Source organism: Haliotis rufescens, unplaced genomic scaffold (genome assembly GCF_023055435.1).
Source record: "Haliotis rufescens isolate VD_foot unplaced genomic scaffold, xgHalRufe1.0.p SCAF_9, whole genome shotgun sequence".
In the NCBI taxonomy this organism is placed as follows: Eukaryota; Metazoa; Mollusca; class Gastropoda; order Lepetellida; family Haliotidae; genus Haliotis; species Haliotis rufescens.
This window is the reverse complement of record NW_025964383.1, coordinates 10,491,467-10,635,645: the sequence shown is the minus strand read 5'-3', so window position 1 is coordinate 10,635,645 and position 144,179 is coordinate 10,491,467. Positions and strand designations below refer to the sequence as shown.

General features: G+C 41.9%; 1 protein-coding gene across 9 annotated transcripts; it reads left to right on the top strand.

The window, feature by feature from the left end:
* The first annotated feature begins 62,191 nt into the window (after positions 1–62,191).
* On the top strand, positions 62,192–138,952 carry LOC124123177. 9 transcript variants are annotated; one of them, XM_046486456.2, is made up of 12 exons: positions 62,192–62,298; positions 97,264–101,304; positions 103,467–103,574; positions 104,357–104,402; positions 105,282–105,380; positions 106,880–107,361; positions 107,791–107,952; positions 117,482–117,648; positions 127,017–127,162; positions 128,593–128,673; positions 134,767–134,902; positions 136,281–138,952. In XM_046486456.2, exons 1-12 carry the CDS (start codon positions 62,227–62,229, stop codon positions 137,404–137,406), a joined length of 6,666 nt encoding a protein of 2,221 aa, XP_046342412.2. In that variant the 5' UTR covers positions 62,192–62,226; the 3' UTR covers positions 137,407–138,952. The 9 variants fall into 9 exon arrangements, with proteins under 9 accessions (XP_046342412.2, XP_046342421.2, XP_046342420.2 ...); XM_046486464.2 differs by lacking the exon at positions 62,192–62,298 and adding an exon at positions 84,674–84,817; XM_046486461.2 differs by lacking the exon at positions 62,192–62,298 and adding an exon at positions 84,910–85,182.
* The last annotated feature ends 5,227 nt before the right edge of the window (positions 138,953–144,179 follow it).

The following is a 144,179-nucleotide window of genomic DNA, read 5'->3' as shown; positions in this document are numbered from 1 at the left end:
CGCTCTTTAAGTCAAAACTGAATTTGTCAACTTAATTGAGGGCCTCCTTTCTAAAATAAAATGTAAAACTTTAAGCATTAGGGGCTATGTGCATTAAAAGACCGCTAATTAAGGGACACCAATATACTACCCGAAAAAAATAAAAAAAACGCCAATCCGTCCACTCTGAAATCGTCCGGATTAACGAACGATGCATAAATAACTATGGCACATTGTACATATCATTGCCGGATATTAGGGGTTTCTGTTATAACAGGGTCCGGGGAGATGTAGTTTGATGTGTGGATGTTTACACGGCAGTCATCAATACAACAGCCTACATGTTAATTGTGAAAAAATGGAATCTGTACCAAGCAAAGCAATAGTTGTCATCGCAACAGACGGTTGAAGCCGCTGAGAGTAGGTTGCTACACAATCAGCCAGGTCACACTGTAGGCTGTGCAGAAACATTCGGTCTGTTCTGTACCGGGGCGCAGTCATATATAAAATTAAGGGTTCAGCATGAGAGATATACACATGTACCCTCTTTGTTTGAGTGATCACTTGGTCTGTGGGCGTCGCTCACAGTCTGCTATCCAAGTATCCTGGCAATAAATATGTTGCCTCAATGTCAGAGATACCACCCAAGTGTCACGACACTGTCAAGCTAATATAAGGCATTGCGACACACATAGCGTCAGGAAATAAGACATGTGTCTCAGCGGCAAAAGAACAACTGTGCACGTGGTCAGACATACCCTCCTTACTTCAAGAATTGTCGACGACGATGACGACGACGACGACGATGATTATAATGATGATGATGACGACGATGATGACGACGACGATGGCGATGACGATGACGACAATGACGACGACGACGACGACGATGATGATGATGATGATGATGTAGAGTGTTATAAATTGCATTTTGCACCAATGACATGCTTGTTGTTATGGAGTTCTAGTTCTTGACACATTCGAATATCATCATGTCAAATATGTCGTCCGTTAAATATGGGCATGTTGAATGTAGGGCTTAGCTTACGATGTAAGTATTTCGAAATGTGAAGTAAACAATTAAAGTTGGGAAATGCAGGTTATATTTCCAAATTCTGAATCATGTGATGTTGTTAGAGTATGATATTAAAGATGATTTATGGTATGTCAGTTATTTATTGGCTGAATAACATACCTTGAATGAGTTTTCTCAGAATTGACGTTGAAGTTGATAAAAAATAAATACGGCTGGTTATGAAATGACGATTAATAATGATACGTTTGACAGTTTCATCTACTCACGTTCCATATTTCTGCACACGATGCAACGACCAAGAAACAGGGACACTATCATAAGTTATCACAATATGTATCGAGTCATCGTCCTAACTATTAAAGACCTTTCGTATATCTAACGTGTTTTAAAATTACACAATGCGGTCAGTGTACCTTTTTATCGTTCGTAAAGCGCTAACACGAGCTATGTTAAATCAACAACGGCTGTTATATTTGCATGTAATATATGACGTCATCCCTACGTCGCGACGGCTACTTAAATCACTTGTATGAAAACCTAGTGGTTAAAGCGTTCGTTTGTCACACCGGAAAATCCGGGGTCGAATCCCCACATTGATACAATGTGTGAAGCCCATTTCTGGGATCCCCATGCGTGATATCGCTAGAATATTCAATTTGCTATTCTCACTCAACCACTCACTCATTATTCTCTTAATGCAACCATGCTGTGTAAATATGTTCGATATTTTCAAAATCACACCTCACAGTATAAGAGACGGCCATGCTTTTGGTAAAAAGCGATTAAAGGGATCGGTTGGTCAGCCACGCTGGCGAGGCGGTCGCATGTCATTGTATCCCAATTAAGTAATTCGATGCTCATGGTGTCAATCATTGGTTGCCGGTCCAGACTCGAATGTTTACATACCGCCGTGATGTAGCTGAAGTAATCGCTGACTGCGACGTTAGACAGTACACAAGCAAACAAACAATCTATGCACAAAAGGTATTTTCATGAATGTTTCAGAGGCGCGTACAGGAAAACCCTCTGGCATGTAGTCAGGTTGGCATGTTGCTACACAAAAGTGTCTATTATCACATGAGTAAACCACAATGCCAGTTTCACCCGGATGTCACAACTAATTATTTACCAGATGTATGTTTCAGTCCAACACGGCCTGACAGCGTGACATTTCCAATGATGGATGGACACAATGCCGCTATAACATGTCAAGCAATGTACATGTACATGTCAACATAAATGACATCCCATGTAAACCTACCCTGCCCTGAGGTTTCATTATTTTAACAACTCTAACACAAGCAAATAACTTGGTTGTATTTCTATTTTCCCTCTTAAAAGGGTGATTTTTTTCTTCGTTGTTAAAACGTGTCGAATGGCTGCAACACAAATACACAGAACCTTTTTTTATAATTTATTGTGGCACTTGGTTTATTTAGAATAATTTGACCCGTTCGTTGATATTAAGTCCATTCGGCTGAAGAAACTGTTGTAAGTATAAGTGGTAGCAATGATAGAGTACTGACGGGGGAAGCGGGTATAATTTGGAGGTATCGCCCTTGTATACTCGAACATGGAAGACTTGATCGTTCGAGAAGTTTCGGGCTGGGTCAGTTTCTGAAAGGCTAGCTCTATCTGATTTGCCTATTCTCTACTTGCTAAGTCTGGATTTGATGACAGTTTAAAAACATCGAATTCCTGCAAGCTTCTAACGCTATTCCGGATTCAAGACATTGGACAGTGACAATTTTTTTTAAATGCATGAAAGTACTTACATTAATTCTTGGCATGTCATTTATTGCTGCTGCCACCTGAAGGTACATGTAAGCGTTGTATTGCCAGCGGTTATTGTGAACATAAAACTGTGCGTTTGAACACAATGTGTCGATTATTGATTGACACCACTGATTTCACAATTTAGTTCTAGACGTAACAATTCCTAGGTTAAAATTTGCGTTTCATTTTGGAAATCGTTTCGTAACATAACGAAAGATGTAGTTTCCATTACATGAGAATACTTTGGGAATTTTGAGTTATTAGTCTTCTTAACTACACTACTAGTATGAATAATAATGAAAATATTCGTGTGTGTGTGTTTGTGTGTGTGTGTGTGTGTGTGTGTGTGTGTGTGTGTGTGTGCGTGCGTGCGTGCGTGCGTGCGTGCGTGCGTGTGTGTGTGTGTGTGTGTGTGTGTGTGTGTGTGTGTGTGTGTGTGTGTGTGTGTGTGTGTGTGTGTGTGTGTGTGTGTGTGCGCGTGCGTGGGTGTGTGCGTGGGCGCAGTGCATATAACACTGAAGATAAGAGAATGTGAGATTTTACGTAATTCACGAACGAGAATGAGAGAAATATTAAAAGAAATATGAAGCAAAAAAGCCAAACACAAACACTACCTATGCCGTCTTCTGAAACATTATGCCGCCTTCTTCCTGTCAGTCCTTGATGAGGTAACCTCCTCTTTTAATTTCACAAAAAAATCGATAACGACGAGATAGAGAGCCTGCGGCCTGTTTATCCGATTATTTAACTATGTTTTAAAACATAAATGTCAGTTTCGTGTCAGTTTGCATCAGGTGTGACTCGTCGATGTCCCAGGGCATTCTTGTCACTAAATTCAGCCTCATTTGTCACAACATGCTGGCCGGTGTGTATCAGTGTGGATGCACTGGATGCAATATGTACACGTATCTGCAGGGCAAGTAGTACAATCACTCATCAGGAACATCAAAGAACTTATGTTGTATGTGTGACAACTAGCCTGCAAAACATGATGTTTTGCATAATAGGGACTTATATGATATATTGCACCCGTCCTTGTTTTCTTATTTTCTTGCAACCTTTTGTGATTTGCGTAATACTGATCTAGTGCACGTGCTCTTGATGGATGTAGCATTGGAGATGTGGCTAACTTATTTCCGGTGCGTCATCACATTTAAATTGTTGACTCTGTAGCGGATGTTCTTGCTGTGACATAGACGTCATGCTGCCTATGTGTATATGTATTTACCAGTTTTGCCATATATTCAAAGGCATTTATCAATCATATCTTCTTTCACATCTTGGTCTGGTATCGTATATAGCAGCTGGCTTTCGTGGCATACAATGATGGGATTTGTAATACCTTTCCTTCTTTATAGCTGATAATTGTTTACTCGATGTCCGTGCAGATGATGTTCTTGTAGGTGATGTTCTTGTACTTGATGTCTTTATAGCTGATTATGTGATTATCTGCGACGTGGGATTTCCGGGTTAGAACTGGTCCTCAGCAACCTTTGCTTGTCGTAAGAAGCGACATAATGGAACGGACGGTCACGTCGCCCTCGACAGCGAGGGAGAATGGTCAATCCACATATATAGGCTTCTTAATATATATATGTATATATGTACTTCTTAAAACGTGACATGTACCATTCCGGTACACTGATGTTTTCCACTGTATGAATTATCATATCGAATGTAGCTCGACATGCCTTGCGCGTATCGATAGTTTTATAAATACCAAATTAACTTTTCTTCCATCTTTTAGGCATTCTAAATTCTAAATGTATTTATCTACATAAATGTAAGATGACTACTGAGTATATATCATATACAACATTTTTCTGCTTCTCTTCGAACCTCGCCACGTATTCTGTATTGGATGTCCTTCATACTATTTAAATCACGGAGTACCTAGCGTCAAGGATTCCCCATGTGTAAAGGATTCCCCATGAGTCAAGGATTCCCCATGTGTCAAGGATTCCCAATGTGTCAAGGGACCCCATGAGTCAAGGATTCCACATGTGTCAAGGGACCCCATGAGTCAAGGGAGCAGCATCTTTCGCATCACCGCTTTGGATCCGCTTGGTTGATGTTCGAAAGCCCGTTTTATTTGAATTTAATCCTTGCTCTGTGAGAAATGTATCTTGTCTGCAGATTTCATCGAAGTGGTGAACGCATGACACAATCGTAATCGTCATCTCACGTAAAGTGGGGTAACTGAAATAATGTTCTCTTGTCGTGCTCCGTCACCACTTACCCAATTGTCGATGAGACAACACATATCAACACAAGAAAATATATATATATCATTCTCTAACAAGGGTAAAATGTTTACAATTACCGAGCAGATATCAAACTACACGTACAAACTGCATTGATTCATGGGCATTTCCCTTAGACATTATTTCAATGTATCATCGAACGTGCTCAATTTCAATTCATTCTACAGTCATGGTACACGTGAATAATGGTGATAACTCCCTTTCCACATCCATTAGAAATCTCTGCTTAAAGTAGAGTAACTTGTACGATTCCGACAATATCACTGTTTATGAATCGTAAAATGGTGAGCGTAATACTTTCTTGCACCAATGGCTGCGCCGTTAACAATAACATGCGAAGACAAGTCATTTGTTCAAGTGAATAAAAACAAACATAGTGACACCAAAAGGTTATGTGAAATAAGACACTCACGGTCATCAATTGCAAAACAAGAAAGACGTGCTGAAAGTTAAATCATTCAACACATAGAGAACATATCATTTATTAAGAAACATGTTTTGCTTCCATTGTTCGACAAAGGCAATCGTAATTGGCTTGTATTGTACCGCTAAGAAGGTGATTTCATAAATTACTTCTAACTGTAAAATTACACTCTGTGAGAGACCTCGTTAACCTTATATACCTTCCCACTTGCAGTGACCATTTGGATCTCAATCCGTCTTGGCGTGGATTTGCCATCTTCTTTTTTTCACTCATGTTTTGTTCGTGAAATTAGAAGATTGGTTGCAAAAATAATTGGCTTGATAGAACAGAAAGTCTTGTCAATGGAAAGGTCAGAAATCATTTTGGAAATAGATTAGGCGCTGACATTTATATAGCTTGATTTCATGCAGAAGGGCTTAAATGTTAAAGCCGTTGGTGTTTCATATCTGAGGTTTAAACAGTATATCAGCTTGACGATGGACGAAAGCCTGGCCTGATGCGGTCTTAGACGTCTATCTCGAGCAGGTACATGGCGCTGAACACGAAAGGTTAATAATCAGGGCTCAAAACGATGATCGGTTTCAACTTCGTCTTTTGGACAGCAAGGACGACCGGCACGTCACGGGACATTAAACTTTGTGAATTCAAAATATATGTCTTAATGCAAAATCACCCTTTCTCATTCGCTCATTCATCAAAATACATAAACATCGTTGATAGATCAATATATATTGTGCAAAAAGGGAGTGGATATTTTGTTTTTATATGAAACTACAGGAACATACACAATGTCTGTCAATGAAAGTAACTGATTTATGTGGCCTAGAATATATCCGGAGAAATCAAGCTCCCAAACACATCACTGTGAGAGTCATATTGTTTTCTTGGAACCAAACGCTGAAAGACACTTTATTAAACACATTTATGAATTAAGGAAGCAACAGCATTGATCATGCGACTTTAGCAACATGCCCAGTGCGCCACCATCTCATCACGCCAACCATTACAACCCATTAGATCTGATCGCCTACTCCCCAGCAGATCATATAATTTCTTTTTGCAAGTTCCATACAGATATGTCTTCATGATTACCACCATCCCCTACATTTTTGGCATAGCGTGTTTATAAATAATTTAAAGGCAATATTATTTTATGGTCCTTGAATGCTCAAACGAAAAGTGTTAAAGGAATTACTTATACATTAAAACGCAAGAGCCAGGACGATTGCTTGGTAAAGATCCATATTAGCTTTATAACTGCCTGAAATGTCCCTTTGAACCAATGTAATGTGTGGTTGGGGTTCTCATTTGGAAATTTACCACATTTCTCTCTTAACTGGCTGAACTTGCGACATATACATTTGCGGGACAAGTTGCTCAATGCCAGCGTAGCTCCCACACATTAAATGAGAGATAAGAGCAAAGCATTGGGGAAATGAAGAGCATTCATTCATGTTAGTGGGAAAGTGTTTAATTCCATAAAGGGTTCACCTGTCAAGTGAACAGTATCTTCAAACGATGCACATACAATCACATGAGCATCATATATAGTTGAAAGTCTTTTTAGAGCTAGACACACATATTTGGCCAAGCTATTGATAACATATTTACTGTTTGATAACATAAAGTATTTAAACACTGTGCTATTGGGAGCTATAATGATATCTAGGAAGAGGATCGTTACGTAGCTCGTTGTAAAACGGGCATTCTGTACTCTCCATTGATGTTAGTGATCGATTATAAAAGCATTATTAATTGAACAAATTATCTCACACTTTTCTTCATGCATCATGTACTGCTTTTATCTCACTACTATCATTTTCCTTTGTCATATAGTTAACTAGTGCACACTGCTGACAGAATACACCAGAGTAAAATATGCAAATATATGGGTTTGTTTTATGGCATGCTTGTTGCCATGCGGAGTCAGACATACTTTTTATGCAAATTATGTGAATGGCGGTTGCTACCGGTAAGGCAGGACACACTGTAAATCGTGAAATTAATGCGTCTACAAAAGGATGCGACCACTGGACCCTAGCCAAAAATGCGACTCAATATGAATGCGACACCCCCTCCTCCCAAGCATCAGTGGATCTAAATATGTCCTCAGTCAGGTTTAGAATCCTCACCTTAATCCAACCTTACATTAATCCAATCAGTAAAGTACTTCCGCAAAATCAATACATGCGCGTTTATATACTTTATATACAAGTGCTGCTCAATAAACAGTGGTTTGGAATACATCAGCGTATGTCTAAGTTGGTATTTGTGCTATCCAAAATGTCTTATTGTTGATATAAATGCGATGTTTAAAAATGCGAGCTAAGACCACTCGCTTTTTTTGCATTTAGTTCACGCTCGCGTTAATTTCAAGATTTACAGTACTTACCCTTTACACGAACACCTGGTGTCATCACTGACTTTAAGTGATCCAGTCATATTCTTGTCACAGTTATTTTGCCTTTTACGCACAATAGAATCGTTTCGTCATTTAATCGAGACTGGTTATTCTCTGGTGTTGCGGGGCGGTCGGGTAGCCTAGTGGTTAAAGAGTTCGCTCGTCACGCCGAAGACCCGGGTTCGATTCCCGATATGGGTACAATGTGTGAAGCCCATTTCTGGTGTCCCCCGCCGTGATATTGCTGGAAAGCGGCGTAAAACCATATTCACTCACTCACTCACTCACTCTGGTGTTGAGGTTTCATATTTACTCTTCAAGAATTCGTCAACCGCAACGTCTTATATGCATGGAACATTCTCCTTTTCCATGTGGGTAATAATTATTATATGTGATAATTATAACATCGAAATTAATTTAATGGATAATAAATAAAATAAAACAATTGCAGAAATAAATTAGGCTTGCATTTTATCTGTATTTTGAAATACCTTGGGAACTATTAATGTCCACATATACATAAATATAAGCAACATCAACAATATGATATGTTAACTACATCAGAATAACCATCAAAGATGTCAAGGAAAAAGTAATTTATGTCTCTGCGTCATGTCGGTGGGGTGAAATGGGGTGTAACGTCGCGTCCAAAATTATTACACTTATATAGCGACGTGCATGTACGTGTATGTGTGTGTGTGGCTGCTTGTACTAGTCTGGACTGATGCCGATTTATAGTGCTAGCTCACTGAGATACCATGCCGCAGTTTAACATGAATACCCCCCCCCCCCCCCCCCTCATGTCTGAATCTTCACTCTGAAACCATAGCATTTGAAATATCATGTTTTCTGTGTTGTTGATTTGTACACAATTGAGCGGTAGGGTAGTTTAGTGGTTGAACCGTTGTCTCGTCACGCCGAAGACCTGGGTTCTTTTTTCGCTTGTATACAACGTATTTAGCACTTTTCTGGTGCTCCCCGCCGTGGTATTGTTGGAATGTTGCTAAAAGCGGCGTAAAACCATACCCACTCTATTGTACACAAATAAAATCCTTGTCCATAATATTCTTTACATTGCAAGAACTACATATTCACAATTGGACAGTAAATGCAACCTCTCGTCCCCAGTACTCATAGTTCGTTAATACATGCTACTGCCTTTGAAGTCAGTTAAAAGGACGCGGATGTATATCTGACACTCTCCTGCATCACCTTAAGGCAAGAGCGTTTAGGTAACCTGCAACTATCAAAGACAGCTTCTGATTGCGATGCTTCAAAGGGACATTGCCCTTAGACATTTCTTTGAACGTTGCTTTTGTGTTCAATTTGAAATAATCATAGTGTTGTGTTCACAGCTCTTGAGTCACTGTGCACTATGGCATTTCAACTGACTTCAATCATGCTCTATTGTGTCCGATTATTCGTGGAGATGTTATTAGATCATGTATCAGCGATATCTACTTTAAAAAAAACAACATTACGTCAAAACAAAAAGGCCAATGTCATTAGACTCGAAAAAAGAAATTACCAACGTCAAACGCCACGAGGGGTTTTCAAGGACAGTCATGACAAAATATCTCTCTATCTCGACAAGGAGAGGCAGGGTGGAGTTGGGGTAAAGCTGATATAGCTGAGAGAGAACCGAAAGAACCAAGCAGAGGTACACTACATATCAGCAACTGTTCAAGAGGGAGACACGAGTGTCATATACAAGATTTGTCTATGTGCGAAATCGCATCTAGAAAGACAACTGGCAATATCTCGTTTCAACAATGTTGATATGCATGAACAGGTTCTTTACCAGGGATTATCTCCTAATCCAAAATAAAGAATAAACATAATAATGCCTCGAATGTAACCTATAGCTCCCAGGTAAATACGTCTACTCATACCAGAAAGCATAGAAACATGGACCAGAAACACTAGAGGGAACTGAAATTAGGGAATCGAACCCGGAGATGACGACCGAACGACTGACTGATTAATCTACCCCACCACTAAGTGGAAATGTCACGTGATCAGCCAATGACCATCATACTGATTGGTCTAGTATTTTTTTATGTTTTAATCTTGCCTTCTTCCAATACTAACAAATGTCTTTCAATGTGATCATGTACGGTTTAACCAATGAAGGTCAATGAAGCCCTGAATTTAAACAACCAGATAAGGAAAGATGAAATGTGTTGAAATTTGTTTGTGTTATTAAATAGATCTGATTTGACGACATGAGTGTGTGTCACGTATGACTGTCTACTTTGTTGACATTTCCTTAGAGGAGTGTGCCAGTCACGATTTTTGCCTCGTGAGCAGCCAGCATGTGATGCAATGACTGTGCGACCATGATCCATAAACCATCGCCTAAGGACGCCGAGATCTTATTACAATATTGCACGTGTACACAGCAAGGTCATATCCGCAGAATACAGCACACGCTGATCAACTATTTCTTGTCAACCTATATACTTGTAAGGCGTCCATAAACACGTGTTGTCATACACGTGTATGTTACGTAAATATTGGTGTTGGTTTGATTTGAAGTAGTTTTTGTCCTTATTTTCACTTTCTTTTAGTAGAAGCTTGTCATTAATTGACAACACTATTCAGTCGACATTACTATATTCTTTGACAATTTAAGTGGATCAACATGTAATGATATATATACATCAATCTTAGTACAGTACAATTTTCCGGGTTAGAATTGGTCTTTAGCAACGCATGCTTTTCGTAAGAGGCGACTAACGGGATCGGCTGGTCGGGATCGTTGACTTGGTTGATGCATGGTATCCAAATTATGTTGATCGATGCGCATGAGGTCAATCACTAGATTGTCTGGTCCAGATTCGATTATCTACAGACCGCCGTCATATAGCTGGATTAGTGCTGAATGCAGCGTAAAACAACTAACAAACAAAAAAATTCAGTACAATATTAGTTGAGTCCTTAACCCAAACCGAAAAACAAAGGCAGATTAAAATGAAAGACATATCAGGTTCTAATCATTCGTGTCGTCATGACGACTAAATGTGTAGCAGGTAGTAATGTCATGTGACTTGCCTTATTATGCATTCTCGAGTGAGTGAGTATGGTGTTACGCCTCCTGTAGCAATATTCCAGCGTGGGACAACACAATTCGGCGTCACACAGTGCATTCATATGGGAATTGAAACCGGACCTTCGACGTGACAAGCGGACGCTTGTACCACTAGGCTACCCATTCGGCCATGTACGTCCTCGAACCCGGACCTTCGACGTGACAAGCGGACGCTTGTACCACTAGGCCACCCCTTCGGCCATGTACGTCCTCGAACCCGGACCTTCGACGTGACAAGGGAACGCTTGTACCACTAGGCTACCCCTTCGGCCAGGAACGTCCTCGAACCCGGACCTTCGACGTGACAAGGAAACGCTTGTACCACTAGGCTACCCCTTCGGCCATGTACGTCCTCGAACCCGGACCTTCGACGTGACAAGGGAACGCTTGTACCACTAGGCTACCCCTTCGGCCAGGAACGTCCTCGAACCCGGACCTTCGACGTGACAAGCGGACGCTTGTACCACTAGGCCACCCCTTCGGCCATGTACGTCCTCGACCCCGGACTAGGTCGGGACATTTTGTCTTGCTATGTCTGTCTCAGACTGAATAATTATAAGGACTCCGTCGTACAATTGCATCCATATGGGTCCATTGAGAGAATGCTACTTGATGTGTTCATCACGTCATATTTCTGAAGTTTTTTTAACGTGATGCAATTCGATCTCCTTTCACTCTATGTATCTTAACATATCCTAAAACCATTCTTAAGATTAAGGTAGCTTTCTTACGATATTTCACAAATTATTCCTCTACAATCCATACAGTGTCTCTTGTCCATTCCTTCATCGCTCATGCAGTTTCAACAAGACTGAAGACGTAGAAAGAAGATGTCAGTGTTAGTTTGATCTTTCAGAGGCCCCACTGTTGCAATGCCTTTGGCGACGTGAATCTTACAAAATGAAGGAAAAACCTTTATGCCGACTACAGCTTGTGTTCTGTGTTGCTAATCACGCGATATCGTGATCAGATATTCTAAATCAATGACGATAATATAGAGGGGTATCGATTTCACAAGCTTGATGCTTAGAACAAAGAAACTGTAACATTGTATGACGTCGTGCGTCATTACTTATCACACTTTTCGAAATACGACGTCATTTCAGAAAAAAAACCTTGGCAACAGCATGTCTTTTATGACTATTGTGAAACATAGGGGTTTTTCGTGCATGAAAGACGTTTGATCAGGTACAAGTGATATCTAACGGCAAGACATATTCAAATGTAGTCGATAAGCTTATAATCTTAAAGTCTTCTAGTTTAATCACGTCGATTGTGAAGGTAGCTTGTATACATTTGTTGGGAAGGCAGACACGGGTAGCCCTATTGTTTAAGGCACCGCCAACCTCACATATCAAGGTGAGACATCGTGATATAACTGAAATAGTCCTCAAATAGGCATCGGTGTTTAAATAACTAAAGAGCAAAGATATCACAAAGACAACCGTTCACTCCATTCCATTACCACTGCCATTGGACGATTGTCTACTTGATATGTTTCTCTTCAGTGGAAAAAATCTGGATCCATAAAATCAGAAGAGCTCGTGGTATTTGAAACTAGATCAGAAAATATGACATCTTACTAACATATTCTGGCCCCAACACTACAGCCAATACGGCTTTAGCTTGGGGTGCGTCTATTCTTACACCGAGCCGTAGGCGATGCTATGGAAGGAGATGCATCGTAGAATAGTTGTCGTGGCACCTAGTTGGACAGGGTTGCTGTACACACTGCAGATAAACTCGCAGTGGTATTTCAAAAAGCCTTTACTTGAAACCGTGCCTGTGCTTACTTGATACGGCTCTTTGCTTTGTTGACACTCATTTATTATTATTATTATTATTATTATTATTATTATTATTATTATTATTATCATCATCATCACAGTCAAGCTGGTAAGGCTGATCATCAGCTCAGGGCCCTTGCCCCCTCTACACGCAGCCAAGACAGCGAATGGACCCGTGAAGATCCGGGGTAGAATAGGTCTTCAGCAACCCATGCTTGCCATAAAAGGCGACTATGCTTGTCGTAAAAGGCGACTTAAGGGATCGGGTGGTTAAGCTCGCTGACTTGGTTGATCCAATCGCGTGGATCGATGCTCATGATATCAATCACTGCATTGTCTGGTCCAGACTCGATTATTTTACAGACCGCCGTCATATAGCTGTAATATTGCTGATTGCGGCGTAAAACAACAAACCAACCAACCAACAACCAGACAGCGAATGGGACTTATCCCAGGAAGCGTTGCCTAGTCAAACCCACAGAGAACTTTCCGGAGAATGTGAAGACTCCCCAACACTGCAGCCTTCTGCAATTCTGAATCTTGTCAATCACATTAGTGTCAAAAGGGACGGAAAATTGAATGATATAAATGATTTCATTAGATTTATCAAAATGGACAAGATCAGGATTGTTGGCCTGGATACGTCTGAGGCTGTATACGGGCCTATTCCAAAGAATGTTGTATTGATCATTTTCCAGGACGCCGTCTACATATTCCGGGCCGTATCATGGATGGACCTGTGTGTCAAAACCACACGCATGGCGAAGACGGTAATAAAATGATCGAGCTACACCATCATGTCGCTTTAGATCATGTGTTTGTGCCAAAGCTGGACATCCACTGACAATGTGTTGGATAGTCTAATTAAATTATTTGCATAATACAATTAAACTCATTGCATAATCTACATTTCATATTTACATTTTGATGCAAAATCACACATTGACAATTTCGAGTGGGAAGTGACTGGTATCGTGGAGCAAAGAGCAGACGACTTCATCCATGCAAAGGACTCTACAGGGTTGCTGTCTTCTCAACACACTGCACGTGAACTCGATGCAATGGTCGTTCAGATAGCCTCTCTTTGAAAAACTGAGTCGACTTGATATGGCACTTCGCTCCGTTGACACTTATTTCTGTAACGTTCAGCAGTACAGAACCATCAACAAAATCAACACTGACCTTTATTGTCATTATTATTATTATTGTTGTTGTTGTTGTTGTTATTATTATTATTATGATTATGATTATTATTAGAATTATTGTTGCTGTTGTTGTTGTTGTGGTTGTTGCTCGATAGAAAATATAGGTTTAAAAAAAGAACATCCCAAAACCGGCCTTATTGGGACAGCATATTTACCATTAACTGACCCTCTCAATACTTGTCAGCTGTGACAGCTCCTCGTTATACACACTGTACTTCGTAGCCCCTCGGGAAAAGAGCAAACCGTAATGACACCGGTTTATCGAAGTGGTATATCTAGTATTGTCCTGTGTCTGTGGCACACGTCGGAAGTACCTGTCACAGTCCGTCCGCACATGGCCGGAAATTGTTGTCTGGACCCAGACTGGCTTATTGCATGCTCTTATCTTGCGTAAAGCCTTCGTGATCATCATCTCACCACATGCATAGGATGCAGAGCCGTTAAGCTGCATCGACACGATCTAGCAGAAACATTATTAAATAATATCCGTCACTTCCATTTACAGTCGTGATACATATAGAGAATCTCACCCGAGTGTCTTTTGATATCAAATATATCAACACGAGTTGATAAAAGTGGAAAAATTGCTAGGCTTGTCGAGGATTTTTTTTCCACTTTTATCAACGAGTGTTGATGTATTTGATATCAAAAGACACGAGGATGAGATTTTATTTATCATCCAACATCATTCTTTCAACTTTTTCAATTTGTAGACAGTAATTAGCAGTGTCTTCAGTGTAAAAAGTACTGCAAACAGCTTCCGTAGCAGAGCCATTAGTGATGTCATTTGATTGTGACGTCATGGTAACCAGTGACGTCGCAATGGTCTTCAAAGCATTGTGATGTAATTTCATTGATCTCATCCCAGCGATATCTCCTGTGGGAGCCAGTTTTGGATGATAAATTTCATTATTGAATATTTTTGTTATGTAATAATTAAATCTGAAAGACTGTGATGACTGAAGACGCCATCGCAACGTTACGAATACGTGTTTAAGATTCAGCAAATATACATCACTATGGCAAGACTCGTGTCTTCAGAGAACATAGAGGAAAAAGAAATTTATAGAAAAATAGTCCGAGAGTATAGAAATGTGATTTTCGCCCTTGCAACGAAGGTAAATTTGTATACAACAAAATCCAATGTTATGGGTGCACGGATGTTTGACGTAATGACGAGGATGGGTGATAAACTTGATGGTTGATTCCCTGTTATTGTTTCCATCTGCACATGTTTGAATTAAAGAGTGAGTGAGTGAGTGAGTGAACTGGGTTTAACGCCGCTTTTAACAGTAGTCCAGTTATTTCGCGGCGTGTCAGCTTAATGTGGGAGGAAAGCCCGAAGTGATGCAGGTCTCAGACGTTTACCACTTCGGTGAAACCCACGAGCACGGGTATGGTGCTGACAAACCTAGAAACATAATCGGGGCGAACCGGGATTCGAACCCACAATCATAGGTTTCTGGCGTGCCCAAGGAGCGCAACTCTGCACAGCGAATCGCGGCGCCTTAGACGACGCCGTTTTGAGAAGTATTACATTTAGGAAAACCACGCATGGTCAGCATTGTTAGGGCGACAATTCAAAAGTATCTAGATTCTAAACGTATCACCACGTTGGAGGTTAGAGGTTAGAGGAGCATAGCGATGCTGCGGACACACCAAGGCTCATAATCAGGGCAAGTCTGGAACAGTGTATCCTGAAATGCTAATGGGACGTAACTCTGGGTATCAACTTACGACTCCTTACACAACAGAGCCGTTCGTGCCATCTAACCAAAAATGGGATTTAATCCAAATATGAGTTAATCATAAGTACAATGGACTATCGGACTCGGTGATGCTTAAGGGAAGCAACTCTGCACAGCGAATAAAGGGATAATTGAATGAATCACTGGGTTGTCACTGGTTATCACGTGGGTTCCCAAGCCCCTAACTTAAAAGAAGAGAAACTAGTGTGTTATTTCAGAAGAATACACCTGGTCATGGCTACAGAGAGTCATGTGACAAGTTCTTCTTACCAATGAAACATCAGCATACATACTAGTACTGTCAGTTGCGAATATTATTCTCGATTCGAATCGATTCGAATCGATTCAAATGAGTCCCTGTCCACGAGACATATATGTACCGTGAATGTGTGTACTCAAGTCCCTCCGTATTTTAGTTTATAGGCTTGCATATACTGAACCGCAAAAGAAACGTCCCTTCATGAAAATACTTCATGAAAGTTTCCCATTGAATCTCGTGTTTTGACATTAAGCTGTATCCGCATTTAATGTTAAAGGCCACAAAGTGCCACAGGGATGGATAATAGATCGCCAAAACGCAGCTCCACAAACGGACATGGTACAAAGTCCCGAATGCTGTCCATGAAAATCAAAATGCACTTGCGTTTCCTTGTAACTTTCTGATAAACGTCACCCCAATACGTTGATCACACATGCTTGTACTGATAATAGCGCCATGCCAAGACTTACGAAGAATCAGAGAAACCAGGCTTAACAACGACTGTATGCTGTTGGTGGCCTGGTTTTGTTACTGTAATCTGTAGATGGTTCTAACGTGGACGTTAAAGCATTGGCAATCATTCGTGATGTCTAACCAGCAAGCAGTCGCCATACAGCCTGGTTTCTCTGTTTCTTCGTATAATGCACACAAACCTCCTTCATCTTGTATTTAGACAGCTAGATTAATTTGAACTAAAATAAAAGAAGCATGGTATCTTGAGACTCTAAATACGGACCAGCGGACCTATTCAACACAATAACTGTTTTATCACACGAATACATTCATATCGTGTACAAGCAAGTTGATACAATCACATATCGAGTAATCTATTCAACTACTAGTTTGAAACTGTGTGGCTGTGGGGTAATATTGCTCATCAAGAGTGGCGTCTGGTTGCCGGTGCTTTAACAACATGTCTCAAACAGTTATCTGTCATGGAAATCTACTTGCGTGACTTCTGATTCATTTTGAAGTGACAATAACATCCTTTGACTACAAAGGCAGGAAGGCTTGTAATGGAAAATCGATAGAAAAACACGTCGTTTATCACAGGCATCTCATGGAGATTCAAAAGGGTATACATATTGACTATGTAACCTTCACGTGACACGATTCAGTTGAACCGGTAGCATGGAAGATTAGTATTAAACGTGAGGCACAACCCATTACTTCCCCACAATATTCGCCGTCGGCGCCTTCAAACAAGTAATATAGTTAACAAAATGGCTGTATTATGATGGTATATAGTTTAAACATAAGCTATTTATTTCTTTTTCTTTTCGTTTTTAATCATATACACCACATCTACTAGCAAAGTACATTAGGCATATGCTTCAATTCTGTGCAGTCATTTATCACACTAAGGTTTCACACCAAGTAGGTGTCTACACAAACAGAAATGACAGATGACTGATATTTTTTCTTCTCTGTCATGCCACAGAACATGTAAATGCACTTTAGCGATCCCGAATATACACCACAACGAGCTCACAAGCGATATATAAGTGACGGGTTGGGATTTGAAAAAATAACACATTTGTTTAAACGCTTACCGCAGGAAATGTAACCATACATTTTCAGACTTGTTAATGAAAACGGAAGCCTAAAAATAGTTTATTTCTGCACGAAGAGCTTAGCCATGACAAGTTATGATATTTCTGTGAATCATGTTTTCAGACAACAATAAAAATACATAATGTTTTTCTCGTTATTTTCGGAAGGCATAACGCCTGTCAAAGCCAGGATTCACAAAGAAGATACTCCAGGGACCTCGTAAGCTATTAACAGAACATAAACGGTGTCTGTGGGATTCAAGTGTAATGTGACGTACTTGCTGAGATGTACACCGTCAGTGTGAGTTTCTGTATCTATTTTAATCACTAATAGATATTTATATTCGTTTGCTATTTTGTTATTCGCGTATGACAGTAACTGCTCCGGATATAGAGACCAATACATCACATAAAAGCCCGATCGTGATATTCTGAATATGCTGACCTGTGCTGTGCACATCAACATGCAATACAGATAGCTTGTATGTTGGATACAGAATCAAATGAAAACTCACACGTTCTCCTTTAAGAGTGAGTGAGTGAGTGAGTATGGTTTTACGCCGCTTTTAGCAATATGCCAGCAATATCACGGCGGGGGACACCAGAAATGGGCTTCACACATTGTACCCATGTCGGGAATCGAAACCGGGTCTTCGGCGTGACGAGCGAACGCTTTAACCACTAGGCCACCCGACCGCCCCTCTCCTTTAAGAGAAGTATAAGGTGTAGACATAAGAACACGATATGTTATTTGACATATGAGTGTCTTACAGTCTTGATTTGAAAGGGCAATCCGGATTTCATTCCATTGTCCTGCAATGTGTGTCTGCACCAGTGAAGACAGTGAAAGCAAGACGTGGACGTTCATAGCAGAAGCAGGAAGAAACCATCATCAAAGAGGTCACTAACGAATGCCTCAAAGCCATCGATGGCCAGGACTTTTGTCGGATTCAAAAGCACATCATAGCATGTTTTTCTTAGGCTTAAAGCCAATTTCAGTTTTAATCAATGTAATACACGTCTATTTGTGGGACTAGTTTCAAAGGAAAAGCTTCATTAGTGTTTTTGTGTAAGCACGCGAGGCTGACGTGTCAAAGACAGTTCTTTGACGCTTGAGACATAATTGATATGTAACAAAACATCTCTTCCTGGCTATTGCGTCTTACATCCGACTGCTGTCTTATAAATAGACGTATTTTCATCCTTCAGTCCTGCGCACAAAGGGAACGAGACATCAAAGAACGTTGAATAACACGCTGGTCTGTCACAGTCTTGGCATTTCTATAATATGAAGGCATTATGTCATCTACAAAGGTATCCTTTGGAAAGATGTAATAAATATTAAAAAATATGAATCCTAATCAGAATATATATGTGTGATCCTCACCTGATTGTACCGCTGAATCATTGAGAGAGGTATGAGGAATTCGGGAACGCACTGTCTTCTTTGGTGTAAGTGTCACAGCGTCTTTTTTCTCATCCACAACTGTAGAACGATCGAGTGTAATAACTTGTGCATTTTTTGCGACTGTCAAGGCTGATTGAGTTGTTGAAACTATACGACGTGGTATTTCTTCATTTAGAACAATACAATATGACGTCATGCATTGTGACGGCACAAGTAATGGGACATAGGAATAATGGGTTGACTTCAATGACGTATCCATGTGAGATTTACATTTCATACGGTTTGCTTAATTTCTGTCATAAATTGATAATGGGTGGTAACAATAAACCTACTCGACACTCGATAATGGGTAGTAACATATAGGGGGCACGGGTGGCCCAGTCGTCTAAGGCACCGCGATTCGCTGTGCAGAGTTGCGTCCCTTGGGCACGCCAGAAACCTATGATTGTGGGTTCGAATCCCGGTTCGCCCCGATTATGTTTCTAGGTTTGTCAGCACCATTCCCGTGCTCGTTGGTTTTACCGAAACGGTAAACGTCTGAGACCTGCATCACTTCGGGCTTTCCTCCCACATTAAGCTGACACGCAGCGATATGACTGGAATACTGTTAAAAGCGGCGTTAAACCCAACTCACTCACTCACTCACTCACTAGTAACATAAAAACCTACTCGACACTCGGACTTACGGATTATCTGGCCCTCTTGAATGGATACTTCCGGGACAGGTTTGATCCCAGTAACCTATGGTTTTCTGAAGGGTTAAGTAAAAAGTATCGGTGACTTTGATGAGTGCGTATAATCGCACCCCGATGGCAGGGATCGTTGCTTGTCCATCCCAAGGGTAAAAAAGTTCAGGGCCTTAGTAAATCTTTCAAAACGTTTTGTGGTCGGACATATCCAGATTTGATGCATCGGTGGCAGAGGTGATGTCTCATGCGATTTCTTGTATTGGCTTGTGTCCGGTGTTGCCGTATTTCTCCGAGTGTACGTCTAACGTGCCTTTGCATGTGTTTGTGAAGAGAGCCACATGCGGAGCAGGATAATCTCACCTATTTTCAAGTACTTGGTATCATACATTTCTCATAGTGATTCATAAACGTAAGCTTAAGATATAGTCGTAATCCTGCAGTGGACTGTTTTTAACGGACTGTTATGGAAATTGTTTTTGCCGCTTTTATTTCAGTCACAGGTTTGCCTGGTCTAGACTTGTTAGCATATAACTGGCACATTGTCGACGACGGCATCAGTCAACATTCCTTCATTCGCCTCCATCGTGAGAATTCCCTGTTTGACGTGACATGCATGATCAGAAGGTATAAAGATTGGTACGACCCTGCACGACATAGTGCTTGAGTGTACTACTAGAAAACAGAGATGGACAAAAGTCAGGTAAATAAAAAGTTAATTAAATAAATGGCCCTGGAGGATAAGGATAACATCTAGCCTCTGAAATGAACATATCCAACAGAAGAAAAAAACAGTTGTTAAATTATTTTAATAAAATATAATAAAAAGGTGTCGGGAGACTCTCTTCATTTTCACACTGTAGTAATCTAGACTTGCTCACTATAATAGACTTGTTTGGATATATTTGTTTCAGGGTCTGTAGACAGACAACTGGTGGTAACATAAACGCCAGCATAGTCACTTGGCATACGCAGGTTTTGAACAGTATGCGCGGGGGACTAGACATGTTCGTGACCTCACAGATATTGGTTTCAACACGTGAATGAAGCATATCATCTCTCATCTTTCAGAAATAACACCAAGTTACAGATTGATAAATTGCATCTATGTCCAAAATGTCAACAAGGGAATGTCACAGGAATGGAGAAACTTTGAAAATGTTGTAAACAATCGGCTTGATGTGATAAAATGCCCCCATAAAATTGGCAGGCCACCTAAGGTAATTCACGGAGATATAAAAGAGCGTCTTTCAGAAATGGGGTGCTAAATTTAGGCGCGTCAGAAGATACACAGAAGCACCCAAAGCACGTCTGAAATCCATCATGGAGGGTGCCCCCAGCTTGCTATGGTTGACCAACGTCTGAGAATTCACAAAATCACTGACATTATGAAATCAGTTATGCGTCAGTACAGTCCATTTTAACTATCACACTCCATAAGAGCAGGCCAAACGTGCTCCAAGAGTGCTATGACCAGATCAGAGTGAGTGAGTGAGTGAGTTGGATTTAACGCCGCTTTTAACAGTAGTCCAGTTATATCGCGGCGTGTCAGCTTAATGTGGGAGGAAAGCCCGAAGTGATGCAGGTCTCAGACGTTAACCACTTCGGTGAAACCCACGAGCACGGGTATGGTGCTGACAAAGCTAGAAACATAATCGGGGCGAACCGGGATTCGAACCCACAATCATAGGTTTCTGGCGTGCCTAAGGGACGCAACTCTGCACAGCGAATCGCGGTGCCTTAGACGGCTGGGCCACCCGTGCCCCCTGACGAGATCAGAAGGTGGCCAGTCTGGACACATCTAGCGACCTGTTCACCTATTCGCATAATTCTGTTTTATGCCAACTGCATCACATGACGACCTGGGGCCGTCCGTTTGATCCGGGGCCAACACATAAGCGAAGACGTTGAACACTTTTGGCGTCATCCCAACCGAAGTTGTATGAGCAGGTGGCGTCAGATGGCTATGACAAGGCTTCGGTTTTCTGGGCAGAAGAGGGATAATCATGATTGACTACGAGGCGAGACTGTCAGTGAGCAATGCTATTCCACAAATCTACGTCAGATCAGAGAAGTTATCCAGGACAAACGTCGAGTATAGCTCCGTTCAGGTGTGCTGCTGCTTCAAGAAAATGCACCTGTGCACACGTCACAAGTAGAAGTGGTTACAGCTGGAGACTGGAGCTTGGAATTACACCAATGACACCTGCGTGGTAGATCTTTTACAATTACCCTCGAGGTATTGCCGCTGTCGAGGCCTTTTGGGAAACCAAGATGAAGATTCCAATAGCGCAGGGATAACAACTCTGGTGCATCGCTGGACCAAATTTTCCGAAGTGAGTGAGTGAGTATGGTTTTACGCCGCTTTTAGCAATATTCCAGCAATATCACGGCGGGGGACACCAGAAATGGGCTTGACACATTGTACCCATGTCGGGAATCTTCGGCGTGGCGAGCGAACGCTTTAACCAATAGGCTACCCAACCGCCCCTTTCCGAAGTGAAAGGATTTGTTTGTTTTGTTTGGTGGTTGTTTAACGCCGCACTCAGCAATATTCCAGCTATTCCATCCATACGAATGTTGAGATACATTTATTCAAGATAGATTAAATCAGTATCATTTCCCTTTTACAGCGATACTTGAAGGATCGGGTAACAATTATGTATAGTGCATAGGAACGTGAAGCAGTTACAAATACATCCAATACATGCGAAGGAATATAAATTGTATATTAAGGTTCGTTACATTAGAACGTGTTGGATTACTGGCTTACGATTACCTATTTTAGATTTTTTTTAAATCTACAAATTGATATCGGCCACGAAGGAAACACTTCAAAAGAAGGTCCACAGATCAAAGTAAATAACTCATTGACTTGCTTTTCAATATTGTCGTTTCATCCAACAAACAATACCTTTGAGATTATGTTAAAATAAACTAGAATTTAGTTGTTGATTTATATTTAGAGCACCGACCTTGTAGTTCTGGGAAATAAACAAAGTAACACTAACACGTATTTCCCATGTGGATGACACAGTGCACCTGTCTGCGAGACGACAATGAAGAGGACATTGCAGTCTCAGTGATTTCTGCTGGAATTGAGGTCCTCAGTTTCATCCTGATGATGATCTCTGTTGTGCAAGCAGAAGTTGAGAAACGAACACATCGGGAAGAGGATGACATTAGATATAAATCAGGTATGTTATGAGACACAAAATATTCAGGAAATTCAAGAAATATATATATGATAAAACATTTCGACATACCTGGTGTACCATACTTATGGTTCGTGGCTCATTTCAATGTTGTTTTATTTTGCTTTTAAACATAGGTAATTAATTTTACTAAAAATGTAAATAGCTTTATCAATCGGGTTGAGCTATGTTATATTATCTACATGCCTTTATATATATTTAGTAATAAGCACTCGTGTATAAAGATAAAGTGATATTCAGTCGGATGCATTGTGTCGGAGTGAGTGGGTGAGTTGGGTTTAACGCCGCTTTTAACAGTATTCCAGTTATATCGCTGCGTGTCAGCTTTATGTGGGAGGAAAGCCCGAAGGGATGCAGGTCTCAGACGTTTACCACTTTGGTGAAACCCACGAGCACGGGTATGGCGCTGACAAAGCTAGAAACATAATCGGGGCGAACCGGGATTCGAACCCACAATCATAGGTTTCTGGCGTGCCTAAGGGACGCAACCCTGCACAGCGAATCGCGGCGCCTTAGACGACTGGGCCCCCGCATTGTGTTGGAGAGGTGATGGGAACCAATGAATATTTAATCTATAGATCGTTGATTTGTTCATAGACGTGAGATCAGTGAGTGAGTTTAACGCCGCATTAAACATCAACTGATTTCTTTCTCACAGTTAATATAAAACATCGTGGGATGGGTGAACATTTCTGAGCTACGAAGCATGTATTGTACACCCGTGACAGTCCGCATGCATTAAATAGAATTCTTCCCATACTTACATGCTGCGTTCGAACCACATACACAATAAGGACTAACAGCCAGCCATGTAGTCATGGTGTTAACATGGCGTTAACATGGGGATGCAGTCCTGCAGTCCTGTGTTAAGAGGTGGGCAGCGGGTTTCAAGAGAACATCAAATAGGATCCAAAATCCGGACGACCTTCATGATCAAGTGCCACCACAAAAGGAAAAGAAATAAATGATTATTGATGATCGACGACTCACTACATGTCCCCCATAGCTAATAGGGGAGGCATCTCTCCTGAAAGAGTTGATGGGGGTTCTTTCTAAGAAGGAACTGGGCATGACAACACGCTGGGTTCCAAGGCTTCTGACATCTGATCGGAAAGGCTCCAGGTTTATTATCTCTCGCTGCAATTTACATCTAAACAACAGTCAAAACAGTGGAAACGATTAACGTCTAATCCTCCGAAGAAGGAAAAGTCTGTTTCATCAGCAGACAAGGTGATTCCCAAGGAATCCCACTGGTCGATAGCCTCCCGAAAGGTGAAACCATTAATAGCCAATATTATGTTTATCTGCTTAGGCAACTGCGAAGGAGTATCAAAGGTAAAACTAATACACCACTAAATGTGTATTGTTCCGCTAGAACAATACACCTGTCCACAAGTCTGTTCCCGCCATTGCTCTGAATTCGCCCATCAGATCGGACACAAGTCAGATATTCACCACTTCCCGCACCTTTGGAGGGAACTGTCTGGCAAGGATTATGCAAATGGTGATGGAGTCATTTCTGTCATAGAGGACATTTTACATCACCAGGAGGAAGCTTGGTTTCTCACCCGTAAGCTTAGCGTGTTGCACAACTCAAGGTCCCCCGCTTATCTTATATCGTCATTTTAAACGTCAAAAAAAATTATATGTTCCCGTGGATAGGATCAAAGTCCATTGTTGATGTGAAACGTTTAATTGCAAAACAATTGATTCCTATATTGTTTTCAAGATCAAATCAACACATGTTTTATGCGGGTTATCGATTTCTGGGAGAAATTATTGGAGTTCCACACATGACGTAAATTAAAGCGACATGTAGAGAATTGCATTTTTTTAAATCAGTTTTTGGTTTCATGGAGAATGAGGTCTGGGTTCAATCAGTATTAGTGTTGTATAAAGGCAAGGGTTGTCAGGCCGTTTCTGGCGCTCATTCGCTGTGGGGAGTTGCGTCTCTTAGATATATCAGGATCAGGTTTTAGTGTGGATTCGGATCTCCGATACCTGCCGACTACGAGTCCAGAGTTGTAAACACCGTTACCGTGTTCTTGGTGTTCATCAAAGTGGAAAATGACCAGCATCCTATCTCAATTAAGTTAAAGCGCCTTGACATAACTGGAGTGAGTGAGTTCGGTTTAACGCCGCTGTTTTAACACTATTCCAGTTATATCACGGCGTGTCAGCTAAATGTGAGAGGAAACCCTCTCATGCAGGTCTTCGGTGAAACTAACGAGCACGGGTATGGTGCTGACAAACCAACCTAGAAACCTAATCGGGGCGAACCTGGATTCGAACCCACAATCATAGGTTTCGGGCGTGCCCAAGGGACACATCTCTGCACAGCGAATCACGGCGCCTTAGACGACTGGGCCACCCGTGTCCCCAACATAACTGGAATACTTATTAAAAGTCTTAGGGTAAACTCCACTCATTCACGGTGTATTGTTGTGCATAGAATGTCAAGGCTGTTTCTTGCCCTTTCATTGTTCATCGGGCAATGTAAACGAGGTAACCCGTATACTTGCTGTTGTCAGCCTACATTATCTGTCTGCCCCTGACGAGTGGTAGAGCATCTGCCAGGAGAGCGGAAGGTCGGGGGTTCGTCATACCAAAAGACGTTAAAATATGTTTTTTGTTGTTACCCTGCCTGGCGCTCGACAGTAAGGGTCTAAAACAAGGCATTAGTCCGGACTAGTACAAGCAACCACAAACATATACACACACACACACACACACACACACACACACACACACACACACACACACACAAACACACAAATACGTGCATGCACGTCGCTATATAAGTGTAATTATCTTGAACGCGAAGTTAAACCCCATTTCACCTCACCTCACCTCACCTACATTCTCTACGTCATCAGACATCACAATGAAAAGCACAGCAACAAGGTCCTACGTTCCATATGGAAATAAAACTTTAAAATTGAACCACATTTGCTTCAATATTCACTTAGCTGCTACACAAATATCAACTTAATGCGAGCAGACACCATTTGAATTCGTCTCATCTTACGGTCCCCCTGCTCGCCAGCTTACAACTCATATTGACTTGAACAGAATTCTCGAAGAACCTCCTTCTATGAATGCCAATTGAACCCAACCAAAAAAACCAGTTCCGTCGATTTAACAAACTGGTCGATATTCTTATAAAACAGTTGCAATCTGAAACGCAGCGATATCGTATTCCTCTTGAAAGGACTAAACCAATAACTTCTTCAAATACCGGTCTCTGTCGTTACGAGATAGCACCGACGAACCGACCCCGTGACCACGGCAGTCCCTTTATTTGCAATTCTTTTTTACGGCGTCAACGAGATTGGCAAGGCGCCGTTCTTCGCCCATTTTATATTACGTGAATCCGCGGAAATAACCAGATAGAATGATCTAGGTCAGCGCCGGCATTTTATAGAGACGTTTTATGGCACAAAGCAGCGCCGTTATTGATGAGAACAGAGAGCATGAAAATTGTTATGTCCGCGCTGTTCGTCATAGCTTGGAACTGCTGTGAAGAGAAGGTATTTGTGATGATTTCCAAGTTTCCAAGTGTGTTAAGGAGTGAGTGCTTCGGCCTTTTAGGTTAAATCTGTCTGCTTTATAGAATGTTGTGTGACGTGTATGTAACAGCTGGTCCCATTATGTTTTGTGAAAAAAATACTTCAGGCTGGATGCGTCTGTAACATTCTCCCTGGTAGACACACAAAGGTGATACTCCACATCCCCCGTGCCGCATTATGGCCTGATAATTGCCACGTCACATGGTCTGTAATGCCACAGAGCTAGAGTGAGTGAGTGAGTATAGTTTTACGCCGCTTTTAGCAATATTCCAGCAATATCACGGCGGGGGACCAGAAATGGGCTTCACACATTGTACCCATGTCGGGAATCGAACCCCGGTCTTCGGCGTGACAAGCGAACGCTTTAACCACTAGGCTACCCGACCGCCCCCACAGAGCTAGACAACACACGCCCTGCCCTTTCTTTTATATATATATATGTGTGTGACCAATATATTGGCCAATATGTTAACATTGTGCAAACATCAGACGCACTATGTGGCCAATATGTTAACATTGTGCAAACAACAGACGCACTATGTGGCCAATATGTTAACATTGTGCAAATATCAGACGCACTATGTGGCCAATATGTTAACATTGTGCAAACATCAGACGCACTATGTGGCCAATATGTTAACATTGTGGACACATCAGACGCACTAAGTGGCCAATATGGTAACAATGTGCAAACATCAGACGCACTATGTGGCCAATTTGTTAACATTGTGTACACATCAGACGCACTATGTGGCCAATATGTTAACACTGTGCAAACATCAGACGCACTATGTGGTCAATATGTTAACATTGTGCAAATATCCGACGCACAATGTGGCCAATATGTTTACACTGTGCAAACATCAGACGCACTATGTGGCCAATATGTTAACACTGTGCAAACATCAGACGCACTACGTGGCCAATATGTTAACACTATGGACACATCAGACGCACTATGTGGCCAATATGTTAACATTTTCGAAACATCAGACACACAATATGGCCAATATGTTAACACTGTGCAAACATCAGACACACATTATGGCCAATATGTTAACACTGTGCAAACATCAGACACACAATATGGCCAATATGTTAACACTGTGCAAACATCAGACGCACTATGTGAACCATATGTTAACACTGTGGACACATCAGACGCACTATGTGGCCAATATGTTAACATTTTCGAAACATCAGACACACAATATGGCCAATATGTTAACACTGTGCAAACATCAGACGCACTATGTGAACCATATGTTAACACTGTGGACACATCAGACGCACTATGTGAACCATATGTTAACACTGTGGACACATCAGACGCACTATGTGAACCATATGTTAACACTGTGCAAACATCAGACACACAATATGGCCAATATGTTACCATTGTGATCACATCAGACGCACTAAGTGAACCATATGTTACTATAACGGAAACAACGTATGTGTGGGCAATATGTTAAACGAGTTGAAATGTAACACATCGATTTTGGGCCACGTGTAAAACTAGTGAAAATATGAAACGCCCTCGTTGGGCAAAATGTTAAGCTATTAGAAATGTAGTACACACGCTGTGGGCCATTTAGTAAATTAATGGAAAGATCACACTCCCACTGTGAGTCATATATTAAACTCGTGGAAATGTCACACATCCAACGTGGGCCATATGGAAAAACAAGTGGAAATATCACACAGTTTTGGCCATTTATGAAACTCGTGGAAATACTTCACATCTACTCTGGCCATATGTTAAACCAGTGGAAATAGCATCCGCTCACTTTTGACCTGCTATTAAACTTGTGGACATTGTACATGTTAACTGTAGGCCAAATGTTAGATTAGATAAAAACTCACAAGCCGTCTCCGGGTGATATATTAAACAAGTGAAAACAGTACACGCCAATTGTGCACCAAATATTTAACTTGTGAAACTATCCCACATTACCTGTAGGCCGGCCACATGTTACACTAGTGGATATGTGACACGCCTACTATATGTTAAGATAGAGGAAGCGTCACAGGTCCACAGTTGGCCACATGTTAAACGAGTGAAAATATCACACGTCAACTGTGGTCCTTATATGAAACTAGTGGATATAGTCAAGGCCCTCAGAAGGCCATATGAATCCCAACAGAGTCTATGAAATCCTTTATTACAAATACATTTCTCTCCTCTAAATATAATCACATATATTTCCTGATGCTGATTTATGTGGAATAGAGTTGACAAGATTTGGCTAAACTTTTTTTTATGTAAAATCTAGAATATTTTTTTAAAAAATACATATATTCCATAGTCATCCTGCAGATTTAGACCATATGTTAAAAAAGTGGAAATATCACACATCCACTATACTCCACATGTTTAACTGGAGGAATAGTAAAAAAATCGATTGTGAGTCATATGGTGACCTAGTGGAAATATCACAGTCCAAATGTGTACCATATATGGTCCACTGTAGGTCATGTGCTTAACTAGTGGAAATAATACACATTAACTATGGGCCATATTTTAAACTAGTGGAAATAGTACATATCCACTGTAGGCCATATATTAAACTAGTGGAAATAGTACACATCCATTGTAGGCCATATATTAAACTAGTGTAAATAGTACACATCCACCGTAGGTCATATATTAAACTAGGGGAAATAGTACACATCCACCGTAGGTCATATATTAAACTAGTGGAAATAGTACACATCAACCGTAGGCCATATATTAAACTAGTGGAAATAGTACACATCCACTGTAGGCCATATATTAAACTAGTGGAAATAGTACACATCCACTGTAGGCCATATATTAAACTAGTGTAAATAGTACACATCCACTGTAGGTCATATATTAAACTAGTGGAAATAGTACACATCCACCGTAGGTCATATATTAAACTAGTGTAAATAGTACACATCCACCGTAGGCCATATATTAAACTAGGGGAAATAGTACACATCCACTGTAGGTCATATATTAAACTAGTGGAAATAGTACACATCCACCGTAGGCCATATATTAAACTAGTGGAAATAGTACACATCCACTGTAGGCCATATATTAAACTAGGGGAAATAGTACACATCCACTGTAGGCCATATATTAAACTGGTGGAAATAGTACACATCCACCGTAGGCCATATATTAAACTAGTGGAAATAGTACACATCCACTGTAGGCCATATATTAAACTAGTGGAAATAGTACACATCCACTGTAGGCCATATATTAAACTAGTGTAAATAGTACACATCCACTGTAGGTCATATATTAAACTAGTGGAAATAGTACACATCCACCGTAGGTCATATATTAAACTAGTGGAAATAGTACACATCCACCTTAGGCCATATATTTAACTAGTGGAAATAGTACACATCAACCGTAGGTCATAATTAAACTAGTGGAAATAGTACACATCCACCGTAGGTCATAATTAAACTAGGGGAAATAGTACACATCCACCGTAGGTCATAATTAAACTAGTGGAAATAGTACACATCCACCGTAGGTCATAATTAAACTAGGGGAAATAGTACACATCCACCGTAACATAGTGGGAACATCAGATGCCATATCTGGACTATGTTATTTTCTATTTAAATAGTGCTAATAGTATACGTAATAATTAACATGTTAAACACACATCATGTCCGTTGTAAGATATATCTTTGAAAGTCGAACGACCATTTGCAAAAAGTTCACCTTGTGCATATACAATAAGTTAAACAAACATAAATCCGATGTGGCACCAAAACAGGATTTAAACAACGCATTGAACTCAGTGTTGACTGCTCTAGTCTTTATTTATGATACGATGAGGCAGGATTTGTTTCAGAATGACATAGTGACCGTCAAGGTGTAATCTCCTCAAAGAATAATGGCACAGCTGGAAGCATTCACACTGAAACCATATGTTCTCAAGTTTGAAAACAGGAAGTTTGTTTTGAAATAAATTCAGCTGAAAATGTATTTCATGCATTAATGATGCGTGTTAATTGAGTTGTTTTATGAAGCATCATATATCGGTGAATTATGTACATCGCAAAATAATATATGAATGGCCAAATATGTAAAAAATAAATAAAAGGATGTTATTATCCCAGAAAGGATTTCCTTTAAAAGAGCTTTTTAAAAAATAATGTACTCTTTTAACCTGTTGTCACTGAACATAATTTCCACTCCTGTCATCCTGCTTGTATGATTTATTTAATGTATATGTGTATGCTTATGTACCTCTGTTGGTGGCTTTTCGAGTTACAAATTGCATATTAAATCATCATGACACTTGTAACTTATACGGATGACAGGTCTTTTCCAATTTGACTACATCCCTCCAACGCCGTAACTTCACCTAGAAGCACCTAGATAAGTGATAGGTAGTAAGTAACAGCCACTGAACCATGAATTAGGTGTAGAGAAACAGTGGTCGGTATGGGATGTAGTCATTATGGGAAGACATCGTTCCTTGTTTTCTGTGTCAACCAATTAAGGATTTTAAGAATGTATCAACACTTCGTTTATTGATACATTTCTTTGTGTATTACCTCGATGGAAAACACGACTTAATGAGCTGAACATCTAGTATCCAGCTTCACCGTAATTTAATTCCTTGTTGTCAAGGAATAATGGCCCTGTTGGTAATCCGTACGCCACTAAATCGATATCTCAGTCGGCTGATGTCGTAAGTGCAACCGCGAACCAGGAAGTTTATTTCATACCAACCACTCTCTGAAAAAAACATGTTATTGACGAAACAGGGATGAGATAACATAATGAGGTCTTTTCCGAAGGTCTAACATACCAGGTCAAAATTATGTGCATTATTTTCATTTAACATTAAATTTGAAGACTACTCAGCTTCGACGCTGTTAATAATAAAAAAAAAAATATATCTATCTAGAAAAAATACCGTTATTGATTTCACTAAAAGCCACTTGCGTTATCATGAAACATTGTATAAGGTTTATGTTGCTATCAATAGCGGCGTGTTTGTTTCAGAAATACATCATAAGAAGAAACATCTGCGTTGACAGCTTGAATGGATTTTATAATGGAGTTATTAAATTTGGTTTTAATTCCGCTTTGAACAGCATATCAGTTGTCTGTCTGTTCGATGTGGGGGGGAACTGTACAGGGATGCAGGTCGTTTGATGAGTAGGGGAAGGCGCTAACGGGTCTAGAAACGTGATAAGGGCGAACCATTAATCATATGTTTCTGACACGCCCGCGGGACTCAATATCATTATTCCAAAACATCATATTGTCTTCGGAACCAGGTATTTGGTGGACAACCAGAGGCGCAGGAGTATCCCCATGACACCAAAAACCCAATGTCACCATCATCATGGTGATAGGATGCAAGGACTTATAGATGTGACATGGCTGATTGTGGGTCAACGACCAGAGACTCCTGCTTTGGGGATTCCCAGTCGAGTCTTTACTGGCGGCTGATGTATAATTACCCTAATATATTGCCAAAATGACATCGACAATCAGCATTCATGGCGTTATGTTACGGGACATCACAGGAACCATACTTGGTCATGGTTTTGCGCCGTTATTTAGCATTATCCCAGCCATACCCCCTGCATGATCACCAATGCTACTCCTGTCTAAGTGGGGACTCAAAACCTATCTGAGGCATGGTGATGGATCACGCTAATTGTATTTGACCTCCTTGTTGAATACAGAAGCTTAACGATGTCAAATCATTTCAGCCTGCCTCAGCAACATTGTTTATCCTTACCACGTCACGACAGTTTTGTAAATTAAATTCAAATCAAATGGAAAATGGGCATGAGATAGTGGAGCATAGTCCTCATGGTCAGCGGGTCTGCATTTATAATATTTAACTCTTTCAAATTACCTATATTTAAAAAATTCTGCCCAAAATAAAAGCAGAAGGTGGTTGCTGAGAATTTTGTTTCGATAAACACACTCTTAAGCACTTTATGATACCGGCGGACTGTAAAATTGCCACAGACAAAAAAATGCTAAAAAAAAGTTATATTCAATAGAATTGAAATTATTAGTTTAGCATCGGATGCATAATAGGCATATAGTTATTGTGTTTGATCTCAAGGAAATGTTTAATGAAAGCGACACATTCCCTGTCCATATTCATAAGAAATATCTGCTAAAATTAGTCCATTGTACGAGAAGATGTTTATGAATCTCTGTCAAATGGTGATACCAATGAGCGAATCCTCACCCTGCGCTGACATATCGTCCTTAATATATACAGGTCAGCATTCTATTGATGACATCTAGGAACGAGCTTAAAATACACTGACGCCATACTTAAGAAAATTGTCAGCGCTATGCACATTAAATATTCACTTTTACGTAGGGAAATGAACCTGTCTTAAAATAAGAACGAAATCACCATTGGTTGATATAGAACACCGTATCTTAGACTGTTATATATTTCGCCTTTGCTTCCTGGCTGTGGTACTCCCTGTCCGCGCTAGACGTGTGTGCGATATGTCGTCTATGGGGTTCATCACAGTCACACAGTGCTATACAGAGAACACAAAATAATCAAGTAACCTGACAACCTTTGGAACAAAAATAGAACATCGGCGTTTTCAATACATGAAGTGCAAGAATATGATCCACACGGAAACAATCAGGGGATGGAGAGGCTGCATAATGAGTGATGGAGAGACGAGATGACGACGTAGTACCACGTAGACAACGCCATTCTGTTACTTTGCCATCAATCAAAACTACTCTTCCTGTTGTCTTTATCCGGTTGCCCTCTGTACCAAGTGACTTCATCGCCTTTGGTGCACGATTGATGCTTACTGTTGACAGAAGGCATTAATCGCAACTAAGATAGATTATCTTAAATCAAGCAAGACATTGTCTGATCACATTGATCAAGAGCTCGCAAGACTCAATGAGAGCTTCTCGGACCTGACACTGTACTCCGTCAACCAGAAACCTTTCCGCTGATTTCAGTCTTATGGTGTTTGCATTTCGGAGGTCTTGGGTGCATGAAAATAGAAGATATGGTCTCGGGTCGTTCCTCAGTTTATTGCTACGGCAGCAGTCTTTCCTATATAAACCTGTGAGGCCATTAGTGTTGAAAAAGTCCCCAGTAACTTATGATATTTGTAAGAGGCGATGAACATAAATAGGATTTGTTTCAGGTCTCGGGTCGTTTCTCAGTTAATTGCTATGGCAGCAGTCTTTCCTATATAAATCTGTGAGGACACTAGTGTTGAAAAAGTCCCCAGTAACTTATGATATTCGTAAGAGGCGATGAACATAAATAGGATTTGTTTCAGGTTCGGTGGCTTGGTTGAATGCGTGTCCGTGTAACCCTTCGAATGTTGTGTACCCCTTCGAATTTTGCTCATACTAGCAAGCTCTAGTTTGTCTGGTCTACAGTTGATTATTTACATGTCGCCGTGATAAAGATGGATTATTGCTGAGAGCGGCATTACAGAAACATCCACTGGACCGCTTTCATATGGGCCAACCTGGATGAGGTGGGGTACTGTGTGGCTGACGAAAACTGCTGGACTTTTGCAATCAGTACATTTTCCATAATCACCTACAGCTAAATAAAAAATAAATTCACCTCTTATGATTTCGAACCCCAAAAGTCGCAAACACAGAGTTATTGGACTACGTAAATATAAATGTTGTCAACTGGGATTAGAATTATTAATAATAGTCAAAGTACACCTCACATAAAATCCACGTTGACTGGTATGTACTCTAAAATACATAAATTTCAATCAATACAGGATACATCTGTCTTCAGACACCTATGTCTGCCGTAAGATTCGATAATGCTTGTCGTAAGACACGATTAACTTGACAGGGTGATTAGGCTCGCTGGCTTGGTTGATGCAGGTCATCGTATCCCAATTGCGTGGATCGATGATCGTGATGTAAATCACTGGATTGTCTGGCCAAGACGTGATTGTTTACAGACCGCCGTCATATATAGTTGGAATATTGCTGAGTGCGGCTTTAAACAACAAATAAACAAACAACATTGAGACTCAAAATGATCTTTCTTTGAAGTTTTGAGTGATAACAGTTAATAGTGATAATTGACAAAAGCCATACTCAACATAATTCGGGATGTGTTTTTTACATATTAATATATTAAATATAAATTCCGTGCCTGTGATGAGGAGACTACGACATATACGTGATGGAATTGACGTTCAAGGTCACCAGACGTAGATGAACAAACCGATGAACGTGAGATTCTCGGGCGGTGTCCTTGGTAGGATATTGTTTGCCTGCTGCATAGCTGCGAAATACGTGGTAAAGGGCTTATCCAATTCCTCTAAACTATTCCGGTTCTCAGTAGTGTTTTCGTGCGCAGCATACTTTTATTACCTCAAAGCTGAAAATTGCAACATCTGTTTCCGATCTTTCAACATCTTGCACATTTTTTAACATATACTTTATTTATGTCATTCAAAATGCATTACGATGAATATATATGTACATGTATGATGCCAAACGACTGCAGACCAAGCACATGAAGCCATTAACGGCAATTCATGATGTCTACTGAGCGAAAGATTAATTTTCCTGACGAGCATCGATAAACTCTGCTCTATACCCAACATCCTTGGGATGAAGTCGTGCTCACTGATTGTGAAGATATAAAAGCCATTATGACATCATAAGAGTGAAATAGTATCTCAATTCAGGAATTTGACATTACACCTCATGAGACGTTCTACTATACTTTCCTTTTCCCCTTTACATTTTAACGTGTGTCTTCACAAGGACCATAGGCATTGGCATCCGACCAAAAAATACAAAAATTCCCTATGGCTCTCAGACCTTGCCAAGCGAAGGTTTAGGTCACCTGACCGGCCCCTAGCCGCTCGTTATTCGATTTGGAGCAAGACAGGTCGGCCTCGTAAAGTCCCCCTAACACCTAGAGAAAAGGGTGCCAAAGGTCAAGGTCAAGTGCCAATGTGGTCGGACGGTCAAGGTCTACCCGCCTGGCGAGTTTCAAACCTCTATGCAATTTTGAAATTTGACCCAGATGAGACCATACTTAGGTGTTTTTCCGACCCCAAAATCAAAATCAACTTTAAATTGTGGAATTATGTTCTGTGGGACGTGCAACAAAAATTGATACAGTGTTTGACTTTTGGCACAGTGTTTGTCATTAGACACTATAATTAGGTTCTGATTTGTAAAAACAACGAAATTCATAACGCAAAAATGGATATTCTAAAACTTAATAAGCACTCTAGAAATACGTTTTATAAATATGGATGTGGCATTTAAAGCGACTCCTTAAGAATGCGTGTGTCAAATTGAGGAATACGAGACAGACATATACATACATACATACATACATACATACATACATAGTTATGCTCCGGCAGCTGTCGCCGTCAATCCTCACCTCAAAGAGAGATGTGTCGGCTGTGAACATCTGTCTACTGCCATGACACTACTTTTGTGTGGTAGTCATGTCAATCCTGATTTCCTAGTCAACATGGAGAGAACCAGGCCTGTCCTTGTATTGTCATCTTGTAAAACACAACCGGTTCAGGGAATATTTGGTGATGTATGCCATACACTCGACCCGGGTTCTCTCTCTCTCTCTCTCTCTCTCTCTCTCTCTCTCTCTCTCTCTCTCTCTCTCTCTCTCTCTCTCTCCCTCCCTCTCTCTCTCTCTCTCTCTCTCTCTCTCTCTCTCTCTCTCTCTCTCTCTCTCTCTCTCTCCCTCCCTCTCTCTCTCTCTCTCTCTCTCTCTCTCTCTCTCTCTCTCTCTCTCTCTCTCCCTCTCTCTCTCTCTCTCTCTCTCTCTCTCTCTCTCTCTCTCTCTCCCTCCCTCTCTCTCGATATATATATTATCGATTGAATTATCGTCCAGCATCTATATATCGTCACAATAACATGCTAAAAAAGATGTATCGTTGGAAATTTCGCCCAGTTAGGTTATAACCAACCGGCAACATCTCGTTGCATCCCACTTTTGTTATCCTTGAGATCGTCATCATGGTATATACCAAACATGTGTGATCGTATCCAAATGAGCTATCCCGTATGTAAGGTCAAGCCATTGTTGGTTTGAGTGATGCAAGATAAGAATATTATCTATATCAATATATATCTCGAATTTGCCATTTCTTTGAGTGTATTGGAATACAGCTTCAGACATTCTTTACATCTCTCGTGTATCGTGGCCCGGTCTTTAGAGCGAGATACATATCGTATCAAGAAGCAGAATTATATTCCCCTACGGTATAGTCGACGGACGATCCAGGAGATGTGCAAGTGAGTGTCCAAACCCTATCAGGAACACAAGCTGATGTTGGGGAAAGCAATCACATTACTATTTACTTATGACGTGTATTGTGTGTTAAGAGATGCTATCTATTTCCCTAGGGCTGTATCTGTGAGCTGGTTAAAGACATGAGTATTTCTCGTGACCGACTGAACTAGCCTTGACGAACGGACTAAAAGAAAATTGCCAATTTGAACGCCGAACCCGACCCCATACGGAACCGTATCAACGAACCATCGTCACCTTAGCTCCTATTCTGTATACCGTGCAATACTTACATCAGGAAACTGTCGAGCTACGAGGGCCTGAGGTTCATGTGTCACTCGGGAATTAATTCCGACGAATCAACGAGAGGCATTAATTCACGAATGATAATTTGAAATTCTGAACATAGAATAATGGGGGATTTTGTATGTACATGATTACTCTTACCAAAGATCAAAAGATTCAGCTAGATGTGGAAAGAAAGAGATGCACTTTGGTGAAACTCATGAAGACGGGCAGGGGTATGGTGCTGATGAATAGAGCATCATTATGGTGCTGACAAAAATAACACCATTATGGTGCTGACAAGGATAACATCATTATGGTGCTGATGAATATAGCATCATTATGGTGCTGACAAAAATAACACCATTATGGTGCTGAAAAGGATAACATCATTATGGTGCTGATGAATATAGCATCATTATGGTGCTGACAAAAATAACACCATTATGGTGCTGACAAGGATAACATCATTATGGTGCTGATGAATATAGCATCATTATGGTGCTGACAAAAATAACACCATTATGGTGCTGACAAGGATAACATCATTATGGTGTTGATGAATATAGCATCATTATGGTGCTGACAAAAATAACACCATTATGGTGCTGACAAGGATAACATCATTATGGTGTTGATAAAGATAGCATCATTTTGGTGCTGACAAAAATAACACCATTATGGTGCTGACAAGGATAACATCATTATGGTGTTGATAAGGATAGCATCATTATGGTGCTGACAAAAATAACACCATTATGTTGCTGACAAGGATAACAACATTATGGTGCTGATGAATATAGCGTCATTATGGTGCTGACAAAAATAACACCATTATGGTGCTGACAAGGATAACATCATTATGGTGCTGATGAACATAGCATCATTATGGTGCTGACAAAAATAACACCATTATGGTGCTGACAAGGATAACATCATTATGGTGCTGATGAATATAGCATCATTATGGTGCTGACAAATATAACACCATTATGGTGCTGACAAGGATAACATCATTATGGTGTTGATGAATATAGCATCATTATGGTGCTGACAAAAATAACACCATTATGGTGCTGACAAGGATAACATCATTATGGTGTTGATAAAGATAGCATCATTTTGGTGCTGACAAAAATAACACCATTATGGTGCTGACAAGGATAACATCATTATGGTGTTGATAAAGATAGCATCATTATGGTGCTGACAAACATAACACCATTATGTTGCTGACAAGGATAACAACATTATGGGGCTGACAAAGATAACATCATATTGATGCTGACAAAGATAGCATCATTATGGTGCTGACAAAGATAGCATCATTATGGTGCTGACAAAGATAGCATCATTATGGTGCTCACAAGGATAGCATCATTATGGTGCTGACACAGATAGCCTCATTGTGGTGCTGACAAGGATAGCATCATTATGGTGCTGACAAAGATGACATCATATTGGTGCTGACAAAGATAGCATCATTATTGTGCTGACAAAGATGACATCGCATTGGTGCTGACAAGGATAGTATCATTATAGTGCTGACAAAGATTGCATCATATTGGTGCTGACAAAGATAACACGCATAAAGGGTGCTGACAAAGATAGCAGCATTATGGTGCTGACAAGGATAGTATCATTATAGTGCTGACAAAGATAGCATCTTTATCGCACTGACAAAGATAGCTTCATATTGGTGCTGACAAAGATGACATCATTGTAATGCTGACAAAGATAGCATCATTATGGTGCTGACATCGCATTGGTGCTGACAAAGATAACATCACATTGGTGCTGACAAAGATATCATCATTATGGTGCTGACAAAAATAACATCATTATGGCGCTGACAAAGATGACATCATATTGGTGCTGACAAGGATAGTATAATTATGGTGCTGACAAAGATGACATCATATTAGTGCTGACAAAGATAGCACCATTAAGGTGCTGACAAAGATAGCATCATTATAGTGCTGACAAAGATAGCATCATTATGGTGCTGACAAAGATAGCATCATATTGATGCTGACAAAGATAGCACCATTATGGTGCTGACACAGATAGCACCATTATGGTGCTGACAAAGATAGCATCATTATGGTGCCGACAAAGATAACATCATATTGGTGCTGACAAAGATAGCACCATTATGGTGCTGACACAGATAACATCATATTGGTGCTGACAAAGATAGCACCATTATGGTGCTGACACAGATAACATCATATTGGTGCTGACAAAGATAGCACCATTATGGTGCTGACACAGATAACATCATATTGGTGCTGACAAAGATAGCACCATTATGGTGCTGACAAAGATAACATCATATTGGTGCTGACACAGATAGCACCATTATGGTGCTGACAAAGATAACATCATTATAGTGCTGACAAAGATAGCATCATTATGGTGCTGACAAAGATAGCATCATTATGGTGCTGACAAAGATAGCATCATATTGGTGCTGACAAAGATAGCATCATTATGGTGCTGACACAGATAGCACCATTATGGTGCTGACAAAGATAGCATCATATTGGTGCTGACAAAGATGACATCATATAAGTATGACAAAGATAACACCATTATGGTGCTGAAAATGATGACATCACATTGGTCGTGACAAAGATAACATCATATTGGTGGTGACAAAGATAGCATCATTATGGTGCTGACACAGATAACATCATATTGGTGCTGACAAAGATAGCACCATTATGGTGCTGACACAGATAACATCATATTGGTGCTGACAAAGATAGCACCATTATGGTGCTGACACAGATAACATCATATTGGTGCTGACACAGATAGCACCATTATGGTGCTGACAAAGATATCATCATTATAGTGCTTACAAAGATAGCATCATTATGGTGCTGACAAAGATAGCATCATTATGGTGCTGACAAAGATAACATCATATTGGTGCTGACAAAGATAGCATCATTATAGTGCTGACATAGCATTGGTGCTGACAAAGATAGCACCATTATAGTGCTGACAAAGATAGCATCATTATGGTGCTGACAAAGATAGCATCATATTGGTGCTGACAAAGATAACATCATATTGGTGCTGACAAAGATAGCATCATTATGGTGCTGACAAAGATAGCATCATTATGGTGCTGACACAGATAGCATCATTATGGTGCTGACACAGATAGCATCATCATGGTGCTGACAAAGATAGCATCATATTGGTGCTGACAAAGACAGCACCATTATGGTGCTGACACAGATAACATCATATTGGTGCTGACAAAGATAGCACCATTATGGTGCTGACACAGATAACATCATATTGGTGCTGACGAAGATAGTACCATTATGGTGCTGACAAAGATAGGATCATTATGGTGCTGAAAAAGATGACATCATATTGGTGCTGACACAGATAGCACCATTATGGTGCTGACAAAGATAGCATCATTATGGTGCTGACAAAGATGACATCATATTGGTGCTGACACAGATAACACCACTATGGTGCTGAAAAAGATAGCATCATTATGATGTTGACAAAGATCATCATTATAAGGGAAAATAACCACAACTGAAATTAATTTCATACTATGGGCCTATGGAATTTCAATAAAATAAAACAATTAACAGTCTGACTGATCAATAGCAAATTGTCTGAAAGGGCCAACTCAGCTTAAACATTTTGGTTATATCTAAAAGAGATGTATAATGCCTGGTGTTCAATCCATCCACGTTGTCACTCACGAAGCGTTAATATATCTTGTCATATTGGTCGCGCATTTAATATTCTGACAAATGCTATCAGAAAGGCTCAAAGCATTGACATCGGCCAGGCGTTACTTTGAGTTTACAGAGGGGCTAAGATTGCTGCTTGAACCATGCCATTCCGCCACAATTAATCCGTCTGCTAACTCGCGTTTTACTGACAAGTTAAAGCTAGCAATAACTGATTACTGTAATCAGGTAGAGACCTTTCCTGAGATTCACGCAGACTGCTAATAACAGTGTCTAGACCTTGAGTTGGACATGGCAATAGACTGTGCGTATTTCAAATGGATAAAAACAACGGAACTTCCAAAGACTGAGCTAGACTGTTTTCAAACCAGTTGGCATGGGAACGGGTGAAGAAGGGGGATGTCATTATCATGTGAGAAAACATATCTGGTTGATGGCTTTCCGAGGGTAACACTTTCAAGATTACTACAAGACCATTCACAAAGATACATTTGCATGTGTTCTTTATTTGTTTCCGTTATTGATTGAACGTTAAAATGTACATAGATAAATAGCAGGTGTTCCATAGCATTTTTGTCCACAATTTTGATTGGCTCCCTCGGCAAATTTTGTTGTATTTATGTTTCAATGAACCTAAAATAAAATGAAGAGACCCACTACCGGACTACAATTTCCTGACTGACTGATACCAGGGTGGACGGGTCTTGTGTTGCATTATTACGCTGAACGATGTCAATGAATTCGTATAGTTGTCTGTTTTTTGTTCTATTGATTAAATATGCAATTAATGAAGTTTTTGTTGACATATATAATTATAAGACGAGTAAAACGATTTATTGTTTGGGAAAAAAACGTCAATTCGCATGCATTTAGGCTGGCCGATGTACCCAAATACATTCTTGATGTCTTTAGGGTATTAATGCAGGACACTTTTGTATGAATAGCAACGTCGTCTTTTTCTGTCACGACGTTTCAGAGCTGCATCCTGCTCCTTCATCAGGTGAATGCTCTGAAACGTCGCGACAAAGAATTAAACGAAGGTGATATCCATGAATTCATGTTCTTCCAACTTCTTAATGCCTGCCAAAGATTTTTAATGGGGAATTATCTCTGTGACTGCATACTAGAAACCAGTGTTTTGACCTTTTTCGATAGATTCATCTGGGGTTTTCTGATACGACCCCATACATCTAATTTTAATTTGTTTCGAGAACCTCCCGGCTCTCCTTTTGGTTTGGTGTGTTTGTTTATTTAACGCAGCACTCAGCAATATTCCAGCCATATGACGGGGGTCTGTAAATAATCGAGTTTTGGGCAGACAATCCAGTGATGAGCATCGATCAATGCAATTGGGATGCGATGACATGCATCAACCAAGTCAGAGAGCCTGACCACCCGATTACGTTAATCGCCTTAGACGACAAGTATTGTCGCCTTTTACAGCAAGCTTGGATTACTGAAGACCTATTCTGACCCGGATCCCCGTCTGTTCTTAGAATATGAAGTACATGATATGAAGCTCAAATATTTGAGCGACACAATGGAGATATTCGGAAACAAGTACGCCATGCTATCTTAAGAAGCATCATAAGGGCGAAAAGATCTGACCCATGTCTCGAGGCTCCGGCCGAGGTCTCGCATCGATACTAATGAGCTCAGCGGCAAGGACAGACAGTACATTGTCCACGCTGTGGAACCACGCCAAAGAAACATATTATATAGGGAGAGTCTTAATGACTGGCATAATACCGACATCGTGTCCTGGGATGAAGTGCAATCATTTATATGCATGCTTATATATCTTTGATACCATCATAGGCAACTTTCGATAAGACGATTAGTTTCATTCTTGTCTTAATACGTGAATGAGGTATTTTTTGGAGCATTATCGCTATGTTGATGGCTTGAATGTGAGCAGCATGGGCTTTGATTTACGGTATGCTGCGGAATCAACCGAATTAACTGAACACGTAGTCCACTGGATAACAGAGCATCATTCCTCATTCATTGTGTCCAGTTGGTCCTCAATTATGTTTGAAATGTACTTGAACATTTGAGCGTCACATTAATTTCCCCAATAGCTTGAATACACGTAGCCAGTCAAATCACAGCTGTGAGCGAGTGCACCCTGTCCACATGGGATCCCATTGTCCTCTTCGTGCATCAAGCATGCAAGGTGCACTTGAGACCTAAATTAAACTAAGAAGCAAAAAAAGGTACACCGAGTTTGTTTTTTGTGTAAATGAACATTGAAAGAACTGTTGTGCACATTTGATTATGTTTATTGAACCATCACTCATTCATGCAACAGTTTGTAAAAAGCCATTTGTGACTGGGTAATTTTGTGTAAAATTAAATTGTCTCAATGAAGACTGGGGTAAGAAATGAATTTGTAACCATATGACCCCCGCCATGTTTGAAATGTTGTACATTTGTGACGAAGGAAGCAAATTTATTGATTTTCAAAGATAAGATGTCCATGATTCCCATCAACAGTTCTGTATTATGCGAGTGTATTTTTCAATTTAAAAAAAGAAGAATGTAGAATAATTCTTTGCGTGCTTACTAGACGCCAGTACAATTCTTGGGGGCAATATAATATCGCTTCATTTGAAAATAAAACAGATGATAAAATCAACCTACAGGTAAAGTTTCTTTTGATTATTTGTTTATATACTGCCCAACTCTTGATAAGAACATTTGAGGACTGACTTTTCATTGGAGGTGTTGTCATGTGACTAACATTCGATATTGCTAGGGAGCTGAAGAGTATTGCGCTTCGGAAGAAGATAATGAAACGAAAGTACAGAAATCAGGTTGTTATAAACATCATGAATAAGCTCACTACCCCTATGAAATGTTAAGTAGTACATGTATAGGTCATGGAGTCCCGATAAAGTTGGCCTATTGAACTTATGTTGTGAGCAGAGCGTGGGATATTGCCATGTGCATGGCGACTTGCTTATTACAAGAACAACGTGAATGTGTGTCACGCTGATGTACGTGGGTACATGTAGTTTATGGGGTGTGTCTGGATACAGATAAGAGGGACACACGTGACAGGACAATGATATGAGGGGACACAGATACTATTAACACAGTTCCATTCATTCCCGGTTACAGGAAGCGAGTTCGTAACTCCCTTACTTTAACATTGACAAACGTCAGTCGTAGCCCTATGGGACGTAGACCTGATCATGAAACAAAACTGCAGTGAGTGACTTCAGTTTTATGCAGTATTTTTGTTATATCACGGCGTGACAGCTTAACGTGGGAGATTCGGGAGTGATGTAGATCATATACGTTTAATTAGTCTTTGGTGAAAACCACAAACACAGATATAGCGCTGATCTGGACGAACCTATACAAATACTCAGGTTGAGTTTGGGACTCGAATCCTCCATGTTGGCTTCTCAAACAGCAACTAAGACAACTGTCTCCTGACAACATTACAAAGTTTTAGTAAACACTGAGCATAAATATTATTATCAGCTATTAATTTCTACCCCTCCTAAGTTGACATTGATTACCTTAGTATGATTAAAAATGAAATAAGCTGAATGTATTTGATGGGTAATTATTTTAGTAGGGAGATCAATAGTGACCATCTAGTATTTATCGAAGTTGGATGACATTTTGGAATGACATTAAATAATGTCACGGAATGTTTAGCCATTCAACTAAACCGTGAATCACTGGTTGGGGTTTGTGGTGCGTTTTCCTTCATTGACGTCTAAACTGGACAAGAGTTGTCTGCCCTTCTTTGTATTTCTTATTGAAGTAAAATGGGAGATAATTCACAAGGGAGATGACTCACACGAAGTGTTGTTTCCTCTTGACGTGTGTACCCGATGCAACGTTAATGTCTCCAACCGGATACTCGAGCACTATGTTTAGGTGAACCTGCGCCATATTTGAGGGGAGATAACCCACAGGGATCGAAGAGAAACGGCACTGATTCTGGATTTGTGGATGCTAAGAGGATAAAAGGTTGATGGTGTTGCAATCGAGCACTCGTCCGTGACGGGTTTTCATTCTGTATTGAATTTTGCTTTCGACAAGTCAGATCCCTTGTCGATCGCGTGTCATCGTACCCTGATGGCGTGGATCGGTGCTCATAATAACCAACACCTGTTTCACGTGTTCAGACTCCATTATTTACGGTCTGCCAAGTTATTGGTGGAATATTGCTGGTTATGACTTCAAACCATAAACAAACAAATTAATAAGCGCGTGTGTAGCATCACACTGATGAGGCAGGGCTATTTATTTGATTACGACATGACGATGTACTGCTTCAGGAATAGATCTTAGAAAGTTTATGTGACTGAGCATCATTTTTTCTCAGCGAATACCAATATCTAATGCTTCGAGGCAAATGTATTAAAATAAAAATGACAATCATTGATAAGCATCCCGTATTACATACAGTTAGACCAGTCATGTATAAAATAGATAATACTACAAATTGTTTTTAAACATCCCTGATATCTGTATGTTTTAAAATTAAACAGGATTGTTCACGCATTTATTTCGCTTTTCTTTACATGAACTAAGTCGATGTGTCCGCTGGTGGGCATTTTGTCAGTAACTTGGTAGCTTATTATAAAACAAATGTTGAACGAACAAAATAGACACCTTTGAGTCGAAACGGTAAAACTGCCACCACTGCAACAGTTTAGATTGCAGTCTTCGAGTGGTCCCTCTGGATGACATGTCAACTCGACCTATGTTCAACATGAAGGCAACGGTCGAAACGGTAAAACTGCCACCACTGCAACAGTTAAGATTGCAGTCTTCGAGTGGTCCCTCTGGATGACATGTCAATTCGATCTATGTTCAACATGAAGGCTTCTATTTCATAAACGAAGATTCATTTACAAACATCATTACAATATATTCAGTACAGTCAGAGGACATTTGTCTTTCGAACCAATCCCCATGCAGCATTTCTTCTTGTGACACAACACAAATACAAAACCTGTCCTATTTTGACAACTGAACTTGATATCAAATCTAACTTTACAGCTAAAATATATCAAACAAAACTTTTTGAGGACCTCGCTTGTCAAACTAAAAACGCCATATAAGGCATTGAGTGTACCCTTTGTGCACCGTTATGTGTTGGAGAGACACAACAGAAATCACTGACATGAGTCAGCAAGCATAGATCGGGCACCACCAGAAATGTTTCCAATTGTGTCCACAAACAATTTCAGCGAAATCACTTCATTCTTTGCATGAGCGTAAGAAACATACCACCCATCTAATAGCCTTAAATAATTCGACATTATAGAATGTCCAGAGAAAATCTTTGGCTTCGACTGTTGTGTACAGCAATGCCATATGAATGCAATAACAAAATGAAAGACGTTGGCTGACTGTTTTACCAAGGAAATGTCAACGTCAATGTACTGAGTCTGTTCCGGCACCCAACAGACATTGACGCTGCCATGGTCACAAGAAAGGACGAAGGCCAAATGATACCTTTTATTTGGAAGCTTTGTTGCCTCTCCTTCATGAATCATTGGGACTGCACCAAGAAAGAACATGACCATACGCAGTGTCATTGAAAGACATTAAACCACTCCAGCAACTTTAGCTCATGGGTGGGTCTACAAATAGTAAGAGTGGGTGAGTGAGTATGGTTTTACGCCGCTTTTAGCAATATTCCAGCAATATCACGGCGGGGGACACCCGAAATGGGCTTTACACATTGTACCCACGTCGGGAATCGAACCCGGGTCTTCGGCGCGAACGAGCGAACGAGCGAACGCTTTAACCACTAGGCTACCCGACCGCCCCCCAAATAGTCAGAGCCAACAGTATAAACTAGAGAGCATAGTTCTTGATATTGCTTTGAAACGCTTGGCCAAACCAGAAGCAGTTCCACTAAATCAGACAAATACCACATGTTCTTGAAGTTTAAATTTGCAAACAAAGGAATTGATGCTTTAAATCTAAGTAGCGTTCTCAGACAATAACCAGTTTCCCAACATGTGCCAATTTCTTTTTCCTATACGAACACAATTTCATCCAGGTTGTTCTTTTACACGAAAGTACTGCAGAACGTGGACTTGGCAGATCATGGTGCAAGTTCAACTACTTGTGGTTGCCAACCGGTAGGTCATATGATAACAGTTAACTTCTCTCTTATTGAAAATTACAACCATCGTCAGATATTCAAAATGGACCAAAATACCGTGACTGACCTCCTACCAATTGGGATCGCAACTTTAAAATCATTATGGATGCCGTCGAAGCATATACCAAAAAATAGCCCAAACGAGAAGAAGAACCTGTTGAAGGTATTTCAGAGTGGGTCAAGTCGGTGCATGATGTTGTCATTGGTAGAATGTACCAGCTGAGAAAGAGGAAACTCACTTGTGAGAAACCCTTTCTGTCGAAGCCAGCTGTCTGGCTGCCCTGCGTGAAATGTTTGTCGACGTTCCCGTGGAAGGATCTGCCAAATCTCTTCTGGCAGATGAATGTCCGTTTTAAAATTAAGCAGGACAGGGTCACTGTATGTTTCTCTGTGCATCTGGCTGTCATATGACATTACTTTCCCACATGTTAAAATTTCTCACGAAACGATTCCATATGCAAGTCATACGTAACGACGTATTACGTAATTACGTGTTCTTAAAAACGATGCGAGGGGAAAGATCTGGAAGTGTAACGTTCAAAGGTAGTAACACAATGCAAACATACATGTTTATTGTTCTGTGGTAAGTAATGACGTTATGTCCGTAGTTCATACTCCTCGTGAATATCCGGATCTTCGTCGACCCATCGTAAGAGGCAACTAACTGGATCGGGTGGTCAGGCTCGCTGACTTAGTTGATGCATGCCATCGTATACCATTTCCATAGATCGATACTCATCATGTCAATCACCGTCTGGTCTACGTTCGATTATTTACAGACCGCCGTCATATGGCTGGAAAATTGCCGAGTGCAGCGTAAAACAACAAACAATCAAACAAATCAACCATAGCTTCTATGAGTGATGACTTGGTTGCTGCTAAGCTTTGCTATGGCAATGGATGACAGACAAGATAACGTTTACAAGAAATAAAGCCGGTATATGGTCTGTGCACGGTGTACGGATGACTGATAAATCAAAGCAACGCTGGCGGTGGAGGGTGGTTGGATAGGAGACCACACTCGGTGAGTTGGACTGCTGAGATCTTTTACAGCTAGGGCTGTTTGTTCCCTACTCGGGAACGCATATGATATAATCAAAATGTTCATGAATATCTCCTTGGGAAAATAGCTTTGTTCGATATTGACCGATTACATACGCGAAAGGATGAGATGTATTTATGATTATATGATGAATTTGGAAATACACAATTCTGAATGGTAAATGAGAGTTTCAAATCAGAAATCTCGGATTGAAATAGTAGAATTGACAGCCGCAGTGATGCGGAATTTCAGATTTAATGACATGTACTTTGTTTATCAGACATTGTTAGTAAGAACATTGAAATACTGATATGTTCAATTACGGGTGGAAAACTGCAGATATTCGATAACTACAAAGTGCGAGGTATTTGTGGCAAAATAATTTGCATTACACCTCGGGACCATTCCGATCACGTCGTCCTTACGTACATGCGAGCACGTCAATACGTCGTTACGCGTGACGTGCATACGACATCGTGGACATGCAGGAAAGTAATGACACATGACAGCCAGACGCACATAGACACATACACTATGACAACACAAGTGACCTGTCATGCTTCCTTTTAAAAATGGACACACACACACACACACACACACACACACACACACACACACACACACACACACACACACACACACACACACACAGGCACAGGCACACACACACACTCACTCACTCACTCACTCACTCACACACACACATATATATGGAGAAAGCACAGTAAAGTTCTAACTCTCAGGCAAAATCTAGTAATAATTAAATAAGTGGAGAAGATTGAACACAGTCCATTATTCAGTTATGGCCTGGTGAGACTCATACGTCATAGAACTTTCAATCTTACTTTTAATTATTAATAGGTATATAGATATATAAATAGACACGATAACTTATTTTATATTTTCAACTAATTTCTATTGGTGTATCTACTTGGACATGGATGGTTCTAATGTACGTTGTACATGATGCGAGGTAAGCGATATTTAAAATCCACGTACCTAAACCTTGCCACACCAAATGGGCAATGGTATCTTGTTGAGATCAAACCTTGAAGCAGTACACAGTCAGGTCATTATCAAATAACGAGCCCTGCACATGTAATACGACGCTGCATGTGACTAGCATACAGCATGGTGCATATCGCACCGTTTCGGAAGAAACAGTCACCCGCAGAAATCAAATCTCCTATGACAACCGTATTTATTTATTTTTTTAGTGCTTAACGAACGAAAAATAGAATGTGTTTTCTGAACCTTCCGCTGTACTGACAATGTGACGTCAGTGGAGTATTGTTTCTACTCGTGTGTCGTGTTGCCCCTTAATCTGTGCAGCAGTGCGGTACAAATATAGATAATGTTTGGATGGATGCTTAAATTACTCCCAGGGGAGGCTTGGCTGATTTAATAATATCACCCTAATTTGTTCTCTGGGGGCAAATGAGTCCTGAACTGCCTTGGTGACTATATATAGATACGTTAACGTAATCCAGTCACGTACACCGACATAAATACTGTTTAACAACACATGTGACCTGGCTTGCTTAAAACATTAAAACGAACAGCTATCAGGGATGTTTTAAAACCAATTTGTATTATTGTTATCTACTTTATGCATGACTGGTTCCACTGTAAGTAATACGTGATGCACACCGATTATTGTCATTTTCATATTAATATATTTGCCTGGGGGCTAGGAGATGTTTTATTTGCTGACAAAATATGCTAAGTCACATCAATTGGTCTATGTTATTTTGCTTAGATTAATGCGTGAAGCAGTTCAGCGTCAGGTCATTATTAAATATCTAGTCCACCTCTATCAGTGCCATGCCAGACATGCACTTGTTAGTTAAAAATCACATTTCATGGCAGATCGTAAATAATCGATTCTAAGCCACACAAAACGGTGGTTGATATTATGAGCATCGATCAACGCCGTCAGGGTACAATGACACACAATCGACAAGGGCTCTGACTGGTAGAAAACAAAACATAATTTGAAAATCAAAACTCGTCCTGTTCGATTGCAACACCATCTCCACATTTTATCCTCTTAGCATCATCGAAGTCCAAAAGGGTCCAAGCACAGTATAGTTACATTCGATGTCTGCAAAACCCGTGCTGAAGAAAAGAAGATGTGTGTTATCTCCCCTGTTCCCTCGCACATGACTATAAAGTCCATCAAAACCAGTGTCTCAGGACCCCCCATAGTGAGTGAGTGAGTTGGGTTTAACGCCGCTTTTAACAGTATTCCAGTTATATCACGTCGTGTCAGCTTAATGTGAGAGGAAAGCCCGAAGTGATGCAGGTCTCAGACGTTTACCACTTCGGTAAAACCCACGAGCACGGGCATGGTGCTGACAAACCTAGAAACATAATTAGGGCGAACCGGGATTCGAACCCACAATCACAGGTTCCTGGTATGCACAACGAATTGCGGCGCCTTAGACGACTGGGCCACCCGTGCCCTCGGACCCCGTATAGACAAACTCTCAACCAAGTTACCAAGTGTCTCACGACAAGCATCGGTTTGTGGTGACCAAAACTTACCATCGAGTACACACGTCAAAAGGAAACAACACTGTTTATGTGGTTCATCCAATTATCTCCCCTTATGCTTCAATGAGGAACCCAAAGAAGAGCAGATAACTCTTGTCCTGTTTAGTAGCAGATGAAGAAGAAAAACAACCATAAACCCCAACAGCGATTTACGTTTTTGATGTGTGGCTGAAACCTGATTTCTTCATGTAATGAATATGTCAATGGATATCTGCTATTAGCAAACAAAAAAATATTCTGTAAAATCAGTTAATGTGATCAAGTTCATGAAGTACAAATAAGAAGCTGAAAGTTATATTTATGCACAGTGTTTACTAAAACTTTTAAATGGTGTCTGGCGACAGTTGTACCGTGGTTGTCGACGGCGTCGCAATCGCTGTGACATTGCGCCTCTGAGTTCCAGAAACCAACATCGTGGATTCGAATTCCAGACTCAACCTGAGTATGTTCCTATGTTCCCCCTGATCTCCACCACATCCGTGCAGGCGGTTTTCACCAAACACTAAACGTGAAAGGGGGGCACGGGTGGCCCAGTCGTCTAAGGCGCCGCGATTCGCTGTGCAGAATTGCGTCCCTTGGGCACGCCAGAAACCTATGATTGTGGGTTCGAATCCCGGTTCGCCCCGATAATGTTTCTAGGTTTGTCAGCACCATACCCGTGCTCGATGGTTTCACCGAAGTGGTAAATGTCTGAGACCTGCATCACTTCGGGCTTTCCTCCCACATTAAGCTGACACGCCGCGATATAACTGTAATAAGGTTAAAAGCGGCGTTAAACCCAACTCACTCACTCACTCACTCACTAAACGTGTAAGACTCGCATCACTCCCGAATGTCCTCTCATGTCAATCTAACTCACTCGCTGCAGTTTTGCGGAGGCGGCTACGACTGACGTTTCTACATGTTAAAGTTTGGGAGTTACGAATCGCCTCCTGTAACGAGGTACATGTTATGGAATGAAACTGTGTTTATGGTATCCGTGCCTCCCCCCCCCCCCCCCCCCTCCCCCCCCACATCATTGTCCTGTCACGTGTGTCCCCCTTATCTGTGTCCAGACACACCCCATAAACCCACGTACCCACGTAGCCTTCAGTGTGACACACTTTGACGTTATTCTTGTAATAATCAAATCACCATCCACATGGTAATATCCCACGCCCTGCTGACATTAGTTCAATAGGCCAACTTTATCGGAACTCTATGACCTACTACTACATTTCACAGTGATATTGAGCTTGTTCCTGATGGTGATACCAACTTGAATTCCGAACTTGTGTTTCATTATCTTCAGCCGAAGCGTAATACCCTTCAGTTCCTTGAAAGTATCGAGTACTCATACAACACTTCAGATGAATAACCTTGCTCCGCATTGAAAACAGATTATGTTTACCTCCGAAAAGTTAACCTCCTCGCGCCGAACAGACATATTGGTTTGTTTTGTCCCTAAAGAGTTGAACATGGAATACATTCTAAGCAAATCCAATGACCGGGTAAATAATTGTATAGCGCCATGATCTCTGGACATAATAATATGCATTGATTTATTAAAATTAATATCACTAACGCTATCATCTCCACTGACACTAATACAACCACATGAAACACAAATCAATATCATCATCACTAACGCTTAATTCCAATTACCTCAACACAGATCCACTACTTCCAATACACCAATTGGGCCGTCGGGTAGCCTAGTGGTTAAAGCGTTCGCTCGTCACACCGAAGACCCGGGTTCGATTCCCGACATGGGTTCAATATGTGAAGCCCATTTCTGGTGTCCCCCGCCCTGATATTGCTGGAATATTCCTAAAAGCGGCGTAAAATATAACTCACTCACTCAGTCCAATACACTACCATCGTCAAAACCACCTCAATTACCAACAACGTCACCAACACCACTTTGCCTACCACTCATAAACCACAGCCACTATCACTGCAAGGGCCACCATCACTACAACTAACATCTCAACTACAACTACCACACTTTGCCTACCACTCATAAAGCACAGCCACTATCACTAGCAAGGGCCACCATCACTACAACTAACATCTAAACTACAACTACCACACTTTGCCTACCACTCATAAACCACAGCCACTAATACTGCAAGGGCCACCATCACTACAACTAACATCTAAACTACAACTACCACACTTTGCCTACCACTCATAAACCACAGCCACTAATACTGCAAGGGCCACCATCACTACAACTAACATCTAAAATACAACTACCACACTTTGCTAATCACTCATAAACCACAGCCACTAATACTGCAAGGGCCACCATCACTACAACTAACATCTAAAATGCAACTTCCACACTTTGGCTGCCACTCATAAACCACAGCCACTATCACTGCAAGGGCCACCATCACTACAACTAACATCTAAAATACAACTACCACAAACAAACAAATATTTCAAGGCCGACGTAATAGTTTGTAAACATGCTTTTAATGTGGGTGGTAAGATATTTGGCTTTCATCAGAATGTAGACATAATGTGCATTATAGTGAATCATGCCACAACTTTCCGTCGTTTCATTGATTGTAACGCACCTGGCCAATGTCTGCCTGAAGCTGTAATACATACGCATTATGTTTATTGTTTCAACAGATGTTACCAACTACAGGTCACGCCGACCTAGCCGTGGCGGTGCACCACGTTCAACGCTGGTGCATATATTTGATTTTCAATTACGCAATATTCGATGTATTTTTACTGACAATACTTTAGCTTAGGTGTGAATTAATTGAATACTTTGACATACATCTCCATTACTAATATATTCTGCCAAAACTGTCTTGCTAAGGATTTGGAACAAGTAACCACTTAATTAGGACTGAAAAGGTCAGTAAATATTATTTTAGGCCGACGTTGTCAATATTCCAGCAATATCATGGCGTAGGACGCCTGACATGGGCTTCGCACACTGTACCATAGACTAACTTCTGGTCTCTGAAATGAACATATCGTACAGAAAAAAACAATTGTTAAAATATCTTAAAAAAATATGATAAAAAGGAGCCCCGAGACTTTCTTCATTTCCAGATACTGCAGTAATCTAGACTTGCCAAACATGATAGACTTGCATGGGCTGTATTTGATATAAACTCAGCGGCAAAAGAAAGTATAGGTTGGCAATTTGTAATTTCCCCTAAAACAGCGATAACTAGTGGAAAGTGGGTATTGGGAATGTGACTGCCCAGGAACAGGTACCAAAAATACACCTCACCCGAACGCGCCACCTTTGACGGCGCTCGTGCGGTGACACAAAATTGGTGAAACAGATTTCCCGCCTACGGCATGAACTGCACGTGCATGTTAGCTGTATAAATGCGTTCGTCTGCAGGGTATAACCACACGTGATGAAAGCACACAAAAGAAATGCGACGACTGTCACAGGAGCAGAGAGGGAGAACCATCGGTAAGGCCGAAAAGGGGGCAACACATGTCCAAATTGCCAGAAGGTTTGGTTGTACACTATTGATAGTAGCCAGGCTGATTCAACGGTACAGGCAGACAGGGAAGACACAGCACAGGCCTAGAACCGGACGATCCCGAGTGACAACACCACTGGAAAACGGTCAGATACGGCTCATTCACCTGCGAAACAGATTCGTAACCGCGACGGCGACGGCGACGGCGACGGCAGCAACAGCGTTGGGACATCTCATTGGCCAACGTACAGTACTACGACGACTTCGTGCTGCTTGAATCCGAGCGTATCGTCCTTTCCGAGGAATGGTACTGACTGCTCAACATCGACGCCTGACACTGCTATTGGCGAGGCAGGTTCGACGCTGGCAAGTGAGAAATTGGCGTCGAGTGCTGTTTACTGATGAAAGTCGGTTTAACTTGTTTCGAAATGACGGCAGAGAACGAGTTTATCGACGCAGAGAGGAACGTTTGGCTCCGGCGTGTATTCGAGAGGTCCATCCATTCGGCGGGGGAGGTGTCATGGTGTGGGGCGGTATTTGTGGAGATCAGAAGACTGATTTGGTCATTATACAGGGAAACCTGAACGCTGTGCAGTACAGAGACCAAGTGTTGCAGCCAGTTGTGCTTCCGTTCTTACAAAACCAACAGCAGGGGACATTGTTTCAACACGACAATGCCAGGCCCCACACTGCAAGACCGACTCGGAACTTTCTAAACCAGCAGAACGTTGACGTTTTGCCCTGGCCAGCCCACTCACCCGATATTAATCCTATTGAACATCTGTGGGTTCATCTTGACAGACAGATTAGAGTACGCCATCAGCCTCCCGTCAACAGACAAGAATTGCAGCAGGCCCTGAGAGACGAGTGGCAAGGGATTCCAGTCCACGTCATCAGAAGACTGACGTCATCGATGAGGCTGCGTATCACAGCATGCATTGAGGCAGCTGGAGGTCATACATGCTATTGAAGGCAACTGTGTCGACAATGAACTTGCAGTGTGTCTGACAATTTTTTGGAGACATTTCAGACAACTTTTGAAAATGAAATTTCTTACCCCACCATTGTTTACCTTGAGCTTACATTACTTGTGATTGCACAATTTCATTCAAACTGTGGTTGATCAATCATTTGTTACCCCTCCCTAGATTATATTATAATTCACAACAAAACCTCTTCTTGTTATTTTTTTATCGATCATGGAACTCGACCTATACTTTCTTTTGCCGCCCAGTTTATTTGTTTCAGTGTCTGTATGATAGACTAACTGTGCCCATGTTTGCTATCGAACCCAAGTCTTCGACGTGACGGGCGAACGCTTCAGCCACATGTCTACCCAGCCTCCGACTTTGAATCACAAGTCAGTTGACTAGAAGTGGTGCTGGTCAAGGATGTACGACTTCTCACGGCACATGAATATTTTCCATTTTTAACATAAACTGAAGAAAACTGATTTCGTTATGCCCGGTTGTTGCAATATATATAAGTTGGGTCAATGTATGACGGAAATTCGATAGTTGAGCTTTTCTGGTACCAGGTGGTTTGGTAGTGAAAAAGTACATAACGTCATCCATTGACGACGTCACACAATTCACCGAGACGTCATGTCTGCTATGACTCAAGAGTGCACAACAGAGAAGACTTATGTTGTTATGTACATTGCCGATAGCCTCCTGATAGAATATGACGCACCTTTCATTTATTTACGAAAGAAAACTGCTATATTTGTCACACTTTGACAAGAGCATTAATAAGGCAGTGACGTCAGTTGATGCCTCACAAGTAGCACGAACAACAAGGCCTTGGATTAGCATGAAGCTTTTCCTCTGGATTGCATCTGAAGATCAAACGTTCCAGCTGACAGGTGAATTGTCTTTTAAGTTTTTATCTGTATTTTGAAATGTTAACCATTCAGTATGCATCGATAGATCACGATACAGGTGAATGGTCATAGAGCGAAGACTAAAAGCACAAATTAATACTTTATCATTAAATAAAGTACACATCAATGAATAGCATGCCCTTGAAGCTAGTATCGATTGCGATTGTTGATATGCCGACCGAGTGACGTGCAATGTCTGTTTATGTCCGTGTGCTTTTGTAGGCGCCCATCATGAGCCCCAAATATGCTCCCCGTCTTACGGATCTGTTCTCTTTTGCATGTGATTCAACCAAACCAGCGAGCCTGACTATCCGATCCCGTTGCTTCAACCATGTCAGCAAGCTTGACCACCCGATCCCGTTAGTCGCCTCTTACGACAAGCATAGTCGCCTTTTACGGCAAGAATGGGTTGCTGATGATCTATTCTATCCCGGATCTTCACGGGTATGTAACTGATTTATAATCAACATTTGCTTTTGGAGACTTCAAGTTTGAAGTAGATGCATTTTCAATGAAAAACAGCCAAACACCGTTGTGTCGAAGTTGAAGGGGCCTACGTAAATACTTCGAGTTATCCGAGGTTCGACACAACATTAAAAGGAATAAGCAGGGACCAAACTTTTACTTCGAGATAAACGTACGTTCGACACATCAAAGTTGGACACATCTTCGTTTGGCTGTATTTCTTTAAACATTAAGACTTTAGCAACTGTACCAATGGACCTGTTGAAACATTACCCCACAAGTAACACGGCCAACGTGGTTTATGAGAAGCAGGCGTGTTAATGTGACAGTGGTGATAGTGGACGGGCAGCTATGTTGCACACAAATGTCAGCGGTGGAGGTATAATAAAATTTTAGCGATTGAAGTGCTGGTAGAGAAGTGGTTATACGTGTTATTTGTAAGGAGAAGGAGTTGCCTTACAAGGTGAGGTGAGGTGAGGTGAAATTGGGTTTAACGTCGCGTCCACGATTATGGCCTTATATAAAGACATGCATGCATGTGTGTGTGTGTGTGTGTGTGTGTGTGTGTGTGTGTGTGTGTGTGTGTGTGTGTGTGGCTGCTTGTACTAGTCCGGACTGATGCCGATTTATAGTGCTAGCTCACTGAGATACCATGCCGCAGTTTAACATGAATAACCCACTCAGACACAGTATACTGACTCCGAGTCAACCAGTCCTTGTTTTAGCCCCTTAATGCCGAGCGACAGACAGGGTAACAACAAGTACAATCGTTTACCGTCTTCTGGTAGGACGAGGCCGGGGATCGAACCCCGGACCTTCCGTTCTCCGGGCGGACGTTCTACCACTAGACCACGGAGGCGGTCAGTTGTCTTACAGATTTGTAAGTGATGGTAGATGTGGGAACGAGTGAGCTGGTGTGGTAGGAGGTGTGTCGTGTTGAGGCGGTGATAGTGGTGGTGATGACATGTTGTTGTTTTGTTGTTGTTTTTGTCATTATATGCCTGTGACCTGTTAATAATCGCATCTGACTAGACAAAGACACTGCACGTACACCTTTTTTGAACGTGATCATGTCATCTATTATGATATACATGTATATATACATGCTCTTGTACCACCGATTGATGGTGTTTGGAGATTAAAATGATTCATTGAATGACATGCTTCTGTTCTAAGCAAATGATCCATCAAGCGCGAACGCGGTATCCGTCAAAACAAACGCTCCAGCGGTTAAAATTGTGCCGTGAATATCCATTTCATTCAGTCGATATCGATGGGACGTTTATGCTAAAATACAGAATATTGCTCGAAGATGCAGACGCGAATTTTGTTGATAAAAAACGTCTGCAATTTTCATTGCAAAACTAATCCTATCCAAAGGTTAAAGACAATTTTATTGCGTTTCGATACGTATCGCGAATCACCAACAAGCGATGCATCTTCAAATATCTACGAATTTGCCTATGATATTTATTGTCTTGGACCATATAACGTACTGATAAACATGACATTTGATCATTATTACTAACTGATTCGTAATCAGTAAAGAGTGTTCCATGTTGAATAGGGGTACGGGATTCAACTAGGTTGACAGGTCTTTCATCACTGCTCCAGGTCACAGATCCTCCTGGATCACATCGTGATGATGAAGAAGTAAACACAAAAACGTTCATCCTCTCAGCCAGAATGCAATCTTAGTTTCGGCTGCAGACTGCCATCGTGATGTATCTGAGAAAAAGACGATCCTCATAACTGCGTAGCTTTATTACTAATACCGATTTCCAATTGCGTCAAGGTAACATTATCATACGGACAGAAAGGATTTGAAAATAGGCTTGACAAGAAAAACTTTATATATTTTTTAAAAAAATCAGTAAAATTGCTACTTTCTAGTTGTCGAGGGGCGGTTGGGTAGCCTAGTGGTTAAAGCGTTCGCTCGTCACGCCGAAGACCCGGGTTCGAATCCCGACATGGGTACAATGTGTGAAGCCCATTTCTGGTGTCCCCTACCGTGATATTGCTGGAATATTGCTAAAAGCGGCGTAAAACCATACTCACTCACTCATTCTAGTTGTCGAAGGGATATATGAGCCCAAAAGCTTTAATCTCCAACATCCCATATTTTGTCCAACAATAAAGACATAAAACATTGTCATCCTTGGAGAAACATGGGCAACACTTGTCACGGGCTATTCAAAGACGTTGAATAATAATACTATTACTTAGCGGACATATGTGGGATAGTCTAGACAAGATATATGCAAGGTTGTAAATTGCTGCAATAAACGCCAGGTGATTCAAGGGAGGTCTAGTTACCACCTAACATTTACGTAAACTTATCACCGTTACTCTCCTTGCCGCGCCAGTTGAAGTTTTTGTAGGACACGGGTGCCGCTGTTTTATTAGGTGCTGTCGCTCGTTGCGTACAGTTGCGTCCGTATGCACGCCCGGATCTAATATTCTAAGGGTTCAAACCCAGATTTACCCTGATTAGTGGTTTGTTAGAACCATACTCGGTTCGTTGATTTCATCTTAGCGGCAAACGTCAATGACATTCATATCGGGCTTCTTCCTTTTTTAAGCTGACTCGACGGAAAATAACGGATATACATTAAATTTTGCTTGTTAGGGTAAGACGTGTGTTTAATCAAGCTGTTAGACGATGTTTTTATTTGTTTTGTTTGTTTGTTTGTTTGTTGCCGCACTCAGCAATATTCCACCTATATGACGGCGGTCTGTAAATAATCGAGTCTGGACCAGACAATCTAGTGATTGACATCATGAGCATCGATCTACGCAATTGGGAGCGATGACATGCATGAACCAAGTCAGCGAGCCTGATCACCCGATCCCGTCAGTCGCCTCGTAAGACAAGCATAGTCGCCTTTTACGACAGGCATCGGTTGCTGAAGACCTCTTCGCGGGTCGTTTCTATTTGTATGCCCAAATACCTAAAATAAATTATGACATGTCTTTTCAGAGACACTCGCATTTATTCTCGATTCATTGAATACAAATCAACAATTACTTCGGTTATGGAGAAAGGAAGATTCAAGTTTACCTCTCAGCATCCAAAGTGGTTATTACGTCCAATCTGTTTTTCTATTTCCCTTTTTAAAGTTCGCCATATAAAAAAATATATAACAAAACATAACCGACTTAAACATATAAAACCGACAAATTATCATCTTCATCGTGATCATCATCACCATCATCATCATCCGTAAACAATCAACAGCAGCTGCTTTTCCAGCGTCCATTTAGAACTACATCCACATAAGCAGCAACACCATTCTCATGAACATTATTATCCATATCATTATCATGATTACTTTGTTTCTTTCCTCTCCCTCGCCGTGATATTGCTGGAATATTGCTAAAAACGGCGTGATATTGCTGGAATATTGCTAAAAACGGCGTGATATTGCTGGAATATTGCTAAAAACGGCGTGATATTGCTGGAATATTGCTAAAAACGGCGTGATATTGCTGGAATATTGCTAAAAACGGCGTGATATTGCTGGAATATTGCTAAAAACGGCGTGAAACAATACTCACTCACTCACTCCTGTCCCTCGCCGTGATATTGCTGGAATATTGCTAAAAACGGCGTGATATTGCTGGAATATTGCTAAAAACGGCGTGATATTGCTGGAATATTGCTAAAAACGGCGTGAAACCATACTCACTCACTCACTCCTGTCCCTCGCCGTGATATTGCTGGAATATTGCTAAAAACGGCGTGATATTGCTGGAATATTGCTAAAAACGGCGTGATATTGCTGGAATATTGCTAAAAACGGCGTGAAACCATACTCACTCACTCACTCCTTTCCCTCGCCGTGATATTGCTGGAATATTGCTAAAAACGGCGTGATATTGCTGGAATATTGCTAAAAACGGCGTGAAACCATACTCACTCACTCACTCCTGTCCCTCGCCGTGATATTGCTGGAATATTGCTAAAAACGGCGTGATATTGCTGGAATATTGCTAAAAACGGCGTGAAACCATACTCACTCACTCACTCCTGTCCCTCGCCGTGATATTGCTGGAATATTGCTAAAAACGGCGTGATATTGCTGGAATATTGCTAAAAACGGCGTGAAACCATACTCACTCACTCACTCCTGTCCCTCGCCGTGATATTGCTGGAATATTGCTAAAAACGGCGTGAAACCATACTCACTCACTCACTCCTGTCCCTCGCCGTGATATTGCTGGAATATTGCTAAAAACGGCGTGATATTGCTGGAATATTGCTAAAAACGGCGTGAAACCATACTCACTCACTCACTCCTGTCCCTCGCCGTGATATTGCTGGAATATTGCTAAAAACGGCGTGATATTGCTGGAATATTGCTAAAAACGGCGTGATATTGCTGGAATATTGCTAAAAACGGCGTGAAACCATACTCACTCACTCACTCCTTTCCCTCGCCGTGATATTGCTGGAATATTGCTAAAAACGGCGTGATATTGCTGGAATATTGCTAAAAACGGCGTGAAACCATACTCACTCACTCACTCCTGTCCCTCGCCGTGATATTGCTGGAATATTGCTAAAAACGGCGTGATATTGCTGGAATATTGCTAAAAACGGCGTGAAACCATACTCACTCACTCACTCCTGTCCCTCGCCGTGATATTGCTGGAATATTGCTAAAAACGGCGTGATATTGCTGGAATTTTGCTAAAAACGGCGTGAAACCATACTCACTCACTCACTCCTTTCCCTCGCCGTGATATTGCTGGAATATTGCTAAAAACGGCGTGATATTGCTGGAATATTGCTAAAAACGGCGTGAAACCATACTCACTCACTCACTCCTGTCCCTCGCCGTGATATTGCTGGAATGTTGCTAAAAACGGCGTGAAACCATACTCACTCACTCACTCCTGTCCCTCGCCGTGATATTGCTGGAATATTGCTAAAAACGGCGTGATATTGCTGGAATATTGCTAAAAACGGCGTGAAACCATACTCACTCACTCACTCCTGTCCCTCGCCGTGATATTGCTGGAATACTCACTCACTCACTCTTTGTTTGATGTTTAACGACGCACTCAGTTATATTCCAGCTATATCACTTGGTTCTGTAAATAATCGAGTCTGGAGCAGACAACTCAGTGATTGATGTCATCAGCATCGATCAAAGTAATTGGGATGCAATGACATGCATCAACCAAGCCTCTCGAGCCATACCGACCGATCCCATAAGTCGCCTCTTACAGCAAGCATGGGATGTTGAAGGCCTATTGTAGCTCGGATCTTCACGAGGCTTACTATTAGTATTAGTTGTATTAGTAATGGTCGTGGTCGTGGCCGTTGTCGTGGTCGTGGTGGTAGTAGTAATATCATCGAAAGCAACAGCAGTAGCAGCACACATAAACTGTCCCATAGCCGATACCACATTTTTCCATACCGTGAAGAGCCGGGTTAAAATTGGTCTTCAGACACCCATGCTTGTCTTTGAGGCAATATCACTCAACGAGTTGTCTCTCGCTGACGTGGTTGATGAATGTCATCGATCCCAATTGCATTCATCGATGCTCATGATATTAATCACTGGATTGTCTAGTCCAGAATCATTTATTTACAGACCGCCGTTATATAGCTGGAATAATGTTGAGTGCGGCGTTAAACAACAAACCAACTAATGGATTGTCTGGTCCAGATTCGGTTATTTACAGACTGCCGTCATATAACTGGAATATTGCTGTTTAAGGCGTTTAACAACAAAAACAAAGAAACCAAATTTTCCAACAGAGGTGAAACAAACATTCTCCTCTGGTTGGGATGATGTAACAATGTAACAGTTTCAATATTATCTGAGTCGATTCACTGCATTGTCTCAGTAACAGAAAAAAACTAAATTACAGCTGTGTCGTAACTGTTCGATATATTGACGCCACGCCAGCTTATTTCACACACTGTGCACATACTGGCTGTTTGTTCGCCTACTCCATGACTGTTAGCATAACGCAAGATGTGGCTGGGTTGGATACGCAGAGGAAACAGTTACGCAGTCTCTCCTATGGGATCACCGTGTGATGGGAAGGTAAAGCATATTACTCAATTAACCGTTGTGTCACAGCGAGTCTGTTAACGATGCAGGAAAGGCCAAAGGTATACCACTTTGTTCAGCGCTTGGTTCGAAATCGGCTTATCCATACTTTGGGATAGCGAGGTACTGATATAGTGGGATAGTGATTACCTCCTTACAGACCGTATTCTGACCTTCCATTGCGACCATCTTAAACGATAAAGGAGATCAAGTATGTTTTGGTGCGATTTTACTATACCTGGTCATAGACTGCCCCTCTCTGTTTGTCCCTTGAAGATTCCGGGGTAGAATAAGTCTTCAGCAACCCATGTTTGCTGTGAAAGGCGACTATGATTGTCGTAAAAGGCGACTAACGGAATCGGGTGGTCAGGCTCGCCGACTTGGTTGATGCATGTCATCGATCCCAATTGCACGGATCGATGCTCATGATAAACTGGATTGTCTGGTCCAGACTCAATTATTTACAGACCGCCGTCATATAGCTGGAATATTGCTGAGTGTGGCGTTAAACAACAAACCAACCAACAACCAACCAACCCCTCTCTGTTTAAATATGCTATATTTAATAAGGTTCAGATCAGCCTACTCATGATATATTTAGCCAGCTGTCAAATGACCTCCCTAGCCTAAACGTATGACTACAATGCGTACAGTCATTTTCTGTATAGCTAATCTCTACCGCCTATGATAAATGTTTATTCTTATCCGATTGATGATAATAAGTGCCAGCTGATCTCTAAAACTAGAAGTATTACAGTGTTCCAAGTTCAATATATCGTGGTATTGAAGATAATATAGCATAACTAGCCCTCTTTAGTATGTATTCAATGCTGAAATACTGCGTGTAATGTTTTGAAAGTTTAAAAATGATCATGTCTGCATTTTTTATGCATCTCCTGCGAAGAAGACGGTATAAAAGTACTAATTATCATGTATCTGAATTGAAACGAAATCTGATATAAAGAATTATTTGATATGTACATAGCCGTAAATTTCGCTTCTAACGGCGATGTTGTCATCACCATTATAACTGTGTTTAAAAATGTTATATAACTATTACAGTTTTTCTGACTCACAATTCAACTTTAGCTTTTAAATTATGTCGTTATGGCAACAGTTTCTAGCTTTTAAATATAAACCTCAATAATTGTCAATCTTGTGAGATATCCACCGACAGCTGCGTCATCAGGAGATTAGTTGTGAAAACACCAGATAGGAGTATGTGGTATACAACTGAGTAAGTGAATGAACGCATTGCCGATTCAGCGTTAACAACTTATCAAGACAATACATTGCGCTCTTAAACATAAAAATAAGCGCACACCTAGTCGCAAAAACATACAATAAGCCAAAATATAGTTTTTGTTAATAGGGCATCATAAAATATTTTTCACGTGTGTGTGTGTGTGTGAGAGAGAGAGAGAGAGAGAGAGAGAGCGAGAGCAGTGTGTGTTGTGGATGGAAGGGGGGGGGGGGGGGGGGGGGGGAGGGGCATGTACTCGTCTGGACTAACACCGGTTTTATAGTGCCAGTTCACTGAGATACCATGTAACAGTTGACCATGATTACCCCCACAGCATCCTGCCTCCGATCCGACAGGTCCAGGCAGGGTAACAACAAGTACTTTATTCTTAGGTCTCTTTTGGTGTGAAGCGACCGGGGATCAAATCACCGACCTTCCGCTTTCCTGGCACACACTCTATAAGCTCCACGGAGGCTGTGTTACCATAAAACGTATATACCTTCAAGTGAGCTGTTGTAAAGTCGTATTCACGAAGCAGGGAAACAAATCGTGATAACTGATCAACGTCCTTGGCTGTCTGGCATGTTCTTTTATCAGTGAGTCAGTGAAAAGTAAAAAACAGTTTTATGGTTTTGTCTCGAGGACTTAAAGAGAACCTACAGATAAGGTAAACGACGTGTAATTGGATAGGTGCGATCTTACCCATAGGTCCATATCTATGTTTTGAAAGTTCTAAAGGTAGCATCTGCATTTGTATGGGAAGTATCGCGACGCGGGAGCTACAAGTATTAAGCCGTGGGCTACAAGAGGGACATGCAAAAAACGTGTAAGGTTCGAGGGGTTTATTTTGGTCTGAAGTATTAAATTGCATATTCTTTCTATCTTCTGAGTCGTGATTCAGATAGCTAAAGATACGCGCTGTGCATATGTTAGCCTCTATTACTCATAGGGTTAGAAATAATCCAGTTTGTAAAAATTGTATGTGCACTACTGTAAATATCACTTCAAGCGCCCCAGCGAATTGTTTACTTCACCTGGACGGCATTGTCGGCGTCAAGGTTGGATTGACGTGCCGGAATCGACGTCGTACCTGAATATTGTTGACGTCATTGGACAATGTGGTCTTCTGAGACGGTAGTCGTGATTAGTGCACTTTTTTTCTAAAGGGGAACTCACATACAAGAATTCTGACACTCGGCTCGTAAAATCAGTATGGCACCCATGCCCGTATAATAATCTTTATGTATGTATTACAATTATTTATTTATTTTCAATTATGTCGTGATCCTAACTGGGATGTTGTTGGTTCACGTCACGTGACTTAATATTATTAATGCAATTAACGTGCTCTGGTTGTGTTTTCTGTAGTTGTAACTATCCCCATAAAAACGATAATAAATTGAGTTTTTTTATGTTATTTTTAATTCCAGCATGTTTCATTAGTAGGTGTTTCACTGTAGACAGAAGTGTTATGTTTGATTTCTAGATGTTTCCCTGCAAATCTACCTCTGAAGCGTTATGTTTGATTTCTCGATGCTTCCCTTTTGATATACTCTAGTAGTGTAATGTTTGATTGCTAGACGTTTCCCTGTAGAAATACTGCAGTAGAATTAAGTTTCATTGCCAGATGTTTCCTGTAGATATACCACAGTTGTATTTATTTATGTTTCATCTTTTTTTCCGTTTGTCAAATATATACACAAATGATATTAACATCACTCAATAAGATTAATGTAAGGCAAGTCGTAGATGAGAGGTATTTGTCGAACCAGTAACGAGACGATTTCCATTTAACGGCAAAACATATAAATGACGTGTGAAGACAGGTATCACTTAAATCATTAAACTGTGTGAAGAGATGTCAACTGGACATGGAAAAAAGTGAATTTGTGGCAAATGCAATAGTGAGGAATACAGTTAGCAGGAAGGACGTCACAGTTCGACGCACATTTGGATTTGTTGTTATTAGCAGTGATCAATGCCTAAAGCCATGCACTCTATATAACTATAATACGTATTGCCATGTGCGAATTTCGGCCTCGAGCTCAATAGGTCCCCAAAAGCTTATCCTGGTCCTAGACGGTCACTTAATGTTTGTTTGTTTGTTGTTTAACACCGCACTCAGCAGTATTCCAGCTGTATGACGGCGGTCTGTAAATAATCGAAACTGGACCAGACAATCCACTGATTGACATCATGAGCATCGATCCACGCAATTGGGATCGATGGCATGCCTCAACCAATTGCAAGTCAGCGAGCCTGACCACCCGATCCCGTTTGTCGCCTTTTACGGCAAGCATTGGTTGCTGAAGACCTAGTCGACCCCGAATCTTCACGGGTCCGGTGACTTCATGGACTGAGTGGTCAGATTCGGTGCCTGGTTTTTTTCGGGTACCGTGTCGATCGTTACTCATCATATCAAGCACTGAATTCTTTTGATTTTGTGCAGGTCGCTTATATTGCTTAGTGCGACGTTAAACAAAAAGCAAACAAACAAACCCAGTTAATAATCCCTCAATCCATTCATTAATGCGCTTGTCTTTGAGTAAACACGTACTTTCATGTTTTTCCAAGTATTTTGTCAAATTTGTCGAGTTGCGGTTCACATGGCGCATTGGATCAAAGCGGTGTTTAAGGTGACATGACGTTTAGTATTGCTACACGACATGCTGTGTCACGTTGGGGGTAGATTTATGTTTATGCTTTCCTCGTATGTTCCACGGGTGGCGCAGTTGTCTAAGTTCCGTAATTTGCTGTGCAGAGATTCGTCCCTTGGACACGCCAGAATCCCGCTTCGCCCGATGTTTCTAGGTTTGTCAGCACCATACCCGTGGGTTCCACAAAAGTGGTAATCGTTTGAGGCCTGCATCACCTTCTTCCAATAAACTTTGGGAATAAGGGTTACAGTTGTAAACTGATCTCTCTTATTTGTCTGTACCATCAGCCTACAGCCCTCAGCCCTCTGCATTTTCCAACCGTCCGTGCCAAGCCTGTAACAACAATAAGCCATTTAGTTACTGTTGTCCATATTGTGCTCGAGCACTACATTGTGCTTTGCATGTCGAGAACGAGTGACCTTGCCGTGGCTTTAAACATATATAGCAATGCAGCTAGACTTACATTTAGTCTTTGAAATCTTATATTACACGATATCCTTCTTGACTCTAAAAATAAAAAAAATCCCTATGCTGATTTGAATAGAGATAGCTAGAGCTGGCTAGAATTGCTTTTGTATGCATTTCTAGATATATTTTTTTCATAAAATGAATATATTCCACGGTCATGGCACAGGACTACAATGCAGCAAACTTGATGTAACATGTAAACAGCAAATATAATATTGTATCTTCATTGATCAGTTTAATCCAACTTATTGTGGGGATACTTTACAATTAATCAAATTTATTTTCAACCAGCATGAATATCATAAAATACTTATCAAGTCTATGCTCATAATTCCCAAATTAATGCTAGTGTGACCGCTGGTCTAAACTGCATCATGGAATCAATGCGATTAGCCCTGCCTTTGAACTGTAAAAGCTAATCAGAAAACGAAAACTCCAAGACTGTAGTCTCAGCATTCCATTATGTAGTATTGGCTGATGGAATTGAAAACTATCATTTGCTATCTTCAAAACCCAACTTCAACTGTTGGTGAAACTTCTATGCAATCAAAAGCAGGAAAAGTTTATCCTCATCTTACAGGGATAAAACATGAACGAGCAACATGTACATGCATTGAATGGAAATGTGCTTGCCTATGTGACTATTTTACTTGTCACATAAGTGAACCTTCTCTCTATTGGAAGAAGTGACAAGTATTTGTTTTAGCTTGTGATGTACTTGATTTACTCCACTGTTGCCTGGTTGCACAATATTGATAATGATATGTTCGTGTGTTAAACATGCTTTCAAAGGTTTCATTGAATGTATAGTGTTGAGTGTAGAGGACTACTTCAGTTTAGGATTAGAAATGTAATTTTAATAATGATATTACTGTCATTATTATAACCTCAGATTATTACAAATAAACGTTTGATAATTATTTCACATTAAACATTGAGATAAGTAAGGAGTTTATAGGGACTATTTCTAACATTGGCATTGTTAATACAATTCCATAACTCTGAAGGATATTACAACATGCCAAGTGTAAATATAGTTTGTATTATTAAATGTTAATTATCAAATATGTTATGTTTTTAAATGGTTACAGAGGCTTGATAAAGTGATTCTAAAATAATGGTCTCTATGGTCATAAGTAAGCTTACATTTTTTTGTCGTTTGATAGCCAGGAACTAAAATAATGTTAAAAGCGGCGTTAAACCCAACTCATTCACTCTTATGTTCCTTAATGTGTCTGATATATATAAGGCAAACGTTGTAATGCCATGGTAGTATTTGATGTCGTTTTCAGGTTGCTGCATATTGTTACCTGACCCACACGCGTTCATTTGGATAGTAAATGTCAAATCATGAACAACTAATTCATTATATGAGTGATGAAGGATGAAGGTATGTGTCCCCAAGGTAAATTAAGGACACAAATTTTATCTTTTTTATACTTTAGCTTCAGGCATATGCATATGAACTAAATATATCATACAAACTTAATATGAAATGCTTTCTATTTAAATATGATGTATCGTGTCAGCAGCACGAATGAGCAATTATGAGTGACGAGCAAGTACATTGCCCCATCGATGCCTCGTACCGTAATACAACATACAACATCGAATGATAATCTTGAATACCCTAATGGAAAACTAAGGATTTAACGATAAACCCATCTTTCAGAGCCAAGGGAGTTAACTGACTAAAAAAGCCCAGCTTCCACCCTTGCCGAACTAGGTTGGAGTTATGTAGTTATATTTTGGCTGGACCAACGAGTCCACACATCGTCCAATCAAACTCGCGGGAACGAAATCGCCATTCGGTTCATATATATATACACAACGTGGCAACTGCTGTGTCGATGGCAAGGCGTCAATGGATGTTTTCCACATCTGTTCATGTTTTTAATCAAGGTGCTCAAGTGATTTGAAGCACTTCGCGAGATAAGACCCGTTTTATTACGAAAATAAAGATCTTGAATATCGATCAGATTGTTTTGACTGGGCGTCGCCGTTTTGTTTGAATCAAATGCAAGTGATATAAAGCGGAGGAATCTGATTGGTCAAAAGGAGGGTCAGAGAAGGGATATAATTTGTAATAGCCACTGGTGGCGCTACGATCGAACCTCGAAATTCCAGTCTAGTTCGACAAGGGTGGAAACTGGATTTTTTCGGTCAGTTTACTCCCTTGCTTCGGGAACGTGTGTTAAACCTGAAAATCGGACACCAATTGAGCACCACATTCGCGTATTGTGGCATTTAAGCATATGCTTTTAAAGAACGAGAGTACAAAAGGATATTTATATAATTTACTCTTTTATATAAGAGCGCAAAATCTGGTATGGTTGTGTTCAGGCAAATCATTTCTTTGATGTTTGATGGGAGTCACTTCCATCCAAAAGCCTTTGTCTTATTGTGTTTGTTTGTACTCACTTTCTCAACATGGTAAATATATTTTATCATCTTCACAACAGTGTCTAATGGTAGGGTATTACCCCTAGTGCCAGACATGCAAACATTTATCTTGCAAATAAGCATTATAAGAGGCCTCAGGCTTGTTGGTGATCAAGTTCAGAATAGCTCCCTTGTAGCTGCTACTTGCAATAATACTCGACTGAAAAGGAATCGGATAGTGCGGCTGTAAACATGTGTCATCATACCCCGGCCTATGTCTGGTCAATAATCGAATATTTACATGCGGTCCTGATATAGCAGCAGTCTGTCTCTCAGACGCTGGAGGATAAATTAAAAAAATGAATCCCATTCGAGTCTAGATTAAGCATTGTTGTGGAAGTATATTTTTTAAAAAGACAACATTATTTCTTGGTCTAAATGTTAGTCTATTAGAACAGTGATGGGTCGCTAAAAACGCTATATAAATACACCCTTTGTCCATTTAGAGGACAAAATGCATGGTATTATTACGTTCGATGCAAGGACATTATGCGATGACACTGTCAGAGGTCCAGATCACAGCTGAGAGCGGCTCACCATCCGTGATGGCTGGACCCCGACTAACTGAGTGCTACCATTCACGGTACTGAACCATCTCTTCATACCCATCTATTTTCCCATGTGGTAATTCGAAAAGGATGCTGTCCAGGACAATGGCGATTCATGTCTGCAAAACGCACTATAACGTCTTGTATTGGCATATGTAAGATAGTTAAGGGATATATCGCAAAGACCAATGAAGATTAAAGCGTGGTTTATTTCACGATAAAACATTGTTCTATCATTACGTGATTTCTGGAGATTCGAATATACGCTGGCAATTTGATAACGTCATATATTGGACGACGTTATTTTTGAGAGGGAAGTGTCTAGTGAGTTGTTCCCCATAGATGTAGCTGGTTTTCGCAGATAAACGCAGTAGTTGAACGACCGCATCCAAAAGTGGGAGAGATATGACAATAAATATACGGAGAAAAGATAATTGAAGTGTGTATTTTTGCGAATTTGCGGAAAAGAATATGTTCATAAAATGGACTTGTCCGACACTGTTGTGGTCGGATTCTATTCAAGGATCATCACAATTAAAATTAAGGTAACTATTAATCCTTAAAGATACTGTACATGAGAGACTGAACATAATGTTGATATCTCATATTAGAAATATACGACCCATGGTCGTTGTTTATCGTAAAAGAAAACACGGCAGGTAGAATAAACCACTAGGGGCTGCGGCCCCAGGGAGAGTAAACCACAAGAGGCGGAGCCCCGAGTGGTTTATTCTCCTTGCATTGTTTTATTGTACGATAACCATCTTCCACTCGTCGTTTAAATCTGAAATGAAACTTCCCTTGAAGTACCAGGTTTTTTTCCACGAGGGACCCCCGTGGGAGAGTCATGCTTGGCGTAGGTGCTGACTAAAATGAGGATTGGTTGGTCAAGCTCTGTGACTTGTGTTTCATTGTACTCCGATGACGTTGACCTTTGCAAATGTCCCAGTTTCAGTTGACCACTTAATTAGTCAATGGCTTGTCTGAATGATATTGTATTATTTATAGACCGCTGTGATGTAACTGGAATCCTGCAGACTGAGGCGTTAGTTATACTTATTCACCGACCAACAATGAGAGAAGTTAGCGCAGTTGAATGCATGTCTGAGCACATGCTGTGGCTTTAATTTGTGGACCGCCTCCGTGGTCTAGTGGTAGAGCGTCCGCCCGGAGAGCGGAAGGTCCGGGGTTCGATCCCCAGCCGCGTCACCCCAAAAGACGTTAAAAGATGGTACTTGTTGTTACCCTGTCTGGCGCTCGGCATTAAGAGGCTAAAACAAGGACTGGACGGCTCGGAGTCAGTATACTGTGTCTGGGTGGGGTATTCATGTTAAACTGCGGCATGGTACCTCAGTGAGCTTGCACTATAAATCGGCATCAGTCCGGACTAGTACAAGCAACCACACAAACACAAACACACACACGTGCATGCACGTCGCTATATAAGTGCAATAATCTTGGACGCGACGTTGAACCCAATTTCACCTCACCTCACCTTTTATATGTGGGTTAACGTCCTCAAGCTGTATATATGCCTTTGCTTTTGCATTGGCTTACATTATCATGGACCTGTTAAGATTGGCTAATTCAAGTCATGCTTGGATTCTGGTGTACCACAGTGTCATAGAATTGGTGTCGACATACATTTAACAATAAGTCCCTGGCACCTTAACGAATCACTGTCTTTACCAGGGAGAATGTGTCTAGCATATGTCGGTCAGCATAATTATATACTAGCCTGTAGTAAATCTAGCCTCGTGTAGTATGTCAGGTTGTGACGATTAGGTCAACGGATAAGCCGGGACTTTGTGTCCTGTCTCCTACTTATAACACCAGTTAACACAGTGTTACGCAATTGTTTTACCAATTTGATAAAGTCAGACATTGGTTATTGTCGCTTTTATCTTATCATAGCTGTTTTCAAACGCTTAGTTTTATTTCGTTTTAAATGTAAACAGTACAATTCTGGTCACGTTCTGGTCGAATGTCCTTATTCTTTACGAATATCGTTCAGGACATACAGACAGGTATTTTGGGCACGTATTTCACCCTAGAATGACCGCCCCCGCGGCGTAGTGGATGGAATGCATGCCCGGAGAGCGGGAAGGTAAATGAGTCGACCGCGTCAAATGACGTTAAAATGTGGTACTTGTTGTTACCCTGCCTGGCGCTCGGCATTAAGGTGAAAAAGATTTGCAGTTTAAGTGGATTAAAATAAACGGCTCACAATCAACCATATTCTCACACTCTTCATCACTCGGTATCACAAAAGAAAGTCCAGAGAACGACAATTCGATTCTTAGGAGAAATGTAGTTCGAGGTAAACGTTTGTTCGACTTATTCCTTATCAACTCTCGCCACGTTTCTGAACCAGATGCACTCCCAACAACCCCTTCCTACGCTCTTGTTCCATATATAGACGACATGAGGACAATGGTGATTTTTTTTCTTTACTATGGTACGACCGGATGACTCATCGGGACCTGTGCTAAGCCTTTGCGTTGATCGGATACGACATTGCCTCCTGACAGTGACTATTAAGTAGAGTAGCTGCAGATAGTGTGTTTACGCCAAGTCTGTTTAGTGTCAGAGCCCCGAGACCCGGCGTGTATATCAATAGATTCACGCTTGTCTCAATCTCGCTCAGGTCTTCACTGACCATGATTATGACAGGGCTATCCTTTTAATACCAATGGGGTTATGAAAATAAGCAGCTGTACTAAATATATAAAACGTTCAATTGATGACGGGAAATTACTCCAATTGGTTTGGCTGCTGTAGACATTGTAACTCGTAGATGGTTCTTGCAGCCTTCAGAGGATTGTTCTGAACAGTGTTTTCGCAATCCTCTCCAAATAATTCCTTGTTTCTGATGACAGCACATCGTGCGGACACCTACTGAAGCAACGAATAGATTCCTGTCTATGTCTATGCACAAATGAAGGCTTGATTGCCTCTCTGGTTGTGAAACCAACGAACCACCAGCTCGCCATGAATTCGACGGTTTGTTCTTTGTAATAAGGGAACATATCGCGAATATAAGTAAATCGTATCTGCTAGCCTTGCATAAGTCTCTATAAGGCAATAATTATTAGTTTAGGTCGTAATTTCTAGATAATACGAAGAGTAAGAACAATTTGTCCTTCTATGGCGTCCTTAGCCATAACATAACTATACCTCCATTGACGTATCATTTAGGTATATGCTAAAATATGGGGCTGATACGGGGATGGTAGAGCTGCAATACGTTTGTGAACGCATGATGTTCTCGTTGTCTGCATGGTAAGATATGTGTATATGTTGGCAATTTGACATGCTCGTTGTCATTTAAACTAACATATAGTCTCTGAAATGAACATATTTTACAGAAAAAAACAGTTGAGTTATGTTTATAAACATATAATAAAAAAGAGCCCAGAGACTCTAGACTTGCCAAATATTATCGACTTGCATGAGCTGTATTTGATATATTTGTTTGGGGGTCTGTATGACCGACTAGTAGTCAATGTACCAGATCTCCGTGCAGATTCCAGGTTGGAATAGATCCCCAGCAACTAGTTCTTTGCGATTTATTGCGTAGCTATCGTATATTATTTGTTAATTAATGTGAAACAAAGTTCAGAGATACTGTGGAATAAAGAGTGGAGTGAGTATTGTTTCACGCCGCTCTTGTGATCCTATCACGGCAGGGACATCGACAATGAGCTTTACACAAAGAACCAAGGTTTGGTCTGAAACGCCGCCTTCGGTGTGACGAGAAAACACTCCGGCTACCTTGTCGCCCGGAACGTCGTATGTTAGATTAATATTGGAGGAATGCTGTGGGTGACGTTAGTCGGAGACTTGTGTCTCACACAGACCCTAGAGCATATATGTAATAAAACATTCACAACTCTTTCATTCTCGTCCCCTTTTCCGCTCTAGCACACTATACCCATGCTATTTTCATATGCATCCCCTTTTCCGTAATACTCGAGAGCTCCAACATAAAATTCATTTTATCCAACCATTTTTTTCTGGGACTTTAGATTAATCTAGTCGTGAACGTTTATCACTAAAACTCAGGTGCAAAGTAGAATACCACGAAACCATATACTAGTGTCTTATCTGGGATTCGAACATACGACCAATGTATCTTAGCAAAGAAAAGATCCATCCATACATACAAATTAGTAGTCCATACTATAAAGAATTATTTGATTGAAGTGTCAATACATATATTCTACCATTTCGTGATTCTAGGACCAAGTCGACAAAGATATAAAAAATGGCTACAAGGCATATATCTGACCTTTGCTTTCAACACTGCAGATCAAATAAGTAATGATTCACCGATTTGGCCAATCCGTCATTAATTCTCTGGCCCCAAGCCAGGCGATCGATAGTGACGGAGATCGTATTTTGAAACCTGCTTGAAATAGACCAGCTGTTTGTGACTGACATCGATTTCAGTACAAGTGTGATTGAAATGTGTTTCATTTCATCAGCTTTAAAGTGTAGACTCAAAGAAGCCGTGATGGAACATGAGGTCATTATCAGCTGCCAGCAATAAGTACATCTGTCTACCATTTCACAGCTGTCCCTATGTGAATGTGTTGGCCTGTCTCCCCACGTCCACTGGTTGACGTAATATATCTGATGTTCGCTTAGATTATTCGTTTGAACACTCTGATCTGAAAATGTATACGTGCTGATTCTACAAGGCCTGTCCGCCCACATGTGCATGGTCGTTTGTTCGTGTGGAAGTCAGCTTCTCTGTTTCCAGATCGTCGTTTTAGTCTGATGTCGTTCAATCTACATGTCTGAGTGCCCATCAGTCTATGTGTCAATATGTCTGTGTTCCCTCTTATCTGTGTGTCCATATGTCTGTGTGCCCTGCCATCGACATGCCCTCCTATCTGTGTGTCCATATGTCTGTGTTCCCTCTTATCTGTGTGTCCATATGTCTGTGTGCCCTGCCATCGACATGCCCTCCTATCTGTGTGTCCATATGTCTGTGTTCCCTCCTATCTGTGTGTCCATATGTCTGTGTGCCCTCCTATCTGTGTGTCCATATGTCTGTGTGCTCTCCTATCTGTGTGTCCATATGTCTGTGTGCCCTCCTATCTGTGTGTCCATATGTCTGTGTGCCCTCCTATCTGTGTCTCCATATGTCTGTGTGCCCTCCTATCTGTGTGTCCATATGTCTGTGTGCTCTCCTATCTGTGTGTCCATATGTCTGTGTGCCCTCCTATCTGTGTGTCCATATGTCTGTGTGCCCTCCTATCTGTGTCTCAATATGTCTGTGTGCCCTCCTACCTGTTTGTTCATATGTCTGTGTGCCCTCCTATCTGTGTCTCCATATGTCTTTGTGCCCTCCTATCTGTGTCTCCATATGTCTGTGTGCCCTCCTATCTGTGTCTCCATATGTCTGTGTGCTCTCCTATCTGTGTCTCAATATGTATGTGTGCCCTCCTACCTGTTTGTTCATATGTCTGTGTGCCCTCCTATCTGTGTCTCCATATGTCTGTGTACTCTCCTATCTGTGTCTCAATATGTCTGTGTGCCCTCCTATCTGTGTCTCAATATGTCTGTGTGCTCTCCTATCTGTGTCTCAATATGTATGTGTGCCCTCCTACCTGTTTGTTCATATGTCTGTGTACTCTCCTATCTGTGTCTCCATATGTCTGTGTATTCTCCTATCTGTGTGTCCATATGTCTGTGTGCCCTATCTGTGTCTCAATATGTCTGTGTGCTCTCCTACCTGTTTGTTCATATGTCTGTGTGCCCTCCTATCTGTGTCTCAATATGTCTGTGTGCTCTCCTATCTGTGTCTCAATATGTATGTGTGCCCTCCTACCTGTTTGTTCATGTGTCTGTGTGCCCTCCTATCTGTGTCTCAATATGTCTGTGTGCTCTCCTGCCTGTTTGTTCATGTGTCTGTGTGCCCTCCTATCTGTGTCCATGTGACTGTGTGCCCATGTGTCTTGGTGCCTATGCGACTGTGTACCCATGTGTCTGTGTGCCCTGCTATCTGTGTGCCCATGTGAATGGGTGTCCATGTGACTGTGTGCCCATGTGTCTGGGTGTCCATGTGACTGTGTGCCCATGTGTCTGGGTGCCCATGTGTCTGTGTGCCCTGCTATATGTGTGCCCATGTGAATGGGTGTCCATGTGACTGTGTGCCCTGCTATATGTGTGCTCATATTGTCTGGGTGCCCATGTGTCTGAGTTCCATCTGTCTGCAGGTCCGCATTATCCATGTGTATCCTGCATATCTGGAACTGGGCTCCCTGTCTGCGACCCTCGCTTTATATTGTGTTCACGTGTCGGCCAACCCTGTCTGCGACCCTCGCCTCATATTGTGTTCACGTGTCGGCCAACCCAGTCTGCGGCCCTCGCCTTATATTGTGTTCACGTGTCGGCCAACCCAGTCTGCGGCCCTCGCCTTATATTGTGTTCACGTGTCGGCCAACCCTGTCTGCGACCCTCGCCTTATATTGTGTTCACGTGTTGGCAATCCCTGTCTGCGGCCCTCGCCTTACATTGTGTTCACGTGTTGGCAATCCCTGTCTGCGACCCCCGCCTTATATTGTGTTCACGTGTCGGCCAACCCTGTCTGCGACCCTCGCCTTATATTGTGTTCACGTGTCGGCCAACCCTGTCTGCGACCCTCGCCTCAAATTGTGTTCACGTGTTGGCCAACCCTGTCTGCGACCCTCGCCTTATATTGTGTTCACGTGTCGGCCAACCCTGTCTGCGACCCTCGCCTTATATTGTGTTCACGTGTCGGCCAACCCTGTCTGCGGTCCTCGCCTTATATTGTGTTCACGTGTCGGCCAACCCTGTCTGCGACCCTCGCCTTATATTGTGTTCACGTGTCGGCAATCCCTGTCTGCGGTCCTCGCCTTATATTGTGTTCACGTGTCGGCCAACCCTGTCTGCGACCCTCGCCTTATATTGTGTTGACGTGTCGGCCAGCCCTGTCTGCATCTCTGTTTCCTTTTAACCACCTGTTCCCATTTCACCCTGTCTGTCTTCATCCGTCCGTCAGCCTCCGTATCCATTTCCCTGTACATCTATCTATCCATGTGTCTGTCTGCTGCATCGTCTGTCGGCCAATCACCCCGTCGATTCTAGCTGTCTGCCTGTCTACAGATTACAAGCTCGCTCCAAGAACCAATGAGTAAATTGGCAATCAGCAGAAACCGTCGTTGTAACGTCAGCGGAAATAGGTCGACGGCCGCCAAATCGATAGAAATAACAGCCATCGCTTCAGTTGCCTATTTCTGTACACGTAGACTATGCATAGTTAATCTCTTATCTGGATTCGGAACTGTCTATTCAATGCGCATTCTGTATGCTATGCGGTATCGGCCATTGATTTGTCCAAACTTTTCTCCCTTCCGTAATTGGAAGCCGTTATCTGAGATGCTGGTGCACAGGCGATACCTACTAGCATCCGATATTCGTAGATCGCCTTGTGATAACATGAGAAACTGATATCCGTGTTTCAAACAATGGTTATATAAAATGAGGCTTATCTCACTGTAATTCGTGTATGCTCACTGATCTGTTGTATGAACAACTTTTTGTATATCGTTTTGGATTGGATTGTGTGTAGAAATGCAGTTATCTGAGAATGGTGTTGTTTCTTCCAACAGCAAAAAGGTTCCTAATGGTCATTATTTATTTCAGATGAAATTTCTTCTCTTAGCTGAGCTGAAAGTATTAAATGTCATTGGTACTGTTGTAGACTAACATTTAGTCTCTGAAATCTTATTTTACACAATATCCTTCTCTATGATGTGGAATAGAGCTAGCTTGAGCTGGCTAGACTTGCTTTTGTATGCGTTTCTAGATTATTATTTTTTTCATAAAATAAATATATTCCACGGTCATGGTGCAGGACTAGTACTGTTGCAAAGGAAAAATTACTGGAAAAATATGCACCACGCGTAAAGGGGCACTTCTTTTGACTGAACGAGACGTGAATCCCTATCTCACCTCAACTGTGTTTCTAAGCTTAATGTAGCGTTGAATAAAGTAGCGCATAGCTTTCTAGAAAGTTGGACAAAGATAAAATAGATCAATTGAATTTATTGTTAGTTGTTTCTAATTTAAATAAAAAAGGAAATTATAAATCTGAACATTCAAGTAAAGTTGCATTAATATTGATTAATATTAATAACATTAATATTTTTTCGCTGATCGAGGTCCCTTCCTGTGAGGACATGACACACATGGTGGAGGTGATATGTTGACTAAAGAAGGTCAAGGCCATATAGCTGACGAAACTGGCTGTGTACTTGTTCGCGTGACCTTTTGTCGCCTCCGATATTGGCCTAAATCTGTAGTAGTCGCTGGCGTTTGGGGGATGTTCAGTCGTCCGGTTGCAGAATAACTATATCATGATGACCATGTTTGTGGCGCATTCCATGCTACATGGTGGCCCAACTCTAGGTCGTTGACGGGCGTTAACGGACGCGATGCTACATGGTGACCCAACTCTAGGTCGTTGACGGGCGTTAACGGATGCGATGCTACATGGTGACCCAACTCTAGTTCATTGACGGGCGTTAACGGATGCGATGCTACATGGTGACCCAACTCTAGGTCATTGACGGGCGTACACGTATGCGATACTACATGGTGACCCAACTCTAGGTCATTGACGGGCGTTAACGGATGCGATGCTACATGGTGGCCCAACTCTAGGTCATTGACGGGCGTTAACGGATTCAATGCTACATGGTGACCCAACTCTAGGTCATTGACGGGCGTTAACGGATGCAATGCTACATGGTGACCCAACTCTAGGTCACTGAAGGGCGTTAACGGATGCGATGCTATATGGTGACCAAACTCTAGGTCGCTGAAGGGCGTTAACGGATGCGATGCTACATGGTGACCCAACTCTAGGTCATTGACGGGCATTAACGGATGCGATGCTACATGGTGAACCAACTCTAGGTCATTGACGGGCGTTAACGGATGCGATGCTACATAGTGACCCAAGTCTAGGTCATTGACGGGCAACGAATGCAATGCTACATGGTGACCCAACTCTAGGTCATTGACGGGCGTTAACGGATGAGATGCTACATGGTGGCCCAACTCAAGGTCACTGAAGGGCGTTAACGGATGCGATGCTATATGGTGACCAAACTCTAGGTCGCTGAAGGGCGTTAACGGATGCGATGCTACATGGTGACCCAACTCTAGGTCATTGACGGGCATTAACGGATGCGATGCTACATGGTGAACCAACTCTAGGTCATTGACGGGCGTTAACGGATGCGATGCTACATAGTGACCCAAGTCTAGGTCATTGACGGGCAACGAATGCAATGCTACATGGTGACCCAACTCTAGGTCATTGACGGGCGTTAACGGATGCAATGCTACATGGTGACCCAACTCTAGGTCATTGACGGGCGTTAACGGATGCAATGCTACATGGTGACCCAACTCTAGGTCACGGAAGGGCGTTAACGGATGCGATGCTACATGGTGACCCAACTCTAGGTCATTGACGGGCATTAACGGATGCAATGCTACATGGTGACCCATATCTAGGTCATTGACGGGCATTAACGGATGCGATGCTACATGGTGAACCAACTCTAGGTCATTGACGGGCGTTAACGGATGCGATGCTACATGGTGACCCAACTCTAGGTCATTGACGGGCAACGGATGCAATGCTACATGGTGACCCATATCTAGGTCATTGACGGGCATTAACGGATGCGATGCTACATGGTGAACCAACTCTAGGTCATTGACGGGCGTTAACGGATGCGATGCTACATGGTGACCCAACTCTAGGTCATTGACGGGCAATGGATGCAATGCTACATGGTGACCCATATCTAGGTCATTGACGGGCGTTAACGGATGCAATGCTACATGGTGACCCAACTCTAGGTCATTGACGGGCGTTAACGGATGCGATGCTACATGGCGACCCAACTCTAGGTCGTTGACGGGCGTTAACGGATGCGATGCTACATGGCGACCCAACTCTAGGTCGTTGACGGGCGTTAACGGATGCGATGCTACATGGCGACCCAACTCTAGGTCGCTGAAGGGCGTTAACGGATGCGATGCTACATGGCGACCCAACTCTAGGTCGTTGACGGGCGTTAACGGATGCGATGCTACATGGTGACCCAACTCTAGGTCGTTGACGGGCGTTAACGGATGCGATGCTACATGGTGACCCAACTCTAGGTCGTTGACGGGCGTTAAAGTATGCAATGCTACATGGTGACCCAACTCTAGGTCGTTGACGGGCGTTAACGGATGCGATGCTACATGGTGACCCAACTCTAGGTCGTTGACGGGCGTTAACGGACGCGATGCTACATGGTGACCCAACTCTAGGTCGTTGACGGGCGTTAACGGATGCGATGCTACATGGTGACCCAACTCTAGGTCGTTGACGGGCGTTAACGGTTGCGATGCTACATGGTGACCCAACTCTAGGTCGCTGAAGGGCGTTAACGGATGCGATGCTACATGGCGACCCAACTCTAGGTCACTGAAGGGCGTTAACGAACGTTAATTACTCGGGTTGTATTGGTTTATCGCAAGTCAACGTGTACCGACGACGTGTGACGTTGTTCAACATATCAATCACTGGTATGTCCGCTCGGTTATTTTTGGGTCGATTCAGGCGAAAACTGTGCTCTTTTGATTAAAAGCACCAAGCTTGGCAAACTTATGCAATGAACCATTCCACACATTGCTGGATATGGATCCACCTCAGTAGCAATCCATGGCGTTAGAAAATCTAAGATGGCAACCAACATGGCTGAAATATCTAATGATATCAGTATATACTCAAGATAGCATAGGTATCTGATCAATTTATGCAGAAACTGTTGATATAAATGCGATGTTTAATAATGCGAGCAAAGACCACTCGCATTTTTCGCATTTAATTCACGCTCGTGGTAATTGCAAGATTTACAGTATCCTTAGTAATGTATATATGCAGGCAGCTGTGATATAGCCCAGATGTTGCTGACTGTAGCTTTAAGCAAAATGTACCCACACATTTGCAAGAAATGTAAAGGCTCTCACTTATTGTGTATCCCTCTGACGGCGCTGATGCTTATGCTGTCAATCACTTCTTTGCTTACAAATACGGACGTGGATATCACGAATATAAAAATATGAACATGTTTTTGTCCAAATGTGCCAGGAATTTAACATGCAATCGGAACTTTTACCATTTCAAAGTTAACCAAATGAAATCCGTTGAATATTTACAAACGTTGAGTCATCTGCACTTATATTTTCAATATATGATACACAATTACTTTGAAAAACATATTTTAGATTTGGATATTGTTTAAAGCTTGGTTCTTTCTTTGCATAGGCTCTCTTTGTAGACACTTTAGAGGTGCTCTAATCCGTTTAGTTCCATGTCAGAACTGGGTGGGCTTCAGCAACCCATGCTTGTCATAAAAAGGTGACTAACGTGACCGGATGGACGGGCAGATGAATGTCATCGTATCCCAATGGCGTGGGGCGATGTTCATGATGTCAATCACTGGATTGTCTGGTCCAGAAGCCATTATTTACTGCCGTCATTTGGTGAAATATTGTTGAGTGCAGTGTTGAACAACCACCAAACTGGTGCTCTGTGCACAAACGGAATTCAATTGTTACGTACTTACATGTAGGTCACGTGTTACTGTGGGACATTCACCCTTTGGATATCTTTCGATGATTTCCTTTATAATGTAGTCAGGGAAGTCATCTATCGATTTCCCTGGTAGACATAAATGTATAACGTTTTATACAGGTAATATGATAAATAGAGAATCTCACCCGAGTGTCTTTTGATATCAAATATATCAACACGAGTTGATAAAAGTGGGAAAACTCCGAGGCTTTCCGAGGATTTTTCCCACTTTTATCAACGAGTGTTGATATATTTGATATCAAAAGTCACGAGGTTGAGATTTTATTTATCATCCAACATCATTCTTCCAACTTTTTCAGTTTGTAGACAGTAATAAGCAGTGTCTTAAGTGTAAAAAGTACTGCTAACAGCTTCAGTAGCAGAGCCATTAGTGATGTCATTTGATTATGACGTCATGGTAACAATGACGTTAAAATGGTCTGCAAAGCATTGTGATGCAATTTCATTGCAGCGATATCTACAGTGTAGATATCGCTTGATCTCACCCAAGCGATATCTCCTGTGAGAGCCAGTTTTGGATGATAAAGATCTACAACAACATATCTCTCTGTATCTTTAATCTTACAATCACAAAAAAACAAAGGATTCTGTTAATGTTTCCATGAATATCAGGGCTGGGGAATTATTAAACGAAATGAATTTAAACATACAGCTTTATCATTGGAACGAAAATACATACATGTATATTAGAATACGTTCAAAATACATAGAAGAAGAATTAAGAACAATGCTATTTGTCTGAGAACGTGTAATATATACGACTCTGGAACTATTCCGCGAACTATAGTAGAATAGTAGCAGCGGAAATGTAGAAGACACACATGTAATTGTAGATAAATCTGGCCAACATCTAATTTTCACCCCACAATGTATGTGGCTAGTCCCGCACTATGACTAAGGAATATACATGGCTCGTGAATATGAGGAATATAAGGAATGTTTGTAATCATGAAACCAAAACCAATCTAATTTATATAAAAAGCAAGCCAGCTCTGTTCCACATATGAAAAATAATGTGTTTATTGTGTAAAAAAAGTTTAACAGGCTATATGTTAGTCTGACATATGGCACAGTAGAACGACTACGGCGATCTGACACGCCTTGGTAATCAGATCGTACCACGTTAAGGCTATCTGTATTTTTTCTATGATTCCCAGCTTAAGCCCGCCCTGAATGTTCCTTCCGACCCGAGAAAGTAAAAAAAAGGTTAGCTTGTCTCAATTTTCCCCGCCGCTTTGGAAATTTGTGGCCCGCTGTGATACAAAAATACCGTAGCACACTAATAAAAACAACCCAGGTGAGCTACATGGTTCTTCAGCTATATTTATTAAAAAATAATTTCCGAAGTTTTGTTGTTGTTGTTGTTGTTTAACGCCGCACTAAGCAATATTCCAGCTATATGACGGCGGTCTGTAAATATTCAAGTCTAGACCAGACAATCCAGTGATTGATATCATGAGCATCGGTCCACGCTATTGCGATACGATGACATGAATCAACCAAGTTAGCGAACCTGACCTCCCGATCCCGTTCGTCGCCTTTTACAAGCTTAGTCACTTTTTACGGCAAGCAAGGGTTGCTGAAGACCTATTCTACCCCGGATCTTCACGAGTCCGTTTCCGAAGTGAAGCGACTCGATCTACATCATAAATAAGATTAAAGACTATTTCCAAGTGTTCTAAACTTAAAAATTTCATAAAATAATAAACTTTTTTTTTTAATTTCGCCGGACCCATCTTCTTTTGGTGGAGGGTTTAGATGAGAAACACATTAACACTGGATGGCCTCACAAGGCGAGAAGACAGACACTCAACTCCATCACTGGGATCGAGATACAGATTAACACGAACTGACCGCAGGACAGGGATTTCCGTGTTACGGTTGGTTACGTGGACCCGACGCTAAAGCGTAATGTTACGTGTGAGGGTCACGGCTACAGGGAGCCCCGTTACATCATTGCGAGAACAACAATAGCATGTTTCCCTTCCTCTATATGTGCTTTGTTGGAGCGTTGTGATATTAATGACGGGCCTATCTGAGGGACAATGTGTGTATCAACCATAAACCCGGGAAAAGTGTGCGTCTTTCAGTAAACAAACAACGAATTATGACCTCCCGTGATAACCATATATTCTACCGCATTAAAGCTATATTTAGACATTCAGTGTATGTATGGCCAAATTTGTGGCGTGAGTGACTGTAGTTTATAATCGTTTGACATGGGTTTGAATATTAATGAGGCATTTATTCATGTTAATAATTTATTCAAAATTGAAACTTTGTTTTAATGCAATTTTATTTTGCAAATTAAATGACACGTCATACGCTTGCCACCGGTTAGCGAACACCTGGTGTCATCACAGTTTGATAGGGGCGGTCGGGTGGCCTAGTGGTTAAAGCGTTCGCTCGTCCGGCCGAATACCCGGGTTCGATTCCGGGGTACAATGTGTGAAGCCCATTTCTGGTGTCCCCCGCCGTGATATTACTGGAATATTGCTAAAAGCGGCGTAAAACCATACTCACTCACTCACTCACTATTTTATAGTGATTTATAGACACATGCTTATGATGGATTCGGAATGGTACAGACGACTCTGTTTTGATCAAAGATTACTTATGAATATGAAAAGGGGTTTGTCGGGTTTTATTATTATTATTATTTTTATTATTATTTTCTGCAAAAAAATGCTAAGTTACATCTTCCTCAGGCCCAATTAGCTCGTATTTTATGTCACGCGAAATAATTATTAATATTATCGAGTATGTAATTAATGGCAACGCATTATGTAACGAAAACTAAAGGTAATCATTTTAAATATATTTGTGCATCCAAGACTTTAGAAAATAAGAAAGTGATAAGACAGGATAAATCAAAACCCATTTTCGGTCAAGCAGAAAATGCTTCTCGCGGTAGGGCTTGATGCTAAATGTCAAGCATCAAATGAAAAAATGAGACGTAATATCGTTTTGCTTCTTTGAAATGTAGCCGACAATGAGCCGTAAATATCACACATACAAAGTTCAAAAGCCAGAATTGACTATCAAATATCATTTTAAATTCTTTAAATATTTAAATTCCTCTCCAAAATATTTATTCAATCATTAAGTGCCTCAGCAATCCCGCAACAGTAAATGCGATCAGTTCCGTTTTGCGTCACGAGAAATCGTCGGCTGGATCGGTTCTTTATCGATTAGCAAGAAAAACACAGAGCTGCAGAAGCGTCTCAGCATCCGATGTAAGTTAATCTATACACGCCGCCTAATGCCAGAGACTGGTGTCAACGTGCGTAATCTATTACGCCACTAGCACTGGTGATGTCAGCGTTTGTTAAAAGACCGAACGTGACCATACAGTCAATCTACCCAATGACATGGAGCCAAGTCAAGCACGAATCCATTACCCAGATATGCACTCCACGAGCAGACGATCGGGGCTGTTTGGTCGTTACGTGTTAAGGTGAGTAACATTTTTTCATGCAATACCAATCAAAGATACGCTCCAGCCTCGCGTAATCAGACTAAATCATCACGGACCGTATATCAAGCCTCGGGGCCATTACGCTGTTTCGCATTCAGGTTCATTGACCGCATTACACGACAAATTCAGGGTCGCGCTTCGTCCGGAGGTGAATGTGTGTTTGGTGTTTCGCCAGCGAGCCTGCCCTGACACCACAAGTTATTATGGGCTCGTGGAGCCAGATTCGGGTCAGGCGAGATGGCTGCTTGTGAAACAAGGACTAAATGTGTGTGGAGTATGTACAGTCGGATGTCGTCTGCGCCGGGCGCCATGGCCCGTTGGTCGGTGTTTTGCAGTGAGTAAAGGTCAGTTCAACGCACAGCTTTTCCCATCTTCATGTTTGACCCCATTCTGCTGAATCATCTCGCTGCGAGAGACGAGGATACGACCGACCGTCTTGCTAGCATGCTTCTGTTTGTATTTGCGAGGCGGAAATAGCAGCAGGCAGTGAATCGGGAGTTTACAGTTGGGAGTCTCGCCTCGCAGTTGTTGTGAGGATGACGACATACTCACCACGGTAAGCAATACATTCGCGTTGTCGTTGTCTACACCTTATTGACGTATGTTTTCGTTGGACTTTGTAGTGAGTGCTATTCCGCGCTTCGTACGCATCCATGGGCGTGTTTCTAAGAGTCATAGAAGCGAGGTGAAAATGAGGCCATGTGACGAACCGCTCGCCCACGATAATATTTGATGGTATTTTAAGTCATGCTCACGTACCACTAAACAGCCTTAGTGTATGTATGTCTATTAATGGCGTTCCTTCCTTCAACTGATATGAAGACAACATGTCAACCTAGGAATATATTCCTCACAACTGGATATCATATCTGAGGTTAACGGACGTTCCCAATCTCATATTTATATCCTGGTTATTAAAACCACTGCTACCAAAAGGTAAGTTTATTCATATCTTTGTAGATGTACTGATCAAGTGGTTCACCATGTGCCTAACACTTCTGTGACCGCCAAACCATCTTGTATATTATTCAACCATCCGGTAAAGATATCAAATTTACTCTGTTATGGGCAAGTGGCATTGTGACATCGCTACAGTCTTAACCATCCTTTTCAACCCCCCTTTTCATTCTTATGATAAACCTATGGTTTCATTTATATATATGTATACAGTTTTTCTCATATAGTATCATTTCATAAATCTATATTTTTACAAGGAAATAATATGTGCTAAAACTGATAATTTAAAACCATAAGAAATAAATCTGCGCAATATCATACTTCAATAACATAGCGGTGAATGTCAAGTGTAGAGGAGGAATCTCCTTGTGTTGCCGTTACGATACTATTAAAACGAGAGCCATGTGTTTGTGAACAGGGTGTGCTCTTTGTCTGAAGGACATCGGCCATACCATGACAATTTACTGATATATGGGAGACACGTATGCATTTAACGGGATATTTATGATTTATGTGTCTGCGCGTCAACTAAAAGCGTGACTGTTTATTTCTTTGTCTGAAAGCGATGATCAGTAGCAAATATCAGTCTGTCTATGAATATTCTCCATACTCAAGCTGAACAAGCATTAAAAAAAAACATACACTTATGTGTACATATATCATTAATTCATTAATTCTCTACTTATATATTTTGTATTAAATCAGGGGCGGTCGGGTAGCCTAGTTGTTAAAGCGTTCGCTCGTCACGCCGAAGACCCGGGTTCGATTCCCGACATGGGTACAATGTGTGAAGCCCATTTCTGGTGTCCCCCGCCGTGATATTGCTGGAATATTGCTAAAAGCGGCGTAAAACCATACTCACTCACATTGTATTAAATCACATCAATAATAAATTATTGTCTTTACCCAGGACTGTATGTCTATTTATTAATGTCGCCAATGCTTCATGTAGAACAGTTTCAACTTGATGTAATGCTAGTCTGTCTTACAGACCCTGATACAAATATATCAAAAAGGGCCCATGCAAGTCTATAATGTTTGGCAAGTCTAGATTACTGCAGTAGCAGTTTCTGAAAATGAAGAGTCTCTGGGCTCCTTTTTATTATAACGTTAAGTTAACAACTGTTTTTTTCTGTAAAGTATGTTCATTTCAGAGACTAGATGTAAGTCTAGTAATGTTCTACGCATGTTGTTATCGTACATGGGATTGTCAACTCTATGTCGACAGTTTCATAAGACGCGTAAAAGGAGGGGTAAAAGGGCGTAAGGGCGGTGGCATAAAAGCGTACGTGTCCGCCCGTCACGCCGAGAACCCGAGTTCGATTCCCCACTTGGGAAGTCCAATTATGGTGTCCCCGCCGTGATACTGCTAGAAGATTGCTAAAAGCGGCGTTAAACAACACTCACTCACAAACATACCATCAGTTTCATATGAGTGGTTGCATCCATGTTTGTTCACATACGTAACATAAGTTTCTCAGGGTGTACCCATGTGGGGAATCCATTCTTGTTTACAAACGTGACATCATATAAGAGTATATGATTAATCTATAATTCAGCGGTCTTCATTGTCCGAATATCAAATATTTTACGGAATATGTATTGTCATTAGAGCGAACACCAGCACAAGCGGGCAAACGTGTTTTATAATAATATCTGGGGCGGTCGGGTAGCCTAGTGGTTAAAGCGTTCGCTCGTCACGCCGAAGACCCGGGTTCGATTCCCGACATGGGTACAATGTGTGAAGCCCATTTCTGGTTTCCCCCGCCGTGATATTGCTGGAATATTGCTAAAAGCGGCGTAAAACCCCACTCACTCACTCACTATAATAATATCTTGTAAAATGTTATACTGTAGTAATCAGCGTATGACAAAACGGATTCTTCTCTTAATTAAATGCAAACCACATGTAATATTTAGACGCAGTAGGTTTGTGTGTTTGTTTGTGTGTTTGTTTAACGCCGCAATATTCCAGCTATGTGACGGCGGTATGTAAATAATCGAGTCTGGGTCAGATGATCCAGTGATTGACATCATGAGCATCGATCTAGGCGATTGGGATACGATGACATGTATCAAACCAAGTCAGCGAGCCTGACCACCCGATCCCGTTAGTTGCCTCTTATATTACGATAAGCATTGTCGCCTCTTTACGGCAAGAATGAGTTGTTTAAGACCTATTCTCTACCCGGATCTTGACGGGCCAGATGCTATAGTTGGCTAATTTAGTAACCGTGTCTGAAAAATACATTTACGTTACAACTAACAAATAAGCCGTACCAGAAATACGAATAAACAGTAATAGTAATCTTGTCAATCAGAAGTAAGAACACACAAGCAAGCTACATGACTAACCTTTCCTAACTGTGAAATGTGACTGAAAGTGTCGAGAGTGACTCTCTCTCTCTCCCTCCCTCTCTCTCTCTCCTTCTCCCTCCCTCCCCTCTCTCCTCTCCCTCTCCCTCCCTCTCTCTCTCTCTCTCTCCCTCTCTCTCTCTCTCTCTCCCCTCTCTCCTCTCCCTCTCTCTCTCTCCCTGTCTCTCCCTCCCTCTCCCTCCCTCCCTCTCTCTCCCCCTCTCTCTCTCCCTCTCCCTCCCCTCTCTCTCTCCCTCTCTCTCTCCCTCTCACTCTCTCCCTCCCTCTCTCTCCCTCTCTCTCCCCCTCTCTCCCTCTCTCTGCATGCACACACAGCTGCCAAGCGTTGCCATCGTACGATGTTACGTGAGCCGACTGCGAGACATGCATGCCGGCAGTTAGTATCTTCAAACTTTATCTGGGGCGTTGTACAAGCTACACCGCTATACATGCAAGCAGGATTAAGGTAAAACACGTGGCATTATGCGTTGCGGTTACCGTGTTGCACAAGGCTCTCGCACAACGTCCGGTTGCGTTTTGTAAATAGGCGCTTCGCCTCCTTACCAGGGATGACGTAATGCCCCAGCCTCCGTATCAAGTAACCGCATCGCCTTGATTGCTTTAACCGCATGAATGGGAATCACATTGACTGATGTCAGTTGCATTAATCCCCTAACTTACATTCAGCCGGAGACAATCAGCGGTGATGGCGTTCATCTGCAGTGAAGTGTGAGTTAGATGCGGAGCTGGGTCTGGCGGAACAGCTTACTAATGTTGACAATTGTAAAGAAGTAATCACTCTAAGACATAACTTGAGTTGTAAACCCTTGTAAATTACTTACAAAAAAGGTTTTATAACTTTATCGAATCGTATTATGAGTGCTTCTATATTTGTGTACTGTGAGTGTTATTTCAACCATAACCCGCTTGCCCGTATCTAGTACTAATTCCTAAGGGCGAGTGTGACATACAAGGCTACTGGACCTCGGATCTATTTTAGTTATACAAGTCCGTGCTAAGACCTGCAATAATTGTCAGGTTTTTATTAGTCACGGTGGATTGGTTTGAGTAAATAATATATACAATGAACGTTGGAAAATTCACTTAAGCCTGCAACAATATATGGTTATTGTTCGGTAGACTTGCACACGTCTCTAAGGAAAAAAGTATTAGTTTAAATCATAATTTCAAGATTATATAAATAATAAGAACAAGGTGTCCTTTATAAGAGACTCGCGTCTTATCTAGACTTGCCTATTTATAAGGATAGAATCACTACACACCCACGGACTTATCATTCAGTATAGCCTTGGAGCAAGGCTAATTGTTCACTGTCAGGCTATGTTTACGGCTATGCGCTGGTCTGTCTCCCAGATACTATACCTATCTAACTCAAGTCAATAACTCAAGTCTAGATTGCCTCAGCTCTAAGCATTGTTCTGGGCTCCATTTGGATATCACTTTTATTTTTTAGATATAAATGTTTAAATACGATAACTTTCTGGGACTAAATCGTCAAGACTGGATAAATAAACACGGGTAACTTTTGAGAGACAGATATGCGTCTACGTGTCATAGGGTTCATATTCAGTGTCTCTATTACATTGATGTGATGAAAATACCAATACAAACATGAGCTATTGATGGGAAACCCGACGGATATATTTGTCAATGCGTGTACGCAAAGGCGGTGATTCTTAGAAAGGTGACGTGTAAAGTAGTTCTTTCTAATTGGTGTTGAGCGATGCGTGTTACATGCATATGGCAAGACCCATTCATCCGAGGTCTGTTTATGAGCGGGGTGGGTTTGGAACTGACGCATATGTACTTTCTCGAGACGACATGAGTACATGTCATTACATAATTATCCGTTAACCCTATTCCGTCATGCATGAGCCAGGCTTAGATAATGGTGCCTTATAATTACATTCACATGGCCAAAATAAGTGGATTTATAGTCCTGTTGGTCGTGGGAAGTTGATAATAACAATATGCTTGTCCTTCCATTGGATAACGATGGCGCATGTCTACCCACCATATTTATTTGCAAGAGTGAAAGTTTTGGATTTGACACCGCTTTGAACAGTATTTGGGTTGGCAACCTTTCAGTTATATCAGGGATGTCACCTTCGTGTTGATTGTTTGTTGTTTAACGCCACACCCAGCAATATTCCAGCTGTATGACGGCGGTAAATAAATCGAGTCTGGACCAGACAATCCAGTGATTGATGTGAGCAGCGATCCACGCAATTGGGATACGATGACATGCATCGACCAAGTCAGCGAGACTGACAACCCGATCCCGTTAGTCGCCTCTTACGGCAAGCATAGTCGCCTCTTACGGCAAGCAAGGGTTGCTGAAGACCTTTTCCAACCCGGATCTTCAGCGGTCTCACCTTGTGGTGGAAAGACAAGTGATGCAGTTTTTAGACTTATATTTGTCGAAACCTACGAGTAGGGCTGACATTAATCCGGCTGAACCCGAGACCTAAGTGACTCAAATCAGCGAATTGCAGCGCGTGTGATCACCCCCCACCTCCCCTTAATTTCAATACGCTATTATGACAGTAAACTACGGTTATAACGAACACGCTTATTTTTAGTACCGGCCATTTGTTGTACATATGCTGTATATATGCTTTAAACAAACTACGGTTATAACGAACTAAAATTAGTACGAACTAAAATTAGTGGTCCCTTTGAGTTCGTTATAACCGTAGTTTACTTTATCATCAAGTTGGTAAAATTTCAAGATCATCAAAAGTTTGATATACAAATTCTAGTTCCTACATCGTTGAAGTGATAAAATTCATGTTCCGGCGGGCCAGACCGGCGATAATTGCTGCAGTGGAAACAGTGTTAAGTATACATGACCCATGTGTCTTGGCGGTGGCCCATGTTGCAGTGAGATTGAACCAGGAAGTAAACGTAATGACGGTTAGAGGGACAGACTGCTATTCTATCAGCAACGCATTACCGGGCCAGTGTGTACTACTAGGAAGAGGCGGGCTACAACACATGATACTGAGGATGTTAGTTAATGACACCGGAGGCGGTTGAACGTTGGCGTTACGACAGCCGTGGTACCTCTACATATAACGATCTTCAGGTCTACATGACTCCCGAAATCAAACTAATTGCAGATAATGGATTACAGATGTTCTTTAGTGCATATCGTCTATGTTATTATTTTATAGACACAAAGAAAAAAGTTAAGCACCCTTAAGCATCCTTAATGACCCCTAATGGTCGTACGAGCGTTGCCACTGAAACCCTAGCAACATCGCCTCGTAAAAACGAATGCGATTTGCAAGAAACTAAGAAAACAATAAATGTTATCCTGTTTTAATTTTTTATGATTCTAACAAAAACTCGGGGGCACTGTATCTGTGCAAAAATGGAGGCACAGTAAGTATATGGGCGCTGTCAGGAACACAATTCCACATCATGACTGATGATGAAAAATGTCATTTTCTTTCCAAAGATGACATTCATCACACAAGTCATCAATAGCGGGTAAGCCCGCCACGCGCCCGGATGACAGCTTCCAGCCTTCGTCTCATCACTCCTGTAAGTGGCCTGATCTTCTGGATGGGCAGCAGCAGCCATTCGCGATGAAAAGCTGTCAGCCATTGGGCCAGAATCTGTAACGTTGGTTCCAGTGCATCTGCTTGATATATGCTCCAGTGGGTTCAGGTCAGGACTCGGCAGGCCACTGCACTGTCGCCACAGCGTCATTCTGGAGAAAAGCTGTTTCTGCTCGGGAACATGGTGGCCTAAAATCGTCAGTCCATGTATACAGATCAGGTGGACTTCATTCCTGCCGATTTGAGTCGATTCCTCACAAGGTAGAGCGTCCGCCCGGAGAGCGGAAGGTCCGGGGTTCGAACCCCGGCGGCGTCATACCAAAAGACGTTAAAAGATGGTACTTGTTGTTACCCTGTCTGGCGCTCGGCATTTACTGTGGCCTCGGAGTCAGTATACTTTGTCTGAGTGGGGTATTCATGTTAAACTGCGGCATGGTATCTCAGTGAGCTAGCACTATAAATCGGCATCAGTCCGGACTTGTACAAGCAGCCACACACACACACACGTACATGCACGTCGCTATATATGTGCAATAATCTTGGATGCGAGGTTAAACCCCATTTCACCTCACCGATTCCTCACAGTTCTGGTTGACATCCGTCTATTGGGTAACGGGGGCGGTCGGGTAGCTTAGTGGTTAAAGCGTTCGCTCGTCCCGCCGAAAACCCGGGTTCGATTCCCGACATGGGTACAATGTGTGAAGCCCATTTCTGATGTCCCCGCCGTGATATTGCTTGAATATTGCTAAAAGCGGCGTAAAACCACACCACTCACTCACTATTGGGTAACCATTGGCGCTTTAGGTAACATGTTACAAATGGTTGACGACGTACAAGCTGAAGCAGGGCCAGGTCCTCACGCCCTGACGTTATGCGAGGTCACCCTGACCTGTACAGCATTGGCTTGCCCGTGATTTCGTACCAGTCTGCTGATTATGGCTACCTGAGTTGACGTCATATACTTGTGTAGGTCAAGCCTGTCGAATGCACCTCTTATAACCTTCTTCGTGACATGTTCACAGAAAATGCTTCAACAGTGCAAGACAGTGACATTAAATACCAACAATTGCGGTGGACAGATACTGCATTTTGAAAACTACATGGGTGGCATCCCGCACGTGCATGGCGTGCTGCGATGTGACGTCATTGTTGCCATTGTACTATCCTATCATTTCGATGGAACACCATTCTTGACATTTCATCACGAAATTTGCATTTGTTGCAAATGGGGAGATTTCAGTATTAATCGTTTCCAGGGAAACGAATAATTTTATTGATTTTACTGTCCCAAGAGTTTGTTCGTTATATCCGGAATTGAATACATATTCGTTATATCTGGATTTTAATGTATGTTCGTTATATCCGGAGTTGAATATATATTCGTTATAACATGATTTTAATGTATATTCGTTATATCCGGAGTTGAATATATATTCGTTATAACAGGATTTGAATGTATTTTCTTACATCCAGAGTTTGATGTGCATTCGTTTATACCCGTTGCTGAATGTTTATTCGTTATATCCAGAGTTAAATTTATAATGGCTATGCGCAGAGATGAATATATAATCGTTATAGCCGCAAAAAGGGTATTAACACTAACCTGTTATTAATTGGCAGACTGTTTGTCTTACTTCGGTTTATTCGAAATTAATGTGAAGGTTATCTCACTGATGTAACAATGTTGCTGTTAGTACACACGTACAGACATCGACAGGTTGTATGAATACGGGTTGGCCATTGCTACATGCAGCGCGGTTAAGTCTACTTTGGATTAAACGAAGTTAGAATAAACTGTCCCCCGGTTTCAACGGAACCATCTGAGAAGTTTACTTCATATCCAGACAATGTTTGCACTTGCGGCATCGACTCTGATATCTACCGTTGCAACTCACAGCATGTTATCGCTGCGGTCAAAGACGAAATCGAGAATGGGAACATGGAGACAACCGTTCGAGTTAAAGGGAGTCAGATCCGATAAAAAGCTAGCTACCAGTATATTTACTTCGATAGTTAAGGTATTCGGAGATAGTGGTCGGTATTTCATCTCTCGTGTACATCCAATCTGTCCTCTAACAGGGGTCGTGGTAGCCCAGTAGTTAAAGCGTTTGCTAGCCTAGCCGATGATGCTGGTTCGAATCCCAAATGGGTGTAATTTGTGAAGTTCATTCAAGGTGTTCCCCAGCCCTAATAATACATGAACATTGGTAAAACCATTCTCACTCGCTCTTTTAATAGCACACCTATTGACATCAGTTTATGCATATACTACTCAAAAGAAGTTAAGGAAAACCCACTTTTACCCTTGACTAGAGTTAATCTGTCAAGCATATGACAATAACTATCGTCATATGAAAAAACGGCGTTCTTCGGAATCATGTGAGAAGCATATACGTGTATGTCTATGCACTCATATTCACTCGAAACATCCCTCATTATCTATTTATGTTTACAGACAATAGCAACGATATATAAACAATACTTCCGTAATCTCTTGGACATATATAAATATTGCCGCCAGAACATTCTCTGTACAGGAATGGCAAACAGTGACTGCAACCAAAGTGTGAAACGAACGACCGCTGAACACCCGGCGGCAACAAAGCTGACAACATTATTATTAATAAATTCTGTTAACAACGGTTCAGGAACAAAGGAATCGTAATAATGGGTCAACATTCATATATTGATAATAAATCCACACATCGCGGTCGTGCCAGTATCGTGCAGCATGGCAGTGAGCATTAATCAATTAAAAGACCAGACATATGAAATATACACATATATATACACACACATATATATATGGTGAGCCTGCGCCTCGAGTGGCTGCGAGAATGTGGGACACTCGCTGACCTCTGAAACGGAAACGACGCGGCAGAAAGATTACAGTGGTGTGTGTATTGTTGATAGACCGAGCAGGTTACTTATGCGTGGTAAGGGACACTGCACATTCTCGCGCGCCATGTCGCACGGACAACACGCTCCCTATGGTGGTTGACGCAGGTGAGCTGTATGACTATTTCTTACGAGTGTTCGTCCGCTTTCCCTTCTCAATTGACGGGAATGTGGTCGACTGTTTGTGTTTGATAGGCGTTGGTCGCGGGTAGTGACGTATCACCGTATTACGCGTCATCATAATCAGCATTTACTAGCGCTAGACTTGGAAGACATTCTCCGTGTGCTAATGGGTAGCTAGGGGATATGATGGCGTATCATTGTGTTGAGTGATGGTATTTGACGTTGCGATATTAATAGTGTCTGATGTCATTTGTAAAACCGGAGTACATTCATTGTCATAATGAGGCGGTAAAGTTGAAGTTAATAACCAGTAATATATTTACAGAACCGTGGTTTAATAAAGTTTGTGATGTGTGCCATTTTTATTAATAATTAAATGTTGAATCGGGTTCGTAAAGATACAAAACCATACGTCTATATGGGTGATTGTGCAGCAATATGGCTTGATGTTCGCCCGTCATGCTATATCCGGTGTCCATTCCCATATGAATATAAAATGTGAATCTATCCTCTCTCGTAATATTGCAGGCTTGAATCAATACTGAATCTATTTTTTTTTATATGTCTTTTTATTCGTCTTTTATAACCAGATCGTTTCGCGTAAAGCGTTTCAAAAATATACCAAATACACAGTACACACCTAATACGTTCCATCATTAAAACGCAATCAATGCTAATTTGCAATATAAATGACCAATTTCAATGACCTTCACCTTCTTGGCATGAAATGACGAGTTTCGATCATTTGTGAATAATGAATATTAATTAAACATTATATCCATCCAACGATGCGATCCGATCCCGTTTGATTATTCACGCCTCTTTAGTTCCATTTCTATCTTCACGCTGTACGAACGGTATGTCGTCTGTTGACAAAACCGTCACGTCTGCCCCCCACATCTATCGTCTGCTATCGGTCCCATGTGTAGGATGTGACGTAAGCGATGTAACGGTTCTCAAGCGAGAGTCGTCTGCTATTTGTTCATTCCCTCGATAGCGGCGATATGTTTTGACGTAATACTGTTCGCTTTGGGCCTCTAGCTAAGAACATTATGAGACTCCGAGCCGTTCTGTAGGCTTCTAGCCCAATCGATTTCCAAAAGGTCACGGCTAGCATTTTGTAGCACGAGTGTGAAGAGTCTTCCCCAGATGTATGCGATTTGGACACAGTGGGATGGCAAGATCTGTAATGAGAGGGCGACTAGGCTTGAAACGTGCTATGCGATAAGTTGGCGGAGAACTATTACTGTTCGAGTTGAGGCGTATTCAAGCCGTGTATAGTAACTGTTCCACACGGAGGAGTTTCAAGTTGTCGTCATAACCGCATTGCGTTGGTGGCGATATGGGAAATGTTTCCTTGTTGGACCAGTAAGCATTCTTCTCGGTAAGGGATTAATTCCGAGTCGCTTTACAAGCCGGAACTATGTCAAACTTGAATCTTGAATATTCTTGAGCTACTTTCTGTGGCGTTATTATCCTTTGGCGTGATCTCGGTGAGTAGGCTGTGTTTGAGTCCTGGTGTTTCGTGCGTTGTTCTGAATTATATGTTGTAAATCGTACTGATCAAACCTATTGATAATGATAAGAATTCAAATATAACAAGTTTTTTTTTTATCAGAATTAAATGTCTGAAAATGGGTTAATTGTTAGATGAAAACGTGGTGCGAGTGTTGATATTCGACACGCATAGATGATGTAGGATGTCAACTGAGGGCATGATGTGAATATTTCTGTTTTATTTGAATTTCAAGTAACTTCCGCATTGTTCAATTGACTTAACGGTCACGAACTGTATACATATATTCGACATTTGGGATCGTGCGAGATCGTTTATAGAATGTAAATAGTGTATGTATGTGCTTGGTGTGTCCGCGAACAGCTCTCTCTCTCTCTCTGTCTGTCTCTCTCTCTGTTTCTCTCTGTCTGTCTCTCTCTCTCTCTATATATATATGATATATGATGTATTTAGTTTTGTATCAGTAAGTAACACATCTCGTGCAGGACGCTCTAATAGTATGGTGTACGAGAACTCAACGTAACAACTAGATCTACTTTGTGATATGAATCACAGCGTACATGGGAAAAACATTCACATGACGTCATTCATATGATTAAGCTCCCTGGTGTGAAACCCGGCAACTTCAGTTGACCAACTACGACCGGTTTCGATAACTGACGAAAACAACAGTGACAGCCGCGTTGGGTCTCAGTTGGAAGATCTTGAACTGTTAGAAGCAAGTGTGAAATACTGATTGAAGGATGTGAGATAAATTCTTTGACGTATGTAGAACCATATAAGTTCGATGACTTCGAATCATATGGAAGGTATAGAGCGGTATCAGATTACGTAAATATGGCATGAGGATTTACCGATTTACAAAATGTCATTGAGAAAAGCAAATCTTTTTTAGAATCAATTTGATGATATTTCATTGTCTTCATGTGTTAGATTTAATGATCGCGACAAAAACGTTCAAGGACTTACTATCAGTTTCCTTGTTGCAGATAAACGCCACGATGTATAACCACAAGGAACAAGGTAAAGGCATACCGCCATTAGCCATGGGGTTGGTGGATCAGCGGAAAGCTCAATACCCCGGATACCCCCCTGTACAACAGCCCCACCCCGAGACTGCTTCCTTGTCCAGGGGTTCGCTTGTTCCCGGGGTGACTCAGTCTAAGATTGTCCCACCACTTGCTTATGCCACAACACAAGGACATAATTCCAGCCTGACGTCACAGAGCAGCTCATTGTATTACTATGGCAACAGTGTATCATCGGAGGCCAGTTCCCGATTCCCGCGATCCCATTCTGGACACTCGGGAACCGTGCAACCCCAAAGTCTTTCTGTGAATAGTGCCATCGCTGCGGAAAGTCAGAAACATGTGTCTTCGTATGCTGGCGGATCTATACAAAATGGTTTACCTTTGACAAGCAGGACTGACAGAGTGCCACCGTTGACGACTGTCGGATACCCATCTCTTAGTCAGCATCGTGTTCAGTCTTCTCAGCTCGGAGCCATCGACTCTGGACTTATTTCAGGATACCCTAGTTCAATACAAACTGGAATACCTCAAAGTGGCGTTCAGAATCGTGGGGGGCTAACTGGCGTGTTTAAGTTAAAACAGTCTCCTGACTATAGGCAGCATATGCACGAAGCTGCAGCTGTGGATAAACACAGCCCCGTTGCTAGCCCGAGGTCTTCTGTGTCAGTGTATCCGGGATCCGTGGCCATGGGCTATCAGACGGGTAGCAGCATACCCCAGTCGCCTAAACAAACTGGATATCCGCATTCTAGTGCAGTGACTCAGGCAAGTCAGACAATGAAAATGCCGATGCCTGTGCAATCTAGTTCCATGCAGAGCGCCATGCATGCCATGAGCAGACATTCCCCTATCAGACAGGGCTACCAGGGTCAGTCAAGCCAATACGGACCTCTACATAGTCCCGTCGGTTCACAACAACGTCAAGTATTAAGTGATAGTGTGTACGGGATCCCAAGATCCACTGTCCCAATGTCTTACAGTCAGACATCTGCAGCTTCTTCTGATGCCCTGAGACGGTCAAATCAAATTCCCAACCCACCCCAATCGTCTCAACATCATTATAATCCAAGCAGCCAACACGCCCCAGTACCACATAGTGTCGACAAGCGTCATAGTGTTTATTCTGTGCCAAGTAACCAGAGTGCTAGACAACTGACTTCATCCCAAGGTGTGAGTGTTCGTGGACATGAATACCCACCGAGAAGGACAGAGACCAAAGAGCCACCAGTGAAGCATGTGATGCAGCCTGTTAAAAGTGGATCTATACAGACTGGTATGCCTTTGGATTTGACTAGTGTTGATAACAGTCTGAGTGCTGGGGCTGCTTCTGAAAGCCCCTTAGATTTGTCAGTTAAAACTAGAAAGCGCTGTGCGGATACTTCTATAGACTATGGATTGTCTGAGACTGATAGTAGAGGAGTTCCTCCCATGAAGAAGCCGTGTGTCAAAACTGATATTCCTGTGGATCTACGGTCTAAGGAGGTTGGAAGTAAGGTCTTAATGACTGCGCCGGCACCTCAAAGACAAAAGTACACATATGATATTGAAACTGATCAAATGTTTGATATCAAGCTCCAGCAGAATATTTGCCAAAGTAATGTGTATATGAAAGGGAACAAGTATGCTTATCAGAGTCAAAGACACGTGCAACCTAAAGTTGAACATAGTCAGCCAAAGACAGAGCAAATGCAGAATATGTACTATCCGGCACACGAGGCAATTGTTTCCCAGGTTGAAAGTTTCCAGAACCAAGGGCCAGTTAAATCTCCTCTTCGTCAGCAGCCAAAATACGAGGAACAAAAAACATGTTATCCCTCACCTCCTGAAATAAATGCATACCCCAGTCAGACTTCACAGAAGACGACAGTTCCGCAACTCAACGTGTCTAGTCAAAGTGTTGTGTATTCCAAGGCTACTGGATTTTATGTTGACGCATCTGATTACAGAAGGGCCATGTCCTATAGCCAGAACACATCTTCATCATATGGATTAAAGAATGATATACATACTACGAACTCCTATCAAAAACCTGTCAGTAGCTATATTTCACCTCAGACCAGTCATCAAAGGCAATCAGGGACTCAGAGTAGTGTCAGTTCCAGTGCTAACCATAAACCGCAGCCGCATCATCAAATATATCCTACGATGCAGAAACAGCAACATCAGCAACAACAGCAACATCAGCAGCAACATCAACAACAGCTGCTTCATCAACGATCGTTGCAGCAACATCAGCTCATGCAACACCCAATGTCACATCATCATCATCAACAGCCGCAGCCGCCGCCGCCTCCTCAGCAGCAGCAGCAGCAACAACTGCAGCAACAGCAACAGAGACCTCCACAGAATCAGTATTACAGTAAACCAATAACAACTTCTCAAAGTACAATATCTGGCTCACTCTATAGTCAGAGCATGATCACCGCCAAGTCTGCGTATTATCCACAGAAGAAGGAAGAGCCGAGATCTGTGGACAATAGATACCATGAACCAATCCGATCTCATCCAAATGTTCCCCAGACTAAGCCTTCCTATGAAATGAAGCTACCCAGTAGTAATGGGTACATTGTTACAACTCATGACAAGAGGAATGTCCCCAAGACTCAGATTATAAGCACGACACTGTACAAGCCTCCAGTATCAGAACAACAGGAAGTGCAGAGACGCGAATCCTCTCAAATAACTCCCGAAATTCAAATCACCGGTGTAACAGCAGCCCCAGCACAGAAGTCCCAATCTCAACCTGCTGCTGAAACTCAGAAGGATGAACAGATGAATATGGCCAAGTACACTGAGCCGCTGACAATAGCTATACCGACATCCACCAGCAATAGTGACCAAAGCCAAAAAGCTGCACCGAAATCCGTCCCTCGTCCTGGACCACACAAAATATTGTCCAAAAAGCATAGGATACTAAATGCTTTTGGCCAAGACGAAGATCAGAAGCGCGTGGCAACGCACGTACCTAGCTCAATTCCACATCACGTTCATCGTACGATGGATGGTGTGTTCAAGATGCCAACGATTTCACCTTCAAGTCCAGCTTCTCCAAAAATGCCCATTCTTAGCCCGCACGATAAAATCCCTCCTCCCGAGGATGCCTCTCTCCACAATGAACCACCACAGCTCGATCCACCAGCAACCCCTGTTAAGAATAGGCTTGTTGCGGGCGCCGTTGGGGTCCGTGGTGAGAACATTCAGAGGGCACAGCAAGGAGATAAAGCTGTGAAGGATAAGGATGGAGCGAAGATTCTTCTGAAACCACCTGCTCCTCCATCAGTTGAAGCAGCAGCTGATGGGCAGGTAAGGCCGGGTGAGAAATATGTACGGCCGGAGATTATGAGAAGGAATTCGTTGCCCGAGAGGCCATCAATGTATCAGAAAAATATCCCCGTTGCCAACGTTGCGCCCTTTGTTCATTCAAATAAGGACCAAATTGGAGCACATTCCGACTCGACCCAAGTTGTTCCAGAGGACAGTCTGAACACTGAATCCTCTTCTAGTCAAGGAGAACGTCAGGACAAAGAGGATTCCACCACAAGGAATGGAAACAAGCATCCGCAATCAAAATCCACACCGACAAAGAAGCAAAAGCAGGAAACTACAAAGGCATCGCAAAAGAAATCTAGTCAATATATCAGAAAGATTGCCAAGTTGAGTAAAACGACCCCCCGAAAGAGGGAACTCAAGTTTGTGGCAGCTCCCCTGAAGTACAAGCTGTTAAAGGCTACGACGGAAATTCAGGAAATGGAAGAAGCATCCTTAGCTAGGAACTATAAGAAGCAGGGTCTACGTCCACGACAGAAGCAGGTTCCTGTGAAGAAACCACCAAAGGCTAAGCGTAAGCCTATGCGGATGACGAAGAAAGAGAAACTGGAAGAAGCAGGAGACTCAGAAGGATTTGAGGTGGAGAAACATAACACACAGAAGGTAGTGATAGCAGAACCGGCCAAAAAGAAAGAGACTACCACCGTTACAAGGCAGGACAGACCACTTCGGGTAAGCATTACATTCAATATGATCAGTTGTGAATGGGGGTTCAGTGAGTGAGAATTGTTTTACGCCGATGTTATCAATATTGCAGCAATATCACGGCGGAGGACATCAGACATAGGCATCACACATTGTACCCTTGTGGGGAATCGACCAGGGTCTTCGGCGTGACGAGCGAACGCTTTAACCACTAGGCTACCCCACCGACCAGATACGAATGGTTTCATTCCTTCACTCGAGTGGACATCTCGTCTTTGGCGTAAAAACAAAACATTGGCAGGATTGTATCTTTAAGGCGTGTGTGAATCCTCGGATTGTTGCGTCTCTATGAGGTTTGAATTAACAGCAGCAAACACGTACACCTGGGTTTCACGAATGTGGTAGACATCTGAAACATGCATTCCTTCAGAAGCTAGCTGGCCGTGATGCAACTGAAATGTTACCCAGCCTTATAATTCATTCATACCCTCTTCGGGGGCACGGGTGGCCCAGTCGTCTAAGGCGCCGCGATTCGCTGTGCAGAGTTGCGTCCTTTAGGCACGCCAGAAACCTATGATTATGGGTTCGAATCCCGGTTCGCCCCGATTATGTTTCTAGGTTTGTCAGCACCATACCCGTGCTCGTGGGTTTCACCGAAGTGGTAAACGTCTGAGACCTGCATCACTTCGGGCTTTCCTCCCACATTAAGCTGACACGCCGTGATATAACTGGAATATTGTTAAAAGCGGCGTTAAACCAACTCACTCACTCACTCATACCCTCTTCCGTACAACAGTCAAGGGTGATCGCATGATGAATTGTATGCTTACTGCTTATGATGTACTCAGGGCGGTCGGCTGACCGTGTGGTTTTCTCGTCACGCAAAAGGGCCTGGTTCTGTTCCCGACATGGGGGCAATGGGTGAAGCCCATTTCAGGTGTCCCCTGCCCTGATATTGCTGGAATATTGCTACTCCCTCACTTATGCTGTTCTCTGCTATCGACTGGCAGCCAGTCTTAAGTTGCTGAAACTCGTTTCCCATTTAGCGTACGTTCTAGTCCTCTATAATGACCCTTCTTTTTTCGGCACCAGCTTTGGCGTCACCGAAATTATCAACATTTGCCTCAGCCTTGGCTACAATACCGTGAGTGAGTGAGTGAGTGAGTGAGTGGGTGGGTGGGTAGGTGAGTGAGTGAGTGAGTGAGTTGGTGGGTGAGTGAGTGAGTGGGTGGGTGGGTGGGTAGGTAGATGAGTGAGTGAGTGAGTGGGTGGGTGATTGAGTGAGTGAGTGAGTGAGTGAGTGAGTGAGTGAGTGAGTGGGTGGGTAGGTAGATGAGTGAGTGGGTGAGTGAGTGAGTGAGTGAGTGAGTGGGTGGGTGGGTAGGTGAGTGAGTGAGTGGGTGGGTGGGTGAGTGAGTGGGTGGGTGGGTAGATGAGTGAGTGGGTGAGTGAGTGAGTGGGTGGGTGATTGAGTGAGTGAGTGAGTGAGTGAGTGAGTGGGTGGGTAGGTAGATGAGTGAGTGAGTGAGTGAGTGGGTGGGTGGGTGGTTGGGTTGGTAGGTGAGTGAGTGAGTGAGTGAGTGATTCAAATTCACTCACTATGCCAAATCATTAACACGATTAACCCAAATTCTTGTAAATAATGTTAACCCGATCAAGTCAAAATACAAATGCCTGCAACGTATTTACACACAGGTCAGTTGTATTTGAGATAAAATGATAAAAGTAAAGTTATCACGACGATATTTACAGCCATTGGTTTGTCTCCTCTGACTTATTATATCACAACTCTCTGTTTATAAAAAAACCCTTAGTGTCTGCGTCATACAACAATATTCACTTACAATTACTCGGTTAGAATTCCGGGTCAGTAGCCCAAGATAACCTATGACCGGCGACTAAATTGTTGGGTGGTCAACCCAAAGCGTAGAACGTTGGCTACGATGTAGAAGCTGACGTTAATACCATTGACTTCGCAAAGACTATTTATGCGCTGCACATGGTGTGTCGTTTCTAGGCTCAGCACACCTCGTGGAGATGAATCATGTGCTATATATCATATCAAGCACACTTCTGCTCATAACCAACCATGAAAATGCCACCCAAATGGATGCAGTCATTTCTGATTCAGGCTCCGCATCTTTATGTATTTGTCAGCTCAGCCTTTTAAGTACAAATATTAATTTCAGCGAGCAGTCATAAAGATTGACAGGATCGAAGACAGTGCAGACAGTCGTCTCCGACTTGAACAACCGCCATCCCCGACGAGGAGGACGTTGTCCAACCTGAGCAGAAGGGTTTGTACTGGCTTGGCTTCATCAGAACAACCCCAAATAGTATAAGACGTACATGAGACATCCCAGACTTTATTAATCTTATCCGGTAATAGAACAAGAAACTGCCTACCAACATGAGACATACTTGTCAAGGAGCTTGGCGATTGTCTGCTACCGATATGAAACATTGGTGTGTTTTATGCTAATGCATAGTAGTTGAAGGATCGTTGTGTTTGGAGAAAGGTGATTTTAGGGAATCGAAAAAGTATGTTTGACGTTCTTGGTGAGTCATCATATGCAAATCACGTGATTCAGCGGCAGAGTAGTGAAATGAAAATGAAAACGATACCACTGGCGATGTATAACGGGATGCATGTCATGTATTGGTCATGCTCATTTACATACGAAACATACGCGCCACGCATACCTCGGTTTCGTCCTGCGCCATGACTGCTGAATTTATATTTATTAGGTTGTTTTTTTCCTAAAAGCCTCGGCAAGTCTACTTTGCTTGATTCCACAGCAGAGGGGGAAAGGTTCTTTCGAAAAAAAGAAAAATAATTATTTTAAAGTAATGTCTTCATGTAAGTCCAACCTCGGTTCTATTTTGACAAATATTAAGTCACATAAACCAGTGAACGAATTAGCAATACATCGCTTATACCAACTTAATTATATTTACACCGACACGAGACTTACTATTTGAAAAGGAAGTATAATTATCTACAAACTTAGTAACACAACGAGAGAGGATCATTGTGTACCTATGATTAAAAGTTATCAAGTATCATTGTGTTTTGTAGGCTCAAGAGTTGAAGAGGAAAGCTATCGATGGACCTCGCAGACGAGGTAAGACCGATGGTGGATGACCTGTTTTATGCGTGGTGTCTGGATTGTGAAAAACACTCAAACTATTGCTTGGTTTGCAGTGTGGTATACTATCCCTGTATACTATCCAATCTATCCCTGTAGCGTATTACGTAACAAATACGTTTAAACGTTGATAACATGAAGTGTGTTTCATTGCGAACACTTAATAAATATAATAAATCTGTTTTTAATTCTATTCAGTGTGAATCGCTTCCAAAATAATGCGAATGTTTATGAGAAATGAATATGAATAAAATCGTCTGGTCAATACGTATATCTAATTTCATGCAATACGTGAATAGACTTCGCCATCACTAATCTGAATTCTGGAATGGCTATTAGTATTTTCAACCTGAATTTTATAACTATATAGTTGTATATATTACGAACTGGTGCTAGATGTGGTGTGCTTATTGTTATTGCAAGTAACCCAAGGTATATATGTGCCCAACTCACGCCTCCCTGTTATATCTGTTCATTCTATTATGGGTATTCATAGTGTGTGTAATCCCATGTGCTAGTGCTTGCATGTTCATCGCAAAATGTGTCTGCATCCTCGATCAGAGCACGCTGTGTTTTCAATACTCCACGAGTCATGGATGATAATACATGATTTCAAATTCCGTCACATACCATTCCAGACAGTGTAGAAACCCCAGCAGCCCTGATCGTGGATTATCATGTCATTGTAGCCGGCTGTGCATGCTTTACTGTCCTATATCACGATCACGTTTTCCTAACACCAACATACACAAACAAAGGAAACGAAAGTAATCCTCCTGCTTTTAATATAGGTATGAGTGTTATTAAGTAGGTACGTGGACTTAGGGTCACAAACACAATACATATCCTTTGCAGGCACTAGGAGGAGGCCTTTACGTGCCCCGTTGGTTCACTGTGGTTTTACAGATTTTCAGCCTCTGATTCTACAGACAAGAACACGTAATCAGTGCACAGGTAAGCCTTGGGCACATCTCTTGCTGATGATGTTGGTGAGATGAGTTTCGACGCCGTTGTCACTAATACGAGAACTAGCGTATCACGGCGGTACCAGAGAGTGGATGAATGTCGTTTTAAGCCGCAGGTAGCAATATTGCAGTTGCATCACGGTGCTCGTTATTAAGCTCCGAGTGATTGATACCATGAGCATGGATCCACGCTATCAGGGTAGGATGACAGTCAGCCACTGTGACCATCTGATCTCCCTTTAGGGATTCGCCAATGGAATACTGTTTTCCCCAATGGAATACTGTTTTCCCCTCACCTTACATCCCATAATGTACAAAGCCGTGACACTGAATAAATGCTCGAGAGGGGCACAGGTGGCCAAGTCGTCTAAGGCGCCGCTATTGGCTGTGCAGAGTTGCGTCCCTTGCGCACGCCAGAAACCTATGATTGTGGGTTCGAATCCCGGTTCGCCCCGATTATGTTTCTAGGTTTGTCAGCACCATACCCGTGCTCGTGGGTTTCACCGAAGTGGTAAACGTCTGAGACCTGCATCACTTCGGGCTTTCCTCCCACATTGAGCTGACACGCCGTGATATGACTGGAATACTGTTAAAAGCGGCGTTTAACACAACTCACTCACTCAATACTCGAGAGGTCAGCTTCAACTCTGTAAGGGTACATCGACACGCTTTCAACCAGGACACAAATATCCAAAATGTAGTCATTATTGTCATCCAGTCAGCATTAGCCGTCTTTCGATAATAACATAAAACTGCCATAACCCTCGACTTGGATCCCTACTGGGCAATATTATGAAGGTACTTCTGGGAGAGCTATAAATGTTTAGGTTGCTGTTAGTGTTTGGAAATGGGACATTACCGTTGAAACGAACAGCATGTTGGCATTCAAGCACTTCCTGTGACGTCATACGATCATTCGCCTATTGCCATCAGGCATTCGTCATGTATGTCAAAATGGTTTAGGCTATTTTTTTCAAAGACAAGCTCGACACAGTTAGAAGCTCCATGGAGATACTGAAGCCAGAACACATAGTCATAACGTCCAATTCATTTTTCAACACTCATGTTAGGCATGGTTTTGTGTGTGCATTTACAAATTGTGTTCGGGTGCATGTGGTATATGGGCTGTTGGTAATCGTGTAGACATACGTTCCGATTATCCTGTCTGTCATTATTCATGTTAACGCTATGTTTTTTTAAGTTCACAGTTACAAACCTTTCGTGATGTATCCCTGCATGCCAAGGTGTATTGGTATTAAGTGGTAATGTGTGTGTGACCCCCATTCGATGTTGTATCACATTGAGAAAAATCAATTCATTTTTTTTTAAATTTCATTTTTGTAACACTAGTATTAGCTACTTGGTCATTGTGAAAAATATGTCATGTGCGATATTTTTCAAAACATCATTTTATCAGGATATTTATTTTTTTATTATCGGGAAATTTGAAATGGTTGTATTACTTGTATTTATTATTGTATGTTCCAGGTAGGAGACGTGTCACGCAATACAACAGAAATGCCGCGTATGAGAAGGAGCTCCGGAAGGATGAGTCGCGAAGGGCGTTGAACCGAGCCAAGCGACGGGCGCGCCTGCGCAGAGTGACTAGACAAGATGCGTCATATCCGGAAGACGAGGAGTATGACGACGAAGATGACGACGACACTGATGGATGTTGGGAAATCTCGAAGTCGAGTCAACGTCAGGCCGTTGGTCGAAGTAAGGGTGGTCTGATGATGAAACTGTATTACAGAAGTGGACAAGATACCCTGCCCACGAGAGGCCGTCGTACGAGACATGCGCAAGAATTCATTGGCCCTGAATGTGAGCGTCAGTCACCGAAGCTGCCGCGAGGCAAAGCTAGACCCCGCGGGAAGATGAAGACCAAAGGCAAATTTCAAAGTCAGTTCGAACAGTTCTTGAGGCAGGACCTAGGATCAGAAGGAGATCTGTTGGACGATTCTTTCGCAGTAAGTCCTTTTTTCACACCGGTCCCAACTTAAAATGCTTCCGCATTACATATACTTTTTAATAAAATGAAACTAATATTCCCACTTGGTTCGATCCCCGGTCGCGTCAAACCAAAAGACGTGAAAAGATGGTAATTGTTGTTACCCTGCCTGAAGTTTGACACCAAGGAGATAAAGTAAGGACTGGTCGGCTTCGAGTCAGTGTACTGTGTCTGAGTGGGGTATCCATGTTAAACTGCGGCATGGTATCTCAGTGGGCTAGCACTATAAATCGGCATCAGCCCGGACTAGTACAAGCAGCCACACACACGCACACAGACACACATATATAGGTGCTATATGGTGCAATAATCTTTAACGCAAAGTTAAACCTCATTTCACCTCACCTCACCTCACCTCACCTGACTTCACCTCAAACTCATGTTACAGCATTTTGGCGATGACGAGGAATCGACAATGTATCTTGTTCAGTCCGACGATGCAAACGGAAGTGTGATGTCGTATCCTATTCCGCCGGAAATGAAGAAATTGGCGATCAACAAAAATTCCGGCGAGACTCTGTTACACCGCGCAGCCCGCTTGGGATATGAGGTTTGTGAATATATTTATATATACTGCATTCCCAACACTAAGAGTGAATAAAACGAGTCAGAGAATGTTCAGCAATAATACCTCCACGTGTAAATAGCTTAGTCTGAAAAAGGCAAACCGGTGATTGAAAACATGAACATCGAACCGTGTCGTCGGGGCACGATGACACGCCATTAGCCCAAGCACCCGATCCGTGTTATTCACCACTTAGAAAAACATAAGTTACGTATGATCTATTATGACCACGTGTTGAATAAAAAGACTCAAATTTGAAAATATATTTTCAGTTTGAGAGGAGTTAAAAAAACTAAAGGAGACTGATAGTAACAACTAACGTACGCAGTTGGTCACACTTTTCTCTCGATAACGTTTTCCTTGCTCGCTAGTACCAGGAATTATGACATTCCAGATAACCTATTAAGCCTACGATAGCGTGTTGGCACAAAGCCAAGCCCACAACATTTAGATAACGCCAGAGTTAAATCAGAATATCACACACGAGTGACTCGGTGCAAAGGAAAGTGTACGTCGACACGTACACATGTCCAAGTACATAAGACATTGATTACAGGTTAACCGTTGGTACACCTTCAGCTGACACACTGCACTGTACCAGTAGATTTACGTTGAACGAGCCACACATGTGTACAATCAGCAGAATGATAGCCTGAGCACTGTAGATGACTCTGGGGTATAAATACCCAGCCTCCTGGACGTTGTGATCATATCGGATAACGAAACACAGGAAATTACACAAAGGACTTTTACCACATGACTTGAGTTACAATTGTCGATTTCCCGTACATTCCAATTGCACAATAGCAATTACTATTTGACATTTAGTCTGCTGTGGAATTGTATGTATTTACATTCAGTAAAGTTGTAACTTGTGGGAACCCGCTTTATGACTTGGAGGATCGTTATTTGATATAATTTTAATTGTAAGGTGAGCTCCAAAACGTGTAGCTCTATGTTCGTAACGGGCAACGGATAAGTCAGAGTTAATATAGAATGCTAGCCTCTGACCAGCACAATGTGGACATTAACCGTGATTGTTGCGACCAAATGTCAGTTATCTGAAGCTATAAAGTACACGATGGGCGTTTCATCCGTGTTCTTCGTGTTCATAGTTACACTTCAACATGTAACCTGAAGATCCGGGTCAGAATAGGTCTTCAGCAACCCACGTTTGTTATAAGAGGCGATTATGCTTGTCGTAAGAGGCAACTAACGGGATCGGGGGGTCAGGCTTGCTGACTTGGTTGATGCATGTCATCGTATCCCAATGGCGTAGATCGATGCTCATGATATCAATCACTGAATTGTCTGGCCCAGACACGATTATTTACAGACCGACGTTATACAGCTGGAATATTGCTGAGTGCGGCGTTAAACAACAAAGAAACAAACAACGGAATACGTACAAGGTTAAGTACAGTAAAGTACGGTTATAACGAACTCAAAGGGACTACTAATTTTAGTTCGTTATAACCGTAGTTCGTTATAAGCATATATACAGCATAACTACAGCCAATAGTCGGGACCAATAAAGTAAGTTCGTTATATCCGTCAGTTCGTTATAAGCGTGTTCGTTATAACCGTAGTTTACTGGATGTCATTTTTGAAGGTTTCATATTTAGGGTCCAGGTGACTATCACATCTACACCCCACCACCACAATGGCCCCTGTGTAGCGGTAGTTGAGATACGCTGTCGCCATATGTGTTGAAAATGTTTTCGATTTTCTGGATAACGGTACATTATGCTGCCAGAAACGAGTGGCACGTCTGCAGGCTTCAGACCGTTTGACATGTGTCGACGGTTTATGGGCATTTTATTCCACATATCTACAGACAGCTTGAATAACGCCTTCCCTAACATAAATGCTAAACGTTTCACATGCCAATGGCAAGGTCAGAATATATATAGACCTCTACTTCATGACTGGTGGCGTCGATGACACGCGCTGGCCGACCGCAAGGAAGGCCTGAGTTACTACACAACGCATGAAATTGAGCGATTATCAATTTTGTATGATAAAACGACGATAAAAGTGAACATTGCTTGAAACAGGATACCGATATGTGTCCGTTGACTTCATGTCTCGTGATAACAGACCCATTTGTATAATGAAATATACATCTAGGTCACACCATCAGCATGAAATAGATTAGAGTTGAGCGTACACCGTCGCGCGAGTGGGCGATGCGACATCGGCTTATATGCACCGGAGATTCATCTATCGTTGAAAAAAGCTCGTATTTAATCGTCCCGTCGCGATAATTTGCTATTGTACCGGAAGTCTGTGCACTTTTTAATATGTGCAATATTTAATATAAATAAACTCTAAAGACAAAATAAACCCATTTTCGCAGATTTGTTTTAGTATGGGCGGTTTATATAAAATATGAATCTGAGCCTGCTGTGTCGTTTTAAACCTGGATCAAACGTCCTTTTCACCACACGCGTTCAGCGCATTAAGCTTCAGATAAAAAAAATCCTATTAGTCATTCAAAAGGAAGTCACGTGATACCTGTTACCGTTTTCTGTTTGACCTATATTTGCTATGAATACGACAAACAACAAAACGTAGCGACCACCTCGTCAGTCGCGATGGCATGTTTTCGTCCGGTGCTCCATTGTCAGTGGTAACGCTTCAAAGCCTCTCCCAGCCATATCTGCGGTGACGGTCTTGTGAGTTTGAATAGCGACGTGAATAAACCTAGTCAGGGACAATGATAGAGCGTTCTATGCTGAAATAGGACACCTCGCTTAAACGATTGTCACGGGTTTTTTTTACTCTACGCATTGTTAATTTGAATTAAGCAGCCCAAACCTAAGAGAGTTGTGTTTATTAAACACATTGTATTGTCTATAACACAAATGGGTTGGGATACAGAGGATAGGTTTAAAAATCTACATGATTATTACGGAATATGTTTTTTTTCTGGCGCATATAAATCTCCATCACATTAAATTTTGAGATAAATGAAACCCCGCTAAACCAGACTGAAGCATCATCTCTGAAATCGACCGGATCAACAATGTCCGTATTGACGAGTACAAAGTAAGGTAGAATCATGAGTGCAGAATCCATGCTTGTCTTAAGAGGCGACTAACGGGATCGGGTGGTCAGGCTTTCCGACTTGGCTGATGTCATCGTATCCCAATTACGTGGATCGATGCTCGTGATGTCGGTCACCGGATTGTCTGGTCCAGACTTGATTATTTACAGACCGCCGTTATACAGCTAGAATATTGCTGAGTGCGGCGTTAAACAAAAAGACACGAGTACAGAGCAGTTTCACTTTGTAATCATATCAGCCTCCGCAGTCCGAATGTTGAGATTTCCGGATTATCGAGGTCTTGGCCAAAAAGGTTTCACTGCAAACAAATGCATGTCGATTTAATCATATGAAGCATATGCAGATGGTGTTTCGCAAACACCACATACTATTTTTGTTCTTCAGGACAGAAATTATTGTTTGAGCGTGAATAATATATTCCTCACGCGTTGTCAGGAAATGGTATATGCATGCAAATATCCAACGACGTAATTCTGAAACACGAAATTAACACAACACGAAGAATATCGACAGGTGTCAAATGTGCCGTTCAGTCTTCACGAGCTTATCTCAAGCAGGTCACGTGATCTGCTAATGACAACACACTAATCAATACATGCTGCACGAATGCCCTCAAAGTAGGTCACACCAATCGTGCGAAGGATCCAATTAATATGGCAGAAGGAGCGTCGGTACAATCAATATCCCACGCAGACTAATGTGCAGAACGGCAGCGCATGTTGAACATATATATATATATATTCAGTATAGTTTACCAACAGATGTCACGCAGCACTGGAAATTATTACAACGGCAGCATGTGCAAAGGATGTGGCATTACAATGTATGTGTGTGAATCATACTGCGATAGTGTGTATGCGTGGTCGCTCGCGTTGATAGCGTAATGTAACGTGCATGCTTTGGAGGACAAAAGTGAATAAGCAATGAATTGCATGTGCTGCTGTAACTCCATGTTCGTTTTATATCGTATTCCGGTATTTGTTACTTGTGCTTAGGATAGGTTGTTACGAAAATTATACCAGGTGCGATACATAAAACGGATGCTGAATAATAACTTAATTCCATTTGTTTTCCGTGCAGACAATGATATCCCGCGGCGAATTGAATCGCGATCTTTCTCTTAGTACCTAAATCCTCATGTTGAAAAAAACGTGACCATTAAAGGTGGTTGAAATACACGTACATTTATCACGAGATCTGGTTAACTCGAACATCATTATCTCGATTTATTATTTAATACGATGTTTCTCTGTATAATCGACACTTCGGTCTGATATCGGTACTCCGCTTAGCCAGAACTACGCTTAACTCGAGATAACTCATGATTATAATGACGTTTGGATTATAATGACGTTTTAAGAACCTCTTTCTCATAGTCAAGCTAAGCAAAATGTCTTTTTTCAAGTTGGAAAAACAACGACTTAATTTAAAAAAACAAACTTGATTGTTAGCTTTGTTCTCATGTAAGTAGGGGCGGCGGGTAAAAGCTTACGCTCGTCACGCCAAGGACCCGAGTTCGATTCACCGCATGGGTACAATGTGTGAAGCCCACTTCTGGTGTCCCCCACCGTGATATTCCTGGAATATTGCTAAAAGCGGCGTTAAACCATACTCTTTCACTCACCTACTTCCATGTAAGCATACGTCATTGCCATTACGTGTTAGATCCGTTTCAAACATGACATAAGCTTCATCAACGTTCCCTTATGTGTTTATAGATTGGGACAGACTTAGAGTGTGGCGCACTTATTTTGAATATGACATAGTTACTTCGACTGTAACACACTTACTTCTACCGTAGCACATTTATCCCGACTGTGACACACTTACTTTGACTGTAACACACTTATTTCGACTGTAACACACTTATTCCGACTGTAACATACCTCCTTCGACTGTGACACACTCATTTCAACTGTAACACACTTACTTTTACTGTAACACACTTATTCCGACTGTAACATACCTACTTCGACTGTGACACACTCATTTCAACTGTAACACACTTATTTCGCCTGTAACACACTTATTCCGACTGTAACATACCTACTTCGACTGTGACACACCCATTTCAACTGTAACACACTTACTTTCACTGTAACACACTTATTCCGACTGTAACATACCTACTTCGACTGTGGCACACCCATTTCAACTGTAACACACTTACTTTGACTGTTCAACACTTATTCCGACTGTTACACCCTTATTTCGACTGTAAAACACTTATTCCGACTGTAACACTAATTTCGACTAAACACACTAATGTTCGACTGAAACCCACTTATTTTGAATGTAACACACTCACGCCGGCTGTAACACACTAATTTCGACTTAAAACACTAATTTTCGACTGAAACCCACTAATTTCGACTGTGACACTTATTTTAAATGTAACACACTCACGCCGGCTGTAACACACTAATTTCGACTTAAAACACTAATTTTCGACTGAAACACACTTATTTCGACTGAGAGACACTTCCAGTAAACTACGGTTATAACGAACACGCTTATAAGGAACTGACGGATATAACGAACTAACTTTTTAGTCCCGACTATTTGCTGTAGTTATGCTGTATAAATGCTTATAACGAACTACGGTTATAACGAACTAAAATAGTAGTCCCTTTGAGTTCGTTATAACCGTAGTTTACTGTATTTCGAATGTAACAATGTAACTCCTGATGTCACAGTTATTTCGACTGACGTTTACTTAGTGACGCATCGATCCCCCGCCCTACATATACTGTGACTGCATAAAACACGTGCCGTTTGATCGGTATTGACCGGGAAGAAAGCAACGATAACACCAGCCGCCATTGCATTTATAATTTCCATGACAAATCAATAACGACGTTGTGGAGCCGGTAACATCTCTACAATTCAACAGCCAGGTGCCAGCATTGCGCAACACCAATTTAATCGGGATTCCCATCTGTTGACGGGCTCCCAGTCCAAACTTACCGTTAGGATGAAGGGAGGGAACATGTTGCGTGTCAAGGCCAGGACGACCATTAATGTAATAATTAACAGTAATACAAGCTCAGCAACAGACACACGTGTCTGTGCGATAATTGACAAACAGTTATATTATTGATAATGATGTAATGCCTTGAGGGCGACAAAATACACACTTTGCTTGTAGAAAGAGGCGACTAACGGGATAGGGTGGTCAGGCTCGCTGACTCGGTTGATGCATGTCATCGTATCCCAATTGCGTGAATCGATGCTCATGATATCAACCAGTGGTTTGTCTGGTCCAGACTCGATTATTTACAGACCGCCGTCATATAGCTGACTATTGTTGAGTTCGGCGTTAACCAACAAACAAACAAAAACCAACTTATTTATTTATTTATTTACTTTCTATGCCAAATCGTTGCAATTCAATGCAAGTCGTATATTGTGAAAAACTTCTTAATCAAGTAAATCTGGATATTTCTAATTAGATGTGATAGTTTAGGGCTTTAGAAAAATGTGCTAGTCATTTTGTCACGATATCTGAATAAACTCTGACGAAACGCACGAGTCACACCTTGAACATACTTGCCGTGAGGTTGTGTTATGTATGGGATCTTTTATTACATGTAAGCATTGGTCCAGTGTGGCCATTTTAAGACACGCCGATACGTAAGTGGCTGAACATTATGTCTCGAAGGCAGATTAAGGAACGCGTGTGGTATCGTCTTTATCTTAAGCAACCTCCGTGGCAGTTCCATTAAAATAAATCGATACAATGGGTATGAACGTGGCGGCGGCGCCCCGAAGGCATATTTTCCAACAATGTGATGCAAAGTTCTGACCATATTGATTAGATACACAACGATATCTCTCATGCGTATAAAACGTTGTTTTTTTAATTCAAAACGGTTCACACGCAAAATCGAACGGTTGGCCTCTGTTCTGCCGTGACAGGTTGATAGGATGATCACAATGTTTTTTGTTTGTTTTGTTTGTTGTTTAACGCCGCACTCAGCAATATTTCAGCTATATGACGGCGGTCTGTAAAATAATCGAATCTGGACCAGACAATCTAGTGATTGACATCATGAGCATCGATCCACGCAATTGGGATCGATGACATGTATCAACCAAGTAAGCGAGCCCGACCACCCGATCCCGTTAGTCGCCTTTTACGACAAGCATAGTCGCCTTTTACGGCAAGCATGGGTTGCTGAAGACCTATTCTACCCGGGAATCTTCACGGGTCTGATCACAATGTAGAAATGTGCGTGTGTATTTACAGCGGAATGTGCTTTCTTGACTGTCGTCATAACGGCTTATGATGATCGAGTGGACACAATGAATGGACGTATGGCTGTCTATGTGTATATACCGGACGCAATGTCTTCATGGTTGTTGTAGTAACGGCACATAAGGATCGAGTGGACACAATGTTTGATATGACACAATGTACGTCATCGTGCCCCGATTGCGTGGATCAACCACTGGATTACCTGACAGGTCTAGATTCGGAACTGGCAACGGTGACAAAAAGAATATCGCGTGATTGTGACCCGGGCGCGTTTTCTGTCATCCCAATTCGTACATGACCTAATGAGCAGTCAGTGTGTCCACCCAATCAACATTTCCAGTGGTCTTGGTTATCATATAACGAAGGAGACAGGCCAACGTGGATGGTGTACCTGCAAGGGATCGTGTGGCAGCTGTAACGCCCGTGTGTCCTATTCACTCACTCGTAAGGCAAAAGGGGCAGTAAACGTTTGTGGGGAGCATGGTACTTGTTTTACCAGGTAAACAATCTCCCCCTTCCCTCCGGCGCGCGGAGACTGATTGCCCCCCACCCCCGCACACAGGGGATGTTTTTGTGCGACTGTTTGTTTACCCGTGTATCTCCCCAACAGCCGTACGTGACGTCGGGCGGGACACCAAGCCGCAAATGATGTCACCGCGAACTTTGTTGAACGCTAAAAAGTAGGACGACTTGTTTATTTTGGGTGCGGTGTTTAGTCAAGCGGCCGTTGTGACATAAATACCATCGGCTATGAGAGAAGTCAGGTGGATTGTGAAGGATTGAGAGAGCGGGCGTTACAGGGTTTAGAGGAGACTCGCTTGTCACGTACACGTAACATGGATTACGAATGCATACATACACATGCACGCACGCACGCACGCACACACACACACACACACACACACACACACACATACGTTGGATTTGTGACCCTCTCTCTGTGTATATATACGCATATACACACATATAGCACATCGTTTTTTCACAATAAACAAATATATCGGTAAAATCACCACGTCGTGATTAACTATGATTTAAAACAGCCTTTGCAGCGACCCCTAAGCTGGTACGGTGCAGATATTGACGTCGTTATATTGGCGATATAGTGAACATTTAGCAGGAAGAAAGAAAAGTCGCTCCCTAAATGCTTCGGTTACAACTTTTGAATAAGCTCGGTTTCATTGAATGTAAAACAGACTTTCAAATTTAGCAAGAATGCAGGCAACGCTCGAGGCCAAATTGAAATTTGAGAATGTCAAGACACGCGAATAATACAATCATAGATGCAGCGGGGAGGTTTTGAATTCATAAAAATGGAGAGTACAAACAGCCGTTGCTGTAATGATCTGCTGATTTTCACAGATTCCGTCTAAACTTTGCCCATCTCTTCACACCCCGCTTTCTATTCGCACCCCACCTACTGTGACCCCCCTCCCCTTGTCTCCCCCTCCCTGAACGCATTAGTCAGCACGGCCGGAAATCAAGGCTTGAGGCAGCTCGCTCGCCAGGCATGACCCCTCGCCCGATGTTGTCATAGCAACCGTCCTGACGCATGCATGCCGAGATTACCTAAGTTTAGATTACGTAAATTAATATGTTTTCCATGGAAGGCCTGTCTTATAAATCGGTCATCCTACTTAATGCCACGAAGAATTAATGCACGTACCCTTCCCAGCGTAAGCCGGGGGATAAAATACTAACGTGCTATGTACCGTAGATAATCTAAAATACCACATCTCAGTGTCTACATTCAGATAAGTTATGCGTGGAGTTACAAGTTTAATTCGATGTGGTATTTCCGATCAGCGCGGCTAGACGATATATTCTAATGGTTTCATATTGAATTTAGATATACAGCTCCGATGCTTTTTTCGCGAAGGAATGTGTTCACATTTATCAATTATATTTTTAAATTAGCTATTATATTAGCATAAGCTAAACGTCTGCTACCTGAAAAAAGCATAAACGCCAGCTGTGTCATTTTCGTGATATTAGTCATTAATATTTGCACATTATTAACATATTACTTGATGATAAAGGATCGTATCGATCGTAAGGCAATGAATACACATAAACTCATTATGTGCGTGCAGAATAAAGTATTTATATATATTAAAAGTTATACTGGTTTAGAAGCCGATTTGTTTGTGTACTGTTTGTGTTACAGTTGTCTCCCCTTGTTTTAGGACGTGGCCTTGTACTGCATACGTACGCACACAGTCCAAGTTAATGCGCGAGACAATGCGGGATACACCTCACTGCACGAGAGTTGCGTGAAGGGCAACATCAACGTCGCACGTCATCTCATTGAACATGGTGCGGACGTCAACTGCTGTTCTCAGGATGGTATCAGGTGAGGAACGTCATCACTTCATGTGTAAACGTCATCAGGTTTGGAGAAGAACGTCGCTACATACTACGCACCCGAAGTAGAAATTAGTACCGTTGTTCTTAAATAAAAGACAGGTTACACTCCCCAATGACACGTTTCAATCAAAGAAGACTCAATCCTGTTTATAATGTGGCTGTACAAACTCTCATTTACAAACATGTGTTGGCGCAACGACATTTATGACGTCATTGCTTCGTGTGTACAGTAAACTACGGTTATAACGAACTCAAAGGGACTACTGTTTTTAGTTCGTTATAACCGTAGTTCGTTATAAGCATATATACAGCTACAGCAAATAACTATATAACTACAGCAAATAGTCGGGACTAAAAAGTTAGTTCGTTATATCCGTCAGTTCGTTATATCCGTCAGTTCGTTATAAGCGTGTTCGTTATAACCGTAGTTTACTGTACATTGACTTCCCTAATCTGCGCACAGGACGCGCTGCGATGTTTACCTCAGTTTGATTCGTGGTAGTTCCTGCGTAGCGTCACCTTTAAGGCAGGCACATTAATGTCATAAATAAGATATGCTTTTATCATCCACCCAAGATATGAAATTCGAGATATTAAATTGCATATCTGGACAGATTGTGCAATGCATACTGATATTCCAATGAATAATCGCCTACCTCATCAATATGACATCAGATTTTTGTCAACTGAATGGTGATTACAAATGTATAATAACAGTATATTCCGCACGCGTACCGATTCGTGCTCAGCGTAATTTAGGATTAAGTAAACATGGCAATGAGTCTGTTGATCAAGCTCGTCGTTGAAACGTACTTCACATCAGCATAGAATATACGCGATAGTCGTTCTGCACACAAGCAAGCCCCTAGCGACAAGTACATCGCATTCCCTTACCCCATTGTCAGTCGACATGGCTTAGCGTATCCCGGGTCATTGAGTACATTACATTTTAATCTCGCAACAACCGGGTCATTTGTAAAGATAAGGGACTTTTTTTTCGAAGTCAGCGTAACCTAAATATTTCAGAACTTTAATCGTTTCGCGTTGCGAGCTAAACCTAAAAGAATTGTTGATGTTTTATCAAATATATGTGAAAGCGGGCAACCATATCTCGAGGCATGCCAGATCTTGCTCACATCAATCAATTACCGTTTTCAAAATATGTTTTGAAGCATTCCGACTGGAGAAGGATTTTTTTCACCGCGCGCAAAATACCAGCGGATAATGAATGTGCTCATTCTTCTAAGAGGGCTTTCCCGCCGCCATTACCGTTTGATGTATAGATAAGTAAGAGCCAGGAGAAGGCGCGTAGAGTGGTTCTCGCAATGTCATCTTGGCAGCTTGATTTATTGGAACTTGACGCGTGTGCAGTGGAACATGAAATACACGTTAGGTATTAAATACAACAAAAAACATTCATGTCATAGCCTTTTCCCCCGTACACGCCTACCTGATGCATTTATCTACATGTTGCGTCGACTGCATTGGCTCGTTGTCGCCAGCCTCTCCCCGATTCAGTGTTTACAACAGAGTGGGGGGATGATTTCGACATGTTTACGCGTATTTGAAGATACATATTGCTATCGCTTGTGTCAGCCTTCGACTGTGTAACTGCGTATATGATTACACGGCACACAGAGGACAGGAGCCGTGTAGGTAAACACGGTATCGACTTTCCGCCGAGTTGTTTGTTTTCTACATATGCCATTCCGGTGTAGCCAACATTACATTCGTGACCGCCTCCGTGGTCTAGTGGTAGAGCGTCCGCCCGGAGAGCGGAAGGTCCGGGGCTCGATCCCCGGCCGCGTCATACCGTTAACAGATGGTACTTGTTGTTACCCTGTCTGGTGCTCGGCATTAAGGGGCTAAAACAAGGACTTGTCAGCTCGGAGTCAGTATACTGTGTCTGAGTGGGGTATTCGTGTTAAACTGCGGCATGGTATCTCAGTAAGCTAGCACTTTCAATCGGAATCAGTCCGGACTTGTACAAGAAGCCACACACACACACACACACACACACACACGTACATGCTCGTCGCTATATAAGTGCAATAATCTTGGACGCGACGTTACCGTTAAACCCCATTTCACCTCACCTCAATGCATTCGTATTCGCGTTTAGTGTGTCGTTTTTAAACACATAGGTCAAGGGACAGTGGGAAGAAATACCTTGGGGTTTAATTTTGGACATTTTGGTTCGAATCGGAGTTTGCGTGAATGTTGGTTTACGACTGAATGAGCTAGTTGTATTTTACGCCGCTTTTAGCAATATTCCAGCAACATCACGGCGGGGACCCCAGAAATAGGCTTCACACATAGTACCCATCGAACCCGGATCTTTGGTGTGAAGAGCGAACGCTTTAGCCACTTTGAGACCCCACTGTCCCTTACGTCAGAGAAACCTATTCCAGTTATTTCACGGTAGCCGGAGCCTGCGGGAATTCTGGTTTTAGTGGGTCTCAAGCAAGATAGGTTTGTCCTTAGGTGTAACATAATGGGTCGGGAGAGCAGGTGACTCGGTGGATTGCCTAACCCGACGTAGTGGGGCGATGCTCATTATGTCAATCATTGGTTTGATGGATTCAGACACTATTCACAAACGCTGATCAACCGATAGCATGTATCGATTCACGTTCTCAAAACACCCGGGCCAGATGTAACAGATTAAGAAATTAAATAATATCATAATTCGATATTCTTTGTCACATCGCGCCTGTCTGATCGGGTCCAACTGCACGCATTCAGTCTCCTTCACGTAACCATTCCCTCTTTAAGTTGCTGCATATATAAACCACATATAATAACACAATACGTCCTGCTTGGTGCAAGATTAACACGTGGCGGCTGTGTGATATTCAGAACGGGGCCAACGTTAACGTTAATGATGTCAAAGGTCAAGTACCCTTTCAGAGAATCACTTAATCAATGTGCGTACTGCATCACGTAGCCTTGCGCCAAGGCTGTACTCAATGATAAGTCCAAGGGCGTACAGTAATCTTATCCTTATAATAAGCAAGTCTAGATAGGACGCCAGTCTTTTCTGGGGACAACTTGCTCTTATTATAATATATAATCTAGAACTTTTTATTTAAACTATGAATTATTTCCTTAGAGATTTAGGCAAGTCTATGCGTCAAGACGAGAAACGGTTTTGTATTAGCGAGTTGATGAAACGAAAAATTGCGAATGTCCGTTGTAATACGTTTGGCACTAAAATACGTGAGTTTCTATGCACTGAAGTATAAATGAATATGATTTATTAATAATAATAGCCCCGAGTGCAACTCTCATTTAGCATGACACGTGCGTAGGAAAACAAAACTCTACGTCCCAAAATAATAGCTCCGCAAGGCATATCAAGCTGGATCAATACAGTAATAGGGATTTGTTTTCGTGAAAGTGACATCTTCACCACTAGGTGTCGCTTCGATTAATGAAAGCTTGTATTTAATGCATGCGTGGAGCAAATGCGGTGATTAATGGTGTCTTTTTTTCTGAATCCTGCCTCGGTTGGGGTGTTTAATCTAATCAAATTTTCTATCAGTAACTATTTGTCTGAAAGTATTAACGCTTAAAATGGCATTATGTTGTTTTTCAACTTTTCTTGAGAACGTGTCATTGTTTGACTGCAACCGGACTTGAACAATATGTTCACCATCTTGTTAAGCCGTACACGAACGGGCTTTCACGTGTTGTATTTTTAAACCGACCCAACCGGTTTGCGTACGTCATGAAATGCAGATGCACTTTAAGCAGAACTTACAACATTCTAGCCAAATATTTTATATGACAACACGCAAGCTCAACTGACGGAGTACACACACACAACATGTCGGCGGTATGCCTCAAGTGACCCGAGCTCATGCTTGCTGGTAATTCGATAGCCTTTCGTGGCCCGTTGCAGCGTACTCTTATCGACAAACCCACGCTATGGTCTGTTTTATAATTTGATTGTTTGGCCGACTCCCATGATAGCTTCACAACGCAGGCTCGCATTCCAATGATATTCCGTAAACAGCATTCAGTGATTATCATTCCGGTGAACTCGACGATTAATTAAAATTGGGTTTTGATATTTACGGAGGCAACCACGTTATATTATGAATTCATACGAGATATGCAACGTACTTTTGGGGCACGCGTGGCCCCGTCGTCTCATGCCCCGCAATTCGCTGTGCAGAGTTGCGTTTCTTGGGCAGTCAAGAAGCCTATTATTGTGGGTTCGAATCCCGGTTCGCCCTTATTATGATTCTAGTCGTGCTCGTGGGTTTCACTAAAACGATAAATGTCTTAGACCTACACCACGCCTGGCTTTCCTCCCCCATTAAGGTGTTAACGCAGTTATATAAAAGGACTTCTGTTCAAAGCGGCGTTAGAACCAACTCGCTCACTCACAATGTGACCGCCTCCGTGGTCTAGTGGTAGAGCGTCTGCCCGGAGAGCTGAAGGTCGGGGCTTCAATCCCCGGCCACGTCATACCAAAAGACGGTAAAAGATGGTACTTGTTGTTACCCCGCCTGACGCTCGGCATTAAGGGGCTAAAACAAGGACTGGTTGGAGACAGTATATTGTACGTATATGTATCTAAGTGGGCTAGCACTATAAAATCGGTATTAGTCCGGACCAGTACAAACAGTCACACACACACACACGTGCATGCAGGTCGCTATCCATATAAGTGCATGTCAGCACCATACCCGTGCTCTGGTCTACACTGAAATTTCTTTGTACCGACGCTAACTCGCTAAACGGGCTGTATAAAGTTTTAGACTTTGTAACAACCACCTAGTCTCTGTCACTAGGGGATATGGGGGCACGGGTGGCCCAGTCGTTTAAGGCGCCGCGATTCGCTGTGCAGAGTTGCGTCCCTTAGGCACGCCAGAAACCTATGATTGTGGGTTCGAATCCCGGTTCGCCCCGATTATGTTTCTAGGTTTGTCAGCACCATACCCGTGCTCGTGGGTTTCACCGAAGTGGTAAACGTCTGAAACCTGCATCACTTCGGGCATTCCTCCCACATAAAACTGTCACGCCGTGATATAATTGGAATACTGTTAAAAGCGGCGTTAAACCCAACTCACTCACTCACTCCCTAGGGGATATGTGAGACCATTGATTTATTTGATCGATTCAATCATTCGCCAACTTCTTCATCAATACAGCTAACGCCATGATAAATATTTTACACAAAAAAGAGCATTGCCCGAACAGCGAGGAATGTCAGGTTCGTTAATATTATTAATCAATCATTCATTAGGATGCAAAGAGATTCTTTTTTATGTCTCGTCAATATCTTTCAAGGTCACATTATCTCTTCAGTCGAACTTGTGTCTGAACGCGCGTGTCGAAGCATGACGTCAGCTTAATTTTGGCCTACTGACCTAGATGTCTGCCCGCACAAAGCCCACAACGCATGCCTTGGTGTGAAAGTCATGCACGCTGCCCTTGTCTGTTATTATCATAAATCAGCGCTCAGCTGTCATTCTAACTGAAATTGATTTGGTCACGTGATTACCCCGACAGCTGACCTTTTCACGTGTAATTGATGGCGGGCTCACGTGACAACGTTCACAATTCTCCACCGCGCTCGGTTTTGTGAAACTCATTAGCTTGTTTCTAACCGAATATTTTATGATCTAATACCAGTCTTTTTAAACGTCAGTAAGGAATTAGCAGTAATTGGATATCAATGAATAACATGAACGTGTGATGCAATTGTTCCTGAATCGTTTGTGTTCGATCACGTCAGCGAATATTGTGGTTGCCAAGATTCACAGCGCTTTCACCCGCTTTCAGTTTTATACGTGAATGCTTTTGTACACAAAGTACATAATATGTGTGTCGCGATGACCTGTAAAATAATTGATGGCATACAATCAGCCGGATCACGCATATACACACAATTCCCATCGAGTCAGTGGCTCGAAACTCGGGTAATTGCTCCGACTTTGCCCCGCAATACCTGAAGGGCAAACTGGGAAAAATCAGCTACGGGATTATCTAGATTGCACTCATTACGAGATATCTCGGCTCATCCCGATACCAACACAACCCTTTAAGCAGAAATAAGTCCACTTGAGACACTGCCGAAAGGTGAGGTGAGGTGAAATTGGGTTTAACGTCGCGTCCAAGATTATTGCACTTATATAGCGACGTGCATGCACGTGTATGTGTGTGTGTGGCTGCTTGTACTAGTCCGGACTGATGCCGATTTATGGTGCTAGCTCACTGAGATACCATGCCGCAGTTTAACATGAATACCCCACTCAGACACAGTTTACTGACTCCGAGCCGACCAGTCCTTGTTTTAGCCCCTTAATGCCGAGCGCCAGACAGGGTAACAACAAGTACAATCTTTTAACGTCTTTTTGTATGACGCGGCCCGGCACTGCCGAAAGAGCCATTCCGCTCATGGTGGGGTTGGCAAATGACAAAGTCAGTGGCTTTTTCATGGTTAACAGAAGTACGTTTGTACACTGATATCTAGACATTTAATCCCAGAAATAAAGTTATCTTACTTCGTAATATAAATGTACAAAATGAAAAAAATAAAATCCAAATGGAGCTTCAAACAATCCTCAAATTCCTAGAGCTGAGGCAATCTTGACTTCCCAAATCATTCTAGACTTGAATTGAAGTCGTTTTTAACAGTTTTCTCTTGGGTCTAGGTGACTGACAGATATCGAGCAATATGTATTTAACGGTAAAATTTGCAGTGGAAACATATTCTGTGATAGTCACGTGCACTATTGAAACTAGTGACTCCTGTTCAACCATGGTCAGAACATTTAGTTTTGAATGAGAGACTGGTCCAAGTCTATGAGCTTCCGTCTAAGGCGCCGCGATTCGCTGTGCAGAGTTGCGTCCCTTGGGCACGCCAGAAACCTGTGATTGTGGGTTCGAATCCTGGTTCGCCCCGATTATGTTTCTAGGTTTGTCAGCACCATACCCGTGCTCTTGGGTTTCACCGAAGTGGTTAACGTCTCAGACCTGCATCACCCCCTGTGATATAACTGGAATAATGTTAAAAGCGGCGTTAAACCCGACTCACTCACTCATTGGTCACCGCACCAATTGTTTTTAGGTTATATTTTCATGTTATTATATCACATGACACTAAAAACAGATCTCTCTACCGCAACCACCCACAGCCCCACCCCATAATGTCCAATAGCTGGTCCCTTAACCACTGACATTCTATTGGTATTTTTTATCTTATTTCCACATTAGTATGTATGTAATTATCGCAGTAGGAACGAACCTATTTCTGGAACTTCTATAAACAGAAATTCAGATTAGAGTTGCGCGGAGAGAGCTATTCCCCAACATATGGTAATCTGGCGGATCTCAGTCGTCGTCGCTGTTTCCGCACATCGATGTAGGTCTACGTTACAAGTTTAATGAGTATATAGCATTTCATTCATTTTTGAAACAATGGTAATGGTAGTTGAAACATAACTTTGTATCAGCAGTTCTTTTTGTTTCACATACTTCTCAATCATCATCATCAGCAGCAGCAGCATCATCATCATCATCACCTCCCCTAGTGGTTGGTTGTTTGGGTTTTTTAGCGCCGCACTCAGCAATATTCCAGCTATCATCGAGTCTGGACCAGACAATTCAGTGATTGATATCATGAGCATCGATCCACGCAATTGGGATCGATGACATGCTTCAAACCAAGTCAGCGAGCCTGACCACCCGATCCCGTTAGTCGCCTCTTACGACAAGCATGGTCGCCTTTTCCGGCAAGCATGGGTTGCTGAAGACCTATTCTACCCCGGACCTTCACGTCATCTACCCCAGTGACGATCCGGGTTAGGATGTCCGTATTATTTCAAGTCCCGCCCGCCTTGGAATAAAAAAAATCTGTATTTCAATTCTCCACGTCGCTATGGAAAATTATGCTCCGATGTGACAAAAACAAATACACGACTACAATTGCACGCTCATAAACAAACACAGGTCAGCTTGATCACTCTTCAGCTATGTTTATTTAAAATTCGTTTCCGTGGGAAAGCTTCTCGACGTACGTCATAAATTAATTCAAAGACATACCAAGCGTTTTAAATTTTAAAATGTGATTTTTGGTATTCAGTACCCCATTTTTGTCATACGAGATGACTAACGGGATCGGGTTGTCAGGCCCGCTGACTTGGTTGAAACATGTCATCGTATCCCAATTACGTTGATCGGTGCTCTTGTTGTCAAACACTGCAGCTATTTCTTTCTCAACTCCCGTAAGAATCGTGATAAGCAATGATATAAACCATCACATGATCATACTACCGGATACCCATTATGAAAAGGGTGGGGTGGATTTCAATATGCATTAAGTTAAAAATACATGCCTGTATGAGTCGGATCCCGCGTGTACGCTGTTGTATCTTTTTGTCTGTTGTATCATGTAATTTGGCCTTTGGCCTATACCGAATAAACAGGCTTATTTAATGTGCTGGCTTAACCGTTCTTCTTCTACGACTTGAGGAAATGCAGTTTTACCATAGGCTGAGTTGATTTATCAGTGCGCGGGGACGGATTTAAAGGATGACCGATTTTGTATACACAAGGCGTATTTGATTCTAGTAGTTTATATATGTACACATATGCATAAGTATAGATAAGTATATAAAGTTACATAGTCTAATACAGATAATGCGGTAATTGTGGAGTGTGTCCTGGAATCAAATACATATACATATACAAATAATATATATATTTAATCACATATATATATATATATGTAAATGACCCGTGAAGATTCCGGGATAGAATAGGTCTTCAACATCCCATGCTTGCCGTAAAAAGGCGACTATGCTTGTCGTAAAAGGCGACTAACGGGATCGGGTGGTCAGGTTTATGACTTGGTTGATGCATGTCATTAATCCCAATTGCGTGGATTGATGCTCATGATATTAATCAATGGATTGTCTGGTCCAGACTCGATTATTTACAGACCGCCGTCATATAGCTGGAATATTGCTGAGTGCGGCGTTAAACAACAAACCAACCAAGCAACCTATATATATATATATATATAGAGAGAGAGAGAGAGAGAGAGAGAGAGAGAGTCGCCATTCAGTTTGTTTCCGAATATAAACTTCTATCCATCTCTATATTTAAAAAAAAACTTAAATGCCCTTTGAATATAAATTCCTTGAAAGTATTCCGATGGTGATATACATTGTATTTGTTTGGAGGTATCATGGAACATGTTTAACCGTTACACAGACAGTAGATCAGAATGTCATATATGATAAGATTCTGTGCATTGCTTTAAAGTTGATCCTGAGATTGCCTGTATCACAATCGGAAAATGTTAGAAATTAAACATTCGTATTTCTTTTTCTTCAGACCAATTCACGATGCTGTTGAAAACGACCACGTAGAAATTGTCCGCCTTCTCCTGTCGTGTGGCGCCGACCCAAGCATAGCTACGTATGGCGGCAAGACCCCGATAAAGATATCTCACTCGCCCGCCATGACAACCCTGCTCAAAGGTTTGTGACCCTGTGTACATTCTGACCTTGACGAAACATGTATAACCTTTGACCTTTTTATGACGTCATAGGAAATTTATGCGAATTCCGGTGTGAGGTTGTTTATTTCCCCCTTCAGAGCGCACATGTACCGGTTTGTACCGGTTTGCACCGAAATGAAACAGGCACTTAAATACAAACGCGGATAATAGATATCGCCTGTTGATAAAAAAAACACGTCATAGTTGAATGCGTACACAGCCCCAGGCTGTTTAATATTACATTAAATAGTGATTGCGTGTTCGGATTACAAAATGAAGACTTGGCACGATAACATTCCAAAACATGGCGTTAGATTATCTCTTATTGAAACACAAGTTAAACATCATCTATATTATTGAGTAACGCGACTTTTAGACCTGGTTGAAGGAGCCATATTGTGTCCCACTTTCACGACAACAGCAGTCCACGACGATACAATGTCCCATGGGACGAGCAGCAAGGGATTTGTTTTGCGACACTGCGTCCGCTTGTCTTGGGGGTGTGGGTCACTCGCCAGCTTGCGGTCAGCGTTTAAGTGGCCAGAGCCCTTCTTGTGATTAATTAGATACTGTGACCTATAGCTAGGAAGGATGGCGAGACGCTAATGAGCTTTGGACCTGACGCGAGATGGATCGGTCAGGTTTACGACATAATCAATAAATTGATCTAGAATTGGCTGAGTGCATGGAGGTTCGACTGAGAAGCCCCGATGCGTAAACGCTGTATCATTTGCTAATAGAGTTGTAGAGGGTCACGGTATGATATTAGCAGTTATAAAATTTCTTATTGATATTCTTCATGCATAAGGGCATCTCATTATTAATTCGATATTTAGACACGATCGATATTTTTTAATGCTTTTCGAAATGAATCCAATATGCATTATTTTCGGTTGTATACTTTTGTATGTTTCAATATTTGGAACATCTGCCCAAGGCAATGGAGGTGAGGTGAAATGGGGTTTAACGTCGCGTCCAAGATTATTGCACTTATATAGCGACGTGCATGCACGTGTGTGTGTTTGTGTGGCTGCTTGTACTAGTCCGGACTGATGCCGATTTATAGTGCTAGCTTACTGAGATACCATGCCGCAGTTTAACATGAATACCCCACTCAGACACAGTATACTGACTCCGAGCCGACCAGTCCTTGTTTTAGCCCCTTAATGCCGAGCGCCAGACAGGGTAACAACAAGTACCATCTTTTAACGTCTTGTATTATTGTTTTAATATTATACGTCATCATGATTCATGTCGCAAAGTAATCTGAAACACGGTTACTAAAATATGTCATGGTGTTATATATCATATTTTCAAAAATATCAATATCAACAGGTAATGTTTTCATTCAAAGTATTCTTATTGTTAACGTTTTGAGTGTTAATAATAATAATTGTCTTTTCATGACAGGATACTTTGGAGACATCAATGGATTTGACACTGAGAACGAAGAAACGCCATGGGAATTCAACGGTACATCCGTATCATGCGGTGAGTTGACAACCCAGGGTCACGTAATCTCCCAACAGATCTGGACCCGTGAAGATCCGGGTTGGAATATGTCTTCAGCAACCCATGCTTGCCGTAAAAGGTGACCATGTTTGTCGTAACAGGCGACTAACGGGATCGGGTGGTCAGCATTGCTGACTTGGTTGATGCCTGTCATCGATACCAATTGGGTGGATCGATATTCATGATGTCAATCACTGGATTGTCTGGTCCAGGCTCGATTATTTACAGACCGCCGTCATATAGCAGGAATATTGCTGAGTGCAGCGTTAAACAACAAGATTGGCACAACTACCCATGTAAGAAGTCAAATCCATGTAATGCACGTCTGTTCACTCAATATTGAACCAATTCACTTATGACCGTTAAACGTCAATCAAGCTAACATGGCGGCATAGTTTTTTTTATTTGATAATAATTTCAACGCAATGTCTATAAACATAAGGATATACTCAAAAAGCATGATCTGTATATGGATACATACATTATTCAAAATAAGCATTATAAAAACAAATCCATTCTCATACTTTAGAAGACCGCCTACGTGGTCTAGTGGTAGAGCGTCCGCCCGGAGAGCGGAAGGTCCGGGGTTCGATCCCCGACCGCGTCATACCAAAAGACGTTAAAAGATGGTACTTGTTGTTACCCTGTCTTTCGCTCTGCATTAAGGGGCTAAAACTAGGACTGGTCGGCTCGGAGTCAGTATACTGTGTCTGAGTGGGGTATTCATGTTAAACTGCGGCATGGTATGTCAGTATCCACTATAAATCGGCATCAGTCCGGACTAGTACATGCAGCCACACACACACACACACACGCGTGCATGCACGTCGCTGTATAAGGGCAATAATCTTGGACGCGACGTTAAACCCCATTTCACCTCACCTCACCTCATAGTTTAGAAAAATGCCGTTCCCTCATCGCGGAATAACTGTAACTGGAAAAAAAAGAGATTCTTTTATAGGAAGACCAGCTCCTAGTTTATCGTGCTGTGGGAATCTCCAAGGAATGTGAGGAGAGCAACGTGGCGTGGAGTACTTCACATTCCGCGATCACCTGTACGACGCGCAGATGAGACGAGCAACACGTGCTGCTCGTGCTTGTAGAACGCATGCGCATCACGTATTCGATATCGTTGTATCTGACGTTTCACTGGTGAGGTGTACCGTAAATAATCTTGGACTGGTATACAGATTAACATATTGTACAATATTCGCCGACTTACCGATTGTAATATTCATCATCCCTAAAAACGAGCTGCTTTTTCAAGGGGGAAGCTACTTTGGATTAAAAAAAACACGTACGATATTTTCTGTTATTTTAATCATTAACTTAAATATGATTATTTGATATATGTTTGATCAACATAATTTTTTTTTTATAATATCAGGTTTTATGCATCTTCTCGAGGCAAGGGGGTTAACTGACTATAAAAGTCCAGTCCATAACTCGTGATAGCCACTGGTGGCGCTACGATCGAACCCAGAAATCCCGGCCTCGTTCGGCAAGGGTGGAAACTGGACTTTTCAAGTCAGTTAACCCCCTTGCGTCGGGAAGATGGGATTTATGTTTCGCAATGTGGTTGCGTCAAGTGCGAACCGCCAGTACAATAGGCCTATGTTTTTCAAGTGTGTATTGTGTGCGAGCACAAGCATGGCGACCGGTGAACTGTGTACAGTTTATGGAAATGAGGTTCACAGGCATTTTATGCGAAACCAGGCTCAGGGCCTTGGCTTGACTAAACACTATGTGTGACACATTATCCTTGCCATTTTATTGTATGTGATATACACGAACATTATGAAATGAAATAATTTTTGGAGATCTTTTGCGCGAAGTTAAGTTGTCTTTTAAGATGTAATATAAAGAATGTCAGAAAACTGAAGTGAGTGAGTGAGTATGGTTTTACGCCGCTTTTAGCAATATTCCAGCCCCACCGCCATTTGGGGAAGCACGTCTGTGAGTGAGTGAGTGAGTATGGTTTTACGCCGCTTTTAGCAATATTCCAGCCCCACCGCCATTTGGGGAAGCACGTGCAATGGAACGAGCATGCATAAATAACACACAACCCTGTAATTAGCAAACAGAAGAGTTTTACAGCAGACATTCATTCCCCTGGGGAATATAATTATATTCTTATATGTCGAGGGTATAATTCATAGTAATATGCTCATTTCAGATGAGGGGGCCATACAGATGCTGATTCATTTCGCTTTGATGGCTGACCACAAACTGGATATTTGCACATGTAATCAAATGATACGGACGTAATGATTCGATGGAAATAAGTATGTAATCGATTCTGCACGATCTTGAATATGCTGTACGGTACACTGCCGAGACTGGTAGGTCGTGATTCGATCCCCTAGCCGCGTCAAACTAAAAGAGGTTAAAATGTTGTACTTTTCGTTAGCCTTCCTGGTCCTCGGCTTGAGGGGCTAACAAGGATTGGTCGGGTCGGAGTCAGTACACTGTGTCTGTCTGTGGTATCCGTGTTAAAACTGCGGCTTGGTATCTGGGACCAGTACAATCACACAATCACACACTCACACGCCCGTACGCTTATTCGCACACACACAGACACGTATGGAGTGAGTGAGTGAGTGAGTGAGTATGGTTTTACGCCGCTTTTAGCAATATTCCAGCAATATCACGACGGGGGACACCCGAAATGGGCTTCACACATTGTACCCATGTCGGGAATCGAACCCGGGTCTTCGGCGTGAAGCGCGAACGCTTTAACCACAAGGCTACCCGACCGCCACTTGAGATTGAATGCGGCAATTACGTCCGATTGGAGTGCTTTCTTAAGGGGCGATGGTTTCTCCTTAGTTCATTATCGTGTTAATACCGATTTAGTTTACTAATATGTTTTTGTGATTCTGACTAAACATATTTGAAAGAGAGAAAGTGATGTCAATATTCCTAGGCAACGGAGTCGTATCACAAACTGCGCGCACTTGATGAATATCGTGTTATGTTTATATGTCAAAGGAAGACAGCCTTTATGAACAGGTGGGGCAGGATGACTAATGACATTTGTCTGCTGCGATACAAGTCAAAGATAGGATTTGGAAAACGATATGTCATGCACATGTGAGTCAGCGAAATGAAATCACGAAACAAGAAAGTTAATTGGAGCTTCGTGTCTCACGGGATGAAATGGCACTGTACTGAATATTGCTCAATCACGGTTATAAGAAAACCGTGTACGGTATACGCCCTAAGCATACCTAACAACGACGACCTGGCAACCATACGATAATAGGCAATGTTTCCATGGATACGATCGAATTTCATTTTCAGAGCGATTGAATGGCGTTCTCCGCCGCAATCTGAAATGTCTATCAATAACTGTTTATCAAAGATCAAATTCGGGATAATTACGCAAGTCAACTGCCGACAGCGTGGGTAACGGACCATGTCGTTGGGGTAGATGTCGCATTTGGCAACCATCCGATTCCCTTTTTTTGTCGGCTCTTACGGAGCACGTGGTGTACTATATCCCCCTATAGACAATTATAAGGGAATACATTTTTCTATAAACTCTGTTGTCGGCTGTATTACAGCTGAAAACATGTCGTCCAAGAAAGTCGCCGCCTCGCGTGAATGAGTCTTTCGCGGATTTTTAGAAATTTTACAGCCACGTCGGATCAGGGCCCACTTGCACAAAGCGATCTTAGCGCTAAGATGATCGTAACTCCCATACTTTAGCATAGGCTTACAATAGTCTTAGCGCTGAGATCGTTTTGTGCAAGTGGGCCCAGGACTCTTCTAGAATGGGTTTAACACGTGTTAGGGATGAGGAGCGAACGACCTACCCACGGGGCAATTTCTTCGCCTCTAGAAGATGGATGCTGGTCGGCGTGGCTGGGGTAGGATGACACACCAGTTCAGCAAGCAAAGCAAGGGAAAATATGTTAATGACAGTATACATTTGGTCATACTGCATATATCACCTTGCCTGCGGGTATCTATAGATGCATCTTTTCATCAGTTATCTTTATGAATAGAACATATAGCTTGAAATCTAGTCATGCCATCAACAAACACAACAGTCATGGAAAGAGTTCCAATTGGGTTGAGACAGAGCTGTCCAGCTCTCAAATTAATTTCGACCACCTCCGTGGTCTAGTGGTAGAGCGTTCGCGCGGAGAACGGCAGGTCCGGGGTTCGATCCCCGGCCGCGTCATACCAAAAGACGTTGAAAGATGTTACGCTGTCTGGTCGGCTCGGAGTCGGTATACTGTGTCTGCGTGGGGTATTCATGTTAAACTGGGACATGGTATCTCAGTGGGCTATAAATCGGACTAGTACAAGCAGCCACACACACACACACACACACACACACACACACACACGTGCATGCACGTCGCCATATAAGTGCAATAATCGTGGACACGACGTTAAACCTAATTTCAGATTAATGTGTACCATACAAGGTCAAAATGAAATGGGACCTAACGTCACTTTTTAAAAAAAGTTACACTTATATAGCAACGTCCATACGTGTCCCGACGTGATATTGCTGGAATATTGTTAAAAGCGGCGTAAAACCATACTCATTCACTCACTCACTCCATACGTGTCTGTGTGTGTGCTAATAAGCGTACGGGCGTGTGAGTGTGTGATTGTGTGATTGTACTGGTCCCAGATACCAAGCCGCAGTTTTAACACGGATACCACAGACAGACACAGTGTACTGACTCCGACCCGACCAATCCTTGTTAGCCCCTCAAGCCGAGGACCAGGAAGGCTAACGAAAAGTACAACATTTTAACCTCTTTTAGTTTGACGCGGCTAGGGGATCGAATCACGACCTACCAGTCTCGGCAGTGTACCGTACAGCATATTCAAGATCGTGCAGAATCGATTACATACTTATTTCCATCGAATCATTACGTCCGTATCATTTGATTACATGTGCAAATATCCAGTTTGTGGTCAGCCATCAAAGCGAAATGAATCAGCATCTGTATGGCCCCCTCATCTGAAATGAGCATATTACTATGAATTATACCCTCGACATATAAGAATATAATTATATTCCCCAGGGGAATGAATGTCTGCTGTAAAACTCTTCTGTTTGCTAATTACAGGGTTGTGTGTTATTTATGCATGCTCGTTCCATTTCCCAATCATGTTGTGGAGTCATAAGGTGTTTATGCCCAAACGCCAAATAAAAGTCGCCGTTTTAGCTTGTCAATTTCTTCAGCGGCAAGAACTCACCACACGTGCTGCCGTGACGTCAGTTGGCTGTTTGCCAATTTTTGTGATTGATTGCTTTGCCTTATGTCAAATTGCCCTCGTACGCCGAAGAAAACAAGTTTAGATCACTGAAATAGCTTTCTCGTCGTTGCTATTGGAACAGCGGGAAAAAGTTGTTTTTGATGTATTAGGCTTGCTGCAGTCTTACTGAAGATAAAAATATTTTTAAAATAATTTGTATGTTGTTTGTCGTAAACTAGTTGACAAACAGTCATGAAATATTTTCCCGATTAAAATCAATTCAATGGGATTAGGGTTCGTTTGTTTGGCGATTCAAAATAACTGGAGCGTGTAAGAGGAATTAAAAGACGTAACTCCCTTTTATCGTGTGTAAATACATTTCATTCATATTTTCGAGGAAGCCGGCGTCTTGTAGTTAATACTGTGTACAGACTGCAGGTCTTATAAGTACAAGAACTGTGCTCAACAATATAAAAAAAAATCCCTTCACCACATTTGGGTTTCGCAGTGGTGCATGAAATGACAGCATTTCTCACTGAACCAAAGCAACGCGTGCTGGTCGGCAGATAAACGGGACCGATATTATCATGCTCCGTAAATAGCATGCTCCGAAATACTGAAATACTCATCTCGGAAAACCTCTCGCATCTTGGCACGGAAGTTACCTCCAAGATGCGCTCGCAGGACCCGACTGAATCAACACGTCCTAAACATCAGCAAACTTCTCCGCGCAGAAAGGCAAACGACCTATTTCGACCAACCTGATCTAAAAATACACCTCATCTGAAATTGGCATTTCTTTGTTGGCTCGGCAGCCGCGTATAATCCTGATTATCCATGTTTCAGATGCTGCGGAGGGCAAGGGGTTTGACATTTTTGCTGACGTGCCCTCTGACCCGGAAGACGAGACGGACGACCTCTTTGACGTGGAGATGACGTCAGCGATCCGAACCTATGACCTCCACCTTGAAAGCGCAGACAGGTGGGTTGTTTACTCAGACACATGATGCTTGTCTGTCAGTTTTTCACGGATGACGTTTGACACTGACTGCTGAGGAAGACAGTTAGATGTAATCATGTCTCACACCCATGTCACGAGTTGTAGAAGACACGTTTGTGAAATAAATGTAAATTTATTTAGAAGATATGCATTGTGTCGAACGAAACTAGCAGATTTAACTCGAGAAGTATCAATAGGCGTACGTGTAGTTTTGTATATTTGATGTTTAACGCCGCACTCAGAACTATTCCAGATTTTAGACGGCGGTCTCCAAATTCTCGAATCTGGACAAGACAATCCAGTGACTGACATCACGAGCATCTATCTGCTCAGTTGGGTTACGATGACACGCATCCACCCAGTCAGTGAGCCTGACAACCCAATCCCGTTAGTCGCCCCTTACGACAAGCATAGTCGCCTCTTACGACAGGCAAAGTTGCCTCTTACGACAAGCATAGTCGCTTCTTACGACAAGCATGGATTGCTGAAAACTCCAGACTCAATTATTTAAAGACCGCCGCCAAACGTGCAAATCAAAATCAAAGTAGTGGGTAGTAGAAACTGCAGTACTAATCGTAGTAGCCAGCAAAATATTACCAGATGTTTGTACATGTTAGAGTAGGAGACACATACTTAAAGCGGTAGTTTCATCAGTAGAATCGTGAATGTGTCAGATTAGTTTTTTTCGGCTCTGTGAAGTCATAGGACGACCTGTCATTTTGTAGGGACTGAGATGCAGGCCATAGATAGTGCTATAGTACAGGGAAAGTCGAAGTACAGGAAGCAGTAGTAGTAGTAGTAGTAGTAGTAGTAGTAGTAGTAGTAGCAGTGAGTTCGGGAGTCGAACCCGGGTCCTCGGCGTGAAGAGCGAACGCTTTAATCACTAGGCTACCCGACCGCCCCAGTAGTAGTAGTAGCAGCAGCAGCAGCAGTAGTAGTAGTAGTACTGGTAGTAGTATCAGTAGTAGTAGTAGTAGTAGTAGTAGTAGTAGTAAGCAATCCATAAAGGGAGGTTAGTTTTAGTGTTGTAGAGATCTGAAACAGATGTGTTAACATTAGTGTTTTTGCAGCACTTGGTGCAAACCTTATTTTCATCTTCAGAGTGGGTTATGTCATCCGTGTAATAGACTAACGAAAGTAGCACATGCAATTGTAAATGTAGAAAGTCGAAGTAGATACAGATGCGGCTCCTCTTACCATCCTCAACATAATGATCACCACAGACTTGTCTGATCGTTCCTAAATAAATATTCAGTATGACAGAACGTTCTGTTATATTGTCTTGTTGCGGAAAAGAATATCCTTCCTTGCAAAGATAGTATGTTTTTGTGGTGTGTTTTAACATTTGTTCTATTTTCAGACTGGACCGCTATGTATGTGTTCGAGACGCTATGGCCGATTTCCGCATGTCCAAGGATGATATGAAGAAGATATGCGGAAACACGGTTCAGCTGCACAAGATATCAGCTGGAGCTCTGTGTAAATCAGCAGAACACAACGTACTAACATTCTGCCACCAGAATGTGTCGCCAGTCGAGCTCATGAACTTCCGAGATTACAAAACGCTGGAGCCAAAAATGATCGAGCATTTGAAGAGGTCTGCGGACAGCACGAAAGTCAAAAAGGCCAAACCGAAAAAGAGGCCATCGACGCCATCGAAGAAGCCGCGCAAATCGAAACAGTTGGTCGAATCCTCCGATAACGAGAGCGATGCGACGATAGACTTCGGCAGTCCGTTTAACAGCGACGACGAGAGCGTCGATTATATGGATCTGTACTCATTTAATGATTTTGAACATGAAACCACAAACACGGAACAGAAGAAGCCCGTGAAATTCACGTGGAAACAGGAGTTATGCGTTCAGTTGAAGAAGGAAACGTTTCCTCGAGTAGAGACTCCTAAGCCTCGACGGAAATCAACGGAGAACACGAAAAACGAGAAACACGAACCAAACAGTGCCGGAAAACCGGAAGCGCGTCATCCCTTGAAACCGTCACTGAGTCATGCGTCCAAGTCGGATTCCAACGTTTTGTTCAAGACGAAACTAAGTAACTCGTCCAAATCTAAAAGTGACCCAAACCAGTTCAGTGGGAAAAGTCTACACTCATCTAAAATGCGAATTCGTGAAAATGCGTCAATTGACGCGACCAAAGCTTCTATTAAGGCTCAAAGTGAACACATTTATTCGTTTGACGAACATGACAATATGTTAGCGGCCGGAGAGGATCAAGAGATTAGTTTTCCACGCATGGACCGCCTGCTCTCGGAAAGGGGAGACAAACACGGCCTCCGTAAGGAACGGAGTGTGGACTGCAAGAAAGGGCTGGAGAAATCATTTAGGACTATTATGAGCAATTCCAAGGAGGACCACTTCCGTTTCAAAATTGGGGCGGTCTCACAAGACTCTCACGAGAACTCGCGAGGTTCTCACACCGGAAGTGACACATCCGATACGATACAAGCGCCCAACAACTTTAAAACGTGAGATCGCAAGCAGCGATGTGATTAAGCATTTAGAAACACAAGCACAATTGCCCGTTTGAATATAATTGCATTTCAAGACCATTTCGGCCGAATTGATCATTCCCTTGTCGCGGAATCAATACATTTCTGGTCGCCATGGATACGGTCGTCGTCCTAGCGTTTTGCGATGGCGACTGCCTGTGAGGATATTAATACCGGCGCTCGGTGATCGACGCGTAATAAATGAAATAGATGCTTTTAATCGATATCTTGGCATTCGATATTGTTTGCTCTTGACAGGTGATTGACAGCAATATGTGATTATTGTTCCGCTTGTGAATAGCCGCCAACTGGATATATATCTGTGAAATTGGACATCTTGTGATCTCATAATGGTATTACCTATAGCATGTGTGAAAGAAACTTAAGCAGTGTAATGTGACTATGAGCATCTGTACTGATTGTTTGGTATGTTCATTCCTATTGTGGTGAATGCTTTCGATGCAAATGTCACTCTAGTTCGTTGACAACGATTCGTAGTTTATCCTCCGTTTCTTTCAAATAAGGATTACAATTGAGTTTTGCGAAAAATATACATCTTGTTGCTGCCTGTAAGAGAGATTCAATTGTGATTTCATGTCAAATATATTGAAGTATTATGATTGTTGAATTCTATGATATGATGCATTTCAATTGTTAATTTCACATTTGAAATGGAGATCTCTTCACACCGGCCACAAGAGGGCTCGGTGGATAATTGTGTCGTTGTTTTGATAAGTTTTTATTGAATCTGTTATATTAAATGGCATAATGTTCATGACATAATCCGTTGACACTTTCAAAATGGTCGTTCTAAGGATGCTGGCCATATCATTCACATCTGGTCGACGCATATTTATAATTGACGTTAAGAACGAAGTCGATATGTTACGCACCTAAATACATTGTGTTCCGTTTTAACATTCAGGGTTTATCGCCGCGATCACTGTTATCAGTAAAACAGAAAAAAACACTGTTTGAGTATGTCTAACTTATTTCATTTAGAGTTCATCGTGAACCGTGTTTTATCTTGTTACGATATGTTTAATTTGTTAATATTGTGCTAAAGAAGTCTGAGTTACCTCCCTTGTTTTTGGCGTCAGTTGCTATGTAGTGAATATTGATGGGATTATCCTAAATACACGAGTTGATATACTTTTCAAGAATTCATTCCAAACACATTGTCTTCTGATGAGAATCAATTTATGGTTGAGGGCATTTAAAGCTATCGACCAGAACGTCGTTTTCGTCAACGCGCTGTGTGGAGCTTGGTGTTGTTATGTTACTATGACCTTGCACTGTTCGGAGTTTGTCAGTTTGATGAATATATAGACGGATGCCACGACCCAATGTTCTGGATGATCAACGAATGGGAAAAAAGGATTAGAGTAGCTAGTGCCGTCCATTTTGTTTGTTTTACGTGCTCATATGCGATACTATATTCTGAATGGTAACCCTGTTTGCATATGTGTTCAATGTCACGTTACAAAGTGTTAAGTATGGCAGTGAAAATAAACCGATTTGTTCTAGTCCTCTGTGCGTGTTGTGTCAACAAGGAGACGATTAATGAGCTTCCTTTTTATATAACCATTAAGGCCTTGGATGTCTTGAACAACAGCTGCCTTTGAACCGAGATCAATTCAACACGTTCACATGGCGTGTGTGTTATAAGAAGCGACGTTATTTCCGAGCAAACCCGTCAAGATCCGGATTAGAATAGGTCTTCAGCAACCCATGTTTGTCGTAAGAGGCGACTAACGGGATCGGATGATCAGGCTCGCTGACTTGGTTGAAGCATTTCATCGTTTCCCAATTGCGTATATCGATGCTCATGATAAATTCTCAATTACTCTATTGTTTGGTTCAGACTCGATAATTTACAAGCACCGTCATATAGCTGGACTATTGCTGAGTGTAGCGTTAAACAACAAACAAACAAACAAACATTTGCTAGTCCATGAACAAGACCGGGGTGTTTGAAGGTTTCGTTTTACAATGTGGGGAATCCATGCGGTGACGTGACGACTGAACGATGTATTCAAAAGAAAGAAGCAAACGCCAGCACAATATTTAAGTTTTAAATTGAGAATTTGAAATTTAGATTAACCCTATATGTATTGTCTAGCGACTCTGTAATTATATATTAACGTTCGATAGCAATATTAACGTCATCAAACTGTATAAATATAACGTCAACACCAGGATCCATTTTCTGTCCTGCATGTTAGCATGACCTGCTATTTTCTAATCTGAATTATAATACTGGGCATATCCAACTCATCCCACAATGTCAAATGGTGGTTTACCTCACAAACACTCATTTCAACAGCTCTTAACATCCGTGTCTATCAACAAATGTCAATACACGGGTCCTGGGAGATAGCATTATGTGTGTGGACGGTTTGATCAATAGTAAGTATATACCGACAGGTTTCAGATACTGCGACGGCGTTCTGAAGCCGATACAGTGGTTGCGTGCTAACAAGACTGACTGACTGACTGAGTATGGTTTTACGCCGCTTTTAGCAATATTCCAGCAATATCACGGCGGGGGACACCAGAAATGAGCCTCACACATTGTACCAATGTCGGGAATCGAACCCGGGTCTTCGGCGTGACGAGCGAACGCTTTAACCACTAGGCTACCCGACCGCCCCGCGTGCTAACAAGAAGGGCCGCCTTCTATTCTGTACACATATACAGGTTGGGATGTCCTGCGATTATCAAAATAAAATTCACTCAAATGGTGACGTGTGGATTACGGAAAAGAATGGGTACCCAATACACAATACATGTCGTTCGTAAAAGTCAACAAATATTGTAATCACACAATGGTAATACGTGACAATAATGGACCTACACGGTAATACAGGTACACGTCACATACAAGGTAATACAGGTATATGTGACATACAAGTTAATACAGGTATGTGACATACAAGGTAATACAGGTACACGTCACATACAATGTAATACAGGTATATGTGACATACCAGGTAATACAGGTACACGTCACATACACGGTAATACAGGTACATGTGACATACAGGGTAATACAGGTACATGTCACATACAAGGTAATACAGGTACATGTCACATACACGGTAATACAGGTGCATGTGACATACAAGGTAATACAGGTATATGTGACATACACGGTAATACAGGTATATGTGACATACAATGTGATACAGGTATATGTGACATACAGGGTAATACAGGTATATGTGACATGCAAGGTAAAACAGGTACATGTGCAAACAAGGTAATACAGGTACATGTGACATCCAAGATAATACAGATACATGTGACAAACAAGGTAATACAGGTATTTGTGACATACAACGTAATACAGGTATATGTGACATACAATGTGATACAGGTACATGTGACATACACGGTAATACAGGTACATGTCACATACAACGTAATACAGGTATATGTGACATACAAGTTAATACAGGTATATGTGACATACAAGGTAATACAGGTATATGTGACATACAAGGTAATACAGGTACATGATAATACAGGTATATGTGTCATAGACGGCAATACAGGTACATGTGTTATACAAGGTAATACAGGTACATGTGTTATACAAGGTAATACAGGTACAGGTGACATACAAGGTAATACAGGTATATGTGACATACAAGGTAATACAGGTACACGTCATGTACACGGTAATACAGGTATATGTGACATATAGGGTAATACAGGTACATGTGACATACAAGGTAATACAGGTATATGTGACATAGACGGCAATACAGGTACACATCACATACAAAGTAATACAGGTACATGTGACATACAATGTTAACAGGTACATGTGACATACAAGGTAATACAGGTATACGTGTCATAGGCGGAATTACAGGTACACATCACATACAAGGTAATACAGGTACATGTGACATACAAGGTAATACAGGTACACGTCACATACAAGGTAATACAGGTATACGTGTCATAGGCGGAATTACAGGTACACATCACATACAAGGTAATACAGGTACATGTGACATACAAGGTAATACAGGTACACGTCACATACAAGGAAATACAGGTATATGTGTCATACAAGGTAATACAGGTACATCTGACATACAAGGTAATACAGGTGCACGCCACATACAAGGTAATACAGGTATATGGGACATACAAGGTAATATAGGTACGCGTCACATACATAGTTATACAGGTATATGTGTCATACAAGGTAATACAGGTACATCTGACATACAAGGTAATACAGGTATATGTGTCATACAAGGTAATACAGGTACATCTGACATACAAGGTAATACAGGTGCACGTCACATACAAAGTAATACAGGTATATGGGACATACAAGGTAATACAGGTACGCGTCACATACATAGTTATACAGGTATATGTGACATACAAGGTAATACAGGTACATGTCCCATACATAGTAATACAGGTATTTGTGACATACAAGGTAATCCAGGTATATGTGACATACAAGGTAATACAGGTACGCGTCACATACAAGGTAATACAGGTATATGTGACATACACGGTTATACAGGTATATGTGACATAGACGGCAATACAGGTACACATCACATACAAAGTAATACAGGTTACGTGACATACAAGGTAATACAGGTACGCGTCACATACAAGGTAATACAGGTACATGTGACATACAAGGTTATACAGGTACATATGAAATAAAAGGTATTACAGGTACATATGACATACAAGGTAATACAGGTACATGTGACATACAAGGTAATACAGGTACATGTGACATACAAGGTAATACAGATATATGTGACATACAAGATAATACAGGTACATGTGACATACAAGGTAATACAGGTATATGTGACATACAAGGTAATACAGGTATATGATACATACAAGGTAACACAGGTATATGAGTCATAGACGGCAATACAGGTACACATCACGTACAAGGTAATACAGGTACATGTGACATACAAGGTAATACAGATATATGTGACATACAAGGTAATACAGATACATATGAAATACAAGGTAATACAGGTACATGTGACATACAGGGTAATACAGGTACATGTGCCATACAAGGTAATACGGGTACATGTGACATACAAGGTAATACAGGTATATGTGACATACAAGGTAGTACAGGTATATGTGTCATAGACGGCAATACAAGTACGTAATACACGTCACATACAAGGTAATACAGGCATATGTGACATACAAGGTAATACATGTATATGTGTCATAGACGACAATACATGTACGTAATACACGTCACATACAAGCTAATACAGGCATATGTGATATACAAGGTAATACAGATACATGTGACATACTAAGTAATGTAGCTGCACGTGACATACAATTTGATACAGGGTACATGTGACATACAAGTAAATACAGATACACGTAACATACAAGGTAACGCGGGTACATGTGACATACAAGGTAATACAGACACACGTGACATACTAGGTAATACAGGTACACGTTACATACAAAGTATATAACACAGGTACATGTGACATACTTTGCATATTTGATATGCTAGGCCCCTTGGGAATGCAGATATGCAGGTTTGTGTAATATTGCGGCAGTAAAAAAACAGCAATATGTGCAATTGCCCTGGCCTTGTGGGAACACAGGTATACGTGATCGCGCCGTGGATTTTTATGAACACAGATACCGTGACAGCGCAGTGGCCTTGTGGGAACACAGGTGCATGTGACAACGCCTTGGCCTTGAATGATTTGTTTGTCTATTTGTTGTTTAACGCAGCACTCAGCAATTGTACATCTATACGGCGGCGGTCTGTATGTAATCGAGTATGGACCAGACAATCCCTTGATTGACAACATGAGCACAACATCGAACCACGCAATTGGGATACGATGACATGCATCAACCATGTCAGCGAGCCTGACCATCTGATCTCGTTATTTGCCTTTTACGAAAAACATAGTCGCCTTTTACGGCAAGCATGGGTTGCTGAAGACCTATTCTACCCCGGATCTTCGCGGGCCGCCTCGAATGAAGAAAAGTAAACGTGACAACATATGGCCTTGTATGAACAAAGGTACACGTGACAACGCTGTGGCCTTGTATCCAGAAAAGTAAACGTGACAACATGGGGCCTTGTATGAACAAAGGTACACATGACAACGTCGTGGCCTTGTATCCAGAAGAGTAAACGTGACAACATATGTCCTTGTATGAACAAAGGTACACGTGACAACGTCGTGGCCTTGTATCCAGAAAAGTAAATGTGACAACACATGGCCTTGTCTGAACAAAGGTACACATGACAACGTCGTGGCCTTGTATCCAGAAAAGTAAACGTGACAACATATGGCCTTGTATGAACAAAGGTACACGTGACATCGTCGTGGCCTTGTATCCAGAAAAGTAAACGTGACAACATGGGGCCTTGTATGAACAAAGATTTACGTGACATTGCGTAATTCCTGTCTGCAAACACGCGGCATAGCTTTGGCCTTGAGTGAAGGCAGCTGCACGTGGGATTGCGATGACCTTGCGTGCATAGGCAGGGTATAAGTTGTTACCCTAGGCTCGTTATGCGACAAGTACTATCGACAGACGCATTTTGTGTTTAAGGCTGTAAATGACCGGTGTATCCCGAGGCAGGGACGACATGTCATTAGTCTTCTCCGAGATAGACAAGATGACACGTTACGACCGTCCTATGTTCTCATGCGTTAATGTAATAAAGGTTAGGTCTGGGGAATGAAA

Excerpts from the sequence above, each read along its gene's own strand:
- LOC124123177 (XM_046486456.2), top strand. The coding sequence starts at position 62,227 with ATGTGGCTGGGTTGGATACGCAGAGGAAACAGTTACGCAGTCTCTCCT. Across the intron at positions 62,299-97,263 it reads GATCACCGTGTGATGGGAAG|ATAAACGCCACGATGTATAA; the intron begins GTAAAGCATATT and ends TCCTTGTTGCAG. Across the intron at positions 104,403-105,281 it reads CGATGGACCTCGCAGACGAG|GCACTAGGAGGAGGCCTTTA; the intron begins GTAAGACCGATG and ends TATCCTTTGCAG.